Source organism: Aplidium turbinatum, chromosome 17 (genome assembly GCF_918807975.1).
Source record: "Aplidium turbinatum chromosome 17, kaAplTurb1.1, whole genome shotgun sequence".
Lineage (NCBI taxonomy): Eukaryota > Metazoa > Chordata > Ascidiacea > Aplousobranchia > Polyclinidae > Aplidium > Aplidium turbinatum.
The window spans coordinates 19,621,137-19,722,652 of record NC_137488.1 but is presented as its reverse complement, the minus strand read 5'-3'; the positions used below and the strand labels follow the sequence as shown (position 1 = coordinate 19,722,652).

Here is a 101,516-nt window from a genome sequence, read left to right as displayed (position 1 = left end):
ATTATGAAATAAGCGGGGTTGAAAGATATTTAGAGACAGACAGAGAAAAGAACAGACTGAACGACTCTACAGTGAGAAGGTAAAATTCCACGAGGGGATAATGTCGCTTTTCTGACACCGGTCGATATACTGAATTGGTTAGAGTTAGACAGGTTAATTATTTCTCAATTTCCCGAATATGAGTTTATAATTTTGACCCAACAATAAATACACTTAACATTTAATGTAACATGTTTAATTTTGTAGGCAATCTCGTCCAAACAAAAAATGATTAACGTCTGATTAACCATTAACTCGACAATATAATATGAACAACAGTTGTGTGAAAAAGGTTTAGTGGAGTCAAATTATATATAATTTTATCAGATAGTCACACAGTCTTAATATAATTAATTAACTTATAAAACCATCAACAAGCCACAAATCTAATCTTATCACATTGGTGACCTTTGAACTTAAGTCGGGTTGAAAATGAATAAAAGGTTAATTAATGATTTGCTCTCCACTTTGCTGACACTCAGACAAGTAAGTTTAGAAAGATTTTCTCCAAAGTAGCTATGACAAATCTGGTAAGTACGCTATGCTAAGTTACAATTTTATTTCTAAGTTAAAAATGCACGTACTCATAATTATGTTTCAAAAACAGCATAGGTCGGCATAACAAATTGCAAGGCACACGTCCCAATCTTATTTTATACAGACGTGCAGACACCGCTCTGCAAAGCATTGTGGTTTCGATCCCAAGCAACCATTCGTGATTTTGTGCGTCTTTTTACTCCGACTAGGAGGCATCGACTTGTCTACCCTTACGTTCTCAGCTGAAGATATCAGTTCGTACAACTCCGTGGCGCAAAGGATATGGAAAATCATGCGAAGCCGCCTGCGCCCATAGAAGTTGTGGTTATCGCTCCCTCCATTTTTTTCAATATTTTTAGGAGCTAACATCATTTGAGAAACTTTGTTTAGCTGCTTTGGCGCTGATTTTCTTTTGTTTGGAATTGCAGTATATGCACAGTTATTCACCTTGAATATGGAACTTTGTGTGTAAGATTGGTTGGCATTTGGCCTCGTAATTTCTTTTGTTTCTTGATAAGGCAGGAGCGCTGCCACGTGCTGAGATCAACAAAACAGTACCATTCGTCATACGTCGTTCGAACATTGATTAACCACTACAAACCATACCAGCCACTTTTCGTCTACCGATTTTATCTGGGTAGCCTATGTTCTTTTTTGGTCACACTTCCTGTACCATTGCTGTTACATAATACACCCTATCAGCCCAGTGGCGTAGCCAGGAAAAAATTTTGGGGGGGGCCAAATATATTGATGAATTGAAGTGAACGACAAAGTGTTTGATTTAAGTGAAGACATCGCCACCTGATGTGCAGTGGCACATCCTGGTGGCTTGATCAAGGAAAGCAATAAAACTGGTGGGGGTTAGAGCGTGCCGAAGGCACGCGTATTCTAGGGGGGTCCGGGGGCATGCTCCCCCGGAAAATTTTTGCAAAATTGCACTTAAATGATGGATTATAGCGCTTTCTTGGAACACTTTTAGGGTAATATTTGTATGACATTTATTAAAAGATAAAGAGCTATTAACTTTTTAAAGGGAGCTCTTACACACGAACGGGCAAAATCTGTGGCTAAAATTAGAGAACACCAAAAACTCAGCTACACAAAAACCCAACAAAGTAAGCCATTCTGAAATTGCTTCCACAAATTAGTTAAAAGAAACGTAAATCGAGTAAATTTTGCGCGATTTACGATTTGCACAATTTATTGGTGTCTTTCTGTGTGTCTAAAACAAGTCCTTGGGGGTGTTAATAGCCAGATGTCTTGGAAAAACGTTATAAATTTCTACAAATTTTATTATATTTTCAACAAAGGGTTCAACTTCGGATTCAAACTTTGAAAATTTGGGGGGGGCCATGGCCCCTTTCGCCCCCCCCCTGGCTACGCCTATGTATCAGCCGTAAGCTTACGCCATGACACTGTCATGCTATGTAGTATTCCCATTTATCATATGCTACTATTTACCGCTTTTACATATCGTACTTCAAGCTACGCTTTGTCTCACTGACATTGTTCATTCACTGATTTTGCATCATCACCTGTTTCCCACTGCATTTCTCTGCAATTCCAGGCGCCCATCATTTCACCTTGCCTACGTGCACTGGGCTATTCCTTCTTTCACCGCTTTCGCTCAGTCACTGACATTGTATCCCCTGTATTGGATCAGATTGTACATACTTACAGTCTACCGATTTTTCCTGCCTGTTCTCATATGTGTCTCGTCCTGTTGCTCAACACAACAAACAGTGTACCAGCCTCATTTTTTTAATCAAATATCGATTTCGCTTTTAAAGCATCTTCAGTTTGATATTGTCAAGAGCTCTTGACAATATCAAACTGAAGATGCTTTAAAAGCGAAATCGATATTTGATTAAAAAAATGAGGCTGGTACACTGTTTGTTGTGTTGAGCAACAGGACGAGACTAAAGATAAGAGACAGTCAACCGCTTCAAGTGGACAGTTTGCTGGGTGGTTCACTAAAAACAGAAAAGTTTTATTAGTCAATGTTCTCATATTTGAACAGCTTCTAACACCTCATCAGCCGACATTTGCCGACATGACTAAAGCATGCCGCTCGGTCGTTTCAATCATTCTTATGCTTTTTATCGTATTGTACTACAGTGTGCGTAGCTTACTTACTACACTGTATGTATCTTGCAGATGCTGTAAGATCGTATAGCGGTGCGGGTTGACTGATGTTAAAACACCCGATGTTAAAAATAACACAATTTCAGAAATACGGGCGCCACTATACGATCTTACAAATGCTACTCTGTATCACTTTTTGCAGATGCGCCCCTCACCACATGGTTGCTGCTAGACGGGATGCGAGAGACATTGAGAGACTGACAGCACTACGACGGATAACACGACAGAGTTATCAACGTCATCGCCACCACACTGTGGCCCTCATCAACTTACCTCCACGTGAGATGCCTCTATTCAGAGATGCCTTTACTTAAAGAAGCTCTACGGAGATGACGTCAACTTGGCTCGGATGACGTCAACCGGTGGCTCGATTGCCCTCTTGATTTGTAATTGTGCTGACGTTGAGTTGTGTTGTTTCTTTGTTCTCCGTGACATGGCTTCCCTGTGGACTCAGGTGTTTCACTCTTAATTGTCGTTTCTGCTGTGTGCTGGGAACCGTTGTGTGTGGAGAGGCCACTTACCTTTTTGTGTTAAATTCAGTATTGGTAAAACAAGCGAGAGCGGATGCCAGGAAGCCTTTACGAGGTGTGTGTACTTTGAATTTGAGTTAAACCGTTTTGGAGTTTATAAGTGTGTACAAAAATTTTTTATCCCTACTTCAAACTCAATAAATCAAAATAAATAAAAGATGGCAAGTTATGGTTGTAGCAGGAAGAAGGAGGAGCTGTAAGTCATCATTAAGCTTCTACTCTTATGACCACAGCCGGTGTTTCATTTACAATGATCAGTCATTGGTGTGGTGCATTTTGGGCACAGGACCGTTGCAGCTGCATATTTTGCATTTTACTTCCTTCATTTCAGTTGTACTGACTCTTCTCGCAGCTTCACCTGCGACCACCAGAAGAATCAAAGAAAGCACCAGAAGAATCAAAGAAAGCATCTTTTTCTCAATTTACGAATATTCCACCTGATAAGTTTTTTTTTACAAAACTACATCACGTTATAGACAAACAAATCCAACTATTTTTTTTTGGGCAAACAAAAAATAGATCTACAAGTCTAGGGCAGTGTTAACCGCCCCCCCACATGCCCCCATCCGAAGGGCACATCCATTCAGAGGCCCACTCATTATAATCTGTCAAATGTTTTTCGACTTTAAAAAAAAAGCTGCTACAGATCAATAGATTAAATCATGCAAGGCCGTATGTGCTGCCTCCCAAACCACCGGCTGGGGGCCCACACACGTTAAGTTCGTGTAACTTTTTTTGGAAAATAGATAATAATTTAATAAAACATATAATTTTTTTCTATTTTTGCAAAATTTTCTTGCTTGCGTCGCTCGCTCAACTACGTTGAAATTCAACCAGAGATGATCGGTGGAGTTCAGAGGTGGATTAAGGGAGTAAAAAGTTTCAGAAGTAGATAAGGGAAGGTATGCTTATAAGTAAAGCGAGGCTGAAAACACCATTGATAGATTTTCGAAGTCTGCTGAAAGACTTCGCCACTCTAGGCTATACATATTTTGAGGTAAATGAAGATTTTTTGAAATGGTAGTTAACTTATAGTTTAAACCCAACCTTTTACCCAAATCCAATTTTAATTGGATAATTTTGGTTACTTGCAAAAGAAACGTATGGTTACACCTATGGTTAGGCTAGCATACATAGCCTACAAGGTGTGCATCTGAATGCTACATAAGCAGGCAACTAACTCTTATATTCCTGCTTGGCACCGAGCAATAGAATGGATTCGGGTAATAATGCACTAGGTTGCGCCTCTATACGACTGCACTAGCACTGTCTGTTTTGCAAACCTCCGAGGAGCAACGCACATCTGCGATGGGTACAGCATTATATAAAAATAAGATTTCTTATTTTTCCCTTTACTCCGGCAGGCCAATGTCTTGTTTGATCATCCAGTTCAATCAGACCAGACTTCCTATTTGAGTATTGGTTGATTGTGGTATATGCATATTATGGCAAAGCCGTTGAGAGGATGACTTTTCCCCGGTAGGCTACTAGTGACATAATCTGGCCCAAATCAACACACTAAGAAGAAATCACTATACCCAAAACATAAGCGATGGTTTCTTCGTTTTCTGGTCTCTAGAAAAGATTAGGGGTCCTTTAATTCATTTCGAAGCTGTCTTCAAAAGGCCCCTCTGGACTTATCGATGCTAGGTACCGGTATGAGTTCAGTTTGTTTTTATTTCTGACCATCATAACGGAAAACAATATATACCAAACATAGCAAAGGTCTATAAAAAAATAGAAGCGACAAAACTAGGACGTTTTGCTCTAACGTGCATGATATCAAAGCAGGACAGTCAGTTTAAATTATAGCACGATCGCAACATCTTGCAAGCAGTTTGTTTGCGCACCACACGAGGATAACTTACAAGTGACGTAAGACGTAGTGACGTACTGACATATTACTGCATGACGTACAAGTCACAGAACTTTGAACCGCTGCATTCAGTCAAAGAACTTGCAGTTTATAGAGTAAATAAACCAATTTTTTCCTTTGTAGAATGCTTTCATGGCTGCTTCTATGCTTCATCTACGTCTACGATTACCCAGCAGCTTAACTGCTGAGAGCAAACTATTCCAGACAGCAAATCAATCGTTTTTAGCCTTGATTCAACATATGCAGACGTTGAATCAATGTAAAAAACGATTGCTTTGCTGTCTGGGTATGTAAAGAAATATCATCTGGGATAACTTGTGAATAATTAAAAGTTTTTCTGATTTTTTTTTCAGGTTCGTTGTCACTTGCTACCAAAAATCAATAGCCAAGGAAAAGCGAAGTCGACAGCTTTAATTGTTCATATGTTGACAATCGAACAAACAATGGTGTTGATCATGTAACTCTGGAAAACTTTTAAGATTTGAGTAGACTTATGAGTTTGTTTTAATGGTAAAGTATATTTACAAAAAGTTGATTTACGACACTTAGGTAGACCTACGCTGCTGGTACCTGGAGTTTTAAGACAAGTCTCTTGAACAGTCCCATGTTGAAAATACTACTTACGTAGGTAGGCTAGATTCCGGTTGTAGGTATAACAATTTAACAACTTTTTGTTCAAGAAACAACCAGATAGAATAACCGAAAAAAAGCTTAGTCAGCTGTTTTGTAACCGGAATATGAAGGGAGGAACAATGAATAGTAAAACATTGCTTGTAAAGTGATATGTGCTTTGGTGTGCTTTTCAATAAGGTTATACCGCGTTTTGTTACCGACAAAATTGTCAGGAAATCACGAGTAGTAGCCTACTGCACACCAGCTACGTAGCTTACCTGTTGCAACAAAATAGGTAAGATTCCTTTTTCCTCCTGACATTTGTTCTGAAGCATTGAATCGAAACTTGTTGCTAAGTTCTTCGATTTTACCAGTGTTTGTTTGGTAACAACGATGTTTGCAGTGCACTTGTGATGGAAGAATGACGACTGTTTGTGTTGCGAAACATGATTCATCAAATGCAATAATGAGATCAAATACCGTCGTATAAATGCAGTTTCTTACCTTTGATAGTATTAACCAACGTGAAGCCAAATTGTTAATGTACAACTGTGTACAAACAGCGCTGTAACTTCAGGATAGGATCATGACTGAAAGGTCCGGTTTGTCACATTATAATGCAAATATTTTGTTTTATGAAACAGAAGGGAAAAGTTACATACAAGTTTTTATGTTCTGCTTTCAAGGGAAAACCGTTTTAGTTCCCACTTTCTCCACTGGTTGCATTCTAGCACAGTTAGCCTCCATGGTTAGCCCGTGTATGTTATTCAAGACAGGAAACAGGGTGGTATTGAGTTGCTAAACCTGCTTTTACTGTACATTGAAATTATTGCTTTCGGCATAATGAAAAGGTGAAGGGAAGACTTGTCATACCAAATTTAAGTAGAGTAGTTTCAATGAAAAAAGCAAACTTAACTTTGAATTGTAGTTATCTAGTTCTCAAGATATCGCAAACAGGTCACGCAGTATATGAAATCACAAGTTCTAAAAACAAAAAAAGATGCAGCTGTACCTAGGCACGATAGGACGAAAAATTTCTTTTCATGTATTTTTAAATCGTACTTTGAATTTGTAGGTGCATGGGAATTTCGTGACATTATTGCCAAATGCCAACATATACGATAATGCGCTATGTTTTGTTTAGATACACAATCGAGAGTTTTCGTCGTGTTTGCGATATCTATCGTGAATGCTATCTGTGGTTGTTATCTCACAATGAACGCCTACATTCAATAATGATCAAAGTTGACTGAGGGACCACAGACTTTTTGAAACTGAGAACGACTTCATGTGTATAGAGTTGTACTCAAGGTTTGCTACGTCTGCTACACTTGTCTTAAATAACAGATTTTATTCGGCGCACAGACATCACCTTTATACCAGATTAGATCACAATTATGTAAAAGTATCCACAACTTATCTACAATAGTGTTTTCAAGATATTAAGTTTTAGATATTGATCAAGACTGATTTGTAGTGGTTATGGGACAGGCCTGGGTGTAACTCATGTAGACCTTACAAGCCCTTTACAAGAACCATGGTACTGTGTTGATGACAAGTAAAATGAATAGAAAAACAGTAGGTAAGGAGTGCCTTGAAATAAGAAAAGCAGCTGGCGTTTTGAGATGTACAGTACAACAAAGAACCAACTAATACTAGTAATAGATATAGTTTTGGTAGAGGGATACTTTTAGAAAACCATAGACAGATAATCGATAACAGCTTTATAAGATTGAATTGCATAATTCAAACAATAATACATAAAATAAAATAGCTACATAACTTCAAACGTTAATACTGAAAAGTTTGGGTGTTCATCAAGACAATTATTGTTTCTAGCACTAGTTGCAACGTTCATCTGATGAAATTGAAAGTAAAATTAACAACAAACAAGATGGTTTATTGCTTCACTGACGTTTCGCGCACCATGACAATGCGCAACGTCAGAGCGAATAACATACAAAATAAAATTTCACCGGGTTATATTCTGCAGTGCGATTGAAGGCAAGACAAAATAAAACACGCAATATTTTAAAAAATTGGCCAATGATGTGTGAGCGGTTACTTTCCACGTTAAATTACGTAAAAAACTTCCGACAATAAACATAAAAATTCGAAGCGGTGACAACCAACAGAAAAAAGTGCAACTGAAGGCAAGAGAATTAGAACACAATGTTTTAAAGGTTGACTAATGATGTGTGGTTACTTTCGACGTTAAATTACGTAAAAAACTTCCAACAATAAACATAAATTCGAAGCACTGAAGACCACTAGAAATTCGAGACAAAATTAGATTGCAATAACGTTTCCAACTGTGTTTAAGTAGGCTTGAAGCCTGCATGTCGAGACAATAATGATTTATAAGGTTTTGGTAAAAGGTTTCCGTCGTTCCGGTTGAGTACATTGCAATGTTTGGATGTGATGTTGATGAAGCAACTTTCTGCGGTGGATAATAAGTACTTTCATTTTTCAAAATTTCTGTTTCTGACCAGTTGCACACAGTCTACTTAAACACAGTTGGAAACGTTATTGCAATCTAATTTTGTCTCGAATTTCTAGCGGTCTTCAGTGCTTGGAATTTATGTTTACTGTTGGAAGTTTTTTACGTAATTTAACGTCGAAAGTAACCACACATCATTAGCCAATCTTTAAAACATTGTGTTCTAATTCTCTTGCCTTCAGTTGCACTTTTTTCTGTTGGTCGTCACTGCTTCGAATTTTTATGTTTATTGTTGGAAGTTTTTTACGTAATTTAACGTTGAAAGTAACCGCTCACACATCATTGGCCAATTTTTTTAAATAGATAGTTTCGGGAGAGAGTTTGCTTTTTTATACCAAAGACAGGCAAGACACAACAATACCACAGGGTTGAGCATTACAACAGTATATATTTTACATATTTACAAAATAGTTTAACATTCAAACGTTTTCGGCTTAACCTAAGCCCTCATCAGGAATCTGAAAATATTAATAAAATGCAATAAATTTCAACTTCTTGAACGTAACTAGCTAACTAATTGTAAGCATCAAGAAATACGCAGCGGTTAAAAGCAATAGTGTGGAAAACAAACAGACGGACGGAAAACAAAATTACATTAGAAAAAGGCAACTACATGACTACAAACGAATTAGCACCACAGGGAACGTGATCCATCTAACTTAGTAAATGTTTAGTAGAAAGGACGCGCCACCAGCAAATAATTGTTTGTTTAAATTTGGGTTGTAGCGTTTGATTAATAGCGCTTCCTGAATTTTTGTGTCAAATTGGGATTTGCCTTTGCGTAAAATTTTAAATGAGTCAGCAGAGAATTTTCGATTTGTGCAAAAGGAACACTCCATAATATGGTCTTTGATGGCACTTTTCTTTAAGTCTCTAAAGTTCAAATGCTCCCGTACTCTCGTGGTCAAATGTCTGGTAGACATACCGATGTATGTCAATGCCGAATCACACGGACATGTAAAACTGTATACGACATTTGAACAGAGAGGCGAAGGCGTCTGGGACTTTAGTTGAAAATACGAACTGATTTTGAATGTTTTATAAACAGGAAAAACGTCCACATCAAATTTACTTTTCATAAACTGTCCGATTTTGCGAGCAAACGTTTTAGAATCTTTTCCCACAAACGGAATGGACAAACAATGCTTCATATTTAACTCATTTTCAGCCTTTTCTTGTTGGTCGGAATTCGTGGAGATAAAGCGATTCAATATTTTTTCAAAGTATAATTTTGGATAACCATTATTATAGAACATTTGTTTTAATTTGGTTATAGAACATTTGTAATAATGGTTATCCAAAATTATACTTTGAAAAAATATTGAATCGCTTTATCTCCACGAATTCCGACCAACAAGAAAAGGCTGAAAATGAGTTAAATATGAAGCATTGTTTGTCCATTCCGTTTGTGGGAAAAGATTCTAAAACGTTTGCTCGCAAAATCGGACAGTTTATGAAAAGTAAATTTGATGTGGACGTTTTTCCTGTTTATAAAACATTCAAAATCAGTTCGTATTTTCAACTAAAGTCCCAGACGCCTTCGCCTCTCTGTTCAAATGTCGTATACAGTTTTACATGTCCGTGTGATTCGGCATTGACATACATCGGTATGTCTACCAGACATTTGACCACGAGAGTACGGGAGCATTTGAACTTTAGAGACTTAAAGAAAAGTGCCATCAAAGACCATATTATGGAGTGTTCCTTTTGCACAAATCGAAAATTCTCTGCTGACTCATTTAAAATTTTACGCAAAGGCAAATCCCAATTTGACACAAAAATTCAGGAAGCGCTATTAATCAAACGCTACAACCCAAATTTAAACAAACAATTATTTGCTGGTGGCGCGTCCTTTCTACTAAACATTTACTAAGTTAGATGGATCACGTTCCCTGTGGTGCTAATTCGTTTGTAGTCATGTAGTTGCCTTTTTCTAATGTAATTTTGTTTTCCGTCCGTCTGTTTGTTTTCCACACTATTGCTTTTAACCGCTGCGTATTTCTTGATGCTTACAATTAGTTAGCTAGTTACCTTCAAGAAGTTGAAATTTATTGCATTTTATTAATATTTTCAGATTCCTGATGAGGGCTTAGGTTAAGCCGAAAACGTTTGAATGTTAAACTATTTTTAAATATTGCGTGTTTTATTTTTTCTTGCCTTCAATCGCACTGCAGTATATAACCCGGTGAAATTTTATTTTGTATGTTATTCGCTCTGAGGATGCGCATTGTCATGGTGCGCGAAACGTCAGTGAAGCAATAAACCATCTTGTTTGTTGTTAATTTTGCTTTCAATTTCATCAGATGAACGTTGCAACTAGTGCTAGAAGCTTCAAACGTTTTCGGCAAAACTTTCTGCCCTCGTCAGGAAAATACTTTAATTCATCTAAACAAAAACAAATATTCGTAAAATATTAGTAATAAATGACTGAAATTAAATAAAACTGCACTGACCTGCGTACAAGCAACAACTGACGAACAAACACAAAAGGTAGTAACAATCTGTCATGAACTAACGGGAGTGTGGTCATGAGACAAGATAGTGAGCGGAACAACATAAAGGCAATCAAGGAAAAACCACTAAGCAACATAAAACAAACGTAATCTAATACAAATTCAACAAAAAAGATGCCCCTTCAGTAAATAAGTGTTTGTTGAGCCTGGGGTTGTGCTGCTTTATTTGGAGTGCCTGATGACTAATAAATACTTTTGACATCGTAAGCTGGATGAGATGATAAAACGGATGAGAAAAATGGCAAAAAAATGTCATGTTTTACTATTGCTCTGGGAAACACCAAGGTACGCCCAGCACCTGCCTGTTTTTGGCGTTGCACATTATACATTGTGACATCACAATGACTTCAACTTACGTCTCTGTACAAAAGCACAATCCTTACCGTTTTTAAAATCTGTTATATGACCCGACCTGGAATCGAACCCAGACTTACTAAAAGAAAAAAAAGATCACTCGATGAGACGCAGACAGAAAGCACTTTTGTTGCATTGTGTCATTACAATGATTAGTTTTTATGAAAGTTTTGTCAGACTAATAAAAATACAGGGTGTCCCAAACAAATGTATACACAATAAACATACACAATATCTACATTTATTTGGGACACTCTGTGTAGTGTGTTGTGTTTAATTGCAAATTCTATGCAATTGTATGTAAGAAGAAATAGATATGTTGTGGGATTTTCTACTCGTGTATGTTGTGAACTCATACTAAAATAAACCGTTTATTATTTGATTAAAAAAAAAACTGATCATGTTTTAATGCTAAATATTTCAAACAAGATCACGTAGTGTATGAAAAAAGTTATGCGTGGGAACATTGATATAGTGATAAGATATATCATGCATAAACACTGATTAGTTTTATCATTAGTTCCCACGATTGCTTGGAAAGTCCATGTAAGGGAAAACCCTGATTTGAGCGCTCCCATATAAACGTCTAGTGACCGCCACGCACAATAATATCTCGCCCAAGGGCGACCACGAACAAGTCACATAAAATAAAGCAAAGCGTGATTGACCGATACGCATCGAAATCTTTGAAACCGAGGTCATTGGTTTGAGTCCAGGTGGAAGCATTCCTTTTTTTTTTCAAAACGTAGATAATAATGAATTTCATATCACATCACATCATTTTATTTTCGTCATTAACACGTCCGGGACGAAAAAGATACTGCAACTACAATAGTCGATATACCAACACGTCAATGAACGGGAAAAGGTGGCAAAACCTTGAAAGGCTTAAAACGTGCCTGAATAGTATAGCTCATCATGTACAGTACAGTATACTGTATGTCTGTAGTTAGCACGGCCACAAATCATTTTGCAAGCTTAAACTAACAAAAGAGCAAAATGTGGCCCATTATTTTTTATTGCTGAAAAGCTGAATGTTGAAGTGGAATCGGTAACTGTCTTCTTCGGAGATAGGTTAAATATCAAGGTTGTGAAAGTGAAATTGGTGGTTGTCAAGCGGCAGTGACTGCAAGAGTAAGGTTTGTTTGGGTGAAATTCAAGGAATGTCGAGAGTTGTTATGTGGTAAAAGATTTCCGTTGAAAATGAGAAGAAGAACTTATATACTAGATGTGTGATATGCATTATGCAATGCTGTACGGAAGTGAGACAAGGTGCTTACGGTTACGGGAAAACAAATTGGCGATTTTAAGAAGGACTGAGAGACCGATGGTGAGGGCAATGTGTGAAGCTGATGGTGTGAAGCAGAGGGACAAGAAGAATACCAAGGAACTTATAAACTTGATTGAGTTGAAGGAGAATGTTGATAAGTTGGTGAAAGCGAATGGAGTGAGGTGGTATGGGCATGTTTGAGGAGGGATGAAGATGATGTTTTGAGAAGAACGCTGGAGTTGCGAGCAGATGGTTGAAGGAAGCATGGAAGAACCACAAAAATGTGGAAAATACAAGTTGAGGAAGAAAGCAACAAGAAAGACACTTTGGACAGGTCAATGTGGAGGCAGGGTGTGGCGATTGCGACAGCTGGACGTGGATCCAGTCACCCTTGGTAACGGAGACATCACCGGATTAAAACTGGACCTTACAAAATGGAAAACGTATCTACATTGACCAACGCGATTGCTTCTATTGTTATAGTGGGCAAAATATTACTTTAAGCTATTGTAGGGAAAAATTTCTTGTAGAATGTAGGTCACATCTCTCATGAAAATGTAATCGAATTAAATAACATTATTTGAGCAACCAACAGAATAAATCCAAAGGGTAACGACACTACTTTGCGCATTCATCAGAAAATAGTTTTGTTACTTTTTGTTTCCTTTGTTACAAAATAGTCAAAATCTTTAAGATATACATAACTTGTGTTTTATCTGTTGTGATGTAAACATTTGCCGCAGTAGAGGGTTGCCAAACCCTTTTTTGAAAAGATACCATATTAAAGAAACACAAAACGTGGTAATTAATTCTTTCTGGTTGAAGTAGCTTTTTTCTAAAGTAATAAAATGAACGACAAACATTATTCTCTTGTACTGAGCTTTTTTCCTTTCAATAACCTGTAGCTTATAAAATATCATCACGCTGACATGTGGGAAGCAATCTTTAGAAAACTTTTGTGAAATTGATAGCTCTAAGTTTCTGCATATGCTGCTAATCTTTCAGGATAATAAACAGGATTTGTTAAAAGTATAATGTTAACGTCTTTGCTCTCCAAACAATGTTTCTTGCTTCAAGTTGCAACACTGGTCCTCTGCACTGCAGGGTTACGTGGTGAAATATTCGGTGAGAAAAATCTCTTTGTTTTTTATGTTTTTATTTCAACTAAATTTTGTCCTTCGTAATTTGATCAATGTCTTAACCTTCCAAGTTATGGAATCTTTAAATAATTTTAGACAAAGGTTGATCAATTGTTTGTATTTTACTCGAACCAACAACAATATAGTAGAACATTGTGATTGTGATCACAACAATTGCAAGAACTTTTCTCCTTATTTTAAAACAATTTAAAGTTAATGCGTTTGATCTAATTGGTTCCAGTGTTGAAATGCTTAAAATAAAATGCAAAACGTCAAGATCACTTCATTTTATAACAAACCCTCATTGACGTTGAAATGATAAAATTTTATGTTTGCTCGACTATGAAGTTATTGTGGGGTCGCAGGTCTTTTCTCCACCATGGATTTTCTAGAAGATTTAAATATTGATTACGTTACGGTTGAAAAATCTGGCCTTACTTTGCCGGTCACATGTAAGAAGAAGTTAGAAAAATCTTTGGCAAGATTTGTGCCACAATTTCCTAATTTTTTATAAATTACTCGGTTATCGTTTTTTCAATCATTCTACTTTTGAGGTTGTTCACTGCATTAAATTAATTTTTATATTTAAGTTAGGTTTAGGTTTCAATATAAAGCCACTTCATGCTAGAAGCTAAAATTTTACCTTGTTAAGTTATTAGCTTACCATTGCAATCTACTGTATAGAAGTCATTAATGCATGTTAAAGAAGTCAGAAAGCATTCAATTGAATAATTTAATATTGAATGTGTACAGTGTACACCAGGAACTAGTGAACGATCTACCATAACTACCTGAAGATGCGGCCTGATTTGTCACATTTTGCAGATTTTGATTACGGCTACTGCTACTGTCTGACTGATATTTTCTATGATGTTTTAATTTTTGCAAACTCGTAATGATATAAAAACTTTTTGTTGTCTTGGAAAAGCAGTAAAAATCAGAAAAAGTAAGTTAAAAAACGTTCAAACAGACTGCAGTCTGACTGAAATTTTATGAATCAAATTATCTTTCTTTTTTAAAGCTTGATGATGTTAAAGCTCATTTTATCACTTGGGTAAGACAATAAAAAGATTTTTAAGCATTATTTTTAGAATATTTTATTCAAGCAGTTACCAAATGCTGGAAAAATCTGGAAAAGTCTGTAGAATGTAACAAATCAGGTTATATCTCTGGGTAGCCATGGATCTACTAATTATTTTTGTCATTGAAAATGCTTCAATTTTTGTATCTCAGTACAAACAAACTAATACGATTAAGTGCAACATTGATTTAAAAGTAATGTGACTTTTTGCAAAACTCCTTATGCCTTGGCGCATGCTGAGCAATTCATCAATTGTTGTACAAGGAAGATTGAGATGAACTCATGGTAGTAAAATGTCCAGCGACGTACCCTTGCACTACCTATGCTTACGTTAGTGGTCTTTCTCCTGTAGCCTACAGTAGGTATATTTTGGTAAAGTTGGTTGGTTTTCAATATTTATCCTCTGACTGACAAAGCCTTGATAATGATAGGTTATTCCTGGTAGTTTCACATACTTGTAAAACGGCTTTTGACGCAGAGCCGGTTACCGAGATTGGCAGAGTGAAGTTTTCGATAGTTCAAGTGTTGTCGGGGAATTATTCCATCCATTAAGTGCCGCTGAATGGAGAGCAGTCCATAGAATGGGTTGCTCAAGCGCACACCCTAAGAGTTGAATCAGCGCCGATGAAGCTTCTTCGTTCACGAAGTCACGCGCTAACCAACTGAGCTATCCGGGCGGGTTCTTTTTTTCATGTAACTCTAGACAACAATATCTGTCACTTTTACATTGATTCAACGTCTGCAGACGTTGAATCAATGTAAAAATGACAAGTTTTGCTGTCTGGAAATATGTATGCAAATTTGAAACACATCAATAAATAAAGACAAATAGCAGCTTTTAAAAATCTAGATAATGACAATCATAACAAACTTTCCAATTCAACCAATCAAATTTACTTACATTTTATGAAGTTAGCAAAATACAAAATAAACAGCTGCTATCATTGTAGCCTACTCTTAGTTTTTAAAAGGGTAATGTTTTTCTGCTTTGCGTATTGAAACACATAAAATCATTAAAAATTAAAATCAATAAATAAATCATAAAATTACATAGACTCTATATGAATAAGACCTTTTGATGATCTCCTTTTTAGAGTGAAACCGGCTGTAGAGTGTAGGGGTTTTAGAAAATAATAATAACTATAATTGATGAAATAAAATCGTTTGGTTATGCAAGTTAAGGTATCGCCAATGTGACGTCACAGATGTATACGAGTTATTTCGAACAGACAAATTTATTCGGTTATATAAGTTGAAGTGTCCCGGATGCGATGCCGTATTGTTGTGAAAACTGAAAGGTTGAAATCCCCGTTATCTGTTCTGGTGACGTAACGAAGAGTGTGCCTTGTACGTTTGACTGGTTACGAGAAAAAAATAAGCAACTCTTTTACAAAAAGAAAATGATTACGTACCGACTGAAGCCAAATTTATCTTTTGCATTGCGTAAGTAAAGAGAAATGTTATCATTGACGTATCATACTAAAAATATTAAGTAACAGCCCTTTTAAATTTCCCATGTCCTTATTTTTTCGCATTAAATGCATGAATTATTAGCCTAATACCACAACAAATCGCTTTGTAATTACTGGCTATTCTGTTTGAAATCAATGAAGTTATAGATATAAATGACGGCATTCATTTTCAAATACGTTTCACATGGTCAAGATTCCAGTGCTGCAGGGTTAGAAATCTGAAAGTTACAGATTTGAATTCTGAAACCGAGATAGAATTCTACAACACAATAAAATTCTATTTGAATAAGAAACGTCTGGTGATCCCAATAAAGGCGAAACAGCCTGTTTAGTGAATGGTAACTGTACTTGATGTAATTCTTTTTGCTAAGCATGGAGCAATTTTTTGTAGCATTAATGGTATTTATTGTCTAAAATTATTAAAATGTTTGTCGCCACTTTTTTTAATTTGGCAACACTGAAAATCAAATTTACCGAGTTTTTGACATAGCTAAACGTTTTGTTTCTTATTTGAGCACAGATTCAAAAATTTTCACAAAATGTTTACCAAAGATTTAAAAAAAAATCCTTAGATTAAAATTACAAATCTTAACTTAAAATTACCTTAAGATTTTTAAAAAAGTCTTAAGGTAAGTCAAAAAAGTAAAACTAGTAAAACCCGTTATATACAGTATATCTCGTGGGAAATCTTTACAAAAGCTGACATCACGAAGACAGTTTTCTCCTTTTTTGTTATGCAATTATTGGCATTAAGCTATAAACATCACTGCATCATTGCATAGATCAATTTTTTCATATCATACTTGCATCCCTCGCCAACGTTGGATTCGTGCGATATTTGCATCAACAGGCACAACTGCTTCCAGTATTTCACTCTTGTTTCATACCCAGGCGATCACAGATTAACTTGCTCAATCAGCTTTTATCTCATCGTGATCTTTGCCGATATATCCTACAGTCGGCTATCTTTCTCGCTAAATACAGTAAAAAATAGAATTCATCCTTAGCCGATAAATTCCTGCTCAAACCCTGTTCCTGAGAATCGGAAATATCATAGGAACTAGTAGTAGGCTCCCCTTGGCCCATGGCCTCTTCAAAATTAAGCAAAACTGCTATAATTTGTGATAAAAAATACAAAAGTTCTGAACTTATTCTGAGTGGTCTAAGAGACCCCGATATAAAGCAAACTCTGCTTCTTTTCAAGCTGGATGCTTGCCCTTTTTATATTGCCCTTTTTATAATGCTTTGTTGCATACTAATCTACGGTCAAATACTTTGGTACTTATTGTAAAAATTGATGTTGACAGGATATCCATTGTGTTTTATTGTATAAAATCACCATCCTTCGACTGGACGGCAGACAACATAGCGATCTTACGAGTGTATTTCGATTCATGCAATAAAGCCATGTCTCCAGAGTTATGTAGCCTAACAATATTTCTTTAGCCTACAGAAGCTGATTTTTATCAATTAAACAATCTAGCCAGCCCTTACTTTAATAACATATTTTGACAGTAGAAAATAGATAGTCTCACGTTTAGACTATCATTTCCCAATTTGATACTGCAAAAAGATACTTTTGTTATTGTAATTCGTGTAGATATTATACCTCTGCTATTACCCTTAGGATGTGATGTTATGCTACAACTGACGCCTAGTTAAAGACCGTATTGAGTTGTTATACTATAACTTAAGTGCGCTGATATTTGATCGCAAATTTGAGTGGAATCGTGAAATGTCAAAAGTTGTGATTCTTTTATCAATGTTTAGATACACAAGACGTTACCTAACGGTGATTGGTTTAGGAAATTTGTGGTTTAGTTTTCTCAAATGGTGGAAACAAAAACGTCCTTCAGAAGTCCGAGAAATAATTAGGTTTTGATGCCATGACTTGCCAACACCGTAGGCTACTTTAGAAAATTAAACCCAATACAATGCAGATTGATAGGTCTGATTGAGATCATTAATAGAATTAAGATTCTTGAAAGTTGGAAATTATACGCAATGACCTTTCACTGCATCTACACATCTACTTTCATGGTTTCTCATTGTTTATATAACGGATATTCTGATTCTAACTTTTCTTTTCATCGTTTATCAGCCTGCCCTGCATGACATAACAACAACTCATTTTGTCAGTTAATTATTGTAGTTTCTACGTTCCCGAAATGTATTCTTATTTTACATTCTTCGTTGCAGACATCGGAAATAACAATTGCGAATCGCCCTTCATGGAGGAGAGAAAAGTTCCTAGAAATAAAGAAATAAGTTGTAGCCATGGCGACTTTGGAGATCAAATTTTCATAAAATGTGATAACTTTGAAGAAAGTGTCGAATATGAAGAAAGAAATTGTCCATATAAGGTGATATTTGTTTTATATAAAAACATTCAAATTTGTCGGAAACTACAAATGATTAACAAATATTTTTGTCCTATTTTATTGTTGATTCTGGTTATACTGTAATTGCTTCAAATATTAGTAACATGAGCGTAGTCAGGGGAGACAAAGAGAGCATTTATCTTCTCCTCCCGCCAAAATATTTTAAATAAACATTTTCAACTTGTGTTACAAGATCTTTTGACCGAGTTTCACTATCGATTTCGGCAAAAGGGTCATTCTTTGTGAAATCATCCTGAAAATCTTGATTTTGTCACATTTAGTCGCCCGTAGTCACAAATATTTATGAAATTTTACACAGGTTTAGAACTTAATTAGTTTTCTGACCAAAATACTACAAATTTGAGAAAAATTAGGTCAGTATTTTTCAAGTTATGGCTCCTTGAAAATGAACAATTTTATGATCGCTCAGGCATCAAATTTAAAAAAAATTGAAGAAAGTTTTAAAATTGTTTCAACAGACAAAGTTTTTAACTTATAAATATGAAACTTAATCAATCTGCTGCTAATGCAACATAATTGTAATATGCAAATTTTGAGTAACGCTTTTCATGGTTGAAATGTCTTTTGTTCAAGCAGAACTTTTTGAAACAGCCTACAATAAAAGATGTTAAGTTTCTCGCTCAGATTATAACTTGTTTTTATTTTATTTTTTAAATACCAAAATATAACATTTGAAAAAATAATTTTCAGTGCATCTTTACTGACCGAAACGGAATTGTATTGGATTCTTACAATGAAACATTAAACATAGAGTATGATGATGACTACACAGATGAAACCTACCTTAACATCGATCTTCAAGTCGACGACGAACTTGTTTTAATTGCAGTGAGTGTTTGCTTATTGAATGAAGAAAAACTGATTAGATATTGACTTATTTTTCTTTGTCGTGTAAAAGACTTTAGCTTGTGAAAGTTAATCTTTTGCCAGCTTGGTTGTTTACAGCAATAAATTAATTTAATTAATTCATAAAAGAAGTTTATTTTCAAGCTTATAATGAGGATGCATGGTGCATACTTATAGCAACAGGACCAATCCAGTGCAATTTTATTTACCACAATCATATTTTCAAACAATCAACAACGCAAAAAAAATGAAGGGGTGTACCAGCAAACATCTATAGGATTGGCCCATGATACAAGAATATCAACAACGCATATATCAAATATAACAAATATATCAACAACGCATTTGCAAAAAAGAATATTTCTGCAAGAAACAACAATAATAATGATTTCACTTTATTGCTGGTAACTTCCAACAAGACTTTCCATCGTTGGTTTCCAGTTTCATAAAACATCTTCTTACCAACTTATTAATCACTTTTCATTGCTGAATGTATTCATTTCATAAACATAGCCCCAATTTACCTTTTTAAACAGTTGCTTGCCTTTATTGTATCAATATTTGTATTATAATTGTTTTATTTTAGCATCATTGACTAATGACTATGTACCTTTCAGGTTATTGCAAAATGAAAACAATTTCCTTTTTTTCAACAAATTAATCCTGTTTGATCAGCTGTCAACTTTCGCCATTTTTCTGTCTTTTGTTTTTGGTGCATCCTTTTTCGTTTCGTAATTTACTTGGCATTGCCAAAGCATTTTGTCGTCATTTTGTTTGTTTGCCTTGCACCATCCCAATCAACATTAAATTTTTTAATGAGTGGCTTCTTGCGATATGTTCCTAGCTAAATACAATTTAATTGACTTGAATGCAAATACATTGAGTTGTATTAAAAATATTATTTTCAGTTTTTGTGTTTATTGTTCAGGAAATATACTCGCCAGATGGCGCAAGTTGTATTTACATGAACTTGAAAATAATTGAAGAGAGTTGTGCTGAAGAATATCTTCCGGCAGAGATGGAGGAGACTTGGACGCAGAAAAAGCGATACTGTGGTGTAACCTTGGAACTCGATTGTCAAAGTAAGCTATTTGTGGAAAAGTTAAAACCATGATAGTGCTGCAAATTTGCAGAGCTCGCTGACTGCAAGAATTTACATTATTTGAATCAAATCAGAATTGTAAAAAATCTAAACAAAGCCTGACAAATTTAAACAAAGCGTTACTTTATAATATTCAACAAAAATTATTTACAGCTTATTCAAAATTAAGAGAAATGAAGTAACATCTGCAACATTTATCGTAAAACAATAAAAATATAACGACGATTGCAAATAGTTTTTAATGTCATGCAGCCTTTGTTCGACATATAAAAAACCGGTTTTCTGTTTCGCCTACTCGTTTGCAAAAAAACCATCAAAGACCTTATCATTGAATGTTCATTTTGCACCAGTCTAAAATGCTCTACTGAGTTAAAACTTTACGCAAAGGCAAACTTAAACGCCGCAATCCAAATTTAAAAAAACAATTTCTCAGAATAGTTTTCGAAGGTTAAATTTTTTAAACAGCGTTAACTTTTAGACCTCTCTTTTCCAGTGTTTCGAATGCTATAATAGTACGGCCAAGGAGAATTTCTTCATCACTAGTTTATAAAAGTGACACTGTAAACAGTTTTTCGTTAACCGACAAAATAAAAGTTTTCGTTCTCTCTCTCTTTTCTAGGTTTGGTGGCTGTGCAAATTTTAGATAGTGTTTTCCAAACACCGTTTTATCGCATATTTTAAATCTTTTGTTGTTATCAAACTGGTTGGTATATTTATCAATCTCTACATGTTCTCGCCAGCAATAAAAAATAAAATAAAACTGATTTGAGTTTGTTAATTTGATTTATCATTCTTATATTCTAATTTATGTTTCGCAGCGCCTGGATTTGCTAGCTGCTATAATGTGACGTGGTACCAAAATTCAACTTTATTGGATGATTCTCATTACAAAAATGACAAGAACTTATCAACACTAACGGCAAGTTTTGTCTGAAAATGTTAAGTTTTTACCATTAAAACTGATTTTACTTCACAGCTTAATCAACAAAACTGATTTATTATTATTACTAAAATACATTGATTTAAACTAAAACTGACTTTTAGGGCTGAATACGGATTACAAATGCAAAGTAGTGCAGATTTAGGTGGCATCTGGGACGAAAATTGTCCAAAATGGGGTTAGTTATTCAACATAAGCTTGAGGCAATATATAAAAGAATTCATTTTTTTTTACTCTACCTGCCAAGATGGATTTACTTCGTTTTGTCCCATTATGTTATGTTCTTGCACAGTACAAGGAAACGTCTGTTGTGATGGGTATGGGCAATATCCAGACAGGTAGAAATGGCGGGTTTGTTGTCTGGGAAGGGATTTTGTCGTCGGTGAAAGTGCGTTGTTGTGTCAGGCTGAAGGATTATTCTGTCAAAACCCAGCCAGCAAATCAAACGTTTTCAACATAGATTCAAAGTCTCCAGACGTTGAATCATTGTAAAAAAACGTCTGATTTTAGGGCTGGAAATTGATATACTGTATATACGCTGGTACGTGCCATAAACAGCAAGAAATACTTTCTTGACGTGAGCAAATGCAAATATTTGCCACTTTTGATTTGACTGAGTCTTTTCACAGGCTCCCAGAAAACTTAAGACAGCCCACGTAAAAGATTTGTTTACAAAACAAACGATAGTTGCTTAAAACACTGTACTTTGATGCGTTGTTTTGTGCATACTTCAATATTCCTAACAAATATAAATGTGATATCCTAACACTTCATTAAAAAATGACAAAACAAAAAAGTGAGTTGTTTAAATTTAAGATCATTTTTCGTGTAGTAATAAAGTATTTTACTTTTTTACGCATGTGTAGGTCCTTGATCATGAAGTTACACATACCAACTTCCTTTGTGAAGTCTCCCAGCACGGGAAAGTCATTTTAAAAAGACATTATGACGTTTGTTACCAAGGTAACATATGGATGGTTTCTATTAGGTTTTCAATTCGTTGCGACGCTTTCTCTGCTAGTTATAAAGATACAAAATCTTTTCATGTCAGCGAAATACGGCTTTTATTCTGTTAGACCCTTATTCCTATCTTTTGCACGTGCTCTTTGGAGTTTTATTCTATTCTTTCGAGTTGTGTTATTTGGGAGTCTTGGTTCACTCATTCGTACCGGGATCAAGTCATTTCCTCAATCGTTTCCCTGCGTAGCCTATGATTGTCGTTAAACCAGCAGTTCTGTAAAAGTATGATTCGGAACGAAGTTGTTTAACCGACTCTGATGTACAATGTAAAGTTAATTGTTTTCTTTTACAAAGGCGGAAAAAGGGACAACGACATCGGATTAGAAGTATTTTCATCGCCTGTAGAAGCACAGCTGGGGTCAAGTGTGACGTTGTCATGTACTGGGAAGGGTGGAGAAGTCTCGATGGATTGGAAAAAAACAAAGTGAGGATAACAAGGAATAAGTCGGTAAAGACAGTTGGTAGTATTTTCTCAACAAAGCTAAACAATTTTCTTAAGTATTTTATAGCCTAGAAGTAAGAATCGCTATTATGATGACGATACGTGGGATTGAAAGTATGATGGTAAGAAATATTCTGAAAAAATATATATTCAAAAAAGCCATCTCAATTTTTTGCAACCTATCATAAGAGAACGAAAATTTTGTCAGAAAAGTTTCCATTTACTCGTAGTAGAAATCCTCTTGTCCTTACCGCGTCCAAACCAAACCTCTCAACGACCCTGGCAATGCATGTTTTCAGCATGTGTTTCGAATTCATTGCAGCGAAGCTTATTTTTGGAAATTGTTTTCAGAGAAAACTCAAGAGACGATCCGTTGTGCTCCCTGATACCAGGAGTAGAGTCGCATTACCAGTCTTCCGATGGAAAGTATGATTGCAAAATGTGAGTAAATCAACTGTAAGAACAATTTTCTTTGACTTGAGAAAGCCTGTTGTAAAATTCAACCTGGTACTTGGGGCTACTTTTAAAAATTAGATTTTTTTATCATTGTTGGCTGTTTTTAGGATTGTTTATGATTTTAGTTGTTGAGCACAAATCAATCTCATCGAAAAGAAATGGACACATCCTTGGAGGATGAACAAATGACACCATAAACAATCCTAAAAACAGCCAGCAATGATAAAAAATCTTATTTTTAAAAGTAGCCCAAAGTACCAGGTTAAATTTTACAATTATTTTCGATGAGATTGATTTGTGCTCAACTTTGTGGCAGATGTTTCATTGTATTTTATCCAAAAATAAAAGTAGCAATTTTTGATATAATTTTAAAAGTATTTTCTCAAGGACCTCTACTGCTAAGGAATCTCATCCAGAATGTTTAACTCCTGAAAACTGCAAGAAAAAACTCACTGGCTCTTTCAACACTACATTTCAAATCAAGTAAGTTTCAAATTCATTTTTAATTGTCACCACCAAAGCAAACCAAGACACTTGTCATAACATAACGGGGTTGAGGAAAAGCTAGTAGCGGCAAACTAAGAACGTTAAAGCGTGTCTGTGACTGAAATTCTACAAGCATTTGTTAAACATCTTGGTTCGGTGGAGAGCTGTGACAACGAGGTTTTAATTACAGGTAAGTTTCAAAGCAGAATTTTTAATAAGGTTTTCCTAATGGCCTTCATTGAGTCAACACTTCAACAAATTTTGTGCTGGCATATTTCTGTATTTCATTTTTTATTGAATGTATTTTTGAAACTTTGTCTCGGTGGTAAATATTAGCGGTACTGTTTAATATCTTGGGCTTCTTCTTCAATTGAGTCTTCTAAATTGGTTGATGCACCACAGATCGATACATTCTTTTTTGACGGAGTTGTATCTTGAAAGGTCCACAAATCCGCTGTCCCACTTGCTGTACTGATTGGTAAGATGAGGGTACACAAATCCGCTGTTTGGAACTTGGTGCCACAGATACTTGAAACTGGGCCTGTGTTGGAGGCCCATTGGGCTGCGGGACCCGGAAAACATGAGAGAACAATTATTTAAACATTGAAACAAAACCCACTCTGCTAGTATGGCATCGTAACTAACTCTATAGAGTTAAGGTTAAAGAAATATTTAAACGTTAACTTTTGTATCTGTATGCGACGATTTCATCATTACGTTTTGCTACAACAGCCATAAAAATTGTAGAGACGGCTCGAAGTGGAATCGAACACGGGTGTCATGATCTGTTGTGATTACAAGAGACAAACCACAATTAGCTGCGTAAATAATATGAATTATAACCATGGTACTTGCTTACAATTCACCACAATTCTTAAAGTATCTTCGTATTTTACCAAGTTGTGTGAATTACAGTAACGTAGGAAAAGATGATCTGGGAACATATAGCTGCGTTGCAACCGCATTGGGCAAGCCAAGCATTTCAAAAAACATTTCCTTGGAAGAAAAGTTCAGTCGAACTCCTTTAACATTTGCTGCTGGGGCTTTAGCATTTTTAGCAGGTAAGATATTTTGTACAAAAGTTCTATTTTTTTTCAGTTTAATATCTATTTCGAAAAGATGTCTTCGCTTACTTTATTGTATTTAGTGTGGCACTTTCTATTGCATTCCCTACGATTTATTAAAAAGCAAATGATGACCCGTACAACCATTTTAACGTTTTGTGGTTTTCAGGTATTTCAATTATTCTGTTGGTAGCTAGCATTGCCTTTCACTTGTACAAGATCGAGATGAAGTTATTTTGGAAAAGGCATTTGGCTGATTTTGACCCAGGTATGCAGTACAAGTTTACTTTTTACAAACTGCAAATCTTTTTTTCAATTATTGCATTTTGGTAAGCAGTTTCCATCAATGTTTGTCTTGATATTATACATCTCAATGTAAACAGTTTGTCGGCTACACAGCAGACGGATCAGAGCCCTGATACCACACTAGAAATGGTGCCGGTTCGAAATCTCAAAAAAATGCGGTTAAAAGTCTTTGACAGGACACTTACATGCCTAAAGGTGGATACTATGTATTTAACCCACATCTTCAACCACCAGATGTAGCCCTGAATTTGACAAAAAGTGTAAACAGTGCTGAAATTAAATATCTTAGCTCCTTTACGTCAACTTCAGGTGATTGAGAAAAACTTTTTGAATCACACATTACGAATGTTCAGCACCTGGACTTGAGTTTCCAACATACAATATTGTCCCCAACATACAATTGTACATAGTTGAAAAAAATCACAATCAAACTGTTCACAGATGATCGCACATTCGCTGTCTTCTTGTCCTATTGCTACAACAGCGAGTCTCAGGAAGGAACAAAAGAATTGCTTCATAAATTGCACGACTGGTTTGAGCTGAAAAACTATTACGTGTTTGACCAACATCGCAATCATTCAGGAGGTACAGTGATGTCATAATACAACATACAGAAGCTAAATGTTGTGAAATAAAACAGTAAATTACGCGCTAATTGTCCATAAGTGCTTGTTTCTGTTGTACACAACCAAGGTGAAGCAGATTCCGAATAATAAAAAAGCTAAACCTTGTCGCCATTTTGTTGCAGAGCTTCGGCATAACCTTATCCGTCGGATGGTTCCAAACTGCCACAGAATGGTAGTTGTGCTGACAAGAGGTTACATGATGAACGAAACGACGACGTCGGATGCCAACACCGTAAGAGAACCTTTGTATTCGGTAAAGAGCATGACAATGATTCATACAAATAATTTTGTCCTTTTCAAACTACGGCATATTTTATAGTTTTGTTTTTGGCTTGTCGTGACGTCATACGATTTCTAACCTTCTCGTGCACTTGCACTGCGATTTATGACGTCACATTCAGCACAATCTTTGATGAAGAAAAGTGACGTCGGTGTGGCGTTAGACATGATTTCCCTGCATGCATAAAATCTTTGCGAATCTTCCCAATCAACACGCATTTTAAAAGTTTCAGTTTTCCATACTGTTGCAGACAAGAAAATCAGTCATTTTTACATTGACTCGTCTGCGGACGTTGAATCAATGTAAGAATGAAGGATTTTCTTGTCTAGAGTGGCATGTTCAAGCAAGCAAGGTAGTCTTGGAGAATCCCTTTTTAAAGTCCGGACTTCAAATTCGAACGATAATATTTAACGACGATGTCGTGTTTAATGACGTTGTCGTATTTGATGACGTTATTCGTGTTTGATGACGTCATGTTTAATGACGTTGTCGTGTTTGATGACGTTGTCGTGTTTGATGACGTTGTCTTGTTTGATGACGCTATCGTGCTTGATGACGTTATCGTGCTTGATGATGTTGTCGTGTATGATGACGTTGTCTTGCTTGATGACGTGGTCTTGTTTGATAACGTGTCTTGCTTGATGACGTTGTCGTGCTTGATGACGTTGTCGTGCTTGATGGAGTTGTCGTGTTTGATGACTGACTTGGTGGGGCACCTGCTGTTTCTTTGCTTTTCGTTCAATAAATCGGATAATTGATTTAATTGAAGTAGCGCGTTGGAAATCATGTTGTTTTTCATTCTTTGATTATTTTTACAGTAAGTTATACTTAAACTATGCCTGCGTGGAGATAGCTATGTCATCTTGCTGCATTGCCATCATGCCATAGCATGACGTACTACATCATAGAGGCTAAGACAACGCACAATGGGATTGTTAAAACTCGAGGCACATAGTGACGTCATAGTAGCATTGTCTTCAATTGAATGGGCATTGAACATACGATAATATTTATAACCAGGATTGCCATCAACATGGCTCCCAAAACAAGGGCAACTAAAAAATTAAATTTTCATACGAAACGAAACAAATGTTTTTGAACAAATCTTTGCATTTCTACGAGCCATGACATATAGCATTCCATATTGTTTGCCAGAAACAATCTGTTCCAAAAACTTCTTGTTCGTAAAAATTTGTTGACGTAAAACAATTCCTGAATGCCCTGAACTAAGTGCACTGCAAAATGGAAGCATCTGCAGAGCAATTTTATTGAAGACAATGGATGGATGGTCATTTTATTTTTATCTGGATGCGAAACGCCGAAACGTACAGTGTGCATCCAATGAGAGAGTGCGAAAGACCGTAGCTCTGGAGGCGTAGGAGGTCGTCGAGTCTGCACTCTCTCACTGTCTTGACCACAATGGTAGCCTACTGTACTGTCAATATCTGCCTCCAGTTTTAACAATCTCATTGTGCGTTGTTTTGGGCTCTATGTAGTACGCCATGGGCCATAACCATCTCCAGTCAGCTATGCTTCAAATTATCACGTCACAATTTTAATTTATTGTTTGGTAACATTGGACGATGATCTGCATTTGAAAGAGCAATCGATTAATTTCAATTTAATAAAATGGCCAAATACTGAAAAAATTTTAATACAGGGCATACAAAGCAGCATTTGTGGAGATACGAGACTGATATTTATTGTCACTCCACTGTTTCGAGACTACTTTCAAAGACAGCTTAAAGCGGGAAATGCTTCTTGTCGTGCAATTCACATGAGCATGGGACTAAAGGTTTGTAAATCCATTATTTTATTTCAAATAAGATGCAAACTAAATTAAACCTAAACTACTTTTAAAAACATCATTTTAATAAGGTTGAATTTGAAATTTTGTATATTTCTCTGACTTCAGCGTAACAGTGTCATCTACTGGAAAGAAAAAGAGCAAGACAAATTTTTCAAGGCGCTAGATGTCGCTATGCCGAAACTTAGAGAGCGATCTTTCATTTCTTCGAAGCGGTTGCCATTAGAAAACGGTATGGTTTTTTTTTGTTTTTCATATCTTTATCCTGCATTGCGGGAAAGCGGACTTGAGCGCTATGCATCGGTGTACGCCTGCCGACGTACACCTGACCTATGTGTCCTGTGTCGTGTTGGTGACAACGTTTTGTTAGAATTGTCGAGTCACTGAAGAATCGAGCTAAAACATTGCTTAGTTTGTGAAGAATTATGTTTGAAAAAGGTGAAAAACTAGATAACTTAATTGACTTTAATTAATTGACCTTTGACCTTAATTCACTGTTGCATTGTGTATATTAATTGCATATTTCAAACATGTAGGCTACTATGTTCCGATTACTGACAAATAAAACATTGATTGATTGACCTAAGCACCTGGTGCGTATCGTATCAGGGGAACTCTCAAGCAACCAATCATCAACATAAGTTTTGCAACTTTTCAAGCAAGATTCTTGAGTTTCTAACCAATCGCTTGTCATCCAGATCGGCTCGTCTGACTTGACTTTCTTGAAGCGAGGACATGTTCTTGCATTGATTGTCATCAAATAAGCGTCTTTGGAAAGCAGCAGAAGTGAAAGCCGACAAATAAACCAAACCCCACTACCATGTAGTAGCCAACTTGCCAGTTGCGGCTAGAGATTTCCATTACATTTTTTTAAATGTAACTATTGTGTGTATATTTAGTGTTGCTCTTTTACAATAAAAGTGTAATTTTATTTCGAATTCGTTTGTCATCAGTGGCGTCACAGCTCATGATTATGATACAACAATTAAATCTTGCTTTTGTTTGTCTTTAAAATATCAGTTGATGTTGAGAGCCTTTACATGGCGATCCCCTTAATTCTTTGCAAGAGACTAAATACAGCATTCCAAATATCGTCAGAGAGAGCTCAAAAACAACTGTAATATTAAAAACAAATCTATACAAACCACCTCGTCCCAAGAAGAAAGTAAAATTTTGCAAATGGAAGAACATTAGTGATAAAGATTTTGCTTCTGATGTCTGTCTTGCTTTTCAATCTTTAAAATTGAACTGTTTTTGTGAAGAACTTGTAAAATTCTATAATTCATCTCTTAAATATATTTCCAATGATCATGCTCCCATCTGCTCCCAATTGCTCACACTCAGAACAAATTCTCTCTGGTTTACTATGGAACTCAAGAAAGAAAAACAAATTCGAAAAAAGCTTGAACACAAATGGAGAAAAACTAAATTATCTATTCATCGAGATATTTACAAAAAAACAATGCAAATATGTGAACATGTTAGTACTTAAGGCCAAGAAAAATTACTATCTTAAGCAAATCAGTGAAAGCAAAACTCCAAAACAATTCTTCAAATTTTCTAAAACATTGATGGGCAAAGCTTACAGAAGTGTTCATCCAACTGGAAAGTCTGCTCAAGAAATTGCTGAATGATTTAACCAATAGCCTACTTTTCAAACAAAATTAGTTCAATGAGGAATACTCTTCCATGTCTTGACCATATAACTGGAGGAACTCAGTCAGCAGATCATTGTTGTAATCATAATCACATTGATTATTCATTTTCTGGTTTTCGTGAAACAAACAAGACTGAAATTCTTAACATTTTAACTGCATTATCATCTGCATCTTATGAACTAGATCCAGTACCCTCATGGCTCCTCAAAAAGCATTCATCATCTTTTCTGTCTATTCTGACTTCCATTGTAAACAAATCCTTGGCCAGTGGTCTTGTCTTTCCAAAACTCAAACATGCCATTGTTCGTCCACACTTAAAAAAGCCTGGTCTAGACAAGAGTTCAAAAACTATCGCCCTGAGTCCAATCTATCTTTTGTGTCAAAAAATTGGAAAGAGTAGTTGGCAGACAGTTAAATGATTTCTTAAACGTGCAAAATTTATTTGATATCAATCAATCTGCTTATCGTCAACATCACTCCACAGAAACAGCTTTATTAAAAATCCATATTGATATTGCTACTGTACTTGACTGTAATCACAGCGTTGTTCGTTGATCTTTCAGCTGCTTTTGATACCATTGATCACAAAATTCTTCTAAATCGTCTCAAATCAGATTTTGGCATTACAGGAATGGCACTTGACTGGTTTTCTTCTTATCTTTATGACCGAACTCAGTCTGTAGCAATTGAAAACTCAATATCTTCTGCAAAATTTCTTTTTTCTGGAGTTGCTCAGGATTCTGTTATCGGCCTTGTCTTCTTTTTCCTCTACATAAAACCTCTGTTTGACATCATAAAGCGACATGGGCTTTCATACCACTCATATGTTGATGATATACAATTGCATTTGCATGTTACTGATGAAAATTCGTTGTGTTGTAGTTAAATCAAAATTTTAAAAATGAAAAATGTATGATTGATATTTCAAATTGGATGTCTTATAATCTGTTGAAACTGAATCACGAAAAATGTGAGTTTGTTGTATTTTCTTCGAAGTGGTGTATTTCAAAGTTTAACGACATGACCCTTACTCTGAGTAATATCAATCTTTCTTCTTCTAACTCCATTAAATTGCTTGGTGTAACCATGGCCACCTAAAGATACGGCCTGATTTGTCACATTTTGCAGAAATTTCCAGGTTTTTCTAACTTTGGGCGAACGTTTAAATAAATTTTTCTAAAAATTAGATTTTTACGCTTTCTTTATTCTTTTCCCCAGATGACACAATAGGTTTTAACATTCTCAGATGTTGAAAAACAAAGAAATTTTGATTTCGAAGATTTTAGTCAGACTGTTAATTTTCAATAACAGTCTGATTTTGCGTTTTTCAACTTACTTTTTCTCATTTGCTACTGCTTCCCCAAGGCAACAAAAAAGTTTTATGTTATTAGGAAACCGCAAAAAGTAAAAACATCTCAAAAATTGTCAGTCAAGCACCAGCAGTAGCTGTAATCAAAATCTGCAAAATGTGACAAATCAGGCCGCATCTCCAGGTGGCCATGGTGTAACATTAAACCAACATTTGTGTTTAGAAAACTTTGTCAGTTCCACTGTCAAATCTTGCTTTTTTCATCTTAGAAATATTGGTTCCATCAGACAGTTCATAAATGTTGATGCTTGTAAAACTTTAACTCATGCACTTGTAACATCCAAGCCTGATTATTCAAATTCATTGTTAAATAACATTTCACATTGTACTATTTTACGTTTTTAAAGAGTTCAGAATGCTGCCGCTCGGCTAATTTACTTTAACACGTAAACATGAGCATATCACTCCTATACGAAAATCCCTGCATTGGCTTCCAGTATTGTATCGTATTCGCTTCAAAATATGTCTATTAATTTATAAAGTTTTCCATGGTTTTTCTCTGAACTATCTGGACACTTCGCTTGTTCATTATAAACCTTCCAGAACTTTACGTTCTCAACATCAATTGCTCTTGTGCAACTCTTCATGTAAGATACAATATGGAAATCGCACCTTCCCAGTTGTTGCTGCCAGTTGCTGGAACTGTTTGCCTATTTGTGTAAAAGAAGTTAAAAATTTAAATGAATTCAAAGCTCGCTTGAAAACGTTCTGTTTCAATGATCATTATGACTGAAAGTGCCGTATTAATTATCACCATTGTCATGTACAGCGCCCAGGAGCATAGTTTGACTGTGGATGTGGCGCTATATGAATATTGTTATTATTATTTCGGGTGATAGCCTTTGTAGGGCAATAAAAGTAGAGACTCTCTCTGCCCTACGACAAAGTAATTAGCTTCAATACGGAAGGTTCACCGTATCATCCACAAAAGCAGTAGTTATTGCCAATCTGTAACCAGACATATTGTGCTTTCAAAAAATACGTAGAGACAAAATCCTTCCTAGTAGGCTATTCCAGGAATGCACTTAACCATTCAATCTCCTAATCAACCTCTATGGTAGTGTAATTATATTTTACCGCGAGAAATCAATGATAATGGAACCGATTAACCAAATAGATTCCATTGAAACCTTGCTCATAAAAGCTAATTCATTGAAAATTATTTTCTCGGCATAAACAATACAGTTATACACCACCCACAGAATTCTTTTCTTAGCCAAATAAACTTGTGATCAACAGCAACAACCCCAGCTTCACAATAGGGGAATTTAACAGCACTGCCTGGGGATACCACAGCAGTAATAAAGACGGAAAACTGGTAAAATTTGTAAGCCTCCAACAACAATCTCTCTTTGTTCTACTGGCTAAAAGACAAACCAATTCAGACAGCTACTTTATCTGGTTCAGATCTGCAACCGATTTGATAAAGATGTGGACCAAATGAAATGGCTGTCTGAGAACCCGTGAGAACCTTTAAAAGTGCTGGCTATGATTTCAACCTTGCTTTTGTGAGCTCAAAAAGCGTAAACTTCTTCAAAAGAACAATTTTCGAAATCGTACCCAAATCTCAGCATCTCACAGTATGCATCAACATAAATCTTGCAATCCAGCCCTAAATATCCGAACCAACTGCCTCGATTTACCGCAAACCTAACTGAGACAACTTTGCACAAGCATTGGATGCAGAAGTCGATAAGACCTCTCCGACATCTCAATCATATGCTACTTTTTAAAAACTGGTTTGGAAAGACAAACAGAATCAAACGACCAGACGGCATTTAACGTAATATAATAACATGAAAATAAACTAAAAATTACAAACGTTTTCGGCAGGGCTGGATTTCAGCCGGAACGGTCCGGAGCGCCGCTCGGAAGCTCGATCAAAAAATTGACTTGTCCGGAACGGCGTTCCGGAAGCTCAAATATTTTATACCCTTATTATGCTTTGCCCTGTTCAGTAAAAGTATATATTATTTTTGATGAGTCGACCACGTTAAATCGCGTATCCACTCTGATAATATATCTTCGTACCAGTCTTGACGGAAGCGAACCTGTGAATGTATTTGTAGATCTTGTTGAGCTCGCTAGTCTTACGGCGAATGGCATCTTTGATTTCTTGAAGAGCTGCCTAAAATAATATGGCTTGTCTACAACATTTTTATCTTCTTGTTTGGTTGGTGCTGTATGTGATGACGCGGCTGTGATGCTAGGTCGCAAAAATGGTGTGGCAAAATTGTTTCGTGATGAATTTCCAGACATTGTGGTGTGATATTGTGCAAACCATACTGTAGATTAGAACTATCGGTTCGTGATGTTGTAAAATCAGTCAGTAATGCGTATCGATTTCGATCTCTATGGACAAGCGCTATAGCCTTTACCACGCTTCTCCTAAATAGCAGGGAATTGGGTGAATGTGCTGCGGCTGTTAAAGTGCAGTTGTTGAAAATCGGAAGGGTACTGGACACACGTTGGGTAGCCTCGAGTGTCCGCACAATTAATGCTGTCTGAAATGCTTTTCCAGCACTTGTCAAACACTCCAAAAAGGGAGCTAGTAGCGACACAAGAGATTCTCGGAAACGTGCGAAATATCAAGGACTCTTGTCGAAGATAACATCCACGGATTTCGTGTTCGACTTGGCTTTGATGTACGAATCCTCGCAAGAATTATCCGAAGTAGCATAAGCCTCGAACTGCAAAACAGAGCATGTACTATTTGGGATGCAGATAACAAAATTAATAATCTTGCAAAATTATTTGAAACACGTAGGAACAAACCCGGACGACATTATCGCATTGCCAAGGATGCTGAAGAAAACTTAGAGTTCAAAGGTGTGGAATTGCATGTAAACATTGCAGAAATAGCCAGCCAATCAATTTCCGCATCTTCTATCATCATTCAGAAAATTCCATCCAAGATCGTTTGTTGAATTCAACAGACTCGCCATTTATTAACAGCTGCAAAATATTTGATTCAACTATCCTACTTGGCCAGAGGACACAATAATCGCACACGGAGAAAGCAAAATCATTGAAGTGGCAAAGAGATTGCGCTTACAGTGGATGAACGCGAAGCTGTGAGAGGACTTCGCGAATATAAAACTACGAAAAGAAGATCTCAGAATCTTCAAAATTTGATAACGTCACTAAAATCCCTTCCAATTTCATCGAGCAAGTGTGAACGCGGATTTTCACAAATAAACCTCATACTGACATCTGACCGGGCTTCTCTACACACTATGTAACTGTTTCAAGTTTACTCTTTATACAAATGGTCGGTCCTCCACTGAGAAAGTTTTAACCAGCGAAGTGTGTTGGATCCTGGTTGCGCCAGGGACATAACTCGGCAATTGAGACCCGAAGTCGCCTGAGGTTTTATGGTTTTGAATTCGATTCACTAAAATACGAATCTTTGCGTTAAACAACGCTTATCATCTATGAACCATGATAGCCTAGCCTACTTACTTTACCAACGTTTTACGTAGGCTACATCAAGTGTGTTGTTTCAAAATCTCATAAGGGCATATTTCTGAATCTCTTCTACGGCACCTAGCGCATTTGGAAAGTAAAAAACTAACGTTCCGAAAGCTAATCTTCTGGAAATCCACCACTGGTTTTCGGCCATACTCACGTTAGCTTTTTTCAAGTAACCATCTGATTGATGTTCTACATAAAACGAAATTACAAACAATAAGTTATTCCTAGAACCAGGGTGGTAGCAACAAGAACGTGGCCCTCTCCGAACATAAGTCCGGGGCCCCTTACAACGCAGAAACTGGAATGTGGTATTTATTTTACACAACATGCAGGGTTCATGTAGCCTACACAATGGTACACATACACAGTATGCTACAGGGCACAGTTCCGCTAACCACTAATTAGCGAAGCTAACGCTTTGGTAAGCGGATTAGCATTTTTAGTAATAGGCTATTTAGAAATTTTAGCGGACTCGTTAGCGAAAGTAAATTTATTGGAAATGCGCTGATTTCTTTGTTGATAGCTCACTTTTACGTTAGCTGCGCCCACCACTGTGTATACCAAGGTCTACAGTGACAGTGTGTGCATGTAGCCTACTTCATAATTACGCACAGCGCTTCTTTCGAGCCTTGTTCTGCGCAAATTGTTTAAGCAATCAGTCATAGTCCAGGGATTTGGCAATCTTGTTTTCGATGGTAATTGCAAGAGCAGAAAGCCTGTCATCTGCCATGGTTGAGCGCAGGATATTCTTGATCAGTTTCATTCTGCTGAAGAACCTTTCAGCACTGGCAACAGTAACTGGTATGGTCACAAGAATTCTGTTGGAAATGCAGAGGTTTGGATATATCTCCTGAAGGCTGTTCTTGTATAGGCTATTTACGTTAAAAAATTGCTTGTCGTGACAAGTCCTCTCTCTTTTTCGATAACATTTAATAAAACGATTCAATTCCATTATTAGTTCGTTGCCATCATTGCCTCCCATTTTTCTTTAAAAATTTTTGCAGTAATTCTCCAGTTTATTATCTCTGAGATACTTCTACAGGCTGTTAGCATTGTACAGAAAATCAAAAACATGCACCACTCCACGAGTTGGTCAAAAAGCGAAGAAACAGAAAATATGGCCTGATCAGAAAAAGAAGAAAAATTGCGATATGAATTTTTCTTCAACAAAAAGATGACTCGAATCATCAGCACATTCGTAATCAAATATTCTCTTTCTACGTCGCACCGTGTTTTTAGGAAACACCTGCTCAAACATTTTAGGGGCCCTCATTCCTTGCGGGGCCCCTTCCGGTCGGAGGGCGCTTGCTACGCCTCTGCTGATATTAATTAAACTGTCTTGCCTTTTATTGCACATTTTGGAAATTTTCTAGGTATACATGGTACGCGAACACTGATGAAACTGCTAAATGGTACACGAATAGAAAAAGTTTGGGAACACTGATCTAGTAGTTAGTCGACTTTAATTCCAAGTGATCTCGATTTTCAAGGTCAAAATCACACAAAAAAGTGATTTTAGATCAACACCACCAAAACAAAAATGATCTTGCACATCATGATCACGCTCATCTCTGCCTACAGTTAGGTAGAGTGCCATAACACAAAAAGTCTACATATCCTAAACCTTGTCAGAAACTTCGTAAACTACTCAGAAAAACTTTCATTTACAGTCCAACAAAGCACTAAGCGTTGCTTACTTCGACAGTTTATATTTCAATCAAAAATAAAAACTGACACATTTCACCCAACTTTGGTTGACGGATTTCAAACTTGCAACTTGGCAAAGAGTTAAACAAACAATTCAAAGAGAAGCTTAGTTTTATACGCACTGAGAAACTGAGGTCACTCAGCAGACCACATGCATTGCAGCTTTTACATTTATTGCAACAACACAAAATTCTAGTGCCTTACATTGACGAAGAGGTTAGTCAAATTTATACTCAGAAGTAAGCAACCTGAAATTTGTTTACAAACAAGAAGTAGCCTGAAAACCCGTTGATGGTAAGTAGAAAAGCTTTCGTATAGAGAAACGGAGTCAGAAAGTTTATAACGAAACAACAGACAAGCAAAACATACACAAACAAGACAGCGCACCAGGAGGCCTAAAAAACGTACGGTTTTGGATGAACAAATGTGTATGAAGTAGAATTTGTCACTCAAAAATTAGAAGAACGAATTAGGCAAACTGACGAATAATGAAGAACATCTTTCAAATGATAATGGTCATTCAGTATGATCACCACATGGAACGCCACACCACATGGAACACCACATGAATCAACCACCACATGGAACGCTTGGACTGAAGGCCCTGGATGACGAAACTGTTGAGTGGCTGATGACATCATGCCCAAACATATAGTCGGGAAGAACAGCTCATACGACGAAGAAGAAGTATGATAGTTCCTATTGAAACAGCATTTTTTTTATTTAGGGCATAAAATCAAATAATTGATGCTGATGGTCGATAAAAAGACTTCACGAACACAGTTGAACATTTCTCGTGAGAAATAGCAAATCCCAGATCTATCAGCCCATACGTGTCCGGACCTTCGCTTGTTTGTAGCCAATGTTTTGTTCTATCTACCAGGTGATGAGTGATGAGCTGTCGTTGAAATGCCTTGCTTATGCGCAACTAATTTATAAAACGGCATATGTAGGATTTGATAAATGCGCATTTCTTGCAACAACTGAAACTTACGAAAGAAACGCGATAATATAACAATTTATGAACACGAGTTTTCTTTTGATTCCAGTAAGAAACTCCTCTTACTGATTATATATGGTGGCTAAAAACACAAGTTGCTTATAGCTCTAGTTGGAAATAAACATTCTTCGTCGTGTGAGCCTCTGGAGCCGAGAGTATATCCTTTTAGCAACCCAGATTTATGATGTTCACAGACTAGTAATTGTTAGCATTTGTCCAACGAGATGTTTCATCCAACAAATGTTCAAAACCAGCCTGCTACCTGGGCCAAGTTTAGAGGTTCCCCTTGTGAATGACAGTCCAACAAGGCACATAACCCCAACATTTATTAGGAAAATTTCAAATCAAGTTTTCAAATATTCTTGAAAATATTCGCTTTCAGGCTTTATTATTGTCTCATCAGCAAGATTGACAATCCAACCTGGTTCTAGGCCAAAAAAGATTTGTCTGGGATCTTTTCTCATGGTAAGCATCTCAAACGCTTCATCTTTAGTTATATCTGGTAGGTCATACCCATACTGCTTTGCTAATTTTATTCGTTCTTCTTGCACAAGAGCAGGGTCACTCAAGTACCCTCTGTTCTTAGGATCCGTGTAATAAGTAACAAGATCTATGGGGGGTAGAAGTCTTTTACGAATCGGTTGTCCGCGAAGAAAAAATACAACTGGATTGCATAAAGCCTCAAAACTCGGGCGATCATAAAAAGCTGTTGTGAGTGTTCCGCCAAACTTTTCTATCGAGGCAATAGAAAGTTGGTCGGCAATTTGAACCTCAATGTTCACTTTCGCTTCAAAAACATTGGCACCTTGTTCAAGTAAGTACAAGCCGTAGCAAGTGGATTCAGTTTTAGCCAGCTTTAGCTCCCTTGCATTAGCGATGGTCGTCACATCAATGGGTTCTGATGGATCCACTCTGCCAAGATCTATCAACTTCTGAAGAGTCCACAAAGTAAGTGGAAGGTACTGTCTTCGTAGGTGAGTTTGCCTATTAAATCCATACTGGGGGATTTTCTTATGGAATGGAGTACTGGGGAAGAATCCAATTCTTGGCTTTATATTGCAATAATGATACTTAACACCCTTTTTCTTCTTGTCGATGATCATATGTTTCCTTGCAGTAGCATAAGGATTTTCTTTGAGGTTGGTTACCTTCACTCTGGGAAGCTTTTTCAAAATGTCAAAATACTTAGACTGGGACATTTTCTTATAACATAGCGCTAAAAGAAAAATACACATTTAAAGTAGAAAGTTAGGGAGCAAGTCTTTCAGGCGCTGACAGTTAGGCGCTGGTCTAATAGGCGCGCACACTGTGGCGTCTGGATATTTAGGTGCGGAGCGCTGTGGCGCCCTGTCATTTAGGTGCTATTTCTAGTAAAGTCTGTAGATTGTATCAGCTTGGCAACTTGCCAGAAAATTATATCATGGCTTCCGTGAGTGAAGCTGCTTAAACCGGCAATGCTTTTCACAGAAAATGTTATATTGAACAGAAAATATATTGTTGTTTTATGGTGCAAATGAAGTGCTCAGATCCAACATCGGCTTATATGCAGGGCAATTAGAGCAGTAGACCACCTGATCTCCACAGGACACGTACTTCTGGAGTAGAAGTTGCTGGTTTAAAGGCGCAGCTTTGTGCAGTCTGTTACCTTTAATAATTACTTCTACTTGAGACGGATAGATCGTGTGGAGATGAGGTGCGGGAAAACGCTCTACTACTCTTGACATTAGCACATCTCTACAGGACATTTGCAATGCATCCTGAACACAAGTTGCAGCCAGATGGAACTTTACTTCTGTTATCTTTCACAATTACTTCTGTTCGGGATAGATTGGCCATGAGACGAGAACGCGTAAGACGCTCTACTACTGTTCACATGAATACATTTCTACAGGGCATATAGGCTACACCTTGGCTACAAGTTGCAAGCATAATGGTGAGACTTCGCGCGTTATTAAACCTAGTCGGGGTTTTGACGGAAAACTAAGTTACTCTTCACTCAAGCCTACCCCCGCTTGAATACAGGCTACGGCACATTTTTTACTGATGTTTAGTGTAGTTATTATTTGACCTAACTAAAAGTGAACTCATATGTTCGGAAACTTGAATAATTTATTGATAAAGCTTTCGCCGACGCAAACCTGGACTAACAACAAATAAACGCTGAACAAGCACATTAAAAAAACAACATATTTTTCTGTTCAATATAACATTTTATGTGAAAATCATTGCCGGTTTGAGCAGCTTCACTCACGGAAGCCATGACATATTTTTCTCTTCAATATAACATTTTGTGTAAAAAGCATTGCCGGTTCAAGCAGCTTCACCCATATATTTTTCTGATTAATATAACTTTTGTGTGAAAAAGCATTGCCGGTTTAAGCAGCTTCACTCACTGAAGCCATGACCAACAACGCACATGCATCAACAAAACAATATATTTTCCTGTTAAATATAACATTTTGTGTGAAAAGCATTGCCCTACGCCCCTCCCTGCCAAGCTGATACAATCTACAGACTTCACTAGGAATAGCACCTAAATGACCGGGCGCCACAGTGCTCCGCACCTAAATATCCAGACGCCACAGTGTGCGCGCCTATTAGACCAGCGCCTAACTGTCGGCGCCTAAAAGACGTGGACCCGAAAGTTATGACATATATTTGAGCTGGCATAGCGATCACTATGTTAGCTGATAATAATTAATCATTGTGTTTGGAAGCTTTTTAAACAGATGCAATTTTGTCTTACGTTTTATCACCTTCTTCACTACATTATGCCAAATATATTATATTATGTATATTATGTTATATAGTAGTCAGCAATTTATAAAACCCAATGCGCTCCAAATAGCAAATTGTAATATTTAAACAACCACATGAAATGAATGCCTTTCTGTGGTCTGATACTCGACTAAGGTAAAGTGAACACAACATGTTCAATTTTATGGTTAGAAATGAACACAAATGGAGATACACATGCGACAGAGATGTCAAAATATTTCAATTTTTACTAAAAACTCAGCAAAATTTTTATGCTGTGAAAAATAACCTAAAAAAAAGAGATTAAACAACTAAAACCAGAAATGAATAAATGCTCTAAAAAGAAGTATTGGGTAAGATGTGATGCAGATATCGCAACTAATGCAACATGACTGTGATTTATGGCAATGTTTTGTATATACATCAAATAAGCATAAATTGATAGTTTGCAATTCAACATAATATTTTTCAGAAACTTGTTAATTGATTGAGAAATTTTGTCAAGTTTTAACGTTTCATTTTAAAAATGTTCTTATCATTACAAAATTTTGCATTAGTGCATTTCAATTACTAATATCAATATGATCATTGTCTTTTCTTTTCTATGATTACTAACCAAATAATACTTGAATTCAATATAAACTGCAGACAGTGGCACACTGTTTCAGCCCATCAGTGCAATAGGAACACCGGGTCAGCACATGCTGATGCCACAGCTAAGCAAGTAACCATCACATAAGTACATTATTATCAATCAAGTTCATTCTCTAGCCTGTGCAACAAACACAGCGAAAACATTATATAGATTATTCTTCAAACCTTCACACATTTTAAGGAATTTTAAAGTTTTGTCACTCTTTTCAGCAGATATGATTAACCACAGCTTACATGGCAATGCTTAGAGTACCAAGTGTCAACTCATACCAACAACAGTTTCAAACTTCAGAAAAAGTACAGATCCAAAAATAGAGAAACCAAATTTATGTTTAGCAATTATCTTAAAAACCAAGTTGTTTTATCTTCAGTGATTTTTTGCTTGAAACTTCCACATTATCCAATCTAAGCACCAAAGGTAAAAAAATAATAATCTCTGCAAATATTATGGGCTACTATACAAATACATGCTTTTATTTAGATTTACTGAGCGTTTCCTCCAGTTTGCTTGGGACAGTCTGACTAGATTAAATAAAACTGCTTAGATTACTTTAATTTTTGGAAGATATTTTGCAAACTTTTTTACAAGACGATGTGCTGGTTTAAAACAAAACTGATCGCCAAGTACAGTTATGCGGTACCCTGGGTAATCTACTTCAAAAACAGAGTTCTTTTTGGGTATATTTACCACTTTGTCCGCTCTAGTTACTACCTGAAACATCATTTTAGTTTCGGTTACCACAGTCCCACTCAAGCCTTCCATTTGTTTGCAGCTTGACTTTGCTACAGTAATAGATGCTCCATGGAAATCTGCCTTTAAAAGAGTTTCTTGTGCATTTTTTATGTTAAACTCTTTGCACTTCTCGACTGCAAGAAGTTCATCAATGTACTGTCTCCAAAAACAGCGCAACGTTTCAAATTCTGAATATTTGCAATTTTGCAACTTTATTAGACGATTTGATTTAACTTTTTTTAACTTCTTGCTTTTCACTTTTTTCTTCTTATTCTCTTCTGCAAGCAATAGTGGTCTGTTGTACAAACCCTTCACAATTGATTCATACTCAGACTCGGGTAAATTACTTCGTAGAAAATGTTCAGCAAATGCACGATCCTCTTGCACACTAACAAGGGCCATTGCAAATGTTCAGTCCTTTAACAGAAAGCAACTTATTTATTCCTAACAAATTACCTGAAACGTAAATTATAATACAATTGCAGAGACATATCAATTAACAAATAAAAACTACAATCAATGTTATGGCTCTTCCAACAAAAAGCTGCATTTCAATCAAATACAACAGAAGTTTGCTTCTTACATCCAAAAACTTGCAAGAATGTGATTGATAAAGGGCTGTCCATAAAAGACGTCCTCATAATATTGCAAAAACTGACTCCCGTCCACAGTGTGTGAATTAAGTCTGCAATTTGCAACCCTCTCCCTGACTGCGAACATATTTTATGGAAGCCGCTAATAGGAATCTTTAATCTTCGGACTAACTCAGTCTCTTTGCCAACAAGTTGAATCACTGTCACTTCACATTGATGTTACTTCAAGCACATTCAGTGGCTTATCTAACAGAAATAGTTTTAAGCATTGAATGTAGGACAATGGAAAATTAGGGTAGGTAAAAATAAACATATTATCATTTGCCTCAAATTATTACTGGTTCAAATGATTAAAGTTTCCTACCCTTCAAAAGCTAATTGTATTCTTAAACAATGATGTGCTCAAGCTGCAATAATTGTCTTCACTTTGCAATGTCACAATTAATTTTCCTCAGTTTCAAACTGTATCACAACATAGCATGTAAAACCTAGTGGTAGGATATGTATTTAACATTAAATTAACTTCAGCATAACAAAAAATGTATTATATATGTAATGTTAGATGAAAACTTTTTGTTAAATTTTGTGATTTCAATTTCATTAAATTGCTGAGGAAAAGCTTACGATAAACTCCTTTTTTCACTGTTAGAATTAAATCCTTACTGTTGTGATTTGATCAATACCAAGGGCAAGGTATTTATGAGATGAAGAAACAAGATTGACAAAGAATGTGGAACAAGAAATTGATATAAACACATGATTGACCAGATTGGCAAGGAGAAGGTCTTCGCTCAGCAGTGGGCTACCACAGGCTGAAAATGATGATGAAGGTATTTGTGTAATGAGAAATTGAACATTCAAATGTTTTCTCATTTAAAAATTCGTGTAATTTGTCATCTCGTGGAGTTTAGAAGTGAGAAATTATGTAAACAATTATGGTTATTATGGTCAATCTTATACATTAGGCAACCGGGACCAAGAAAAAACAAGACAAATAAAGCAAACTGAATAATTTTTCTGTATAAATCTTCAAATCATCCAAAACTAACTTTAGCCATAAACATACCATCCACTAAAGTATGTTTGTACAAAGGTATACACTAATTTTAAAAACCATCAATATCTTTTTGAATATGTATCATCATCCCATAAATTATTATCAACTATTGCTGAAATTGTATGTCTACTTGCTGTGATGTCCCACCTCTAAACTAAATATTTAAGAAATATTCCGAGCACCTTACATAGTTTGATATCAGTGTGCAAGCATATGAAGCTGTTACTACACTGTGTTAAATTGTGGGAAGAGGAAGGTACAATGCAGATTTAATCAAAAAAAATCGCTAAAATGTTTATATCATACCTTGAAATACTGTTTCGAAAATCAAACAAATGATGGTAAGCATCAATAAACTACTGGAAATGTGGAAAAAATCAGGCAAGTCTTCTTTTTCAAGAAAAGTTTGTACTCAGCTTTTTCTAAATCATAGACAAGAAAAGATAAAGTGAATTTGAGAGCTGGTATACAAGTCGCCACCCTGGTGATCAATGCTATAGTGAATATACATCAAATATTGAAATCGATCAAGACATATGGGGTAAACAGTGTAGCACACGTGAAGTAGCTTTATCCTATATGTTTGGTCGATTCTAATGCATGATGTCCTAGTATGTTTAACCTGGGAAGAGACTTGTACACCAGCTCTCAAATTCACTTTATATTTTCTTGTCTATGATTTAGAAAAAGCTGAGTTCCCGAATTCTTCTATTTATTGGCAATATGACTGTTGCTCAGATACCGTAAATTATTGTTTTATTTCGAGCATAAATTATAAACCCAGTCGTATGAGACAAACACCATAAATGGGAGCAAAATTGACAAAGAAATAAGTGCCTTATTGTTATGGAGCAATGCACACATAAATGTTTTATAAAAAAATTTTGACTCTTATTGCTTTGAATGTGATAGCACTTTGTTTATCATGTTACCGTACCATTTTTTACGCTTTATATTTGCGCGCTCAGAAACATCTTACATTCGCATTTTGTCACTTCATCCTTTTTCTAGACCTTTGCTGTGTTGTACCGTACTATTTTTGCTGCTATGTTGAGAAATAATAACTGAACTGAAAAATCTAGATGAGAAACTGCTTTTGGGAATGTTTGTGTAACACTGTAATTAATGTAATGTAACATCAATAAAAAAATGCTTGTGACAGCTACGGTACAATATATACAATATATGCGTGTCAGTCACACTGTAGTATCAAGCATCAGAGACCGGTTAAGTATCAGACACACCATTGCGCCAACCTACTTCAACATCTCATGTATGTGCCATAGATTTCTTGCAAAATTTGATTTAAACTTCTGATAACTTACTTTTTAATACAGTAGAACTCGGTTAATCCGGATTCGGTTAATTTGGATCTTCGCCTAATCCGGATGAAAGTGGAAGTACAAATGAGTCAGGTTTGATAGAACCGTCATCGGTTAATCCGGATCTTTGCCTAATCCGGATGGAATCGCCGGTCAAATCGAACCCGGATTAACCGAGTTCTACTGTAGTTAACTTATATAGCAACTTGAAGCACAGCAAATTAACCGTTTTCTTTTCATAACCTCACCTAATTATTATATTCATTAAGTCCTTGGAACATTTACCACAATACTACTAATCTTTTTTTGTACACCAGACAACATAAATAGGCAAAATCCATTTATTTGCTTAAAATTTCATCAAGACTGACAGTTCGAACTTTAATCAAAGAGACCAAAACCCATGTCATCATCTGATTCTTCCTCGGATTCCTCTTTCACCTCTTCTTTGGCTTCCTCTTTTGCTTCTTCAACAGCTCCGCCACCACCAGCAGCAGCAGGGGCACCGCTTCCAACACCAACGTTGCAAAGAAGGCTCTTGATGTCAACTCCTTCTAGAGCTTTAGCAAAAAGACCAGGCCAGTAAGAGTCAACTTCAACCTTGGCAGCAGACAGGAGAGTCTTAATCTTTTCTGCCGTAATTTCAACTTGATCGTCGTGCAAGATGAGGGCTGCGTAAACACAAGCAACTTCGTTGGATGCCATGACTATAGATTTGGAGGGAAAGTAAAATGCAAGTCGCCGAAATAGGCCTTAGCAATATTGAACAATGCACTTTCTTCGCCCGTCGAGATAGAAAAGAACTCACATTTTTCGATCTCGATGTCGATGTCAGATCACGTGACATCAATTTTGCACACGTGGTGTCGCATAAGCATACAATATTTCACTTTTCGTGTCACAAAGTCAGTTAGCTTTTTTTTGTGCTGCAAAAACAAACCATAAACCTATCGCATTGATCTTAGTTTTAAGGGTTAATTTTTTTGTAAGGCTTCAAGTTTTTGCACCATATGAAGCCTAACGGTTGGAAGAATGCCTTATTAGTCGGCCCAGGTTGCTCAGTTGATAAAGCGCCAAACTTTGATTTGATTTACTGTAGTTTGGTTTTTGAATCTTTATCCTCGGACAAAGCGTTTGATAGATAAATTATTCCTGGCACTGGCAGTTTTGCATACTTGAGGAGGCTTTGAACCACTGACGCTGAGCCAGTTACCGAGTTTATCTTTTGATTGTAATTGTAAGAGTATTTTTGTAGGCTGTTAGCCTATTTAAAATAAACGGTTTAATTTTTCCTATCTCTCTTCTAAGTTTGATGGCTACCATATTATGCAAATTAAAGATACGGTAGTAGCTTAATGTAACCAAACACTGTTTTATGCATATTTTAAACCTTTTGGTTTTGCCATCTTTCCTTTTTGTTGGTGTCGAATTAGTGTGTTTATTTTGCCGTTCTCCAGGCCAGTCGTCGCTTAATCACTGAGCTAACGGGACGGACCGCAAGATCAAGCAGCGTTTGATTGATTGGTTTATTTTGTTGTGCAATATCATAACAGCAAAATTATCAAATGATGCAGCACGCTTAACGAACACAATTGAAACAAAGAAAAATAACAAACGTACACTGCATCGTTGAAGTAAGTAATTCACAACGGGAAGCTGCGAAGTGACCATGACGGTCTTCGAGTCAAGCAGCCACCCTCAGCCAAGTCGATGATAAACATTTAGTAAACATTAGGCTACACTAAAATATCTACACTAGCAAGAAAGAGTGAAAAAGGCTAGTTTATTTTAATTTGAACGTGCTCTGAGGAAGGTTTCCTCCAAGTAGCTTAATGAGCCTTACGTTCTTCTCGTTATTTCATATTCTTTTCTGAGTCAGTTGTAGCCTAATATTTTGACCAAGGTAACCTGATTTAGGTTATGGTACTGATGCTTTGAACAACTTTTTTTCAACGATCAGGCTATGTTACTCAGTGTAGCCAGGCCCGGATTTAGGGGGAGCAGAGGGTGCAGGTGCCCTGGGCCTGGGCCCCCTTTTGAAGGGGGCCCCTCGACGTGGAAAAAATGTGATTTAGTGTTATCTTTTTTCTTTCAGCCTTTGAAGTTTCTGCAAAATGCAGTGCAGTGCTGGACTAATGCTACTGTAGTGTAGACGTAGAGGTGGTTTAATTTTTTTTTGCACGGGGGCCCCTTGATATAGAAGTGCTCCGGGACCCCATCAGCTAAATCCGGCCCTGAGTGTAGCCTAATATTATTGGACCTACTGTTTCTGATAACTTATTTAGGCTAATTCAATTTATTTCTCTTTGTCGGAATATACCGCAGTAGCCTCATAGCCTAATGAAGTTACAAATAGACAGAGATATGGGCTACGTATACGCAGGGTTGGAAGTCGTTAGTCAAAAAGCAATAACCATTTCAATATTCGATAGTGCCCAAAAAAGCAATGACTTTCCGCTATCGATACTTAAAAAAAGCAACGAATAGCAATTACTAAAAATTGACTGGCCAAAAAAGCCCAAAAACAAGCAACCCGCAAACTCAAAAAAAGGTACCAAAATTCGAAAAAAAAACAATCCCACACTTGCGGGAAACCGCAAGGTTTGCAACACTGTTAACGGCTCTCACTGGCATGGTTTTTCTGAACTGTGTTGCCAAAAAATTTTCCTTAATCCTTTAAAGTTCGAAAACCGGAAGGGGACTAGGTCGGATAGTAATCCGAAAATCAAATCTCGTAAATTCGTTTTGACGACAAAGTAAGTGAACAACAAAAAATGATTCAGCAGTTCTCCTAAATATCGATTAGTGAAAAACGAATAATGATTTCGTTGCTTGCATAAAAAAGCAGTGAATAACGCGCATTCAATATTTATTTTTAAAAGGCATGGGTATAAGCATTCGATATTCAGAAAGCAACGAATAACGCTATCGAATAGCGACAACTAGTCGTTACTTTCAACCTTGCGTATAGGCCTACGCCGCAAATTCTACGCCGCATACATGCAGCGTACACTTTTTGTTTACGCTAACGCTTGCAGCCACATTTTTTGGATAGTTTGCGTTTGAGGCTACACCGTAAAGTTTTCGCGGCTTTTTAGCGCATAGCGTCAATGCATACTTTTTAATGTATTTTTTTCGCTACAACACGCCAATATAGCTACCTTCCAGCGCTGCAGTTGAAAGAATGTTTTCAATGGGCAAAGACATATTGGAACCAAAACACAGCAAAATGTCAGATGAACACTTTCAGATGCTTGTGTTTCTTTGTTGAAATTCAAAATAAAACTTGTTTGTTTCAAGTGATTTATACCGTGTGAATGTTTGGCACCTAGCAAACAAAATTAGTTTACGCTAGTGTGTGCGCTGACGCCGCCAACTTTTTTTACAAGTTGCTATGACGCATACAGCGTATGGTTTTTCGAACGTTTGCGTTAACGCTGACGGCGTCAATATTTTTTGTATGCGCGTACATCACTGCAAATAAAGTAGGCTGCGGTACTAAAACAAAAGGAATAGACACTTACCTTTTTCTTTGTTGATGTTCATTTAGGCTACTAACTGAAAATTTATTGGGTGCCTGGAAAAGTTTCTTCAGGAGTTTTGTAAAGGCACTTTCGCATAGCCTATATGTGAAGGCTTTGAACCTCTAAGTCTAACGCAAGCTCGGTCACGAGTTTGACAAAGTAAAGTTTCCGCTTGCTGAAGTGTTGTTGTCTGTGAATTATTCCATCCACTAAATGCCGCTGGTGGGGAGCGTCCTTTAAATGCGAAGCTCAAGCGCACACTGCGAGAGTCGAACCATAGCTGGTTGGTCTTGTGGGTTTTATGTTTATAAATTCAGGAGCTCAACCAGCTGAGCAATTGGGGGAAAACCAACTTTTTTGCTTGAAGCGTTAAATTTGTTTTCCAAATTGTTTGTAGCGTAGCTGATTACTTGTTCAAACATTAGGCGAGATTCGCACAAAACATAGGTCTACAAAAACTATTTTAACATACAAAAACGTCACACAAAAACCAGGAATACAATTTCTGGTGTGAATGGTAAAGAAAACAAACATACGCATTTTTTGTGGGACGTTTTGAAGGCAATGCAATTTGAAGGCAATGTGGGACGTTTTGAAGACAGTTTTGTACGTAGGCTACGCTGTGAATCTCGCCCAAGAGTGATGTGATCAGCAAAACGTAAGGGATTGCTGCATTTACCCTCTAATTTGACTTCTTTTTTCTTTATTTAAACAAGCAGTTTAGGCTAAATATGTTTTCTGGGGAGGCTGTAAATTATTTTAAAGCTAGCCTAGGCCAATTGTGTCGCCTTGGCGTAGCCAACTATCTTTATGCAATTGAGACAGGGAATTGAAATAGCAATTTTACTCCGTTATTTGCTAAACTATCAAAATAATAATAATCTGTTGGAGTAGGCTATATTGGGACACAAAAAGTCAATCTCAGCAAAGTAACCTCAAACATATTTTACTTTGGGCATTAAAATTTCCCCTATGAGTGCAGTTTAATTTGCGTTTATAGTAAAAAGGCCTTAATTAACTGTGAATTCATCTGACAACATGCATGAAACTCTAACAATTGCTTATCCTCTTTCCAATTTCAAATGTTGTAGGCTATAACTTCCTGCCATCCATATAGGGCTTTCACTTGAATTTTGGCGTAGCCTATACAATTTATACATGCTCAGTGCTCACACCCGGTACCTTGAAGGTTTAAAATGTGGGCGGAAAGGCACGGAAGTCAATCTTCGTGTCCACCTTCAGTTATGTCTTAATGTGTTTTGTCAAACACGCACGCTTTTGAGTGGTGTTGACGCAGCGACAAAAACTTTATTTAAAACGCTCGTCAAGCACAGAGTTCGTACCGGAGACGATGTGTGGCGACACATGAAGTAAATGTGCTCTATCAAATATAGAATATTTGCTCCAAAATCCCATTGCTCTGAGGATTATGACAAACCTTTCCTTTATCTCAGCCTGCCAGCAGAAAGTTTGTAACCCATCTACTACAGCCAATTTGTTGGCATTCCTGTCAACACTCAAACATACGGCACCACTGATCATAGAATGTATTAGAAAAAAAAAACTCTGCGAATCAAGAGAAATAATGAAAAAACAGATCAAAGAACGCGATGAAATGATTTTAATAAATTACACGACCCGATTGGTGGTAGCGCTTCCAAGCAAGGACGACGCTGCCTTTCATATTCACATACCAAAGAAATCTTAGGCAATCTTGTAATTCTTGGCAGTCGAGTGTAGCAACAATTGACAGTGATAGACACCGACGTTTCGCCCACAAGGTCGGGCTCATGGGTATCACACCATTAATTTATACTACAGAACTCACCAAATGCAAAACAAAATCTTAGCCTAAGGGAACGTTCAAATATTACGTAACGCTTTTTTTCCGAATTTTTGACCCCCCCCCCCTCCCCCATGTAACGCTTTTTCACTACGAATTCAGCACAAAAAAATACCATTCCGTACTCGAAAGCGTTACGTAACGTTTTGCTTGAACCCCCTCCCCCCCGATGTGACGCTAACGTAACGCTTTGCATAAACCCCCCCCCTCCCCCTCGAAGGCGTTACGTAATATTTGAACGTTCCCTAATTTGGTAATTTACGGACATGAAGAACCGGGGCAAAACGAATAATCATTTGTCGTGTAATTTTTATTTACATGTCTTGATTTCTTGAGAACACAGACAGCAAACTTTGTCATTTTTACATTAGTCTACTTTAAAAATGACAGATTTTGCTGTCTGAAAAAATATTTTCCTACTTGTCCAACGTTTTGAATGACAAATTCAATATTTTCTTTTCAGCCGCAAAGAAGAGAACACGCAGTGATGAAAGTACAACTAAAGATGACTTTAAATGTTGCAAGTCATTGTGAAAATGCGCATTTAATTATTTTACTCGAATTTGCCTTGCACAGAAGATCTTCAACTCTTGCTCGTCACCTTTGACTTCCTACAAAAAAACTTTTTCCCCGCCAGATAGTGCTGCATCATGCAGTGCGGTTTCAATGAAAAAAAAATGGCACATTGTGATTGGTGCTGCAGGTCTAGTAACACGTGTCATGTAGACCAGGGCTTTTCAAATTATTTTATTGTGCGATTCCGCTTCAAAAAAAATTGTGTTCTTCGCAACCCCTTGATGGACAGCTTACAGTGTAAACTACGCACTGTAGACCAACTTTTAATGTGTTTGGCGACTTCAAAATTACGATTTGCTACCCCGGTTTGGGTCGCTGGTGAACTTTGTCGTCTTCTTGAAGAACTTTGTCGTCTTCGAACACATTCGAATGCAGTGACATCGAAGACAAACGGAGCACTCGAAACAAACACCTGCAAGTCCTGCATCAGATTCGCTAAACACAATGTAAATCCGCACTGCAGATAAGCAGCTTCAATGAGTAAACTTTTAAAGATCAAATGAGACAAAATCATTTTCTATACCGGCAGCTTAATTGCGCGAGAGTTCGTTGGGCCACAAATTGACACGTTTAATGCACGTGAGCTCATCAGAAATACTGCACTTTTCTGCGTCCAAATTTTGCATTTTCTAAATTTTCTACATCAATTCCAAGCGCGATGAGTTGAGTGAACACAACAGAATACCTTCACACGTGAAAAGGATGAAACAGCCCGTTATCCCTTGTTGAAGAGATACTGAAATCTGAAGTTGATTCAAATTGGTCGATGTTAGTTTTAAGCAATTAACTGTCAACGGAAAATCATTACACACAACAATTACATCATTTCTGTTCAATATACGTAAAAGAAACCAACACAACAGAGAAACAAACTAAAGCACGAATGATGTGTGAGACCAAAGCCAGAGAGAATGTTATGAAATCTACTCCCTTCCTTTTTTGAGACAAGTGTGACGTCACGATAGTAGAACCAACAATTATGCGATAATAAATTGCTTTTCCCTTGGCTTGTGTTCGATTGGGATAATAAGAATTACAAAGAGTGAGATGCATGCGCTATCAGTTCGAGTATGTCATTTTTGGTGTGAACTTACAATGAAATAATTTAAAGTAGATTAAATTTGTATCAAGAACAAAGAATGACAACCAACTTTGAAGGTTTGGGAAAACAAATCATGATAAATAATTCATCTTCTGGATTGTGGTGACATTTCATTAACAGGGCTAACACAAACAAAGCGGTACTCCATTGCAGGTACCCAAGCTCCCGGTGGCCGTCGCCTCCGAGAAGTCGTCAAATGGCTTTCGAAACTATCCCGTCGGCAGGACATGTTTGATCGCCAGCTTCCAAAAGCCAACATTTCTCAACCGCATTTACAGACAACAAATCAATCGTTTTTTACATTGATTCACTGCATTACATTGGTTGAATCATTGTAAAAAAACGATAGATTTGTTGTCTGGGTTAGTATTTAGAACGTTTTTTTCTCCACTCGCATTTGTACTTGAAACTTTAATTCTCTTCACTCGCATTCGCAGACGTTTTTCACAAACAAGGCAAAGTCTCTCACCATGAGAAATATTGCTGATAAAAGTTTCGCAAAAACGTCTGAGCGTCGACCTTTAAAAACCCGAAGACTAAAGCTACACCTACTAGGGTTGCAGTGCATTTTATAACTACAAATATGTTTTAGGGCTTTGCTTGCGTTGTCTTTACCTGAGTGAATGCAAAAACACGATGTTAATTACAGGATTTTTAAACACGAATTTTTAACTGATTTTTTTTTATTTTGGCTGCCGAGCGCGAGAATTTGGCCGCCGAGAAGGAGATCCAGTAGGCCATAGTTAGTCGCCGGATTAAAGGAGCTTGGAGGCCTGACTGTGCCTGTGCAAACCCTCAAAGAAGGTTGTCCAGGCCCAGAAGTACAATGAGGCTGGACGACAAGTTCGCGTTTCGCCTGCAACGTCATTGAATTATTTGACGTAGTGTTGGAATGATGACATGTTCAAAAACGTGTCGCGGTCAGTAAACTTTACAAAGTCTGTTCCTTGTATGAGATCATCGGCACAGTGTATCGTCTAAAGATGTTGAAACATGAATCAGAATCAGTTTATTTGTGATATAACACAAACATAAGAATAATAAGAGATATATATGCCATAAACCGTTATGTGCCGTATGACGAGTAAACAGGGCAGACCAGTTGGTCATCGAATCAGCTGCTGCCTTATGATAAATGATAAAAATAACATGCACATTAATTAAGGTTTATAAACATCCCTGATAAACATACAAAAGATACGATACAAAAAAAGAAAAACAAAAAGAATTCACGATATTAATTGATATTTATAACACGTAAAAAATAATGTACACGTCTACAGACGTTGAATCAATGTAAAAATGGCGGATTTTGTTGCACTGGGGCAGTCTCTATTATCACTGAACACACAGTAAGTCAACAATGTTGGAGTGCATCAATTTTTGCGAGCTTTAAAAACTTTATACATCCATGTCGCAGATCGATTGTCAGAGCCAACTTTGGTAAAGTCAAAGCCCCTCGATCCTTGGAGTGGCAAAGAAAAAAGGGTTTAAACGCAGAAGAAAAACTCTTAATCATCCAATAAACAAAAGAGACGAGCAAAGTCGCTTACCTGAGTTTAACTATCTGGGTGTGAGGGTGGAGAAGGTTGGACTACGATTGGTTGGTTAGTGACAGGGTTGCCAGTCATGGGTTGGCGTTCATCTGGTGAGTCTGGGTTTTCTTCTAAACAGGTCATTGATGTTACAAAATTGTAATATTTCAACGTTTTAACTTGTTTTTTATTCAAAGCTAAAACATGCAAATATCAATTTTGAATGAAACTGTCCATCAAGCATGCAATTGAAAGCAGGCTATGACTGTATTCGTCTGTAACAAAAAGGTCAACCTGCCATAAGACATTATGAGCAATACATTTAGTCCGACGTTTTACCAAGATAGACTATGGATTATTCTTAGTTGACCATTTGTAGTTTGGCACAGAGCAAAGTTTACAGCCATGTGCAAATTGTGCATCCAAGAGAAGCAAAGTTACATATAACTCAAAGTGATCCCATTGCTAACCTTCTGGCAATAATACAACATAGCAATTAGCAAGCAACATATAGCAATCACAAAACAGTACGTCTAGCCCGCAAAATCACATATACTTATATACTACCTGTGGGGTGTGGGTTGTGGACCAACCCAACATGTCTCATAACAATAACAAGTAAATAAAATTATAAAATTTATAACTGAAAGAGATTTTTTTCTGTCCAAAGATACATGCTTCTCAGTTAAAATAAACGTCTTACCATCATCTGACAATTCTCCGGGGTAAACATCATGATCTTCATCCTTGTTCGGTTTGCATCTTCCACAACAACAAAAGCAACAGAAGCAGCAGCAACAACAAAAACAGCATCCCGTGATAATGCAACAGAACAATCCAATAGCCTGGAAAAATGGTTTTAATCTTTTAAGTGGAAGTAAACAGACGATTTTTCAAAAGTAGTTAAAAAAGCAGTGAATGTGTGAAGAATGTTATGCAATGTAATGTTGGCTTAGTTAAGCAAATGTTTAAGGACTACGTTATAAAATTTGTATTTTGAGTTGTGAGAACAGCAAATTAACACAGATTGTACAATAACTCGCTGATACTGAGTATGTTGATTGACCTCCTGCAATGAATTGAATTAATAAATCAAAGGTGCAAAACTTGTCTAGTAGGCTACTGCAGTACATAAAAAAGTGGGTCCATAATGAAATATTAATGAGTGGTTTATCATATGATCTGTTAACATCACCACTCACCAGCCCAGTCATGTGTTACTGAACCCAACTGTTGATGGATATGGATGGCTCTACCAATATTTTACCCTTTCTAACCATTTTCTTTATCAGTCTTCAGAGATAAACCAAACACTAAGGGTTTTAAATCATAAATGTTAAGATATTTCGGCAAGTATTAAATATTTGTCCAATGCCTTGATTATTGGGTCTGCTACTATTCGGTGAGTCCGATTCGGTGAGTCTGATTCGGTGAGTTCCTAACTTCTAACCCCTAACCCTAAAACGGCAATGATAATTAGGCTACGGTTACCGATAATTTTAAAAAAAAATTGAAAACATCACCGAATAGGGATCGGACTCACCGAATCGGGCCATTTCGTGATTATCATACCATGAGTACTAATGCTATTACATGGTTATCCATACCCTACGCTGACATTAGTTATGGACAATACTGCGAAATCAATCATAAGTATGCATTGCTACAATTTACACCAGAAACTGAAGACATATTCCCATAAGCACATTTCCTTTTTTGTAAGTTAATACTTCATATAACATGCTTTAAACCAGAGTTTCTGAAGGAGGAGTGCTTAGTTGCTCACTCGTTGATGCTGAATTATCATGGTTAGCTATAACGGGACAAAAATGTGTAGCTTGTTGACCAGGCTTTCCACAACATTCTGGATGGCGGGAATAGCTGAATAATATTTTTCAGTCATTCTGGAAGAGGGTGCAAGGATGGTGGTAATTTCAAAGTGGTGACAGCAAAGAAATAAGTTAAGAACAATTGCTTTAAACATATGAAATCTCATACCTTTGCTACTGGTGAGTTCAATGCAAAATAGGCTTTCATATTTTCTTCGCCAATTTGATCAGCAATGTAAAGACCTAATGATCCATACTGGTCATATATCTCTTTCTTCTTCTCATCTTGTAAGATTCGGTTTGCATTGTTAATTTCTTTAAACTTAGCTGTCGCCTCTTGGTTGTCTGGATTCTTGTCCGGATGGTATTTCAATGCAAGCTTTCTAAAGCAAAAAACATACAATTATAGAGTAAGAACATTTTTTATATTGAGTTTGTTACATAATTTAGCAAACTTGTACTTTTCTTAGATAGGCTACAAATCAAAAGATGCATAGTCTTGTGGATGAAAAAAGTACGATAGCATTATAAAATATTGTGAGCACACACAAGTTTTGAAGTTGATAACCATCATCAAGTTCCTTACTCTCATTCAGGGTTGGGAGAAGTGAAGCGCCAAGTTTCTCTGTGAGATTTTCCTATTGCAATTTTGTAAGTCTTGACTAATCTTTAATATCAGAGCTTCGGTAGAGAGTTTGTCTTGTTGAACCATAGGCATACGAAGCCGAGCAACGTGATCAAGTTTAGCATCTTCAAGTTTATTACATTTACATAAACATAAAACTACGCAACAAATTAAGTATCGAACGTTTTCGACATCACAAGATGTCCTCTTCAGGAATAACATACATACAAATTAACTACATACAAATTAACTACATCTAACTACATTTTTTTTTTCAGATGTAGTTAATTTGTATGTATGTTATTCCTGAAGAGGACATCTTGTGATGTCGAAAACGTTCGATACTTAATTTGTTGCGTAGTTTTATGTTTATGTAATAAACTTGAAGATGCTAAACTTGATCACGTTGCTCGGCTTCGTATGCCTATGGTTCAATCTTTAATATCATTAGTTCAAATTCTTGATGGTCTGCCCCTATTTGGTTTTCCATTCATTTTTCCTTCTTCTAATTGTCTTTGAATAGAATTAAATGGCAAATCAAATTCGCCAAATATTTCAGTTTCCTTGTTTTAATTGTTTGTAGAATTTCCATGTTGGTTTGCATTATAAATATTACATTTTTACTTGTTATTTTTAAAAGCGTTCTTCAATAAACCCACATTTCAAATGCATTTAATTATTTTACCATTTGTGATGACAATGTCTATATTGTAAAATAAAATTAGTTAATCCAGTTACATTCCAAATATAGCATTTCATGGCATCAATCGTTTTCAAGTGTTAATGTTAAATTTTTATGTTTAATGTCTTTTTAATTTTTACAAAGTTGTTTCTTGCTGTTTGTATTTATTTTAATATTTTTTTATCGCATCTGCTATTTTCAGTTAGTGCGTGTCCCAGTTAGGTAAAGCTTTTATCTTGTTTGACCAGCATTCTATCAATAGTAACATAAGCGTCGAAACAGGGTGGGCAGGGTGGGCGGCGCCCACCCTGCCATGAAACGAGGGTGGGCAAAATATGTTTCGCCCACCCTGTTTTCATGACACTTATGAAGTGTTTGTGACAATTATTTCCGTTTTTGTTAAACGCTGAATTATTCAACCAATTGCAGCGCAACTTCTTGTTTTACGCTATGACAGAACAAAGCAATTTTGTAACAACGCTGCGTTGAAAAAAAGGCGGTAAACACTGCATTGTTGTTGCTATGGCAACTGCCACCCGCTGGCAATTCCTGGTGAGAGAAAGCCACGATTGACCTTTTCTCCGAATGGTCTCACTTTCGTTACGTCACAATCAAACTTCAATTCCAGGTCAGCGTAAGGGAATATGAATATGACATCATAATGAACATGACAATAAAATAACGGATACAAACTAAAGACGTATAATATTGAAACAATCGCTTTTTACAAATCTTTCCTCACAAACTTGTTGCTGGGTATAAGTTGGGGCACCGCGCGATGTTGTCATTTCATTATTGAAAAGTTAAACATGAAGCAAAGTCAACATCTATTCGCGCATTCTTAAAACCAGCTTCCAAAAGGCGTCGATATGATAACGCTGAAGAAGCCACGACCAGCGTGAATGAACGTAGAGATGACATTGATGAAGAAAGCAGTGCTTCAAGGATGGACAGTGGTGAAGTCAATATATAGCAATGCACCGGTAGTTGTAAAAGACAGCATGAGCCATGGATCTCTACCTGCTCCATTTGACATTAGCATGCTGCTGGATCAGCTTCCGGCTCGGGAAGGTCGTGTGTTGCAAAGGAAGCTTTTTTCCGAATTCCAGTGGTTGCGTCTTAACCATGATGGTACTTGTTACTGTAGTCACCTGTCCGAACATTTTGTGGCAAATCCGAAGGCACCACTTTAAAGATAACATGTCACGAGTCACGCGCTTTTTAGGTCGCAAAGGAAAACATAAAATAAGTTTGTTTAGTTTAGCAACGCTCATAAGATTGCAAGAAAGCAGACATCAAACCTATTAAAGCTTAATTGCTGCAGCGACGCTAAACGCAGTCTTTGTGAGAAAGACTAACTATTGCGAATTTGCGAGCATACACATTCCATGCAATCTGTTTGAAAACTCTCGCCCACCCAGAATTCCTCTTTTCTAAGAAAAAATCGACGCCTATGAATAGTAATATTTAATCTTGGTACGGTACCCTTTCTTGTTATAATCATTGCTTTTGTCTTGTTATTTTTCACATTCAGGCTCCCAGGCACAAGAAACCCGCAAACATGGCTCGGACAGTTCGCAAGCTTATGAGTGGTAGTTCACACAAGACTGCAAATATTTGAACTTATGTCATAACTTGATTGTGGCTACAGTTTGTAGTTATAATATCTACAGTAATTGTCCAATGATAATGATGTGCAATATTTTTGTTTTGTGTACATGCTAGCCAGGGTAATGAACAATACGGCAATAGTCGTTGTTTTTCTTTTTGCCCGTTCTCCATGTAACTTTATTATGTAATAGGCAATGAACTTATGAAATATTAATACTTTTGTAAAAAAAAACATAACAAATACCACTTTAATGAAACAATCAAGTGAAAACAGCCAGTGCAAAACACATTCTTATGCAGTAACACGGCATTGTGCAATACAATGAGTTAGCCCTTCAGTTGGACGCCAATGGACAGGCAGATTTCGAGTTTCGCATCTCGTAGTGTCAAGATATCCCTGGTTGACGTTATATGATGCATGCTATATGTACAATAAATGAGTCTAACTTTAAATAGGGCATTTCAAATTTACTGGGTTACACTAATACATAAAGCAAAAAACCTACAGTTAGCACTTAGCAATATACGATGTTTACTATTGTAATAAACTCAAATTTCATACCTGTATTGCTGTTTTACATCCACTGCAGTCGCTCCTTTTTCAAGGCCAAAAACTTCATACAATGACTCACCCTTTGTAGAGAGCTTTCGTTGTACTTCAGCACCATGTTGAGCAGTGCTTCCTGACGTGTTTTCACGTACATTGTCTCCCATTTATGTTTTATAAATAAATAGAAAATACAAATAAAAAAAAACAACCAAACTACACGTTGCAACTTTAGCAGAATGAAAGCTCAGAAATTAAGGAACTGGAATTTGATTCTGAACTCTCGGGGGCTTTTGACAATCGACAATCAATTAAATGTGGCAATTGGTCAGTGCTGCCAGATTCTCATAAATTCATTAAATGTTCTGCACAGTGTGGCCAAAAACTTGTTTAAAATGGCGCAATTGTATCCCAGAACCATGTTATTACCCAACTCTTTTAAAATTTAACTTTCAGTATCGTTTCTTCACTGTCATTTTTGATTTACTTGTTTCTAACAGCCTAGAGTTCAACAGTTTAAGCTGGAAGTCTTTTTCTGCTGCCAAATGTCCCCTTTTTATACATTCTGTGGATTGATTGATTGATTGAATCTTTATCCTCGGACTGGGAAAGCTTCTTGCAGAGCTTAATCCTGGCAGTTTCGCATACTTGTAGAGGCTCTTTACGCAGGGCCGGTTACCGAGATTGACAGAGTGAAGTTTCTATTGTTGAAGTCTTGTTGGCAGGGAATTATTCCATTCATTAGATGCCGCTGAATGGAGAGCAGTCCTTAACGTGCGTTGCTCAAGCGCACACCCCGAGAGTCGAGCCAGCGCCGCTATTGATGTTGAAGTTTCTTCTTTCCAAAAGTGACGCGCTAACCAATTGAGCTATATTGAATCAATGTACAAATGGACTTGCAACTGAGACGTAGATACATAATCGTAGTTTTGCCTCTCTTTGCGTGTACTACTACAGCATTGCAATCTGTATATCGTGATTAGGAATGCTCTGAGCGATACACCTAAGTGATTAATTGATGAGTGATTGAATTTATTATTATCAAACTAGAGTTCTTAAGCGGGTGCAACCATTTGTGCGTTGGTGGACTATTGCTAGTTTCTAGTTCTAAAGCCAACTCAGTAACCGAGTGGTTTCGTCTTCAGCTCTGGTGGTGAGAGATTTCAACAGATTTGAGATCAATTCCACACCGGGTCAAACCAAAAACTTTAAAAACTGTACCGATTTGTTCCTTTTTGCATAACGCACTGAAAATAAGTCGGGTAATAATGTGATAAAACCGTAGACCTGGTCTGCTTTTTTTTTGTCGTGCTTGATTTCAAGTACTGACTGTCTCTTGAATAAAACGTTTCCAGGGTTCTCGGTTTTTTGTTGTTGATTATGTCGGTGCAGTGGCGTAGCCAAGGGGGGGGGGTTTGGGGGTTACAACCCCCCCTTTGGCACGCGTGTGACGTCACGATATTGAGCATGATGCTTTCAGTCTAAAAAAAATGGCCTAATTTTAAACAAAATTGCATTAAAAGAGCAAGTTTTGCCAATACCAAACATCTCAGCCAGGAATTAGCAACAAGAAAACATAGAGACTTAGCTTTATTTCCGAAAAATGCCGAAGAAAACATGATCTTATCCTTTTGCTATGTCACCAGACACCACCATTTTACAGGAATATTTGTAACCACATTTTTGTTGAAAATGCTCTCAGAATGCACCAAATTCAAAGTAATTTTTCAAAATTTTCAATTCAACTGCCAAGTACCGACAAATAAATTTTCCCATTGAAGCTTGGAAAATTTCTCAATTGGGTTTTCATTTTCATACGGCTTTCCTTATTTCAGTCCATTGCTTTCTGGCCCTTTCTTTCCCGGGTTTTTTAAAATGTCCCCAATTACCTTTTTTTACCATCAAATTTCTCCATAGGCTATTGGAGGCAGAAAGTGTGAAAAAAAATTCACGCAAAGTTAACGATTTATCATTACAATAGTAAGTTATTGTTAACGATTTATCATCGCAATCACACAAATCCGTTTGATTTTGAGCCCATGCAGGCCATTTTATGTCATAATAAGATGAACGAAATCTGTGAGCACAAATACATTAAAATAGTTACACTCGATTGAGAAGTTAACTTGATTTTGTTGGAGTATGTTCCGTCTTCTGCAAACACGTTGAATAAATTTGGATTGAGGCATTCGAGTTCTGTGCACAATAACAAAAAAGTTACAAGTCAAATTCTTACAAATCAGTTTCTCTTTTGAGCAAAATGGTTGGAACGCCTGGTTAATCTAATCAAAAAATAAAGAGCCCAAAATGTAGATACCAAACTCATGTTCAGCAAACAAACGTTTCGAAAACTATACTGTCTTCATCTTACATTTATAACATTTATACATTTATAACACTGTTATATATTTATAAATACTGTTAACTATAAATTATAAAACTTGTAAATTTAAATTGTAAATTTATATAAGTTAACTTATAAATTTATAAATACTGTTAATTTATAACACTGTTATAAATTTATACATTCATAACACACTACATTTATAACTACAATTTATTACACACATTTATAGCTTACATTTATAACACTGAAGATGAAGACAGTATAGTTTTCGAAACGTTTGTTTTCTGAACATGAGTTTCTCTTTTCATGTAGCCTAAATAAGCTTAACTAAACAGGAATATATTTAAAATCCTTTTGGTAATGCTTCTCTATCTTGCTATAGCTTGCGGAAGGTCTATCGGATTCCGGTCACAGGTGTTTTTGTGCACCGCGTTATATCTTTAATGTCTGCTTAAAATTAGTTAAATAAATTAAAACAAAAGACCACCAGCAAACAATTGTAGGCTACCGGCTTTATACGAGCAAAGTCAAGAAAAACAGCTTAAGAACTAACATTGAAGATCACACATACAAATAGACCGTGTCGGCATGAAAAAGGCCTTGATAGTGATTTTTTTTTGCAAAAGCCTATTTATGCATTCTTTTTTTACATCAACCGTAATTAACGGTTCATTTAATTGTCATTTTATCTATCCGTAGATAGGTATATTTATAATCTTAGCCATAGGCTAGTAGCCTACCTCCATATTTTTTTATCCTTGCAGTCAAAGATGTTGTCCATGAGAAAGTTGTAGTGGTAGACACACCAGGGCGGGTAAAGGGAATGTTCCTGTCTCGATTGGTGTTTGCGCAAAGCTTATACGTGCAATAGTCAAGAGCATTCCCACTTCTATCAGTGGAATCCGCGTTCCGTTGTGTGGTAGTTATGATTAAATCTCTAAAAGATAGAAAAAGCGACACAACTAAATCGAGATCATTGTTACAAGACAAGAAAATCATTTTTTTGAGACAATTGCTAACATATATCATCATCAGACTATAACATAATCAGCAGCTTACTATTTCTGATCTTAAAACAATAAAACTTACAGCGCACCATTTTTACAGTAGCGTACACTTTCATAACTTTGATCAAACCGGCATGGATTTCTTTTCGTTATTTGTTATGTTTGTTTTGTTTTTTTTTACCATTGATACAAAGTGGTTACAAAAAACAAGTCTTACAGAGATTATGAAATATTTCAGTAAACAGTTTTATTGCAACATACAAATAAACGTTGATTAGTTGCCACTCACGGTATGAATATCTCAACGTTCGTGTCGTTTAAACCAGGAATTTTTGGAATTCCTGACTCTGTCGGAAAAACTTCGGTTTCATAATATCCCCCGCAGTCTTCACATGTGGGGCCGTATTTGTAGGGGTACTTTGTCCGCGGCGGTGTGGGATAAGAAAACGAAGTTGCTGCTGAAGCGGTAAATTCTATAACATTGCCACGTGGGGCGTACGCACATATCAAAGCAGTGGTCGTGAACCATCTTACCCCGTTCAAAATATAAGATCCACAACACGACACAGCGCAGCCTATCTTGTACGTTTCAGCCCAAACCATCTGCAGGTAAACCAATGAAATGACTTAAAACTAATCACAAGTATATTAGTTGTAATTTTCATATTTCAGGTTAAGACTGAGGGTCGACTGCAGCGCCAAAACTGGTGAAAGTACTGGTGAGAGAACTGGAAGTAAGCGCACTGGTATGGGACTCGAAAGAGCGCCGGTTCGATACCTCTCAAGAACGTTCGGCTGCGTCTTTGGCAAGACATTTAAAGGCATGCCTGAAGGTGGTCACAAAGATTGGCTTCCTTGCTTTCCCGTCCACTTAATCTAAATCTTCAACTACCAGGTGCAAGCATAAATGCAACAACAACAAAAAAGAAAAACTGAAATAATTGCTGCAGATAGCCAAATGATAATATAAAACAATTCCTAAACTTGTGACACGGCTCGAGCATCTTCCGTGAGTGACATGATTAGACTTGCGCTTGCAAATAATTTGTTCGCTAGAGGGTGAACTCAATTCAAAAAGGAACTGGTTTTCATTCTTAATGACAACTACCCAGGCAAGAAATCAAACAATTTTTACATTGATTCAACGTCCGCAGACGCCTTCACAAACAAAATAATTTCAAAGAAAATAATATGACTCAAAGGAATACCCGGTGTTTTCTTCGTTCCAGGGCTCCCTTGAAAGATCCTTGGCCCCTAAACTGATATTCAGCCTGGATCTAAAGTTAGACTATCCCTTGTTTTGGACCCTTGTCTACGTTAGTGTCTATTAGAGTTGTCACTTTGTCCCCCTAAAACGTAATGTCATCAGAAACTGTTCATTAAAATAGACTATTCATACGTAATGAGCTGTTTCAAAAGAATACAAGGTGAAGTTACCTGGAGAAAGTGTCGACAAACTGATTGACACTTTCTGGTATCAAAATCATAGTATTTCTTTTCTGATGCCCATGCTCCGATCACTTCTTTTACAAAATTGAACGGCAAGCTTCTTGTATTTTCCCATGCGTACCAATTAAAACCGATTTCCGCATCGATCGAACTGTGACGAACAATACTTTTCCTCGGCAATCCGTCTCGTATTTCTTCAAAAGCACTTCTTTCATTAAATTCGCATGTTTTTGTGTGGCTCTCCGCTACCCAAGTGAGTTCATCATCCCACGTCATCCTCCTCATGTTCTTGGCAGGAGGAAAAACCTTTCTTCTCTCTTCATTGTGAGCTTCGACCAGCTGCGCTCTTTGATTAAAAGTCAGAGGGATCGGTTTAATTATTGGTGGAGATGGCAACTTATGTGTGGTAGAGTTCCAAGGCGGGAACGTTATATCGACGGGGGGAACAGCAGTTGTGTTACATACTGGTAACTTACGGTACCGACCGTTGAAAAAACGCCAGTAAGTTTTGTATTTTCGTGTTATCTTTCTTCTTTTTGCTGTAACTTCTTCAGGGATATAAGAAGAATTGAGACTATTTCTAGATTGCTTTTGCATCAAAATTTTGTTTGATCGCTTAAGATTTACAGCAGGATCCTTGCTTTCTTGTATGGCGGCTGCCTTTCTTTTCGACCTGGTACTACCAATATCAATTATTCTCTCTCTGGTGCGTTTTCTTTCGTGCATATGTCTTAACCGCAACTTGTACAACTTACATCGGATTGACTGATCTGAAAACGGGCAGATTGTTTTGTATTTTAACTTTGGCAATCTCAATGACAGGTGTGGATGTGATATGATTTTAATTTCAGCCGGATCTAAACCTGAAGCTATACTGACAAAAAATAGACACAAAACACGCAGAAGAAATCTTAAATTCAGTTCTTCCTTTCTAGAAACGTCGTTCATATCATTGCATTTCCTTGAATTAACTTGTACTTATAATATGACATACTTTTTTTTACTCACAAAGATATCACTTGAGTTCAATGACTTAACAGTTTATATTATGTCGTCATCATGGATATAATACTGTAGTGTATACAGTAGACGAAGGGGTGCCACTCCTCAATCGTCGGCACATCTTTCGGTGTCTTGCCAAAACACAAACAGCCACATGCTCTTAGGCGGTGTCGAACCGGCGCTTAATCAATTTTCTGGTCTTTCGATGTTTATTATTCTGGAATGTCGTCATTATTTTTAATGTTAATAATCTAAATAAAGCACAGACTGAGATTGATGAATAACAAGTTGCTGGTATCCGTTTTTCTCAGCATTTTAAAGAAAACATTTGGACTGGACAATGTACAGTACATGTCAATTACATAAAACTGACTTTATTGACTTAAAATTTAAAACTTGAACAAACGATAAAAAATTGACTTTTTGTTGACCTATCAAATTAAGACAAATACCTCCGGGTATCAAATTAAGATTTTAAAACCTACTGCTTGAGTGCACAAGTCTTACTTAAAACCACACAGCAATAACTTAGTAAAAAACACTTGTCTTTGCTTGCCCTGGCTATAACCTGATGTTAAAAAGGTCTAAACCAGAGATACCCAAATTATTCTATCCAGGGGCCGCATTTCGCTAGTCTTAGCGGGCCGCATTAAATTTTTCACTCATTTTTGTTCCTAAAACTCGGGCTAAGCTTTAAGATTGTAAAGGGCAGTGGTTTTCAACCTGAGGGTCGCGACTCGCGAGACGCTTGAAACTCAATGTAGCCTATCTTTTTCAATTCTTATTTTTAAAAAAAAAATAATAAGAACTGTGTTTTTCGCAATCAACCATTTTTCGACCTGAGATTACTCCATTGTTTAAACTTTCAAACGTTACATTAAGTGGCATTCGACATAATTCACTTCTTCATCTTGTGTCACACGGTGGTGTAACTCGGCTAAATCCTGTGCAAAGTATCCAGTGCTGTATTCGTAAAAAAAGCACAGGGTATACTGTCTCAGCTTTGATAAAATGATAAATACACAACTTGCAAAATAACTTACTAATCTTTCTTCTACCATAACGTGAATTCTCAACATCAAAATTGGACGAGAGGTACAAAATTGTTTATTTTTTATGAATAGGCCTAAATTCCAAACAGCCTGCCGAGAGGAATCTGCATCTTTATCCTCTTTACAAATTTGGGATCTAATATTCTTAGCTGATCGGTGGTTTGGCAGCCAGGATCTTACACATTTTTAGCAGTAAATTGAGCCACAGGTGGTCCATTGCAATTAAGTTTAGTAAACATCGAACAGCCCATATTATCAATAAGCAAAGATGCTATTGAACTTGTGATAATATCGTTCATTAAACTGAAACCACGTTCACATTCTGCTGTAGCCTGTAGAACATGGAAAGTTGAAATAGCTGTCAAGAGAGTCTTCAATTATTGGGTACAATTTCAACTTTTTCACTAAAGTCTCTTAACCCTTGGATTGACTGTATTTCATCAATGTCAAAGCGTCTACAAATTCTTCTTCTCCATGACGCAAATTTCCTTCTATCATTTTTTCAGGTTGCAAAGTTAGCAATATCAACCAGTAGCTGACCATTGTTAGTGTCGGCATTAGCACAAAGTCTCATTTGCATTCTGCTAACAATGCTCTGAATGAATTGATTGAATGATAAAACTCTCAGAACGGGTTCATGGTACACCCATGTAGCCTACCATTGTACACCCGTATAGCATTGGTCTTCAAAGGGTTAAGTAGTTAGTTAGTAGGCTAGTTGTCAAGAATCAGTAGCCTAAGGATAGCATACGCACTCTATTTGGAAAACCAGAGGGTATACTATAGTTGCTCGAAAAAGCAGAGAGTATACTGCGTATACCGCCGTACACCCTCGAATACAGCACTGAAAGTATCTTGCTTTTAGGGCAGGGCATTCAAGGAGATGTTACATCGTTTAGTTCTTGTACGTTGCTTTGTGCAACCTAAAGTTTCAGTATCCATGCTATGACAAAAAAAGCGAGGTTGTCTGGAATATTACGTCAAATATATGTTTTTCATTAAACAATAAATGCTATTAATACTACAGAAAGTACAAAAAGCCAAGCAGAGCAAATTACATCGAGTATAGTTATTATTCACTAAAATCCTCTACAATCTACAGCCTGTTTCACCCTAAAAGATTTTTTTTCGCTGTGATGGTCAGAAAAAAAAACAAAAAACTGAACTGAACTTCAGTATAGTTTCCAATGGCATTGAAAAACCTCATTGTGTAATTTGTATGAAAAAGTTCTTTTAACAATAATTCCATTCATTGACAAGCTTGTTAAAGAGATGCAGTGTATCAACTATCTCAGTGAAACTGATTTCAATAAATGCATAAAAGATCGCTCTAATTCAACTGGCGAAAATGCAGCTTTTATGCAAGATATTTTCTCCCATGGTCTAGCAAAGCTTGATAGGAAATAGAACTAATCGGAAGAAATGTAATAAAAGCCGTAATAACTCAGCAAAAAGACATTTTCAATTTCAAAAGTTTACATTAAAACAGCGAAACACGTCATAGACCGAATGTCGGTAAGAATCAAATTTGGTTAAATTTTGCATTAAATACGTTTTCATTGATTTTTTTATGGGGGGGGGTCGCGAGGCTACATTGATTGCTCTGAGGGGTCGCGGTGCAAAAAAAGATTGAAAACCCCTGTTGTAGGGTAACCAATCACAAAACGTTTCACGTTTGTCCAGGGCCGTTCTTTGGGCACCCCTGGTCTAAACAGAACCAGCAAGTAAAGAATAGTCAAATCAAAACAATGTTCAGCAACTTCCACCCGCTCGCTGTTCAATTATTATCTGATAACAATAAGCAAAGTAGTCTTTAGAATTTATTTAGCATAATCATTGATCATATGGTTAGCGTTCTTTTGTGGTGCTTTGAATGCGCATACTTTAAACAAAACAGAAACTCTTTAAAAAATAAAATAAAGAACATAAAATGCAAAAACACGAGATTGAGCATTGAGCAATCCAACTGAGATAACGCTTTAGGGAAATAGGAAAATGCTGCGGAAGGCGGTCAAGATATTTCGGGCTCGTATCGGGAGAATTTTCTAAAGTTGCTAGAAAACAACCTGCCAACAAAATTCATTTTACACTGTTTTGGCGTCGCCAGACGTTGGAAAGATTTAAAAAAGTTCAATTTTGCTGGTAGAGAAGTGATCTAGCAACTGATCGAGAAATAAATAATTTAATTCGTACAAGAAATAACTTTGCAGTGCGATGAACGTGAAGCGGTGATAGCGGAAATTCAACCTAAGTCCTAACTAATCTGATACAATATTTCAAGCTACGACCCAGATAGCAAAACCCCTCATTGTAGCATTTATTCAACGTCTACAGACGCCTAGTATTTAAATCAACGTAAAAATGACGAATTTTGCTGTCTGGGATCTTCATTCAGGCTAGTGGGTGTTTGATTGTGCGATGATATGCAGTAACTTCATTGAGTTGAGGGCTAGGTAGATACAATGTTCAACTGCATAAAGATCGTTTATGGTAACAATAAAAAAAATGGTTTCATGCTCAGTCATTAAGCATAGACACAGTAGCGTTGACAGGGCGAGTCCAGGGGGTACTTTTTGACCCGGGCCCGGATAATTTTAGTGGCTCGAAACCTTTAAAACATGACGAAACCAAAACATATTCTTTGAATATTGTGCCTTTTTCTTATAAATGTCTTGATTTGGAGCCCAAGGATCTCAATGGTATGGGGCTCTAAATATCCTTCTCAACGGCCCCGAGTGTGGATATAGCAAGGTAGCGAAAAAGTAAAATTTGATAAGTAAGCCATTACTTTCCCTTTTCCTACAGTAACTTCTACCCCCTTATGTTACACCATGGACAGTCATAAGCAGTGCTTGTCACCACTCGGCTTAGTCAGGCGTCGAACCAAGGTGTATGGTTGAAAGGAAAGCGTCTTATGTACTCAGTCACTACAAAACCAAATGATTTGTCAATACCCAGCCAGCAAGTCAGTATTTTTTCAACATCGATTCAATGTATGCAACCGTTGAATCAATGTCAACAAAAAATTTGCTGACTGGGTATAAGCCAATCAGAAATCAGTGATGCGCAACATTGATCCACTAAGCGCATGATGTGATGCGTTCTATTCATGACGACATAATACGTCTATGGCTTTTTACGGTTTTCTTGTTTTGAATTTGATTGCTGACAGGCGTCGGGGGTGAAACGAAGCATTTCAATTGACAGGCGTGACTTGGTCACGTGACTATGCTGATGAAATCGTCGAAGTTGAGTCTTTTCACTTTCGTGTTTCTGGGGAGAAATTCCGACAACATCTCGTCGACGTCCGCATCGGTGAACTTGAGCCTCAGCTCGATGAGCGTCTTGCGAAGGTCGTTCTCGTCGATATAGCCATCACCTGTATGATGTCACAGAAAGCCTTTTATCTGAAGCTCCGTCAGGAATGTCACAGCGCATTATCTTACAGAATCAAGCCCGATGAGTAGAAACGTGACAATCCAAATAAACAAACTCACCATTGCCATCAAACCTTTTAAAAACACATTCCCATTCCTCGTCAGGGTCTTCATCCTGCATACATTGTGACGTCATAAACGCGAACAAGAGAAGTGACAATGTCGCAAACCAGATCGACACTCGATGCAGCGATCGCTATCGTGAGCCAGGTGAGATGAGTGATGGATTAGCGTATACATTTCAAGAAAGCGAAAAGAAACCAAAAACGGAAAATCGAGCAAATCAAGAAAGGTGATCTTTGTATTGCAGCAGTTCACGGCGTCCTTTTAATGTCAAGGCCTAATTACGGGATCAGATATGCGGAAAATAAGCGATTTATCCGCGAACATACAAGGCTCGAAATTCTTGATTACCTGACAAATATGCGCGAGCAGGGCTAGAAAATCGTTAAAGTTGAGGCAGCCCTTTCCACTGCGGTCAACTTCCTGGACCAGATTCTGGACTTCTTCTTCTGTGGGCTCCTGTCCTAGGGCTCGCATCACTACTCCAACTTCATATGTTCCTGGGAAGATGAAAAAGTGATCAAAAACAAGAATTCGAAAGCTAATGCTACAATTGGAATGACAAAATTTTCTTCCATGTGGAGAGTTGTTTGTTAAAAATCTTTAAGATAAATAAATTAACTACTCTCATTGTAGATGCAGTCCAATTTTGCCACACTTTGTACCTTGTACAATGCAGTTTATAACTTACTCTAACAGAAGAGCACCCAGGTATTTCATGACAAAGACAAATGGTAAAATCAACCAATGATGGTCGTTTGAAAGACGAATGCGATCGAGCAGAACAGAAAAAAAATAAGTTTTAGGTCTTGTGGGTCATCATCGTCGTATGAGCAGATCTTTCCAGGCTAGATTGGAGGGCAGGAAATCATCAGCCACTCAGCAGTCTCGTCGTCCAGGACCTTAAGACCATATGAAGGCCGGTGGGTTAGGCAGTGGTGGATGACATGGTCTGCGGTCTGTTCAGTGGCACTACACTTGCATTCTGCTGAAGGAGCCAGGCTCCACTTGTGCACATCAGAACGAAAGCGGCGGACGCCAGTTCGCAAGCGGTTAAGTCTGACCAACGCAAGCCTTGTGGGTGAAATCGTTAAACGTGTCATAACTTCCAGCTAGAGAAATTCGTCTCAAAATGCGATTGAACTAAACGTGACTGCTAACGTTGCCGGCTGACAACCAAATGACCTGAAAATAAAGTTACAAAAGAGAAAAAGTATGTTTCCATCTCTATTTTCATCATAATCATAATTGTGACGATACCTATGGCTCCCGTGTCGTTTGGATCAAGAAGATAAAACGCTTCCTCATAGACCTCCAGGAGCTCTTCTGGTAGTTGGCTTGCTCGAAGCGATGGAACTCTGATAAATGAAAAAATATTAAATTTACTGAAGAGTGAAAGTAGTTCTACTAAACCGGTCATCACTTTGCTGGAGGAGCTTGCGTCACTGGTCCGATTCTTTACAAAACTGCACAAAAGTTTTGAGGAAGCTTCAAAAGATATTTTAAAAGGTGAAGTTGTGCTCTATACCGAAACCAGTGACAACATGATGCACAACAAAATAACAACCCACTTCCAAGTAAAGGAAGTAATGAATATTTCCCTAATTTGCTGGAAAAGTTGGAACCTGAATTGAAAAATTTTAATGGAACAAGACACGTTTTCATAAAATTACCTCATTTTCCAATTTGCTTCCGACCCTACACTCATTGTACTGAGAATGCTAACATTGCTGCAATATCTGCTTTGGTCCCGTAGTCTTCGCTTGTACTGGCGGGCCTTCTCTTGCGCCATCTTGCCGAAGAGATATTCAATAAATTAAAGGAAGAGATTCAGAATTGAATTTCAACTGTGGTTGTTTAAATTTACATTTTATTGCAAAATTTTAACCAATCGATACCTGTAAGTGAAAGCCAAATAAAATTTACATGCAACATTGACAAGATGTTAATAATAATTAATTATTAACAGTAGTCTAGGTATTGCAAATTTACCCCTAGATGTTGTAAGCAAAAAAGTGAAGTGCCTGTCATGATCCTTCATTGTTCTCGTGTACAATCCCAGACAAAAAATCCGTCATTTTTACATTCATTCAACGTTTGCAGACGTTGAATGAATGTAAAAATGACAAATTTTACTGTCCGGATTTGTATATTTGTGTGATCACAGGCGACATATCTGAACTGTGACTAAATTGTGAAGCTCAACATCATTTTCTGTTTTAAACTTCAAAATATGATGGTTTTCGAACGAGCAAATACAATAAAATGTTTCTTGTATTTACCATAAACACAGTGGGCAAAGGGGGATGACGAAAAGGTTCTTGAGGTACTGAGCTTCGAGTATTTTGGGCGACAATTTTTATCTTTACTATCAGCATAAAAAAACACAAAGAAAACATAGACATATGCATAAAAAATGAGCTTGCAGATTCTAAGTTTCAACTAGAACACACGTAAAAATTATAAGGACGTAAGATTAATGACAAAACCGTGAAACGTTGAAAAGTTAAATGTTAAATAAATCCAATTTTTGTGCAAAAATGGTGTACACGCACTAAGAAATATCTGTCGACAAAATTACAAAAGCAACCTGAGGTAAAAGATTCAAGTCAGTTCTAATCCTTGTCGAGATCTCTGAGCATTGCATCTTTAATGTGATCAACACTGGTCTTCCTTTATCGTTCGTTATCTTAAAAGCATTATGACGTAAATAAATCAAGTGATTGAAATGCTTCCGTGAAGCAGGGTTCAGATAGAAACGCCGATAATAATAATGCCTTGAACCTTGAGCCACGTTTCAGCAAATCGTGTTTAGAAATTTCAGCTTCATCGCTTGCAGAATCTGAGGCGGAACTAACAATTGGAAGACAATTACTGTATGGACATTTGGTTGGCTTCATGCCTCCAACCAAATCCCTGGGTAAACATTTGCTTCAAGTAAACGCATAATTTCTTTTTTCCAGAAATTGGATCATGGCGATGCTTTGTTCGCGCGTAATCTTCCTGTGCACGATTAGCATTGAGAACAACATGAATCGCAGCGAGTTCTCAAGCCTCTTATGACCAAATAAAATTATAAAAAAATCTATTTCCCAGAACGACCCATCACTCACCATAAACGGAAAATAAACTTTTGATCAACAAATATTTTTTCATACTTTTAAGCAAACGACAACAGAAATAGCTCCATACATGATAACGCAAATAACAAATACTCTTAATACTACAAAAAAGTGCTCAATGCAAACTAAAAAAGCCAAGCAGAGCGACCTACATCGACTACAGCTACGGGTCTTTAAAACCCAACTACAGGCCGTTTCACCCTTGTCTGGGATCATTAAAAGGTTCTGGGATCAGCAGAAGGTTCTGCTATCATCAGAAGAAGAAAAAGGAATTCTATTTGAATAACAACCTTCTGATGATCGCAGGACTCCGCTTTGAATCCACATCCATCTTTTTTAAGCAAACACAACTTCAACTCCAGTCAAGACTCAAGAAACGAAAACAAGTTAAAACAAATAAAAATCCAACGAAGAAATCGCGACAAACGCCTCGCTCCAGACGACAACAGTCTATAATTTTTACAAGATGCAATATATAAGCCAGCAAATCAGTCCTGTTTTACATTAAATTAACGTCAGCAGACAATGAATTTACTGACTGAGATGTACAATCAGTTGCTTCTTGACTGGGAGACGTGGCGAGAAAGGGAAAAAACATGAACGCCAACAAAACAAAAAAAATAAACTGAACTGAACTGAACATGAGAGACCGCTCCTGACAAATTTAATCTACTTTTCTTCTTCGTCTATATACTTTTAAAATATACTTTAGCTACACTTCATTATATTGTTAATGATCTACATTGGGATTGAAACTGTAGCTCATTTTAGATTTGCTTTTCGCACTGGCACAAACTCATAATTTTACACAACTTTTGATTCGAAAGAAGAAAAGGTGTTTTGTGAGAGATTTCAAAAATGTTTGTATGAAGTATGAATGCATGCACATTAGTACACATTTCAGCGATTTCGTTGTCAAATTCAATTCTTTCATTCACATAGGAATTTTTATTTCGTTTCCGTCATGCTTGGGTGAGCAAAACGCTTGACTTCACACAATGAAGACTAACACATTTATCAGAATTAATCCAGACAGCAAAATTACATTTTACATTGATTCACCGTCTGCACTGACCGAGTTTGTTGTCTAGAAACTGTTATACTGTTCCAAAGCGCATGATAAGTTGTGTATTTCAAGGAAATTTACGCAGCAACCGGTCAAACCACAAGCCATCACCAAGCGCTTTACATGAATCAACCAAAAGTTAAGCCACTTTTTCTTACAAGCGACCATCCCAGATAACAACCCAGACAGCAAAATCTATCTGCAGACGTTGAATCAATGTAAAAATGATGGAATTTCCCATCTGGGAAGATTAAAATCTTTTAAATTGATTTTTTGCCCTTGATTTTATAAAACACTGACCACAAAGAGGTTTGAGCAAAACAAATTAAAGTTTTGCAGAGAAATAGTAAATTGTGTTGAGCAGCATTGCTCTCGGCGGTATGACAAAATGGATAACTTCCAGTATATACACAGTTTTTCATAGTGTCATACTTAATTTGTTTTAATGGCGACAATTGTATAAAAGTTTTGTTTCCCAGTTGGTTGGTGCTTGCGAGCAAGACCACGTAGAGTTACGCGAGGGGTCACATTTTTTCCATTGTTATAACTGCCATATAACTGCCAACCACAAATTCAAAACTTATCTTAAGTATTTTTGCAACCAGTTACTTAAATTTAACGTTTTACTTTTATCATTTTGCCTAAGCTGAAAATACACACCACAACATAGAACAGCTTTCGTTGACTTTCCTCTTGCTCGATTATTTATGTTACACATTTTTCTATTTAGTACAGGCCTACAACACTCCTGACTTGCGCCCTGTAGGCTAGCTTGGCTTTCTGAATTGCTGAAGACTATACCTATTTCCAGCAAACAATCTCAACAATTAATCAACAACCAAACATCTTCCACTGATATTTCAAGCAAGCGCTGCGCAAGTGCGCCTCGTTAGCTCAGTGGTCACGCGCCCGACTCAAGATCAAGCGGCGCTGGTTCGACTCTCGGGGTGTGCGCTTGAGCAACGCATTTCAGGACCGCTCTCCTTTCAGCGGCACGTAATGAATGGAATAATTCCCCGGTAACACCACTTCAATAATCGGAAACTTCACTCTGTCAATCTCGGAAACCGGCCCTTCGTCAAAAGCCTCTATCTAACAGTATGCGAAACTATCAGGAATAACCTATCAAGGCTTTGTCAGTCTGAGGATAAAGATTCAAAACTAACCAACTAATCAAAACCCTTCAGCGGTCATGGAACTCGATGTTGTTTACGTTGCTTCAAACACCCTCAAAAACTTTAACTTCCGGTTGTTGTTTCGTATAACGCTAAATACAAGTTTGATTAAAAAAGTTTAGAAGATTGCAGTTGAAGTTTTGAGGTTTCAACAAGTTCAGGAGCAAACGCGTTGAGTTGTGACGAAAATTCAATGAAGCGGAACAGACTCGCTTGAATGATGTGCAAGTGTTTCATATGTGTGAGTAAATTGAATCACCAATGAAGCTTTTCAATAAACAGTCACTTCGAACAGTGATTCATAGAAGAACAATAGCCACACGACAATGTCACAATACAACGAATTGTGACGACACCCAACGAAACCAAGAATAAGCAAAGATGCGTACAACCAAGCACATTCAAGCTTGAAGCACTGTCTCCAGAGAGTTGATAAAAACAAAAATATTAGTTTCAAAAAAATATTAAAGTCAAGTTTTATATAAAAAATGTTTTCCAAGCTAAATTAATTAAAACTCATCACTTTTCTCAAATCAAAGCCCCTCACTTCAATATTTACAGTACAATGTAATTAGAAGAACTTTTCACAGGGAAGCAAATCATCTCTTCACAAGTAGAATGCAGAAACTGGACCTCTTTATAGCTATGTTTTGTGTCAAAAATGGGAAAGGTGAGAGAACAATTTGTCAGTGGGTTTATTTTAATCGTCCCTTCTTGCAAAAACTTGAAAATATGCCACTAAAATCCATAAAAACAAATGCGCCTTACCACAGCACTTTACAGTGTTACTTTTGACGTCAAATTACACCAACTACCTCGCGATGGACAACCACACTTTCACAACCTCTAACTCCAAACTATCAAATTGGTTTCATAATTAATCATGTTAAAAGCGGACTTTTTCATTAAATGATTAGCCCTATTATTCCCGCCATTAATCATGAAAACCACTGTACACGTCTGCTTCGTTTGCGAGTGCTTGACATTGGCAAAGAGAAAAATAAAGCTTAGCAAATTTTTTTTAGTCTGTTAGGAATACTGTATAAAAAAGAAACCTCTCTGTTCTGTTTCGTTGCTACTATACTTTAATTGTTTCGAGATAGATTTTGAATTCATGACGTCACAGTGAAGCCATTGATATAGCAATAGACAAATGCTTTGTTACGTCCAGTTTGTTACTTTACAAAATTTCATGATTTCATTGGCTAAGCATTTTTACCTACTATACCTACATTAATGTATACATGAGTTACTAAAACACTCCCAGCAGTGTTTAGCCTTTTCAAGTAAACGAACAATTAACATTATCGATTATTCTCTAACAAAGCAGCATTGTTCGTTTGGCTTTTCAATCGCTTCCTTGTTCAACACGTGTTTAATGAACAGTGAACAGCTTCTCAAACCTCATATAACTGCCAATCGCCCCAGCAAACATATTCAATATTACTATTAGGAACAATATTAGTTCAGTCCACTGTCATATCAATTTATGTTTCGTCATTTTTTGTTGGCTGTATCTAGGCTTACGCTCGGTGGTTGAAGATTTAGATTAAGTGGACCCGAAGGCAGGGAAGCCAATCTTTGTGACCACCTTCAGGCATGCCTTTAAGTGTCTTATCAAAGACACAGCCGAATGCTCTTGAGCGGTGTCGAACCGGTGCCCTTTCGAACGTCGTTCCAGGGTTCTCACCATTCGGCAATGCAGCCGACAATTTCATCATTAATCATTTAGGATGAATAAAGAATTGGACAACAATCTACCAACACGCCTATCAACAAACAGAAAGCAAAACTTTGTACTTCAATACTTGAAACGCGTAACATGAAACAAAGAAAAGCAAGAACTATTACGAGCTCATGCTCTTTGACGTTAACATCAAAATGACTTTTCCCTATTACGATTCCCTATTATAATGTTAGTTTGGAATGGGATGTGCACGCGCAGTTGTCATTTTTTTACAGAGAAAGAAAACCGAATTTCAAAGAGACCCAATTCCAGGCAGACGTAAATACCTATTTGATTCAAAAAACATGGTTATTTTTTCTGTGATCGGGCTGCACATTGCACAGTGGTCTAGAATAATTGACGTTTGAAACTGTGACTTTTGGATTAAATCAGTTTTTTCCACAGGTTTCAAACTCACGTTCATACATCACGCGCGAGCAACTTTACTGCTGTACACCACTGTTGCGTAAAGGCTGCATGAACACTTTGAACAATCTGTTGAAAACGTCCGTGTTTGTCAAACAAAAGGGTAACACAAAACTCGGTCTGGGTTTGTATACCAGACTACCAGACTACCACTGGTCACCTAACGCATATACGTAAAAATATGGATTTCTTAACTGAACAAAAATGAACGCATGAGTTTGTCGCAAGCCGATGTTCACTTAAGAAATCCGTATTTTTTACGTAAGTTATAAGTGTTAAGTGAGCAGTGGTAGTCTGGTATACAAACCCAGAACGAAAGTGAATTCATGAGTTTGAATGTTGTTGCGATGACAACTGATATTGCTTTTTTGTAAGTTGCGATTAATTCTATTTTCTGCGACATAACTACAATCCACAAGCTTGCTGTTAACAATAAAACATTACGACCATTGGCGCCAATGTTCGTTTGTAAGCTGAGAAACATGTCATTTGATCAATTGAGCATCTCTGAGATCAAAATTAGTAGTAGCCCAAAACAAATGAGCAAACCCAAATTTGACAAAATATTCTGAGTAATACGTAACTCTAACGTAACGACACTGCAACTGTTACCCTTACATAGCGCTGACAAACGCATATCCTACACATAAATAGTGCACTGTGTGTAGCCTACAAATAGTAGGCCAATATCAGTTCAGTTTGTTTTTATTTCTGACCATCACAACAAAAAAACAATATATGACAAACATAGCAAAGGTCTAGAAAAAAGTAAAAGCGACAAAACGCGGACGTTATGACGTGCATGATACATTGATACCAAAGCAGGACAATCAGTTTAAAATATGGCACGGTCGCAACACCTCTATAGATCTTGTTCTACCAGCAACAAATGGTTACCTTATTTTGTTCAACTTCAACTTCTGCAAATTGCTCAGATCCGGCCAAAACGTAACTGGTCGTTTGGAAACGACGCCAGTAAATTTAGCGTGCCACATGAATGCAATGATAGGCTACTACTTCCTGACAACAAAACCTTTACCAACGTAATCTGACTGTTACAACTTTATTAAACCTAAATAAAGTAAACGGACTATGGGAAATTGAATCTTAATAGTTTAAAAATTCAAGGAAGTTTGAAATTGAAATCGACCTTAACCGTTGAACAAGCAGAACGATTGAAACTAAAATACTAAACTCCAATTTTCAACTCATTGTCCTTTCAAATAAAAGAGAATCGTTAATCATTTTAAGTCACAATCTCAACTCTAAAAGTATGTCAGGTACACTGCTAAGTTTCTTTTCAATAATCAAAGCCGTAACTGTCAGCTCCATCGGTTCTTGTCCAACACTACTTTCAATTCACTTCAGTTACTGTGATTGTCAATGTTTGCCTTGTCAGCACTGTTATAGAACATGTCAATCACACACAATACAGACACTATGACATCACTGTGGGCGGACAATTCCTCATACACTGGTGTTTATAGATTTGTGACATATTTGCGAACAATATGACGTCATAGGTATGAGAATGAGATTTTATCAAATGACAATTGATTTGTCTCCACTCACACAAAGCTGAAAGTTCAACAAATAATAGTTTCCCGCCCATTGCTTCTGCAAAGAGTTACTTCAAACTGCGAAGCATGTTTTGAAGAAAATGGAAAATAATTTTTGTATAGGTCTTGGTGTAAATATGTTGGTACCGTATGTATTGACAAAAATGCCTCTATCTAAAATAGGTCAGTTACAAACTTCAACTATATATACCAAATAGAATTAAGGTTACATTAAAAACACTCCCAGAAAGCAAGTTTCCGTACTTTACATCATTTTGAAGTCAAGTAACTCTGTGACGATGTAAAAAATATTTTTTGCCAGCTCAGCCAAAGACAAACAATATCTTACGTGCTAACAGCACATTGTAGTGTATTGCAAGTTTTTCGCTACTTAGTCAAAAATTAACTTGATAATGATTAATTAGAATTTGTCCGCATAGCCTCATATCAGCAAACTCTTAAATTACAGTCAGACTTCAAATATGCCAAAGCAAGAACCATAACTCCAGTAAACAAATCAATTTTGCTGACATCCACAATTCCACAAGCCTGTCAGTAAAACAGCTTTCTTGGGCGGCTGAGTGCACTTTGTACTTTCACAGGAATTGTCTTTTCCTATCAGTTCTGTCGTGTGGCTGGCTGGATATTGTCCTCGCCCCTCCTTCTACAAGGCCTGGCTTCGGTGCTTGGTTGAAGCACACCAAATATCTCTAAAACGGTATCAAGATTTTCTTTCAGTGAGTACGAACGAATTCCCGTAGTAAATATGCCACAAACAACATACAGTAGATGAGGCGCAACAATCAGGGCCGTTGCGAAAATAATTTGGGCCCGGTACTAATGAGATCCGCGCGCCCAATGCAAGACCTTCAAAGAAACTCCCTACATCCAAAGAATACCCGGTGATTTCGTCAATTTTCCAGGCCTCTTGGGAAGGTTGCCGGCCACTGAAATCATCCCAGACCCGGCCATCCCCTGGTTCTCCCGGCCAACGCTACTACCAACAACTAACACGTACAATTGCTAAAAGACAATATCAGTCGTGGTGTGACAGTGAGTTCTTAACTACCTATTTATCTCAGCAGACACTCCAACTCTACTAGCTTGTACTTAATAAAGTAAGTTGTGTTTTAATTCGGAATTAAGTTCCTTCACAAAAAGTCGAAGTTCCGATCCGAACTCGAACTTATTGCAACAACTATTGCTCTGTCAGTAAAATCCGTTATTCTACTTCATCTGCAGACGTTACATCACTGAAAGAAGAACTGGACTTGCTACCAAAGAAACCTCTGACTGAATGCAATTACTTTAAATGAGTGACACACGCTACGTTCACAACTAACAAGCAGAGGTCTCACCACAGATCGTTCCATAACCAAGATAAACTGTACAAAAAAGGCGAACTATAATTTGAGTGTTTTGTCTACAAACACTCCAGGTCTTGCAAAAGTTTTCAGTTGACAGTTCCTCAAGAAAGTTCATCTGACAGTGGTTCACTCCGTCAACATAAGCTGAGAGAGAATATTGACTTACTTTTTGTTTGAGCTAAAATTGTAAACTTATTCACGCCCAAATTTCTAGCCACAAAAAGCTATTATCTCTTCAAAATGTCACGTACACCTTAGCTCACAAGCACCTTGCAAGAATGAATAAACGTTGTACCAACGTAACAATTGCAGCTTTTTGGACAGAACGCCGACACATGCGCTTCTGGTCTCCAAGAGTAAATCGAGTAAATCATTATTGTAACTTGTTTACCTACGGCGAATGACTCTGAAATGAAAGAATGCGGTAGCAATAGATCAACTATGACGACAGAAAGCAACTTAGTCATGGAGATCTAAAAAATAAGACGGCGCTAAATCGAACAAATGTTTGTGTCAATGACTCCACGACATGAAGTTCTTGTGACTCACAGACCTGAACTCACGCGCCAACCTAATCTTGATATTTACAGAGTGCACACATGCAGCAAAGTGTAAACGGAGTTCCATAAACAATGAACAAAGCGTTTACTCAGCTGCATCGGGCTGGAGCACCACATCCTATTATCATGCAGAGGCTATTTTTTCTGCACAACTGTAAATTACAGTATTTTATTATGGCCTACATCAAACCGAACTATTTAGTTTCAAACTAGTCATGTTCGGCAGCCTCTACTTGGCATACTGAAAGTTAATTGTCTTTACAACATACACATCATCATGGCCGTTAAGGATAACTTGGGCCCGGCACCAATGACCTCTTCGGGCTCCAAATCAAGACATTTCTAAGGAAATACTCTCTATCCAAAGAATACAAAGTGGTTTCTTTGAGTTCCTGGGCTCTTTGAAAAGGTGTCAGGTTTCTAAAACCACCCTGGGTCTGGGTCCAAAAGTATACCCTGGACAGTAGGACACCCTTGTCAACGCCACTGCACATCATCCCAGCCCTACCAGCTAGGCTAGTGGTTGCAAAACAAACTGACATTAAGGTTGTATTTTGATGCTCACTGTTCTAAGTGGTCTCGATCTTTGATTTGTTGTTTTCAATCAAAAGTAGTTCAGCGCGGACCCATATGATTCAGTGACACAACATTTCCAGTTTTGTCTGTTGAACAAAAACCTTGTTGGACAAACAATTATAACTGCTTTTTCGTCGCCTAACAATATCTTTACACCTTTCATCACAACCTTAACTATCTGAAATGTCCTGCAGAGTAATATCAAATTCACGTTCTAGCTTAAAACGTTTGTAACAGCTCCATATTATAATTTTCCTAAAAGTTGAGCTTTCTTATTCTTACAACTTTAACCTAAAACTTAGTTGCAACAATGAGAAAGTAACGCTGCAAACTTAACACGCCTTTGCTGATCTGACCAACCCCGCCCAGCCAGGCAGAAAGTTTATACTGGCGAAACTGAGTCAAGACGGTTGGTCTGTTTATCAGAACATCATTTTACGCAAAATTAATATCTATCTACGTTCAACAAATGCACGAAATACTTAAGTCTACTTCTTGAATTGCAATCTTATTAAAGCGACCGATAGCCAGCACTGTGCTTCTGCTGCAAAGCCCAGCCAAGCTAAGCTTGTGAGATCATCAAATGCGTCAGTGCTAGCCTCGAGCAAATCATCGATTTATAATTCTACAGGACTGCTCCACGTCTCATTTGCACAAATATAATGTAACAAACTGACGATTTCACAGGTTTAGCTGCTGTCGCAGTTCGACAGCGGCCTGAACCCTGTTTACGAACACGATGGTGGGTTTGCAGTTTTGTATTTATTGTTATTTAAACTTCTCACAGCTGGAAGCTAGAACGAAGGCAATCAACAGTTTACTAGTTTACTCGTATATTCTTTAATGTGATTCTACTTTAAATCGCATTACTCCACTTGAGTGTACCAACCAAGACAGAAAATCAGTCATTTTTACATTGATTCAACAAACAAAAAACGACTAATTTGCTGTTTGAGAAAAGCTGTGATAGTGAGAATCCAACGACGAAGACTAAAAGCTGCCAAAGTCGAGTTTTGGACAAGCAAACAGACGAAGCCGCTTCGAGGATTATGACGTAAAAGGAGCGCTTCAAGGCCATAAATCTTCAATTTCGTTTCACAACGGAATTTTAATTGCTAAACAAACCGCTTTCAACTTGTCACAAATGTGTACTTTCATGAAATGTCGAAGGTTTAGTTTTATACATCGAAGAAATAGAGACTCTTAATAATTACAGGATGCTTGAAATAGTTATAAGATGGATGTTTCGTCAGACTCAGTGAAGTTTTTGGTTTAGATTAATCCACAACACACTGACAGTTATAATAACTATTACGAGCGAATTATCAACTTATAAAGCTCATATTTCTTATGATGCAAGTTCATTGAAAAGATGTTCTGTCTGTTCCAGGATCATAGTGTGTAAAAATATTTTTGCTGTGATACTGTATGATTCTTTAGAATTTCTTTTAAAAAAATAATTTTCTTGTACGCTTGAAAAGGGCTATATGACTAGCCGAAAACATTCGCTTATTGTTTTTATAATATTAAATGTAGCGTTGTTGCCGAGTTATGTCTGTTTATGGTTTCAAAAAGTTACCTCTCTAGCGAAATTGTATAATCATCTAAATATTCAAAAGTCTTCTGCAGCTTTTTCTGCGGTATGCAGCTAAAGAGTGTGCTGCGAATATGTGGCATTTGTATAATTAATTGTGGCTATGGAATACATTCATGCTTGCAGGCGCTCTATCCACTTTTATAATTCGGGGGGTGATTTATAGACAGTGGGCTAAAATCGTCTTAGTCATTCCAAACCACTTCAATAAGTGGATACAGGCCATTGGATACAGCCCCCCTTGGATACCCCCCCCCCCTTGGATACAGCCCATGCATGCTTGCATGTTTGCAAATAAATGTGAAAACGACCCATTACATGTGCAGGCCATAAAAATTGTTTTCTGTACGTGGTTTCAACGTCAATAAAATGCAAAAAAATAAACATTAACCAATTTTACAACAACAAAAAAAACATTTTTATACAGTGTGTGAAATCAAACAGTTTGAAAAAAGCTTTCAGCGCTTAGTTGTTATTATACATTTGCTTAGAAGTTCAAACTGTTCAAACCTTTAAGCCTCAACGTGCGCACAGCATTGTTTCTTTTTAAGTCTTGTATCAAATTAACAACTCTATAATCCTCTATTGTATGAACACACCGGCGGGTTTATCCGATTAGAAAGATGTGTTAATTCTTAAAATATTTGATGTTGAACTGTGTCTCTTATCACATTAAAATAATAGTTTTAAATCGTCGAAGGTGTTCAGAATAATGTGGCGAAGACAAAAACACGAAAACATCCAGTGGGTTCAATGCGAGCACGCAGGGATCAAGAACGCTAAGAACAATCTTTTAAAGCTAAAGAACTGAAAGTCGTTTGTTACGTCACAAAGATTGACACACGCCGTGCTATTATTGCTCCAGGCAACACACATAGACAATGAGATATTAACTCATTACATCCAACAGTTGACAAATAAAATTTATCACATAAATCTCTCATGATTACTTAACTTCACTCAACTAAGCACCTGTTTAAACGCTACATTTGATAGAGTGCAATCAACTAATAACACAGATCGCCATCGACTTCTAAAGAACATGTGAAACAACAGAATTGTGTCTTCCATTTTAGGCGAAGGGTTTGTAAATAAACAACCAAATTTCCAGGTAAGTCACACACTTTCATAAACAACACTGCCCCAAATGAAGCATCCCTTATAAAGATGTAATTGAACATTAAAAAACGAAAAATCAACGATTCAGAACTGCGCTTTGGTGCCGGAAACGCGGAGACATTTTTCTCGTAATTCGACTGGTGTTTATCAATTAGTTTTGTTTAGTTTATGTAAAGACTTATATTAGAGCGCTAAACGGGACTGACTTCTGCAACTTTGGTGCAAGTAGCCTACTTACCAATCGCCGCGAAGCACCAGTGTGGAACTATGATGACGTCATAATGCGCATATTATACATAGTTTGCAAATAGGCCTTTGGTTTCAAGAAAGATTTCGCAGATGCGTTCTGTGAGGGCACACACTGATATTAATAATAACAATAATAAGGACATGGTCTTTTGCAACGTGTTTCAAATTGTGTGACGAGGGACACTAGTGGACCGTGGGAAATTTTCAAGAGTTATTAAAAAATAAACATTTGTATTACAAACAGGCATACAGCCAAACATGCGGAACTTGAATGCATGCGGAACACAACCCACTAGACTAGATAACTGATACTAGGGGCGTTGAGAGAATAATTTGGGCCAGGTACCAATGCGATTCTCAGCCCCCGAATCAAGACACTTCAAAGAAAAACGCGCTACATCCAAAGAATGCCCGGCGTTTTTTTTCAATTTCCGGGCCCCTTAGAAAGTATCTGGGCCCCTAAAATCACCTCGGACCCGGGTCAAAAAGTACCTCCTGGAACCCCTGTCAACGATACTGACTGATACGGTTATGGTATTGCATGCCTTGCCCACGCGATAAGGGTGATACAGCATTCGGATTAAATTGTACAAAAATTTTTAAAACGACTTTTTTTGTAGAAAGTGTGCCCTAACTACTATTTTAGTGCGTCACAAGCTGAAAACACTTTAGAACCACTGATCTTTTAGACGATTTTATTGTCTCACTTTACAACAGCTAAGTTGTTCACTGACAATAATTGGTCCGGGAATTGAACCTAAGCCTACCAAAGCTATGGCGAAGTGTATCCACATTCCACACTACCACTGAACTGAAACTATACGGAAGTAGGCCTACTACCTCATATCCATAAGTCAAAAAAGTTTTACAAAACTTTCCCAGACAGCAAATCAGTCACTGTTTACGTTGATTGAACGTCTGCAGACGTTGAAGATGACTTATTTGCTGTCTTTAGGTCTAAATGTTGATAGCTGTTGAAAGATAAAACAAAAGTATACAGTGTTGTAAACCGGTGGCTGACCTACGTCTAATCTAAAACAATGCAACAAAACTTATTTTTTTGCTTTCAGTAAAGTTTAGTTTACATAGTTTAAGTGAAAATTACGGTTAAAAACTCTTGCTCTGCTAAACTGCCTGCTGAATTCAACACCTTGAAAGTTCTTTACTCCAAAACTAATTTCGATTTAATGGTCTGGCGAGTTTTGTTTTTCTTGCCATAAGGGCATTTGCTAAGTACTTACTGTGAAAAACTGCGACTGCGATAAATTGCGACACGAGAAAGCATGAAATGTTGAAAGCGATCAGTGAAATGTCTTCAGAAAATCACAATTTGTATTTGTAATCATGGCCGTTGAGAGGATAATTTGGACCAAGTAGTGCAAGTACCAATGAGATCTCCGGGCCCCAAATTAAGACAATTCTGAGAAAATTGCACAATATCGAAAGAATGTGGGGTGGTTTCGTGAAATTCCTGTCCTCGCTACCCCTGCCCTCACTACTGCCTACTGGTCTTGTGGAACGTAAAGCTAAATTGCCACCATTACCATTCTATTGGCAAACTTGATACAAACGTTTTCTCTTTTCGTACATCATTTGAATAATTATACAGCCAACCAGCTGCCAGTCAGAATTGCTGCCTGCAGCCTGCAAACACAGATGAACAAAATATTCCCAAGAAAAGCTCGTAACGTCTTAGCCACTGTTTTTCACAACAGTGACAGTGAATTTTGACTAATTGTGCGTGAGCACGCTTCCCACGCAGAAGAAAATTCAGTTTCATCATTTTGACTATAAACAAACCAAAAGTAACGCAAGCGCTGCATCGCAACTAACAAAATCCGTCCTTTATACGTTGTTTCAACGTTTGAACAACGTAACAAAGACGAGTTTCGTCGGCTGGACTGTTTTGCCAGCGAGTACGTTCAGAAACAAGGTTGTTATGTTGTTGTTGAAGCTTGCAGCAACTTCTCGTGGCCTGCTTGTTACCTTAAATGGAGTCGAGCCGCAACGATCAGCTGCAATTCTTGAAAGGAATGTATGGGTTTCAAAAGGAAAGTATCGCCCGAATTGGTGCAAAAACTACAACACTTGTTTCTGACCAAACCTTTGCGGCAAAAAACAAAAAATTGACGTTTTCTATAAGTTTGCTCGTAGAAAAAACTTTGCTTGCCCAAGCCGTATCTCTTTTGCAGCATCTAGCGGCCTCTAGAAAGATGTCGGCAAGCTCACATGAACACTCCAAAGGCCTATACAGCAACATTGAGTGCTAACTTCCATTCCTACCTTAGTTTTCCTATTATGTTACAGTAAAAAGTTAAAGCTTTCTACACTTGAAACCAAGTATCGGGAGATAAGAAGTTGTTCTGTTTTCTATCTGCTTTGACGTTTGATGCGAGTGTATATACTTTACAACTTTAGTATAAGGCGTATTAAAAGCTTCCCCTCGACATGACTGGGGGTGGCTGCTTGACTCGAAGACCGTCAAAGTTACTTCACAGCTTTCAGCTGTGGTTATTTGAAGCATTTGCTTGATCGAACGATGCATTGCAGAATACATTGACTATTTTCCGTTGTTAATTATGATTGTTATGCGTACCGTACAGTATCATTTAATGTTTAGCTGTTTTGATATTGCATAACAAAAGTAAACCAATCAATCAAGATGAACTTCTCATTAGTTTAAGCCAGTGGTTCTTAACCGGGGGGGGGGGGGGGGGGGCGCGCCCCCCAGGGGGGCGTGAAGCCTCTCTCAGGGGGGGCGCGAGCTCTACAACAATTTCAATTTTTTTTAATTACTTTAATGTCCTAGGATCTATGCTGTTTGTCATATTTTGTATTTTATTGTATTTATCTGCGAAGCATTGAATACTCTCAACCTTTAGCTTCAAGGGAAAAACATCAACATCATTAAGCATCATGACATCATTTGAACTTTTATAGCTAAACTTGACCTCTGGAAGAGTCGAATTGAACAAGGAAATCCAGCGAGCTTCAGTATAAACTTGGATTCTGCTCTCAAAGATGGTAACTTTGATTCTGAGTTGAAGAAACAAATAGAAATCCACTTTAATGAATTGAAAGCGGAGTTCATCAAATACTTTCCAGATCTGGATGAGAAGCGTGAAGCCTGGAAGTTCATCAGAAACCCGTTTTAATGCAAAGTAGTTGATATTTTCGAAGAAGGACAAGAGGAGTTTCTTGAGATGAAGTTCAACTTCACAGCTAAAGAAGACTTCAAAGAACTGGAACTTGAGACGTTCTGGGCCAATTACCTTCCTGTTTACCCTCTTATATCAACTCGGGTTTTTCGAATTCTAACAATGTTTGGAAATTGAATCTACGTATCTTTGTGAAGCTGCATTTTCTGCTCTCGTTGCTATCAAGACCAAGTACAGAAACAGGTTGAGAGTTGAAGGAGACTTACGTTGTTCATTCTTTGGAGTTAAACCTCGCATCAAAAATCTAGTTGCTAAGAAGCAGTGTCAAGTATTTTACTGATGTGTACAATAAACAGACAAAAATGCAATTTTTTTGGTATAATACTTATTTAAAGTCTAGGGGGGCGCGAGGCTCATGACCATTATTGAAGGGGGGCTTGATAGAAAAAAGGTTGAGAACCACTGGTTTAAGCCTTTGGCACTAATGGGAGCAACATGAACCAGTTATTTTTCTTCAGCAACTACGACCACCCAATTTGTTACACCCTGGGCAAAAGGGAGTGGTGTTTTTCAACAACCAGTTTAAGCCGGGTGTCGAACCTGGATGAATTGATTGAAAAGCGAGCGCCTTATACGCTGCGCCGTCCTACGATAAAGTACAGAGTCGAAATTGAAGAGGCGTCCACTCTCGAAGGTGTACAAAACAACTTTGAAATTGCACCATGCAAATTAAGTTCTCCTGAAGTTACTGATAATTTTGCTTCGCAAAGCTACAAATACTTGGAAAAAATGGCCAAATTGAATTCTTTGTATTTTTCAGTAAACAAGTCATCACAATGAAAACGAAATGAGCATATATAGATTCAACGCAAGCGAACCGTAAACTTTGCTGTTTTTAAACAAGCACGTTTAACTGTCTGTTAGTTTAAAACCATTGAAGTACTGTTGCAATTAACCAAAATATAGCTGTTCTTTACATCGTTCCAATGTCTCTAGACCAGCGATAGAATACCTGCAGACCGAGGATAATTTCATGCGGCCCGTGGTTGAATTTTTAAACTTTACTTGACCAAAACCAAATATCTAGACGTTAAAGTTTCTTAAAGATGTTAATTTGATAACTCTGCAAACATAGTTTAAGCGATTTTGTGTCAACTCATCACGCACAATACACATAGGATCTGTTGGTTAATAAAAAATAACGTTTGTTTATCAGCACAACGTTGTTAGGTTATTTTCATCGTGCTATGCAATTAAAATCGTAATTTTTACAGCCTGTCTCTAATATTTCTTGCTTCATGACGCCGGTGATTGTAAGATGGGCTCTGCTGCATTGTTTCAGACGCTCAACTTTGGCTTCAAAACACGACTTGTGTCTGTATTCACAGTGCTCTACTTTATGATAGTTGCAATTACGTCTGCCCCGATAGCTCAGTTGGTGAGCGCGTGACTTCGTGAGCGAAAAAGCTTCAAAATCAAGCGGCGCTAGTTCGACTCTCGGGATGTGCGCTTGAGCAACGCATTCTAAGGTCTGCTCTCCATTCAGCGGCACTTGGAAGGAACAATTCTCCGGCAACAAGACTTCAATAATCGGAAAACTTCACTCTGCCAATCTCGGTAACCGGCCCTGCGCCAAGAGTCTCTGCAAGTATGCGAAACTACCAGGAATAACCTCAAGGTTTTGTCAGTCCGAGGATAAAGACTCAAAACCGACCGATGTTAAATCCACCAAGCTTTTGGAGGGTTGGACGGACGGACGGTCATAGCATCCCAGTCATAGCATCCAAACGTACGGAATAGCAAGACAGGTCTTTTACATTGATTGAACGTTTGCAGACGTTGAATCAACGCAAAAAATACTAATTTGCTGTTTGGGTTAGGCTCGGGAGCCGGGTTTAGCTTGAATTGTGACGTCAGACAATTAGTCTACATGCTCAAACAGAAATATCGTCAAGTTGGAATTGAATTATGTGGAAGGTGGTTATAAACCACCAACCACATTCCTTTGTTTGGCTTGCTAACTCAGTCTGAAATATTTTTAATCACTGGGGATCAAGACTAAATTACAAGATAGTTTATAAAGCTTAACGGAGCTTGTTAAACCAATTTATAAGCTCATATTTTTCCAATCAGCTGCTTTCAGAGGCCAATTGAAACCTCAAACAGGTGAAACTGTTCTCCGATTACTCCTCTGGGACCAAACGCGTGGTGGGCAGCAGAAACTTTAAATTCCGCTCCAATTTGATAGGATAAGCTGACATGAAACATGAATTCCAGCACATACGTCATGTCTAGAAACTGTGGATGCTTTCTGCACAATCGGACAACAAGGAATAATGCTGCAAATAAGCATTGCCTTCAGTTGGCTGCTAGACTGATGTTAAGAAAATGTAATGCCCAATGCCTGTCTCAATTTTTTTTTAAATAAGACAAAGACGATTACTTCATTTCATACTTCAGTAGCACCAGACCAGTTGATCTGTAAACGAAACAATATTTATCATAAAAGGTGGAACAACTTCCCCTAATGTTTGGTCAAAGTTTACTACAAGCCAAGGAGGTAGCCACGGGAAACTTGGAGAAGCAATGGTCTCCCGAAATTGTATCTTGTCTTCAAAAAAAGGGTTTTAATGCTAGTATACTGATTTAATGGCACTGTTTGTTGAATGACGTTATATAATTGTTTGGCTGCATTCAGTGGCGATATTTTTAAACAAACTCTATTTGGCTACATTCAGTGGCGATATTTTTAAACAAACTCTTTATTTTAACTACTAGAATACTTGTCCCCCTAAACTTTTCCTTTGTAGTTACGTCACTATTACAAGCAACCACGGCTCAAGATCACGCGGCGCTGCTTCGACTCACGGACACGGGGTGTGCGCTTGAGCAACGCATTATAAGGACTGCTCTCCATTCAGCGGAACCTAATGAATGGAATAATTCCCCGGCAACAACATTTCAACAATCAGAAACTTCACTCTGTCAATCTCGGTAACCGGCCCTGCGTCAAGAGCCTCTACAACTACAAGTATGCGAATCTACCAGGAATAACCTATCAAGGCTTTGTCAGTCCTAGATATAAAGATTCAAAATCAACCAAACACAATATCGTGATCTGAAGCCTCCAACAGACGAAACATAATCACGCTTACGAAAAAAGTTGATAAAAAAATTGATAAATGAGAATCAAAGATCTAATTTTATTTGCGTTTGCAGTGAACTGACGATGAACATTGTGTTAGTTGAACGTAAATGTGATAAAAGCAACAAAACTACACAAAAGCCTAATAAAGGTGATAAAAGTTTAAAAAGCTTTTGAAGAAGCTGCGATAATTATTTTCAGCAGCTGAAAAATCACAAACATCTGCTGCCAAGTCCCGAGGCTTTCACACCTTGTCAGTTGAACTTCAATTGTAATTAGTGCGTTTCTCACCGCCAATAAATTAAGCTTTCGTCTAATGCCATTTTATGTTATCCCTTGAATTCAGGGGCGTAGTCAGGGCGGGGAGAGGAAAAGAGCAATTCCTCCCCCCCGAAATGTTTTAAATGAACATTTCACACTTTGTTACAGCCTCATTTGACAAAGTTTTATTATTGATTTAGGCTGAAAGTACTTTCAGAATGCGCGATTTTAAAATATTTTTTTTAAATTGATGGGGAGTTCTCAGACCCCCTTGTGGGACTTTCGCCTTCGGTGACTCGTTGCCGGGTTCACTCCCATGTGCAAAATACTCATCCCCACTCGAAATTTCGTGCTGGCTACGCTCCTGCTCATATTAACTTTTGATCAATTATGAAATCGATAACATTCACAATGCTGCAACTTTATAACTTTCAAAACACAACCTAAGAAGCAAGATCACTGGTGCTAAATCTCTGTGACGTCACATAGAGATATCATACATTAAGTGGCTTTCGTTTTCTGATGCTATTTCGTGAGGATAACGTTATTTTAGGTGTTTAGTTTTGTTTCAATAACATGCACGTAGAGCCTTTTATGCGTGAGAACAAACCGCAGTTGAAATGCAAACAGAAATTGAAAGATATTTGGGCTATAATTGTGATTACAATGTTGCGGAATTTTAGAACAAAAATTCGTTTCCGATTTTTACCAATAAATTAATAAAACAAACAAAAGACGTTGGCAGCGCAAAGTGAAGTGTTAGAATCCATAAGGAAACAGAAAGCAATAAAACTACTTTGGTAAGCAATATCACCTACGTGAAAACATATGCTTCTCTGAATTGCATTGAAAACCATCTTCACCTTTGCACTCAAAAATAAAAAAAAAACATTTGATGCAGTATTATCATTTGGTTTCAAAATTGTATGCAGTTTAATTGAAAGCTTATGCAAAAGAAACATCCAAAATTTGCTTCTGTATCTTCTTCACTTTGTCGTCATCAGCCAATTGTTTAAATCTTTCTTTTCGGTAGATTTTTGTTGAAACAACATGGCGGCCATGAACCGGCCAGCTAGTTCATCTTGAAATATCATCATAAAAAAAACGGAACACTTTTCTGTAAAAAGAAAAGCAGAACTCAGAACCCGAAAGCTAATTTACGGTAAAGCAAAACTTTAGAAGATAAAACAGTTTTAATTTATACAGTGTTATATTGAATAGTGCTTTAACTAAATACCACTTTATTAGCTATTGAACATTGCTAACTAATAAATATTATTCTTTCAACGACTTCCATGCATTTACAAGAAGATTTAAATCAAATATAGTTATTACTATCTAAACCCTTGACAGCCTGTTTTACCTAAAGGAGGATCATCAGAAGGTCCTTATTCAAATAGAATCTTACAAGAAGATTTAATAATATTCTTTATTCATTTCGAGATAACAATTTGCATCGGTCTATCCAATATTTAATACAGTTGAGTTGGTGCAATTGATGGTGAAGGTTAGAGCGCAATAAACTATACAACTTCGGGTGTTTTAGAGCTTGTAATCATTTTTTATGTTATTGTTAATATCCTCCTTTATATGATAAATAAATATTGTTTCAAATTGCACCAGTAGCCTAACTAAAGAGCGTAGGAGGAAAAGAAAGGGATGCTATGAACGGATGTACAGCTTCCATGACGTTTGTACCTTATAATGCAAAGTTATGTGGAAAGGCTAAATTAAATGGTAGACTTAAGTCGACATGGATTCATAATGTGAACTGACAACTTCAAGTTTGCTTGCATGGGTAAGAGTGAAGATAAATGACATCAAAGACAAAGTAAGAAACTTCCCGAGAGAATTAACTAGAAAACAAATCAGTAACTAAATTTATTCTTATACTAATTTAACGTTTCCAAACGTTGAATAAACGTTGAAACTTATTCAATTACGTCAAGGAAAGAAAAAAACACGGTGATGAGAGGAGATGCGCATTAAATAGCCCACTTTCCTTACCTCCACTTCATTATCAAATCATTTAGACATTGAGTTAGCAGGCGAGGAGCATAAACGATTAAATATGGAAAAGTTATCAGTGAAATCACCAGCTATTCTCAAACTAACTTCAGGATAAAACAGAAAATATGAACGAAAGTTTAAAAGTTGGGAACCACTTCAAACTATAATTGTTGTCCACACTGATTGGTTGAAAACGTTAAACAACCGACTCCGATGCTTATACAAAGGTGACATAATTAGTGTAAAGAAACTTGTTTTAACACTTGGCTACAAAGCCTTAATACTTGATTTGCTAAACCGGTAGCGATTCTGTCCAACGGTGCAAATCTCAATTTTAGGGATAACACTTGGGTCTGGGGTTAGCACTTTAGGTCTGGTGCTAATTAGAAACCACTTTAACTTTTTTTGCAGTCCATCAAAAAAACTTTAAAAGAATTGAGTTTTCACTTTTAACTGAAATCATTCAATCACTGAAGTGGCGAGACAAGGAGAGATGAATAATGATGTTTTCGATTTGTAGATGTATATTGTAAAGTTATCGATTGTTGAAGAGGTACTGTATATCATTAATTCAGAGAGTGTAGTTTTTCAGGTGGTGAAGACAAAAAAAGATAAAAATCATTGCCAAAGTGAAAAGAATTCCAAGCATAATTGAGACATATGTAGGTTACATTTTATAATGTTACCCCTGCATGATGTTTAAAAACACTTTAAACTGAAGGACTGTCATCTTACAACCGCATAGCTTGTTTTGTGTAGTCACAAGCTCGAATTTAAGAGTCAGTTTCTAAAAAGTCGATTTCAATCATTATCATCCGTCCGGTACAAAAAGGAACGTAGCGTATTATCTACAATATAATGCATGACATACCAGAGCGCCAATGGATAGAGAAATGTGGTGAAATCATTGCTTTAAAACAAACATTGTTTTTTAAATTTTGTTGGGGTGGTCAACATTTAGGGAAGTTTTAACAAATATGTTTGTTTTAGTGGAAGTTCAATTATTTTAAACTTGAGGCAAACCAACAAGTTGTGAATTTCACTTTGATTTTATTCTTCTGTTCAAGAGAGTGATAATCTTTTTATATTTCCTAAGGAAATCTAACAATTAGCAATTATGACGTGTATGCCGCTCGAAGAACTCGATTTAATCGGCTCCGGGATCAACCAATCAGGAGCTTGCTTGGATCGATTTGTCAGAAACGCCGCATCTGTGAGGTCATCGCTGAAAAGAAAGATGCTGATGAAAGAACCGAAGCGAAACGGAAGTGACGTTTTGCTCTCGGAAACCGCGTCACCTATGTCACCAAATCCTTCCGATGACGTCATGGTCACTAACTTTGACATCATAAAGAGCAGCATTGAAAACGTCTATCAGCCAGAAATGACGTCGGATTTATCTGCTCTAGAAGAGTTGAGTAAAATGACGTCAGATTATCAAAACTCTGACGTCATGATTCCAGCATTGCCGAAGCAAGATTTCCCATCCACGACCACTTCCAATTCTGGGCCACTTATCCAACTAATAAACCATTCCAATAACATTCAAGACCAAAGCCCTTGGCCTACATCCAGCAATATCCCAACCAAGTATTCATCCGCACCCATCATTGGGGGGAGAGTGATTAAACAGGAGTACACTGGAACCCCTAGGGAACCGGATGCAATGGAGCTTGCAATGAATTTCTTTGATGAGGAAACTTTTCACGTGGATCCTAAGCAGCGATATATGAATGGCCTCCTCCTGAAAGATCCTTTAGAAGAGGGAATAGCTCCTCCAATATCAAGCATAGAACCAACTCTAACCTTCGCTAATATGGAAGAATATCAGGACGAAGCAATGAGAGCTATGCTTCAATATCTGTCAGAGTCAAACCGAAACGAAATCCTCCTTAAACAAAAAAACGACGCATTGGTTTTCAGTGAGCTCAGATCGATTCCCAACGATGATTCAGCACTTCCGAGCGTGGAAGAGCTTCTTTCTATGTCTTCCGAAAGAAGCAAAGTCTTCAAATGTGACGTCACTATGAAACCGATTTCAGATATCCAAAAAGCTGAAGCAAAAGTGCAAATCCTTTCCAACTCAGGCAACGTTTATAATTCCCAAACATCGTCGCGACTGACAAATCAGAATCCAACGGCACTCCAATTTAACTCTTTCCAGAACAATTCCGATGCATTGACGTCATCGCTTCAACTTCCTTTCAATGTGACCTCACAAAATAATTCGATTTTTGACGAAAATGATGTGGATTTGGATCTCAGCGGACACGAGATGACGCCCTTCAATCACACTGGGAATCCAAACGGTCATAACTGCTTGGTCTGGGCGTGTAAGGCCTGCAAACGAAAAAGTGGGCCACATGACAGACGTAGGGCAGCGACGCTGCGCGAACGGCGCCGACTGAAGCGAGTCAATCAGGCGTACGAAACGTTAAAGCGGTGCGCATGCGCAAATCCAAATCAGCGCCTTCCAAAAGTTGAGATTCTAAGGAACGCCATCACTTACATCTGTAACCTCCAACGGATGCTCTATGGAGAGCCAGAGGAGGAGAATGTTGTTGAAACAATAATCACTAAAAAAGAAACCTCAGCAAGCGAGTCTTGTAGTGACATATTCTTTCAACGCGGGATTTCTCCCACAGATTCACTGATGATGTCACCGAATGCCGTTGATCACACTACGTCATTGCTGACATCAGACGCTTCTCAAGACATCAAGGTAAATATAAAACAGGTTTGCAAACAATGTCCTGAAAAACTTTATTGTTGCATCCTGATGTATATTTTCGAAAGTGTGGCTTTTTTATTGTAACAGATTTGATTTCACATCTATAAAAACTGTAAAAACTGCTCCTTTTAAACATAATAAAATAGCATTTTGATCAAAATGTGGAAGAAGAAGGAATTGACTGTCAAGTGACATTGTCGCAGTACAGCCATTGTCAATCACCATTGATTTGGCCACTCATAAAAATTGGGCCAATTCGTGTTCACTTTAAATTGAGACCGGTACATTTACATTAAGAATGAGCAGATGAAAACCTCCTATGTTTTCTTCCAATTGAAAGTCTACGAACCTTTAATTGCACCGCAAGTTATTAGGCTCCGAAACAGGCTAATCAAAAAATCAACCTACACCAACGGGAAATGGCAATTCAACCAAACTGCCCATAATTCAACGACCTAGAGTCCTAGACCACTCCATTTTGTTTTGGAATGCCAAGTGGAATGTCAATATTTCCAGGCTAACTTCAAGGAATATGTCATACAACCCGCCAATGCAATAGTGGCCTCGATATTTGACTAATTCAAAATCGCTTAGATTTGCTGCATGCGAAATGACAACATCTCTGGACGGTGGTAGACAAAAAAATTGTTACAGGGGGAGGGGCATTCTATTTGGTTGGGCATTTTTTGACAAAGAGTGACACTTAAATATCTTAGGCTATACCCTAAGCAAATTTTGAAACGGAGAGGCATTGCCCAATGGTCTCCTTTGCGTATGCCACCGTCTTTGGAAGTAACTTTTGAACCTTATGTTAAAGCCCACGTGCCTCCATGACTATTGCCGCCGTGCCAAGTCAAACCTCGCAGACTGTTGTCTCTGAATCAATGACTGAATACTCGTTTTATCCCTTGAGTTTAATATGCGATGAAATGTCAGAATAATTATCAAACTTGGTAGGTAAAAACGAAACGGAATTATACGCGTGCCGACCGTTCCATGAAAATCTCTTGAGGTTTACTCTCATCGCCGCGTAACTAGCTTAATACAGAATGTCATACTTTTCCATATTAATCGTCTTCTATATCTTTACATAAAATAACAACAAATTCACTTCTTTTCTATTTTTTAAGCTTGTCAACTGGGAATTGCTGTGATTAGACTGCAGTGTAAATTGTATTTGAGCTACTGAGGCGCAAACAAACAATTGGCAAGCGACCCAAATGCTTTTAGCTTTATGGCGGCGGTCGAATGAGGTTGCCTTGAAATTGCGCTAATTGCTTGAAGTTTAGAGCTGTTCAATGCGTGTTGTTTTATGTCATTTGCAATCAATTTAAGCATCAAAGCAACACAAGCAAAAGGCCGGCCTGCTCATCATTGGGTAATCTAGTTATTTGATCTGCTTGCCAACAAGCTAGAACTTTATTTTTAAATAAACTTAGTGCTGGCGAAAGCGTTAAATCCACAGCAACATTCCAGTGAAACTTGAACAAATATCAAATTTAACAGCTTGTTCTTTCACAATATATAATTTAACATTTGTTGATTACATTACAGGCACTTTACAATTTTTCATCATCAAGTGATGACGTCACCGATCCACTCTCATCCTCTGATACTTCGGACGTCATCACCAGCCACATCATTGGTACGCAACTTTGATTTCCTTTGGGTTGGCGAGAATTAATCAAGTTCGTTACAGCGAAGTGACATCACAACACCAAAGCCACATTTCATCTTTCAATTCAAATGTGGCGTGTTTTCAAAAAAATTGAATCAAAATGGGGCGGCGCAAAAGTCACACAAACCCAAAGAAAAAAATCATACAAATACAATTTTCTTTGTAAAAAGTAGCGGTTTGATGTGTGGAAATATACATTTTTTTCGTAATATGTTTTCTTTATATTATATTTTTTGTCCTTGTAACATGTACATGCTGTAGAAACAAATTTTCTGAGTGACAAACGTCAACAACTTTGAATTTAACTTGGTGAATTTTAATTTAACCTAACCAGACAATTTTGGTTAGACATTTAAGATATACTATTAAATCATGGTGACCTTTATATACAAGCCATGACAACATGCAGCTTAAAATTTGACTGAAGACCGATCTGTTAGTATGCAAAATCGCTAGAATAATTTGATAGTTTGAGTGTTATTTAATAAATATAGTTTTTGTGTGATTTTGAGTTTGGTTTGGTTTTGAATCTTTATCCTCGGACTGACAAAGCCTTGATTGGTTATTCCTGGTAGTTTCACATACTTGTAGAGGCTCTTGACGCAGGGCCGGCTATCGAGATTGACAGAGTGAAATTTCCGATTGTTGAAGTGTTGTTGCCGGGGAATTATTCCATTCACTAGGTGCCGCTGAATGGAGAGCAGCCCTGAAATGCGTTGCTCAAGGCACACCCCGAGAGTCGAACCAGCGCCGCGTGATCTTGAGCCCGGCGCGTAACCACTGAGCTAACGGGGCTTTAGTACTATTGTTGCCATGAAAAGAACGTACTAGATTTTGGCACTTGTGCTGAAAGTCCAAAACAGGTCTGGCAACACTGGTTCTTAAGAAAAATTTGTCAATTTTTCAACGTAAAATTAAGAGTTTTGAAATGATTTGAGATCTAGTAATCACATTTTGGCAATTTGGATTCTCAAATTATCATTTCAAAGGGATATAGAATAAATTTAGCTTAGAGTTGAAAATCGAAATTACATCGGCCTTCAGTCAGGCCTCCAGTTTGCACGTTGTCAACGCCTGTGTATAATATAGATCGCTATTGTGATCTAACAAAGAGACAAAGGGATTTTAAACACACAACAATGAGACAATTATTTGATTCACAGTGTAGCGCATGATGACAAATACAATTAAGGATTAAGCAATAGTTTTGTTTTAATGTTTAACCAAACTTTTGCTCATGCCAATTGCAAGAATTCCTGATGATGTTTTTTTTATAATTCACCACTCTAATGCAAACCTAGATAAAAAAAAATAATGATAATTCTTCAATGTCGCATTGTGATGTCTTTACCAGTATGCAAAAGCAAGATCACTCTGCTGTTAAAATCATATAATCCATTAAAACGTTTTGAAAGAATTAAGAGATGAGAAAACACGTGATGCCATCATAAACGGCCGATTAAAAACTAGGTCTGTTTAACTTGACTAAATAAATCGAAAGTTTATTACGTTGATACATCATCAGTGTACATTGACAAACACACAAACGTTCGCTTTTGTCTGGCTGTTGATGCCTAACCTGTCGTCACAATGATCTCTGTTAATTCGATTCAGTACATTTATGACTCATCAATGCGCTTTATCAATTATCACAATTCATTTAATGGACAAATCACAAAGTTAATTGAGTTACAAGATGTATTAGTATATGATTTTAGGAATATATGATCAGTAGTCAGAGTACTCTAACATAGACAGATACTTATACAGCCAAGCAGCCCTTTTTTCAATCTGATTCAACGTCTGCAGACGTCGAATCAATGGAAAAAACGAGTGCTTTGCTGTCTGGGTAGTTGCGTGGACACATACAACAGAGCATCTTGTAATATCATCAGTAAACTGTGAAAATGTTGTCTATGATATTCAGGTACTGAAGGCATCCAACAACATTTATTGTAGTTGATCAATGCCTTATGTTCTATAACTACAAAGCAATAACTCTTGTTATTTTTCAGCTGGATCAGTCATCGCGACGGAAATTGAAAAAAATGAAAAAGCGAATCAGAGCCTAGTCTGTTTATCTTCTATTGTAGAAAGCATCTCTGACGATCTTTAATATTTTGTGTCAGTTCCGTGTTTGCAAGTTTGTTTTTAGTTTTTTTAAAGGATTTTACTCCTGCCACCAGTCATACCATTCTGCGAAAGGGATTTTCAAAATCTGTAAAAATATTTCATTTTGAAAAAACACAATTTACTGTATTACGCGTTACTTTTCTATCATTTTTTTTTAATGCCTTTTTCCATGGTTGTTTATTGCTGTTTAAAATAATTTGCTTTAAAAATAAAAAAAGTACAGTATTTTACAAGTAATGGAATAACAAACTGCAAGAACAATGTTGAGTAGCTTTTATTTTAAGCCTTTTCGTATAATTAATGTTGAATTTTGTTTGAGATCTTGCCAACTTTGAAGGCTATTTGCGTTGAAAAGCAAACGTGTATACTGTATACATATCTTGGTTAATTTTTATCGTGTTTTTGCCTTTATTAAGTAAGTTTCGATATCCTTTTGAAGAATATTTTTAAGCCTTTGAGGTTGGAAAGTTGTAAAATCACTTTTATAGATATTATTTTTAGCCTAACCTCTGGAGCTGAGCTTAATTTCTTAATTTTGAACGTTTGGGAAGCTGGTATCTCCAGCACGCTGGTATCTGGACTCTGCACTCATAGACCCTGTTATTTTGCCCAGGCTAAACTTGGGTAGTTACAATATATGTCAGTGAAAATGCATCATTGGGTTAAAAACGTCAAAACATTCGCTACATTTGGATCAACTATCTCATTCAACATTATTTTCAAAGACTAAAGGTTTTGTCTCAAAAATAGAAGTTTCAGATGAGACTTTGCCTTAGACCTGTTGAAATTAAGACCGTTCTATTACACACTATGTCAATATGTGATAGTGTAATGTGAAAAATAAGCGAACATTCTCAATTCGAACAGAAATTAAATTTTACTCGATTTTATATAAAGCTTTTATAATTTTTTATTTGTGTTGATTTGTGCAAAACATCGTTTTAAAATGCATTCAGATTTCAATCATTTCTCAGTAACCTTTTGAGTTTACTGCCAAATCATTAGTAGGTGTTTGAAAAATCGCAAAGAAGAATATCTAATGACCTGTTAATAGCCTACTACTATTTGCAAATTGAGTTAGCTTGTTTGCATGTATCTCTGACCTGTTCGCCGTCGTTGGCTCTAACTCGTATCCAAGCATTGGTTTTGTCTTCAAGATTGGTTGTGATGTTGGAAGTGGCTTTGAAGGACCAGTCTGTGGTGGAATAATCGTGAACAAAAGTCATATTGTATCATGGGTGTAGCCACGAGAGTGACTTAGAGGGCGGGCAATCGCTCCCTTCCTTTAATTTTTTTTATCTTGTCGCCCTCCAAAATATCTTTTAATACTATTCCAACGTTTCCATACCATCGTAATTCACGTTGAAGGACGTTTTCTCCCCAAACTTTGCCCCTAAACTTTTTTTCTAACTCCTACTTCACTGACTGATACATAGTGGGAGACGAGGATTGATTAATTTGTCTGTTTGCTTTTGTTTGCTTCTTCCATGCCTTTTGCTTCCTGATTATTTTGAAATAATTTGGGCCATCTTTAATTTTTCTTTGCCAGATTGGCATGTCACCGGCGAGTTGTTCTTATGATTCCAGATCCATGTTAGCTAGGTTCAGAGAAAATTTAGTTTGTCTTTGTACCACATTTTTGATCTTTCTAGGCCAGAAGATCCGTTTGTATCCAATTCCTCATAGAGCATTATTATTCAAGCAAGTCACATTGGGCCTATCAACTTATGCAGTAGCCTAGCTATGTGGTTGAATCTTGGATGCAAAGAAAATCGCGATAAAACCTCCAAAACAAAATGCATAATAACGCCTTGTTTTATTTTATGTCTGCCATTGCTTTGTGTGATGCGCATAGTCGTATTATTATCAAAACTTAATCAATTGTGACCTAGCAAAATCCTTTGGGAAACTTTTGCACAGAATGTTACATGCACATGAGAGCTTTGTCTAAGTGTAAGAATTTTGTTTTTGACATGCTTTCCTCTCATCACGTGATTGCTTTGGTTATTGCTGATTGCATTCATGCTCTTTAATGTTCTTCATTGTTGCTAATTTTAAACATTTTAATCTGTATTCATATTTTCACACGTATTTTAGGAATTCATCAATTTATGTTCAATATTCATAGCTGATGCTGAAGTGGTACCTGTATTGAAAAGCTAAAAACGTTAATTTTAGGTTTCGATACAAATTTTTCATAATTGGAAAGAAGCCATTATAAAAATGATTTGATCCGTACTTTATTACATTTAAACTGTCTCACAAAATTTTATGTAAATGAGTGCCCACGTTATAATGTTGCTTTAAGAATTCCTCATCTTCTTTTGAAAATACTGTGGAATAAATTTTTTTGTGAAGCTCACAAAGAATGGGGATTGAAGTGTTGTAGCTAGCTTATGACCAGGCCCAATAACAAGAGTGTTCAGGCAGAATAGTCCTTCAGAAATTACTATAACAAAAAAAGAGAATAAGAATAGAATAGTGCAGAAAAAAGAATAGTCCATAAAATACAACAAGCCACAATTTGTTTGTGTTAAATGATTCCTTGATATATTTTTGTAAAAAGCATCACTTAATATACGTCACTATAAGTTTCTGGGCAGCCGATTTGTAGCAAGAATTGACAGCGATAGACACGTGTTTCGCCCATGAGGCTGGGCTCATCAGTATCGCACCGTATTCTTGCCACTTGGGTAATCGACCGCCGCTTCTTCTTCACATACGTCACCTTATATAAGTTAATTATTTTTACTCTTTGTTTATTATTTTCATATTTTTCTCTATTATTTCTTTCTATAACACCCTACAGAGCAGACAATTGGTTTCCCGCTAGCAAATCACTAAACTAGCCCTTTGGTTACTTTAATAAGTCATAAAACAATCTCTATTAACATTGGTTCATAGTCCGCAAACGCAGAATCAATGTAGAGGGTAAGAAAGGACTTATTTACTGCCTGGGTTTCTTTCATGTGACAGGGATGGTTAGACCAGACCATGACGCAGACCTTCACTGAAATGAAGATCCCACCATCAGAGTCCCTCCCCCCAGGAGCAAACGCTCCTTGGGCAAAGTGGAAAACATTAAATCGACTCCGAACCGGTGTTGGACGTACTAAGTCTGCAATGGTGGAGTGGGGCTACGACACGGGCCCTGCTGTATGTATCTGTGGCACCGAGCCCCAAACAGCGGACCACCTTCTTGTTTGCCCTCGGCTTGCCACCCGGTGCAGTAGGTGGGACCTGTCAGTGTACAACTCCGTTGCGGAAGAATGTGTCAATCTGTGGTGTATCAACAAACTTTAGAAGACTCGATAGAAGAAGACCAGACCATACCTTTCCGTCCAACGGATTGCGCGCATAGTCTAGAACTCTAGATCTAGAATAGGTTATAAATTAGGCCCAGCAGTGGCGTACCGTGACAATGTTTTTGGCAGTGACGTACGCGCATACAAAAATATTGA

The 101,516-nt window shown here is 37.2% G+C and overlaps 6 protein-coding genes across 7 annotated transcripts; 2 read left to right on the top strand and 4 right to left on the bottom strand.

Annotated features, from left to right (window-relative positions):
• Nucleotides 1-13,379: 13,379 nt before the first annotated feature.
• Nucleotides 13,380-28,783, top strand: LOC145786937 (uncharacterized). Its single transcript, XM_082598680.1, has 16 exons — nt 13,380-13,501; nt 18,268-18,431; nt 19,161-19,298; nt 20,245-20,398; nt 21,237-21,337; nt 22,225-22,321; nt 22,673-22,802; nt 23,172-23,261; nt 23,664-23,759; nt 24,678-24,823; nt 24,996-25,094; nt 25,574-25,717; nt 25,881-26,011; nt 27,699-27,833; nt 27,954-28,077; nt 28,544-28,783. Exons 1-16 carry the CDS (start codon nt 13,411-13,413, stop codon nt 28,555-28,557), a joined length of 1,854 nt encoding a protein of 617 aa, XP_082454806.1. The 5' UTR covers nt 13,380-13,410; the 3' UTR covers nt 28,558-28,783.
• A 7,151-nt stretch (nt 28,784-35,934) lies between these two features.
• On the bottom strand, nt 35,935-38,264 carry LOC145786938 (large ribosomal subunit protein uL15m-like). Its single transcript, XM_082598682.1, has one exon. The coding sequence runs from the start codon at nt 38,250-38,252 to the stop codon at nt 37,398-37,400; it is 855 nt and encodes a 284-aa protein (XP_082454808.1). The 5' UTR covers nt 38,253-38,264; the 3' UTR covers nt 35,935-37,397.
• Nucleotides 38,265-44,494: 6,230 nt separating this feature from the next.
• LOC145786941 (large ribosomal subunit protein P1-like) lies at nt 44,495-44,978 on the bottom strand. Its single transcript, XM_082598686.1, has one exon. The coding sequence runs from the start codon at nt 44,872-44,874 to the stop codon at nt 44,551-44,553; it is 324 nt and encodes a 107-aa protein (XP_082454812.1). The 5' UTR covers nt 44,875-44,978; the 3' UTR covers nt 44,495-44,550.
• Nucleotides 44,979-49,761: 4,783 nt separating this feature from the next.
• LOC145786940 (dnaJ homolog subfamily C member 5-like) lies at nt 49,762-58,282 on the bottom strand. Of its 2 annotated transcripts, none has more exons than XM_082598685.1 (5): nt 58,059-58,282; nt 54,748-54,961; nt 53,453-53,594; nt 52,768-52,877; nt 49,762-52,191 (listed from the first exon to the last, which is right to left on the bottom strand). In XM_082598685.1, the coding sequence occupies exons 1-4, from the start codon at nt 58,208-58,210 to the stop codon at nt 52,774-52,776; spliced, it is 612 nt and encodes a 203-aa protein (XP_082454811.1). In that variant the 5' UTR covers nt 58,211-58,282; the 3' UTR covers nt 49,762-52,191; nt 52,768-52,773. The 2 variants fall into 2 exon arrangements, with proteins under 2 accessions (XP_082454811.1, XP_082454810.1); XM_082598684.1 differs by having other exon boundaries at nt 52,768-52,880; nt 58,059-58,276.
• A 1,793-nt stretch (nt 58,283-60,075) lies between these two features.
• On the bottom strand, nt 60,076-70,293 carry LOC145786294 (uncharacterized). Its single transcript, XM_082597935.1, has 10 exons — nt 70,074-70,293; nt 69,661-69,758; nt 68,752-68,900; nt 68,398-68,452; nt 68,128-68,279; nt 65,441-65,495; nt 62,835-63,823; nt 61,687-62,000; nt 61,131-61,327; nt 60,076-60,239 (listed from the first exon to the last, which is right to left on the bottom strand). The coding sequence occupies exons 1-10, from the start codon at nt 70,190-70,192 to the stop codon at nt 60,100-60,102; spliced, it is 2,268 nt and encodes a 755-aa protein (XP_082454061.1). The 5' UTR covers nt 70,193-70,293; the 3' UTR covers nt 60,076-60,099.
• A 22,337-nt stretch (nt 70,294-92,630) lies between these two features.
• Nucleotides 92,631-95,903, top strand: LOC145786293 (uncharacterized). The gene is made up of 2 exons (XM_082597934.1): nt 92,631-94,235; nt 95,799-95,903. The coding sequence occupies exons 1-2, from the start codon at nt 92,631-92,633 to the stop codon at nt 95,901-95,903; spliced, it is 1,710 nt and encodes a 569-aa protein (XP_082454060.1).
• Nucleotides 95,904-101,516: the final 5,613 nt, after the last annotated feature.

Bases quoted from the DNA above. Each gene is read 5' to 3' on its own strand.
- LOC145786937 (XM_082598680.1), top strand. From the start codon at position 13,411: ATGTTAACGTCTTTGCTCTCCAAACAATGTTTCTTGCTTCAAGTTGCA. The intron at 21,338-22,224 runs GCAAGTTTTGTC...ACGCATGTGTAG, and splicing joins AGAACTTATCAACACTAACG to GTCCTTGATCATGAAGTTAC. The intron at 23,262-23,663 runs GTGAGTAAATCA...TATTTTCTCAAG, and splicing joins GGAAAGTATGATTGCAAAAT to GACCTCTACTGCTAAGGAAT.
- LOC145786938 (XM_082598682.1), bottom strand. From the start codon at position 38,252: ATGTCCCAGTCTAAGTATTTTGACATTTTGAAAAAGCTTCCCAGAGTG.
- LOC145786941 (XM_082598686.1), bottom strand. From the start codon at position 44,874: ATGGCATCCAACGAAGTTGCTTGTGTTTACGCAGCCCTCATCTTGCAC.
- LOC145786940 (XM_082598684.1), bottom strand. From the start codon at position 58,210: ATGGGAGACAATGTACGTGAAAACACGTCAGGAAGCACTGCTCAACAT. The intron at 54,962-58,058 runs GTATGAAATTTG...TTTTTGCTTTAG, and splicing joins GATGTAAAACAGCAATACAG to AAAGCTTGCATTGAAATACC. The intron at 53,595-54,747 runs GTATGAGATTTC...CCATTTTTCCAG, and splicing joins TGAACTCACCAGTAGCAAAG to GCTATTGGATTGTTCTGTTG.
- LOC145786294 (XM_082597935.1), bottom strand. From the start codon at position 70,192: ATGGCGCAAGAGAAGGCCCGCCAGTACAAGCGAAGACTACGGGACCAA. The intron at 68,453-68,751 runs GTAATCAAGAAT...CAATGTATGCAG, and splicing joins TGCTCGCGCATATTTGTCAG to GATGAAGACCCTGACGAGGA. The intron at 62,001-62,834 runs GTAACTTCACCT...GTTTACCTGCAG, and splicing joins TTTGTCGACACTTTCTCCAG to ATGGTTTGGGCTGAAACGTA.
- LOC145786293 (XM_082597934.1), top strand. From the start codon at position 92,631: ATGACGTGTATGCCGCTCGAAGAACTCGATTTAATCGGCTCCGGGATC. The intron at 94,236-95,798 runs GTAAATATAAAA...ATTACATTACAG, and splicing joins ACGCTTCTCAAGACATCAAG to GCACTTTACAATTTTTCATC.